At 38.6% G+C, this 144,179-nt stretch overlaps 1 protein-coding gene across 5 annotated transcripts; it reads right to left on the reverse strand.

Annotated features, from left to right (window-relative positions):
- Positions 1-21,195: 21,195 nt before the first annotated feature.
- On the reverse strand, positions 21,196-113,072 carry UBE2E3 (ubiquitin conjugating enzyme E2 E3). Of its 5 annotated transcripts, none has more exons than XM_043894119.1 (6): positions 112,983-113,072; positions 111,290-111,508; positions 109,483-109,533; positions 27,705-27,837; positions 23,440-23,587; positions 21,196-21,834 (listed from the first exon to the last, which is right to left on the reverse strand). In XM_043894119.1, exons 2-6 carry the CDS (start codon positions 111,481-111,483, stop codon positions 21,737-21,739), a joined length of 624 nt encoding a protein of 207 aa, XP_043750054.1. In that variant the 5' UTR covers positions 111,484-111,508; positions 112,983-113,072; the 3' UTR covers positions 21,196-21,736. The 5 variants fall into 5 exon arrangements, with proteins under 5 accessions (XP_043750054.1, XP_043750050.1, XP_043750052.1 ...); XM_043894115.1 differs by lacking the exon at positions 112,983-113,072 and adding an exon at positions 112,552-112,961; XM_043894117.1 differs by lacking the exon at positions 112,983-113,072 and adding an exon at positions 112,136-112,270.
- Between the last annotated feature and the right edge of the window lie 31,107 nt (positions 113,073-144,179).

Here is a 144,179-nt window from a genome sequence, read left to right on the forward strand (position 1 = left end):
GAGAAGACTCTTAAGAGTCCCTTGGACTGCAAAGAGCTCCAACCAGTCCATCCTAAAGGAGGTCAGTCCTGGGTGTTCATTGGAAGGACTGATGCTGAAGCTCTGATACTTTAGCCACCTGGTTGGTAGAGCTGACTCATTAGAAGATACCCTGATGCTGGGAGATATAGAATGCAGGAGGAGAAAGGGTCAACAGAGGAGAGATGGTTGGATATCATCACCGACTTAATGGACCTGAGTTTGAGTAAACTGCGAGAAATAGTGAAGGATGGAGGCGTGGCATGTTGCAGCTCTTGTGGTCCCAAAGAGCTGGTGAGGGCTTAGCTACTCAACAACAAGAACAAATGAACACAAGAACAAGTGAAGTTAGCATTCTTCATTCCAGAGAAGACCACCTGAGGTCAGATTAAAAAAACTAGAGAAACTCATCAAGAGATTACCGGAGACTAGATTAAAGGAGTGCAGGCCCTACACAGACCTTCTAATCTTCCCATTAACTCTGCCCTTCAACCACTGCTATAAAACTCCTCATCAAAGTCTCCCAGGTTGGGATACACAGTTTGAGAGCAGGCGCTCGCTGTGTCCCTTTTTGCCTGGCAAAGTAATAAAGCTATTCTGTCCAGCTTAACCCAAAACTGTCTCCAAGATTCAATTCAGCACTGGTACACAGAGGCTGAGTTTTCAGCATCTCGGACAACCTGTACCTCATTACAGCAACCTTAAAAAATACGTATTACTGTAATGTATACCTTATAGATGAAAATTTTAAGCCAGGGAAGTTAAGTAATTTACTCAAGATAAACAGCCCATGTAATTAACTGCCACACTACATGACTGTCTTACTGGGTGATATTGATAAACTTAACTAATCAAATTTTGTCTGCTCCCCATAAACTAGTAAAACAAAACCTTGTTAAAAGCTTTAGAGTAACAATCAAATCATAATTCTCTACTGAGCATAAAACTGTAACCAAGTAGGACCCTATGGAGCCTCCCAGGGACAGACCTCTACCCCATATCCTCTGCTGTAGCTCCGTGCAGTGTCTATATAAGAGCATCTGATACCCATTCCCTGAGTTGTTTTACAGATGCTGAAACCCCCACCATGTAGCCCCACCTGCCCCCCCCCCCCAGCCTACTGAAGATTAGGGATTGCTGATGTTAACCCCTGTGACGCACTGCCCTGTTACCTCACTATCAATCAGAGAATTGCCTATGAGCTGATCACATACCCTGGGATGCCCCTCCCTCACCTTGCCTTTAAAAATGTTTTGCTGGGACTTTCCTGGCAGTGCAGTGGTTAAGAATCCACCTTCCAATGCAGGGGACATGAGTTTGACCTTTGGACTGGGAAGATCCCACATGCTAAAACATGTGCTAAAGCCCACGTGCCCCAGAGCCGATACTCCGCAATGAGAAGCCGCTGCAATGAGTAGCCCCACTCACCGCATCTTGATGAAAATTGGGGTGGGGAGAAGCCAAGCATGCTCTTAAGGTCTAAAACAAAGTTTTCCTATTAAAGACAGAAAGAAATGGAAATGGTACAGACAGCCCAAGGATTTTTATTTCAAGTTCAGAAAACTCATGAAACATTTTATATCTACAACCCCCTCCCCCAAATAGCAATAAGGTTAAATGTAGAAACAAATTTAATGCAAAACATTTATTTCCTTCATGTTGCATTTTAAGGAATGCACATTTCTCTAGTCAAAAAGCCGCTTGCCCTCTCACAGAAAATAATGCCCAGAAGTGGGAGACATGTGGGTGGCCAGGCCACATAGCGAGGACACAGCCTAGCTGATGACCACACATCTCCCTGCAAGAGCTAGGAGAGAACGCTCAGGTTGGCTTGCATTGAGAATGCTGAGAGATAACTCATAAAACAATTTCAGAAGCCTGGCTAGCAAGCTCCTTTGATGATGGGATTCAGCAGAGGGGTGGGGAGGAGGTTCAACTTTACCAGGAGGAGCAAAATGGAAGCTTCAAGTCCCTAGGACAGAAGTAGAAAATAACCTCTCCAATATGCTTTGTTCAGAAGATATACTAAGGGCACAAATGTGTCCATCATTGTTAGATTCTGATTGCAGAAGGACGACTGTGTTTCCAAGGAGCCTACTCATAGTCTAGGATGAGGCAAACAAGATTTCCAATAGTCTCCAGCTACAGAGAGCTGCCAAGCTCATCAGCAATGGAAGCAGAAAAGTATGGTTTCGTGATATGGAGGAGCTGTTGCTTCTCAAGACTTAATAGCTTCCATCATGGAAGATGCAGGCTTTGTGTGAAGTGATGGATCCAAGCACAAGGGTTGGGGGCTGTGGGCAGAGGCAGCAGCAGCCACAGCCCATGGGTTGCCAGGCTTATCGTAGGAATTCAGAGAGAGAAAGGCAAAGCAGCCACATTTTAACAGAAGGCAGATGGCAGCTAGAAGACTTCCAAGCAATCACCTTTCCTTTACTTGAACTAGAGACATTTGAGGGACCAAAGGACAAAATTAACCATTAACATACATTCTGAATGGCCCCTGAGACTGACGACCTGGAGAAATAGTATCTGCTACCTGTGAGTTTAGAAAACTCGTTCATAGTAAATTACAACTAATAAAAAGCAGTTCTTGAGCTGCGAGTAAGGCATGCTCCTTGTGCACATGTGTTCAGAAGCACATGTGAGGACGATGTATAGCCAAACAGACACACAAATAATACCCTAGTTACGGACTATAGTGATTTCTGCTAATAAAAAAGCCTGCTTATGGACAACATATAACAAAGGAAATTGGACTGTGTTGTTGGGTAAAGTCATCCCATTTGAAAATCTTATAGAGAAAGAACAGTAGTTAACGTAACTGAATTATTAAAACTGAACATTACCTAAGAAATCCATCCACTACAGTAAATGTCCTAGAGGTTTCTATAAATATGGAAGGAAAAGAAATGTGCTCTCAATAGATTTATTGAGATTAGCAGTGCTAAGCAGACCAGACTCTAACAAGCAACATTTGACAAATCTTATTACCGTCATTTCATATAATACGTGTTGTTTTGTAACCAAAGTTTCTTAGCTATTTCCAATTGTAATACTCAGCTGTGGCACGGGATACTTTATTATTTATCAGTTCTCACAAATCTCCAATGAGCTAATAAGCTAATGCTCTTAAATGCATGCCCGCTGAGAAAAACTTTACAAGTCACAGCACACGATGACTCAAAGAGGATAGCTACATATTAATAAAAGTAAAATTGATTTAAAGGTGAAAAAACCTCTATATTTAACATGCTTTAAAAATATTTTTAATATTTAGTATAGTTAATTTTTGAGACAAATTTTGATAATCCTTAAATTGAAGTAATTATTATTAAATACTGCTATATGAAGGTTGAAGAACTGTAACCATATTTTCTCATAAGGATAATGACACAAAGATACTGGAGAAAAAAGAACTGATGAAAATGGAAAGGGAGCTGCTGGTTGCAAGCAATAATCTAAGTTTTGTATTTTAAGCTGTTTCAATAATAAAGACTGAAATCTCTTTCAAGTTAAAATATTTTATACATGTTGTTTAGTCACGTCTCACTCTTTTGCGAACCTGTGAACTATAGCCCACCAGGCTCCTCTGTCCATGGGATTCTTCAGGCAAGAATACAGGGGTGGGTTGCTATTCTCTTCTCCAGGGGATCCTCCTGATTCACAGATCAAACCCGCATCTCTTGCTTGGCAAGCAGATTCTTTACTACTGACCCACCTGGGAAGCTATTTTATAATTAGCCTCATCTTTATCCTTTAGCTTAGCCATAATATAATAAGCATTGTTCTAAGGAGACAAGAAATTTAAGAAGTTTTTTCCAGTAGTCTATGAATGCTTTTTCAATGTATTTTCAGTGTTTAATTCTTAAATTTCAGAAACAAAAAAACAAATAAAAAAAACTCCTAAGAATTTCCAAGTTCTTAAAATATCTCTATAAAAGTTCTTAAGAGATTTTGCCAAGAAAAGCCTGCTACATTTAAAACAGTATCATTCCTAACTCCTGCTGAGCATCTGTCATTAGGTTGTGGATTTCAACCAATTCAACCTACCATGGCCAGGAAACTGACAAAAATGATTTTGAGGTTCTATGCCTACTGAATTTCTGTTCTTTATCCTCCTGATACCTTGGCACACAAGCCATCAATAAAAAATTTCGATCTTCCTGTGTGTCTAAGCTTAAGAAGACAAGAAGGACACCACCACGAGAGACTGAACAGCAGAGATTCCTCGATGATACGCTTTGGAAACCAGAGTTGGGCTCATCTTTGCAGCATGTCAGAAAACGCCCACATCTTAGAACTTCAGCTTATGCTGGGATATCATATTGGCTGCTTTGCCAGGGTTGCAGACGCTGCCTGGAGATATGTTGTGTAAAGCTCACCACTCAAAGTCAGTACCAGGCAGCCCGCAGTTGGAAAGGCAAATTCGTGGCCTTCCACCAATCAGAAGCTCTGACATAGGGCCCAGGAATTTGCTTCAAGGAGCTCTCCAGGTGATCCCCATACTCACCGAAGAGCAACAACGACTTCTGGACCCGTGCACTGGATGTGGAACTTTAGCTAGAGACCAGAGGAGAAAAATGAAGTCCCTCCACAGCAGCAGCAGGGGCCCCACCTTGGGAGCTTGCGAGGAAGACGCCCCTGCCCAGCCCTCCAATGACTCAGCATTTTAGTTAATAGATCTCCTCTGTTCTCAAAAGGGCACTGCCTTGGGCCATCAGCCCCCGCCCCCTCCTCCCTGCCCACCCTCTCAAATAGTAGTTAGAATGTTCTGGGCTTTTTTTGATCTTTCTCTTCTCCAAATCCTCATTTACCCAACAACTTGCTTCAGCCAGGTGTCAGGGGTGAGTGAAAATCACTATTTTCCTGAGCTAAGAAGCTATAGAGTTCCTGATAAAAATTCAAAACAAAATGAAACAAAACTGATAAAACTACATGTGTTATTAATTCCTGTACTATCAGTAACGAAAAGGAAAGATTTCTGAAGATACCTGTATTTTAAGTCCAAGAAAGAATCTTATAGCAGGATTCCAGGCACAGGGGGAAACTGGTAGAGAGGATATAGGTTTTCTGGGACGCTCCTGAGAAATCTGTATGCAGGTCAAGAACCAACAGTTAGAACCAGACACAGAACAATGGACTGGTTTCAAATTGGGAAAGGAGTACGTCAAGACTATATTGTCACCCTGCTTCTTTAACTTATATGCAGAGTACATCATGAGAAACGCTGGGCTGGATGAAGCACAAGCTGGAATCAAGATTGCTGGGTGAGATATCAATAACCTCAGACATGCAGATGACACCACCCTTATGGTAGAAAGCGAAGAACTAAAGAGTTTCTTGATGAAAGTGAAAGAGGAGAGTAGAAAAGTTGACTTAAAACTCAACATTCAAAAAACGAAAATCATCGCATCTGGTCCCATCGCTTCATGGCAAATAGATGGGGAAACAATGGAAACAGTGGCTGACTTTATTTTTGGGGGCTCCAAAATCACTGCAGATGGTGACTGCAGCCATGAAATTAAAAGATGCTTACTCCTTGGCAGGAAAATTATGATCAGCCTAGATAGCATATTAAAAAGCAGCAACATTACTTTGTCAACAAAGGTCCATCTAGTCAAGGCTATGGTTTTTCCAGTGGTCATGTATGGATGTGAGAGTTGGACCATAAAGAAAGCTGAGCGTTGAACTGATGCTTTTGAACTGTGGTGTTGGAGAAGACTCTTGAAAGTCCCTTGGACTGCAAGAAGATGCAACCAGTATATCCTAAAGGATATCAGTCCTGAATATTCTTTGGAAGGACTGATGCTGAAGCTGAAACTCCAATACTTTGGCCACCTGATTAGAAGAGCTGACTAATCTGAAAAGACCCTGATGCTGGGAAAGATTGAAGTGGGGAGAAGAAGGGGACGACAGAGATGAGATGGTTGGATAGCATCACCGACTCAATGGTCATGTTTGGGTAAACTCCAGGAGTTGGTGATGGACAGGGAGGCCTGGCGTGCTGTAGTCCATGGGGTTACAGAGTCAGGACATGACTGAGCAACTGAACTGAACTGAACTGAGACAGCATATTAAAAAGCAGAGACATTACTTTGCTGACAAAGGTCCATATAGTCAAAAGTATGGCCTTTCCAGTAGTCATGTATGGATGTGAGAGTTGAACGACAAAGAAAGCTGAGCACTGAAGAATTAATGCTTTTGGAAAAGACTCTTGAGAGAGTCCCTTGGACTGCAAGATCAAACCAGTCAATCCTAAAGGAAATCAGTCCTGAAGATGCACTGGAAGGACTGACGCTGAAGCTGAAGCTCCAATACTTTGGCCACCTGATGCAAAGATCTGATTCCTTGGAAAAGGCCCTGATGCTGGGAAAGATGCTGGCAGGAGAAGGGGACAACAGAGGATGAGATGGTTGGATGGCATCACCGACTCAATGGACATGAGTTTGAGCAAGCTTTGGGAGTTGGTGTTGGACAGGGAAGCCTGGCGTGCTGCAGTCCATGGGGTCACCAAGAAGTGGACATGACTGAGCAACTGAACTGAACTGAACAGAACAGGTATGAGGGAGGCCGAGCTGGTCAGGTCTCCCTGCTGGATTCCTTACCTTTCTATTTAACAAGAATTGATTGAACAGAGTTCACCTCCAAATGGCAGTCTAATCATCTCCATTCACCTAGGTTTGTTACAACTATTTAATAACTGTAGCCAACCATGAGTCAAGTATTCAAGGTGTTTTAGGCTACATTTTGGCAGCTCCAGGAGTCCAAAGAATTAACTCAAACAGAGGGCATACCTGGGTTGGGAGTGACTTTGAGGGCCTTACAGGCACTAGTACTTTGCAGCACCCTGAAAAGTCCTGGTATTGCGCACGCTTGCCTCCTCTACCCACTCATCCCACCACCAAATCTGGAAATCTGTGACTACAGGATGGGGGTGGTAGCTGGGAAATGCGATTTTTACAAAGTTTTCTAGGCAGTTCTAATACACATGCCTGACTTTGCCAATGGATAATCAGAGATCAGTTGTGTACGTTTTATTATTGCACGTTAAGTTTTTATACCTAATTCAATGGTGGCTACGCTGTGATTACTGAAATGAGCCATGATAAAAGTACATGTTTTCTTTCACATACGCAAAGTGTCATGTAATACTCCAATCTGATCTATGCATGGTTTGATAAATACAGGTTCTCAACCAAAACATAGGTCTAAGCATGCAAAATTAATAGCTACTATAATTTTTAATTTTGAGAAATCTCTTGAACTTTACTGGCAACTCTTTTAACCTTGCACCATTCAAATAAAGACACAAATTGAAGAGAGCTACATTTATTAAACATTTTTCATCAGTATGAATACTGACAATGCGCTGAACACTGCAGCAAACAGCTTGCTGGGATGGGGCAAGCATTTATTTTCACCTGAAGTACACAGTCAAGTTTGAAAATATGTACTTCTGCCAGTTCAACCTTGGTTTCTCTGATTAAAACATTTGAAGTGAATAAATCAACTATACCTTTTGAATTTCAGCTGTATACAATATACCTCCACTGATAGGAATAAGCCTTTCTAAAGTGGAGACTGTGGTGAATTTTTACAATAAAAACCATTTTCCCTTTTTATTTATTGTAGAAATAATATTACCCCATAAAGAAAAAATTGAATTTGCCCATAATCACACCACCCTAACTTGCCATTTTATGTGTTTTTAATCTTTATCCACAAACATAACCTTTACAGCTTTAACTTGTGTCTTTATACAATTTTGAGAAAATCACTTAAGTCTTAATATACAGGAGTTTGTGTTTATTCCTCTTAAAGAAAATTATACAGTGAAAAACCTACAATATGCAGTTATGTCCATGAATCCCATCATACCCAAGAGCTGCAACCTTCCAGACCAAATCATAGCCGCTTTTCCTCCCACACTTGAGCACAGCGGCTGAGACAAGGCTCACAGTGGCCCGAGCTCACCGTCTGTAAAACAGCACAGGTAAAACACTGCTGTGAATTCTCAAAGTTTTCATCTAGGTTGTTCAGCATATTCTTTGCGCAGTCTTTATGAAACCTTAAAATTACACATGAAACATCCCCATACTAATCGTATCAATAATCTTTCATCATCCTTAACTATTCTTCCATTTTTCTTGAGCTTGTTTTTAAGGCAAAGCAGTTAAATATAAATGATAAAGGGCATCTGTATCTAAGTACACATGTAGAGTAGATTCTGTGATGGCAGAAATACCAGCCTGGGTTTATTCAGATATCGTCTATGTGATCTTGAGCCAATCATTTTGTCCTCTTGCTTTACTTTACTGTAAAATGTAAAGTGAATATTTGCATTCTATCTCTTTGGGGCTCTTATGGCAAAAAACCCAAATATAAGCAAAACATTTTGAAATCCTCAGATGAAAGGTACTAAATTTTTTGAAGATTTCATTTTTATTACTATCCATTGACAAATATAACTTATTAACCTGTATACTAAAACTTGTCTGTACCATTCTGGTTAACAAGCTGTTTCAGGAACAGATCAGGAGAGCATGCTGGTTCCGTTTGGTGACACAGTGACATCTAGTGGAGATTTATGGTGTGCTATGGAGTATCACCCCCTCCACAGTAACCGCAGTTCTAGTGAGGGCAGAGGGAAGCAAAACTACCTTTGGGTCTTTATGCAATGCATCAAGAAAATACACAAACAAATTAAATAACTGGCACACTTCCTGTGCATTTTTCACTTGATCAGTTAAAAATGTTGGCGGATTCTCAAGACATGTAATCAGAAGTAGTGGGAGGATGCAGACGGGGGTGGCAAAAAGTTGTCTGTTCAGCACTGCAGTTGAGGGAGGTCTTGCAGGAAGGATCTCCCACTAATCCAGAATTTAAGGCGACGACCTAATTATGTGGTCACCTGCTCTTTTTTTTTTTTCCTCCTGCAATGAAGGCAAGCAAGACTGGAGGGTGGGATGGAGAAGAGGAGGAAAGGGACAGGAGGGGAGGGGAGGGAAGGAAAACACGCGGGAAGTGAGTTTTCTAGGTTTTTTTCATTACGTCTATGAATTACATTTTGTACCTCTGTGTACCAGAATTTTATTAAATCCAGAGGGAAAATGTCTTTAAGCAATGTATCTGTAAGATTTCTGGCTTATCCCTGAGCATTTATCTAAATATAATGTAATACACTGCATTTACTTTGGAATAAAAATATACAATGTTTCTACTATTACACCTAGCTTTCGTAAACATCTAGCACCATCATTAAAGCATGGCTGTTGCCTTGCCATCCCTTCCAAAGACTACAAAGAAGTGTACGTAGAGTGGCCTTGAGAGGAAGTAAATTTGACCCTCACATTTTTAACAGGTGACTAAATTAAGATAAACAAATACTGATTGGAAGACTGTCACAATCACATCACATCAGCTTCAGTACAAATGTAAATTTTGTCTCCTCACCCCCCACCCTTCTTAGTGAAAGTGCAAAGATCTGAGTCAAGTTGTTCCTACTGGATCTAAACCAGCCTGCTTCCTTGTTTTCTACTGAGCTTCAGCCAGTGGATGACAGTTCTTGACACCACTGCGTAACAGCTTTAGTCCAATGAACAGGGAAGGCCGAAGAGGATGCATTCTGGAAGCTGGAATAAAGAGTTTGTTTTACCCTGCTGTGTGCTTAGCCTCTGGTTCTGGCAGACCCTTCCACCACACCTCTTCTGGAAAAAAAAAAAAAAGTAAAAACATCTTACTGTTGGTCTGGAGGAAAAATAGAATTAAAAGAAACCTCAAGGATGAGGACATGTGTGATTTTTCTCTAGAAAAGAATGTGCATGAGTTTGTTCCCACCACACCCAGAATGATTCTAAATTCTTTTAACTCCTCTCTTTCATTTGTGTCTGAGACTCAGAAGAATCACCTGGAAATGATTAGACCAGACCACCTCTCAAGTGTAAAATCTAGAAGAATATTATGGCAGCTACATTACTTAAATTATAATCGAATACTCATATAAATAGGTATCATCAGTCTGCTAAATTAATAAAAAAAGAAATATACTCACTTATGTCCTTCTTGGCAATTAATAGCAAACTTCAATCTTCAGAGCCCAGAGACAAAAACAAACAAAAAACAACAAAAAAAGATGCGACACAACCTATTAGCACAAGCAAAAACAGTGTTCTAACAGTGAAGCTTCATGCTGTACTCAAACATGTAATTATCCATACAATTTGCAACTGTATTGTTTTACTGCTTAAAAAGTCTTTCCAGATACTTTACACTGCCCAGTGTTTTGCTACTAAACACATTTTCCCCATCACTATGTTTCTGCAGTGTTGTTCACTGCTTTTTCTTTTATTATATAATTGAGAAAATTCAGACCCAGCGACGTAAAAAAAAAAAATAATAATTCTACTTCTAGGATAAGAGAGTACACAGAAAATGAGAGCTTAGTTACTCCATCACAGGCTGGTAGTTATTTGGCCTCAGAGTTCAGAAACTGAAGATCCAGGAGAACTGAAGTTATTACTATTGGAATGTTTTACTCACAAAGAAACGATCGTAATACATCAATGACCTTTAATTACTCTAAATGATAATACAATGAAAATTTAAAAGTTGTGATCTATTAATTTCTTTCAAAACAAAGTGTCAAAATGTGTCAGGTGGCAACTCTTGGTAATTAGCTTATATTTTATTCAATGATAAAGTGTTTTATTCGATGACATTTCATTAGAAATGATGATTTTAAAGATTCCTAGTCTAGAGAGGACCTGACCTCAGAGCTGAGGTTACTGTCCCTGTGTTAAGTAAGCAGACGGCAGTGATTCTGAGAGATGCAACGCGTCACTTGGGTGTGCACATGTCCTCCTGAGGCACTCTTCCAGTTCCGCTGTCCCATGTATGCCCCTACACAGGAGACGGAACTAAGTCTTCCAGGTGTGTTCAGGTTGTAGATGCTAAAGAAGTGACTCTTAAAAGAGATCAGTCCGTGGATGTGTTATATGAAATCAATCTAGAAAAGTGGTCAGAGTACCCTTCACAATACATTTATTGTCGGAAAAGAATTTACATTATAGAATCAGTAAAAATACAGAATGCCCTTTATTTGTGATCTTGGCTTCCCTAGAAATGTAGAAAAAATAGAGACAAGTCTGACTTACAGGATCCAAGGAAAGTTTTTATTGATCTCTCTATCTTTTCAGCATGAAGAGAGCAGGCAAAACAGTATTTTTAACTCCAGCTCAGAGTAAACCTTTTCCCAAAGCTTAAATGAGGTGGATATTTTCTCTACATCATAGCACCCTCTGCTAAATTAACCATCAACATCCTCCAGCCATCAAAACCCCAAACCCAGAGCCGACTGCGGGATGACGGCGCTGATGCTGTAGCTCTGGAGACGTCCTGGGTTGTTCCTGCACTGTGGGCTATTGGCTTCCCAACACCCAGTCGTCCCCTAATGACCACAGAATTACGTAAGTCTTACTTTGCCAATACATGGAGAAAAGACATTCCGAGCTAATTACTAAGAAAGCTCTAACAAGCTGCAAATCAAAAAGAATACAAAATGATTTCTAATTTAAGTAACAAAATACAGGGCTTTAAAGATGCTGTTCTTTGCAATCCTCTAGCCAGGCCTTAAATAAGGAAACGCTGTCCTAGCAAGGTACCCGAGGAGAGGTGTTACCAGGGGAATCATGTGAAACTGGAGAGACATGACCGACATGAGACCTAGAAACCTCTGTTTCTTCCGACTCACTTCAGTCATCCAAAAATCCTCCCCTTGGATGCTAACTACTGTGAGCCTAACGAACAGTTAACTTTAAACCTGGAAACTTTTGTGCCCATGTTTAAATGTGGCTGAATACTTGTTAATCTTACTAGTAACATCCCTATAATGAAAATACAAACAAGTGGCACCATATGCCAAACTTAGTGCTTATCCACTGATTATGTACTTGCCTATGCTTGGAATGTCATTTTATGAAGGCGCTTACATATAGTTAATATGTAAGCTAAAACACTTCCAAATATTCAAACCCAGCAAAAAAAAAAAAAAAAAAAGTACAAAGTTGCCCACTCATCACTGAATTATTCTGGATTGAACAGAAGGCTCAATTTCAGTACTGCCAAATGCTCTTAGCCTCACAAGCAATGAACCATCTGTCTTGAAGCACCAAGTATATCAATTTGGATTTAAAATACTGGTGTGCCTAGCAAAGTATCTTAAGCTATCCATTTTCTGATGCTTGAGACTTACCACAGCCAGCAACAAGGTTATATGCATCAATACTTTGAACTGCTTGTAGTAAAAGAAATTATAAAAATGTCAGAGCATCATAAAGTTATAGCCCCATGAGCAGAAAGTCTTGAAGAAGAGTCAGAAGATTAAGGAAGTTTTCTCAGTGAGTCACTATTGCTATTTCTCTGACAAAATATTTTTAAGTTATAGAACGGCTGCCATTGGCAAGAATGATTCTGGTATTTCACTAAAAACAAGTGCATCTGAACCTACTACTGAAATAGATGCTGCTTCATCATGGGAGCATACTGATGTCATGAGAGAAAGCTGGGCTTCAAAGGAGTTTGGACTTGATTCTGAAAAACAATGGGCAACCACTGAAGTCTAAGAGCAAGGAATGTGCTTACTCTAGAAAATTAATGTCACAGCAGCATGAAGAATGACTAGGAGTCCGGTGGATGGCTGAGAGGATAACTTAAAAGGCTTCTGAAAATAAGGGCCCAAATTAGACCTGGGACTGGAAAGGAGAAAACTGAACCAAAACATGACATCTGTCAGAAATAAGGAAAAAAGGCAGCAAAGATCCACCTGTAAAAGTGTAAGATATTCTAAAGATTATTATGATGATTAATTTAGGTTAAAAAGAGTCACACCCTACTTCAGCTCAGGTAATCAGTGGAGTTGGATTTAAAGGTGCAATCATCACACAGCAAAAGTACTGTTCAGCAAGACTCAATACGGAGAAAAGTTGACAAAGTATCTCTTACTTCCTCTCTAGGCAAAATTGCGTGGTGAGCCAATTAGGTCTGTCACTGACTAGGTTTTCAGAGAAAATAAGCTAAGATATGCTCCACTTCTTATGTATGAGGAAGTCAGGACAGGAGCAGGAAAGGGGAAACGAGAGGGCATGAGCCCTGGTCCATAGCTCACTGCCCCATGGGCTCTCCGGAAATGAAATTTGCCCTTCAAATGCCCTGCTACCAAGAGTAAGGTAGAGAGACAGAAGGCCTTTCCATGGAACCAGGGCGAGAAGTGAGAGGGTGGGAGCTGGCCTCTCTCTGTCCTCCTCTCACCACCATGTCTACGAAGTAGACTTGCTCCATTTCCTAGAATCACCTGAATGGGCAAGAAAGGATTTTTGACAAGCCATCTTCCTGAAAGCTCTCCCTGCTTACCCAGGACATCTCTTTTCCTGACTAGGTTTTGATGAGCTCTTTAGGAAATGTACTTCCTTCCACTTCCAGCAGCATTAGTTATAAACATTTAAATCTGTTGACCTGAATTTTTAAATGTAGTTAAATTTGGTGTCAAGGTAAGATTCTTCAATGACGAGGAAAATCACCTGAAGGAAAGAAAATATTAAGGTGCTTAAGATTCAACTCAGCTATCAGTTGCTAGCCATACTTAAGGAAAAAGAAGGGCCATTCCACACACTAAGGAAATTTTGAGTACTTGTTCACTATATTACTTATTCACTATTACCATGTAACTATAAAATCAAAGGCTCATCTAGACAGACAACTCACTTAACCATTCGTTTATTCTCTCAAAAATAAATGACCATTCTCCCGGGCATGGAGGACTCACACAGACACATGAGCTTTGGTCACCCCATCCTCCCTTTCAGCCAACAACCACTTCCTACTTAATAGAGGAGTGTAAGTCACAGGGAGCTTCCCACTATCACATCTACCTCCAGCCTGGACCCATCCCCTTGCCATCTGCTTGTTCTCCTACTAACTATGGGTGGTATGAGATGTTACGTTCCCAGCAAAGAACAGCCACTTCACTTCTATGCTAGATTCCATCTCCTTCTGCCTATGTAGGAGAGCTCAAGTTTGGTGAAGGCCAATACTGCTTTAAAGGGGATACCCCACTCAAGAGCTCCTCGTCTTATCAGGAACAAAGGTCGATCCAAGGGGAGTGTAGAGCTTTGGAAACACCCCGAGTAAACAGTGCAGACAATCTTCTCTAGGACACTGCTTCTCTGCCCTGCTCACCCATTTATCCATTTATCTTTCTCATCAACATACAGTATAACTCTCCCCATCTTAAAAAAAGAAAACTACCCTCCATTTCTCTATTGCAAAACTGTCAGAAGTCTACAGTTTGTTACCTTCGGCACCTACTCCAACAGAGCTTTTGATCTTGCCACTTTTTAGTCACTGATGACCACTGCTCATCAGGTGAGCAATAAAATGGCCACATCTGCGTCTTAGTTGGATCCTCAGTCCCATCTGAAGCTGCAGATCATTCCCATCTCCAGGAAACCCTTCACTTTCTTTTTGGGTCCCCATGCTCTCCTGGGGGTTTCCTTCTACTTCCTGGGTTCTTCTGCTGAGTCCGTGTGTCCTTGGCTTCTGAAATTGGAGTGCCCAGACTTCTTTCTTCTTTAGCAGCACTCATTTCCTTGATGATCTTATCCAGTCCCACGGCTGTAAACATCACCTATCCACTCGTGAATCCCAAATGTATGTGAACGACCCAGAACTAACTCCCGAATCCCAGATCTGGATATCTGCTGCTCTGATATCTCCCTGTGATGTTTCATAGGCACGTCACACTTAACCTGTTAACATGAAGCTCTTCATCTTTCTCCATTCCTGCTCCACCTCCAGACTCCTCTTAATTAACTACAATTCCAGCCTTCTGGTTTTCTCAGGTGCCAAACTTTGACTTTTCACACCACACAGTTAAGTCTGTCGGCAAAACTTAGTAGCTACCTTCAACCAGAATCTGATCATTTCTTACTAGCTACACTAATGCTACCCAGGTTGATGTCATCAGCATCTCTAAGCCAGCTCTAACCCACCAAGTCTTTTCCCTGACAGTAATCAGAAATTCTACAACATGTCATAATCCCATCACTGTTTGACTACAACACTCCAGTGGCCTCCACCTTATTTAGGTCACCCAAACTCCGTACAAGGCACTATTAACACACTAAACGGCCCCATGTGACTGCCAGCGGTCAGTCTTGACTTTGCCTCTTACTCTTCCAGTTGCTCACTCTACCCCAGCTTCTCCGGGGTCTTGCTGTTTTCTGCAAGCGTTGAGCATGCTCCTGGCTCCTGGGTCTTTTCACTTGCTATTTCTTTTGCCTGGAATTTCCACACTCCTCCTCCCCCCTCATCCTTTACCATCTTCAGCTCTTGGCTGATATTTTTGGTTAAGCTTCTCTGATAACCCTTTTACAACTGGACTACACCCTCCCCTCTCTCCCTCATATTCCCTACTTTAGTTTTTGACATAGCACTTATCATCATATATATATTTTATAATACAAGGGCTTCGCAGGTGGCACTAGTGGTAAAGAACCTGCTTGCTAATGCAGGAGACATGAGAGATGTGGATTCGATCCTTGGGTTGGGAAGATCCCCTGGAGAAGGAAATGGCAACCCACTACAGTATTCTTGCTTAGGGAATCCCATAGATAATCCCTGTCAGGTTGCAGTCCACAGGGCCACTAAGAGTTGGACACGACTGAAGTGACTTAGCACATATTATATACATACAACTCTCCCCCACAAAAAAACCTGTCCGTCACCTTGAACTGGAAAGTAAACGACCTATGATAGGGATTTTCATGTGCCTTGTTCAATGCTAATCCTAAGCACTTAAACCAATGTTGGCCAGAATACACAACTACTAATTTACTGAGTGAAATGAATTTGATCCCTGATTTTTAGGGGCTCATGATCAAGTAAAACGTAACATACAAATAGAATGTGTGTCATTAAAATTACAAAAGAAAAGAGCTGTCCCACATGACTCAAAATGACCTTTACCATTTGGGGGTTGTGTAGCCAGGGAAAGAGTTTAGCAGTGGGCTAACGTGCTCCTAAAAAATAATGTAAGAATCAAGCAAGGGTGCCACTAATACCCCCGCAACCCCTTGCATCCCTCATAATCACTCTTCTTCATCACTACACAGGATGAAATGCTCGTACACCGACTTGGTAGAAGCATGCCTGTCTCAGTCTTAGAGAATCTCTAACATTCCTCACACACTTGCCCCTTGAGTATCAGGACTTCCCTTGGTGATCAACAGTGCTCAGTAACCTGTTTCTTCCTGGGTTCACTCTCCACTCTTGGTGTGAGATGGTCCTGGAGCAGTAAGCAGACAATATACCTGAATTTGCTCAGCCGACTTACGAAATACTCACATGTTACAACGAGAAACTGGAATTACACTTCTGGAATTAAGGGACCTTTTACCCAATCCACACATAGGGCAATAAAGAAAAAAATAGAGCAATAAAGAAAAAAAAATGACTCATTTGATTCTTTATCCTATTCTATTCGTCTTTTCTCACAGAAGATAGAAATGGGAAAGAAAAACAAAATTAAAAGATTTGGATAATATTTCAATGACTAACTTTCAACACTCTAGGACTGCCCCTCTCCATAATACTATATGGGTATACTTGTTCCTTTTCCCTAAATTATTTCTCTTAAAAGAAATTTTTTCAAAAGTTACCACTTTTCATTTTTCTTACTAGATTTCCATAACAGAATACTGCAAGCAGATACATATATACTGTGTCCTTTTCCTTATCAGTAAAAAGGAGCAGGTGAAATATACCAAATAAAATAGTAATGATAATGGGAAATGATGAACATTTTGTAGGGCAGAGAGCATTTTGGCATAATTAAGGACTTTTAAAATTATAAGATTAATTCATTCTCCATTTTAAACAAGTAGATACTAAGTAAGTTATGAAAATAACCCATTGTTACTTCTCACACTTCACGTTAACAGGACTATCCAGTACCTACCAAGTATAAAGCACTGAATCAGCATGACAGGGAATTAAAGACAGGACTGACATGCTTCACATGGTCCCTGAACAACCTTACAGAGATTACACCCATGATATAATATGCATTCACTCAGTAAACATCTATCATGGTACAACAGATACTGGGCTGAGATAGAGAGACAAGGACTACAGATACTATCCTCCAAAAGCTCACTATCCAGAAATACACAAGGTGTTAAACTGAATATAATACCAAAATGCATGCTAGAGCTACTAGGTATTCAGGGTAGTTTGAAAGACAGACAGTGATTATTTTCAAAGCATCAAATAGTATTAGGAATGTTTAATATCATATAGATGAGATAAAACTTCCCAAATTATTATACTAATATTTTCATAGCTAAATCAGCCAAGACATCTGTTTTAATTTCTTGTTCAGCAGAAAATGAATACACGTTAACAAAGATATGTTCTCCTCTGCTAAGAAGAGGGAAAAAATCTATCTGGACAGAAAAAGGATAAACTATTTAAGGATGTATTCATCTCTGCATGTATTACAGTGCCTGAAAGGACCTTCAATAAGCAAATTTAATTTGTAGAATAAACTCGCAGTGGAGGTCAGTTGAGGTGGTATACAGCATAACCCTCAACCCCACCCACCCACCCCATCCAAAGGAAAAGAAAGAAAATGAGAAACAGGCTGACAGACTAAAGTTACACAATAGTAAAACGGAAAGGTTTCATCAAAAGAGCTGAACCTGAGAAAAACTTTAGGGAACTAGATTTGGGGAAAATTTGCTATTAATGTTCTGTGTTAAAAAGACCTGAATAATTAACTGGCTTTAGCCTCATTGGACTTCAGCAAGATAACCTATAGATGTAAACTGAATTTATATTTCTCTAAATGTACTCATCGGTAATATCTAGGTTCATCCTGTCTGACGAGGTTTTAACACCACTTAATCACTGTTGGCAACACAGTTTATAAACCAGTCCCCCAAATTCATTTCATAACCACTTTGAAAGGACTATCATTCCACTGTGTAGAAATATCCCATTACACACTGAAGCAGTACATTTAAATCACAGAATAACTTTACCCCCCAAAAGTTAACAAACTAGTTACCAAAAACTGATGTTTCAAATAACACCTGCCTATTAAAATTATGAATTATTTTCTATTATTTGGGCATTAATTGAAAAACTTGGTAATTTAGACAGGAGGCAATGGGTTTATTCATATATTCTATTTATCTAAAGAAATACTGAAACACAAGAGGATAATTATTGTAGAATCATTATCTCAGCCTCTTCAAATAACTTGCAATAGTTTTATGAAAATAGTGCTTCAAATCACACCATAATTCTATCCAAAGACCATACCATAAATGTCAACTGAAAATGTGTATGGCATTACCTTGACTACAGTGCCGGTGAATAGGTGAAGCTACACACAGGACTGAAACTGGCTTGAATTTTACTACATAATCATCCTTGTATTGTTACAAAAATACACTTGGGCAAGTAGTAGACTGACTCCAAGTACACAACACCTCATGGTTCTTGTTAGAAAGAGTAATGTATACACAGGCCAAGTCAAACCTCTATATTTTATCCCCATGATACCTGAGAATATCCTGATGAAATTTTTTTTAAAAAAAGACAATGTCTAGATAACTAATACATCTTATTATAAATGATAAATTTATCAATACAAATTTTTTCATGTGGCTATGTGATGGAATAGTTAAATAAATTTAAAATATCACCACTTATCTCATTTTTCAAATTAAATAACAGAAACCAGCAATATTAAAAGTATTCTTATGACAAATATCTAAGAAGATAAATAAACGTACCTCATATTCACTGGAATCAATTAATAAAGTGCTACTTTGTAAGGTTCCATTTGAGACTAAAATAGAAGATTAAAATAAGGATTGACCAAAATGCAAAACAGTACTAATAGATTACCTTTCAGAAATTTTCAATTAATCTATGTATACCTGCTTTTACATATAAACATATATATTCAATATTAACTGTAATGCTATGAACAAACACACTTAAGCCTACTGGTGAAGCACAGGGATTGTACTTCCACTCACATCATGCTGGCTGTTTAATCTGCGGCAAGTATTTAACCTGTTCGTCTATCAGTTTTATTCTGCCAACTGAGATCATCAAAGCACCTCTCTCTTATTAAGGCTTTTTGGGGTGATACTGAACGATATAAGGCACCTCAGTAACTAAACGGAGCCTGGTGTGTACTGCATACGGAGGCCCTCTGAGGGCACACAGTGAAGATTAGAACACTCCAGGTCAACAGGGTATATGGTACCATCGCTATTCTTGAATACTACTACATTTGGGCCTGTAACTTGTAAAACTTGCTCTTAATGAGAAAAAAACCTAGGTTTTAAAATATCACATTCACCTCAAGAGCAAAGTTTCACGAGGAAAAAAAAAAATCCCCTATTTGCAGTAAACATGGATGGATATCTATGTAACTGGGAAGTGGATCAGAAATAGAAAAGATTTTTACAAATTCAGAATTTTAAGGAACCCAAGTAATGACTTATTTTTCAGTCCATTTGAAACTGTGGCCTGTTCCCTGCAAAAGAAAGCAGAACATGCGTAACAAAATTTTATAAGATTAGACTGACTGAGTTTGAAGACTAAGAGAGAACAGGGAAATAATCAAATTAACTTGCATTTTACAAAAGAGTTGAAAGTGTCTTAGTTAAGGCCACAATAGTAGTTTGTGGAAGAGCCACAAACATGTTTATGTCACCAATTCTCTCCACTCTGCCCCAGGTGAGTATTTGACAAAGCCTGCAAGTAAGCAGGTTGATGGTAAATAGGCTCATAGCAAATGAAAGAAGTACAAGAACTGCATCCCCCAAATATCCTGATATTCAGTATGATGAACACTTTTCTAGCATCAAGAGAGTTTATTAATCTAGGGTGCAGGGCGTACAATGGTGGAAGTGGGTAAAAACTACTTTGTACCCTCACCTACATAGAAATCCTCAGAGTTTACATAAAGATCCCCATTTTCAACACACTGACATGACTCAGGTTCATTATTAGTTACTGCTTTTAATATTCAAGGCTCAGAGATTTTCACAGGCCTAAGCCTGTTTGGTGTACTTTTGTAACAAGGAGAGATTTGGAGAGTAGGGGTGTTAGGTGAAAGTCATAAAAGTGTGATTTTATTTTACCCTGGATTAAGACTTCTACTGACAAGTATTCTAACAGGAGTCCATCATTCTTTGTGAGGGTATGTACAACTCGAAATGCTTTGCTTTATTATCTTGGAGCAATGTACTTCTATGCTAAGAGTTTCACTCTACACATTTTAAGATGGTACTCTATTTCCAACTTTTGGACTAGACAAGACATATCCCCATATTCTACAAACCTGCAGCATGACCAGGGAATTATCTTAATAACTATCCCAGCCAGAGGAAAACATTTATACTCTGCTGACCAATCTAAATATTGAAAAGTAAATTAACTCCTGTAAGAAGTGTAGTATTTAATAATTATAACTAGAAAGAAGAAATCCACATCATCTGTAAACCCTTAAAATTCTCTATTTTTTCAACTGAGAATTAATGCTATATCTGCACACTAATCTGGAGTTCTATTCTACCTTCAGGATAGACAAAAGTTTGCGTTCAACCAGCTATCTATCTCTGCTGGAAAAGTGCCATAATAAGTATGATAATACACACCAAAAAACACCATGAAAACTCAGGAACAGGATAAGAAGTTAAAAAAAAAAAATGCATGAAAGACACAGAGGAATACCAGATTAAAGTTATTTGACAATACTGCCCAATGGTGGACAGAAGTCACCATTTTGGATATAAAATCTTGTAAGCCAGGACTTTGTTATTTTGATGTCACATCATCAAAGTAGAGTTTTATGTGTTTTTGAGACCAATGGTTAAAAATGCAGTTCTGTATATTTAAGTTCATGTATTCTCTCATTAGGACTTAGAGGAAAAAAACTCTACACATTTATAAGATTTCAAATGTTTTCCATTTAATAAATGATTTATTTGTACTAGTCCTTTGTTGTCAATCTTCATATTCACATTTTTATTTCAACAACAATCATCTCAGACACACCTTCTAACAAAACTGACTTAAAATATTACGACAGGAAACTATGCCTTCAGGAGCATGTTTATTGTGTTTGAGATGATACATCAGGTGCTCTCTGAGCTACAAAGGGTAAAAGGAAATCCTCTCGTTACAAACTGACAAAGGTAAAAGGTAAAACATTTTTCACAACAGCATGAACCACATACTCAGAAATAGATCTGGGTTTAATACAAATGACATAATTCCTAATCATCTACGGCTACTTTTATAACTTCATACAGATAATGAATTAGGCTAAAATGCACTATAATATTTGGTAGACTTCAGGACCAGTATCCTTAGTACATCACAAAATACATTTTGATATCCCAAAGAAGCAAGACTTGCAAGTAGGCGTTTTAAACAGAACTAATCTACAGCTACAAAGTTCTACTCTTGATAGCATTTACCTTTTTGGGGAGTCTCCCAGTCTCCAAAGGATAAAAGCAGAGAGTAGAATCAGTATAACATATACACAGAAGTCCGTATTGTAAAGGCTATAAAGATTTGCAGCACAGTGGGAAGATGCCTTCTGCTCCTTCACACTGCATACAAATTATGTGAATTATGTTGCGTATCGCTTGGTCCACTGTCTGGCTATCCTGTCATGTTCTGCTCTGTTGGTCAAATACTGAGTGGCTATGCTTCCAACCAGAGGATCCGCTGGAAAAGTGGAAAGAACATTAGAAGATATTATACAGTGTCTTAACTGTTCAGTTCTAGCAGTCTGGAACTGAAATGTTGATTTTTCAGCAGCATCTTGATACATAATGGCTAATTTCTCAAAAAGAAAAATGCTTAAAGTAACATAATCATCTTTATATTTTAATATTCAAATTAGAAAAGCCTCTTTAAAAAGAAATAATAAAGCTTTTAAAATGTGTGATTTTTTAAGATGTGTATATCTTTAATATATAAAAACTATTTTTCACCCTTAGCATTTTACTGAAAAGTGTGCCAGTATTTGTCTTACTTCAAAATTAATTTTTCCAAATGCAGATCCTATGATGCAAGGCTTTTCAGAATGAAATATTTCTTTTATTCTGTACAATAATATGATTTAAATCATCATCCTTACCTCCATTTGAAAACTTACTTGCCACTTTGTTTTAAATAATATTCTGAGCGGGAAACTGAATCTGAGATGTAAATTTTATTTTGAGCTTCTTTTTCAAGAAGGTCCACTATGTACATGTGGTACAAAATTTGAAGCACATCAAACAGCCAGTAAAGTGTAAAAAAGCTCTCTTCCTTTCTGCCTCCAATTATTCAGAAGTTTCTCTTCCTGGCAAACGATTTATATCGTTTATAGCATCTCTACCCAGAGACATTATATATATTTATAAGAATTTAGAATATTATTTTTTTGCCTATTTTTCAGTGCCGTGCTTTTTTAGCTTAATGTATCTTCGAGAGTTTTCGCCATTAATTCACACAGAGCCATCCCTTTAAGCTACATCCTCTATTAATGGACATGTGGGTTTTTTACAATCTTTTGCTTTAATAAATAACGCCACAATGAATATCCTTCTACACATCCCTATACTATCTATCTATGGTACATGTACAACTGCTGGGTCTAAGATAACAGTAATAGCCTTTGGTGGTTGATTAAATATTTAGGAAAAAATAAGTCAATTTCTTTACAAAATGACTACTTAGTAAGATATCACATGCGAAATTCCACCCCTAAACATTACTTTTTCAAGTCAGATACCCACATGAAAGATTGTATGTGGCAGTTAACCATTTCTTAAAAGTTACACACTAATGACTTTATCCCCGAGTTTTAATAATCCTAATCTAACTCTCTCATCAGTTATCATTTTAATATCTACTATGACCACGTCTAATCAAACTAACCATAATCCAAACAGAAGGGAGAACAAGAAGCCCTTCCCTGCGGAGCGGCTGGCGGCACTCAGGCACATGACAGCACAGAGGCGCAGAGGCGGCGGCGCGCTGTCAGAAACATTACTCTCTTCAGGAGGGTCCGGACAACTCCGCGATTCAGAGGACAGGGGTCACCAACGACCAGGAGAAAATGATCACAGGGCAGCATGCCATTAACAAACCAGAGGAAGTTACTGTGAGATTTCTGGTCTATTCTAACCAAAATGGCATTGATAAGCTTCTCAAAAACTGTTTCTTGCTGATCTTTCTACCAATAGCATTTACTTCTCAAATTCACCTTAAGCCTTAAGCTAACTGAGAAAAATGCACCAATTTTCGGAGCCTCACTGAATGTGTTAATAAAAATCTACTTACCAGGGTTGCAGTCTGTCAAAAGAGAACAGATTGACAGCAAAACCTTTGAAATAGTCAAAGCAGGACTCCAGTTGTCTTTAAGGATGTCCAGGCAGATGACTCCCTGACTATTGATGTTGCAGTGATAGATTCTGGTGCGGAAAGTAACCTAAGGGCAGCGATTAAAAACAGATAAGCTTTATTACCAACCGAAACTCTCACTAGCAAAAATGAAGTGGAACATATTACAGATCATAGCAAACAGCATATAACTAAGAGCTAATCAAACACTAGTTTTAGTAACAGCAAAATTAAATAATTTTATTTAATTCAGTTGCAGGAAATTTTGTTTTTATCCAGTACAGCAGGAACTACATTGCTTTTAAAACAAAGTGAGGTGCAGAATTGTTTAAATAAATGATACAGGAATTCAATATATGTATGTGTGGGCATGTACACATATACCCCTGCTTAAAAATAGGAAATGAGGGAGAATAGAAACGTTTTGGTGCCAAAGATGAGAGAAAGTAGTGAAGAATTTTTTAAACATGAAACTAAAGTTACATTAGTTAGTAAACAAAGGCCATCAACTCAACATGTGTCAAAAAATACTGCAGAAAGTTGGTGAAATCACCAGTGTTTCTATTTCTCAGACTTTAATTACCCCCAAATGGCTCACTGTCTTGTTAGAATAAGACAGTCAAACAAAACAAGTAAGGTCATAAACTACTAAATAAAGGAAACCATTATATCCTTGAAATATGTGGGAAAAAAGAATAAATCATAGAAACAAGTACTGGCAAATTTCAAAACACTCACATACACAAATTCAGTGGTTAATTTTTAATTTGGAACTGCAAAATAGAAAAGATAGTTCCCAAACCCTTGGAACTGGTAAGGTTCTGTGATCTCCGAAGTGGAGTCTGGGAAGAAAATGGTTAACGCCCTCAAATGTGTACTTCTGATGAGGATGCATAGTTAAAAACAAGAAAGCAACCACTGGTGTAGTGGGGAAAGAGGAGGAAGAGACTACAGTAGTACCCATTTTACCCACACTTTTACCCTCCACGGTTCCAGTTTTAGACCCCTCAGGTCAACTGGGATCCAAAGATGCAAAAGTTCAGAAACAAACAATTTGTAAGTTTTAAACCGCACTGTTCTGAGTAGCATGATGAAATCTTGTCCGGTCCCGCCCTGCCTGGGTGTCCAGGGTAACCCTGCCCGGTCACAGGCTACTAAGTGGCATCCCGGTTGTTAGCTCAGCTGCTGCAGTACTGCAGGGCTTGCGTTCCAGTCCCCCTCACTTTATTTCACAACTGCCCCAGAGCCCAAGAGCAGTGGTGCTGGCGATTCAGATCTGGAAAGGGAAGCCATCAAGTTCTTGTGTTGAGTGACAAGATGAAAGTTTTCAATGTAATAAGGGCAGGAAAACAAATTCTACTCTGAGGTTGCTAAGATCTATGCTAAGAATGATACTTCTATCCATGAAGTTGCAAAAAAAAAAAAAAAAAAAGGAGGGGAGGCGCAGGGGGAACTTGTGCTAGTTTTGCTGTGGTAGCTCAAGTCGCAAAAGCTACAGCCACAAGTGCTTAGTTACAATGGAAAAGGCATTCAATCTGTACCAGATATTCTGAGAGGGACCACAATCTTGTAACATTTATTATAGTATATTGCTATAATTTTATTATTAGTTATTGTTAATTTCTTACTGTGCCTAATTTATAAATTAAATTTTATCATAGGTATTTATGCATAGGAAAAAACAGCATTATATAGAGTCTGGTATTATCTGGGATTTCAGGCACACACTGAGGGCTTTGGAATTCTGCTTCTGAGGATAAGAAGAAACTACTTATATAATTCTAGAACTGTTCTAACACAGTACATGCTAGTTACACAGAACTCCTAAAATGTGGCTGGTAAGAAATAAGATGGGCTAAAAGTATAAAATACACACTAGATTTCAAAGGGAGAAGGCAATGGCAACCCACTCCAGTACACTTTGCCTGGAAAATCCCATGGACGGAGGAGCCTGGTGGGTTGCAGTCCATGGGGTCACTAAGAGTCAGACACGACTGAGCGACTTCCCTTTCACTTTTCACCTTCATGCACTGGAGGACACGGCAACCCACTCCAGTGTTCTCGCTTGGAGAATCCCAGGAACAGGGGAGCCTGGTGGGCTGCCGTCTACGGGGTCGTGCAGAGTCAGACTCGACTGAAGCAACTTAGCAGCAGCAGCAGATCTCAAAGACTCAATACCAAACAAAGAATGTAATATAGGGCATTCATGATAATTCTACTGATTTCATATTGAAATGACAGTATTTTTGGACATGCTGGATTAAGTAAAAATATTATTAAAATTATTTCACTGTTTCTACCAAATATTACAGGTGTAGCTTGCATTATATTTCTATTGGCTCTGCTCTAGAATATGGGAATAATGTATGTTCGTATCACTGATAGCTGACTACTCAAGAGAGAGCTTATAAAACATGATTAATATTTTGAATACTTTCAGCTTTTAAACCAATGAACAGAAAAGAATTAAATTTCTATTATTCTTCCAGAAGTTCAACACCTTATCTGAACTTCAAAAATAAGCAGAACTGTAGAGAAGCAATTACACCTAAACCAAGCCAACAGCAGAAGTTTTATTCTTTTTCTCCTGTCCGACTATAGATCTGAAGAACGCTTCAAAACACTATACAAGACATCTTAGGGAAGAGGAAGGAATCAACGTTAAAGGGTTAGAAAATAAAAATATTGAGACTTTAGCAAAAAAATTAACATGCTAAGTTAATAAACACTGTATTAACCAAAACAATGATGACAAATCATATATACGTAACTCTGATAGTGAATTTCTAATTTCATTAAAAGATGCTAAGAAAAATGTGTTTTCCTTTAACAAATTTTCCCTCATGTATAAAAACAATCTCATAAAAACTAAATCTTTTTCTGCTAATTTTTCTACCATGTTAAAACCAATTTCCAATATGAAAAATGAGGCAAGTAGAAATAAGCATTACTACAGATACAGTCATGAGCTATTTTGCTAAGGTTTTGCTTTCCTGTATCATACGGGAAACTTAAGAACTTAAGGCAAACTAAATAGTTAATGATATGCTGGAATTTAACGTGTCATTCTGAGTATGAAAACAATCTTCAGTTTTATTAACATGAGGGTTTTGTCCTTTCTTTGACTGATCTAGCAAGAGATACTCGACATACTGGAGAACGTTAAATAAAACAATCAGTTAAAAATCTTAGATGTTGATGGGACCACTTAGTAAAGCACTCAGAAAGTGAGAGCTATAGTTGTGAGCAAATACCTGTAGGTGATAAGGAACCCTGGTATCTGCAATGTGAGGTAAATACCACTAGGTGGAACTGTTGTTACCTTATTCAATGAGGGAATTTAAAAAAAAATTATTTCTACACACACACATAACACGCAGGCATGTGAACATAGGCTCTAAATCGCTATACATATTTTAAATAATGGAGGGAATGAACGTAAGGAACTACACTGAAAAGAAAAACATTTCATGAAAGCTGGCTTAACATTTCTCTACAACATCCTGTAAGTCTAACTAGAGCATAATCAGACTCAATATTGATGGTAAAAACTGCTGGCTTGACCATCTTTATAGGGAGAAGTCAGAGGAAGAAGCCAGTCAAGTAACTGCTGTGTTTAAGACTTTAAAAAATAACTCAGTCATTACAAGACACAACTCAACCCTTTTCGCCATTACCCAGAGAATTCATGCTTAGCCTCTCATTCTCTCATAATTCTCACTCGGCCTCCCTCTTTCTCATTAACGCATCATACTTACAGTGGGCACAGAATAAATATATTAAATAGTATTAGTTCCCTCTTCTTTGCTATAGGTTTCTAGTTTTTGCTCATCTATGAAGGTAGGGTATTCAGTAAAAAGTTCAAGATACCTAACTCTTATTTCTGGAAGCTGTCAAATTTACCTTTTATCCCAATAGATTTCTTAAGTAAGGTTCATATGATATTTTCTCTCATACCATAATTTATTTGCTTATTGATATGCAAAGTGGCATACCTTTATTTACATTTAACACACTCTCCACTGATTGTATACAAAGTTATTTGTAAAACACAGAAGTCTATTACTACCACATTTTAAAAATCATTGGTTACAAGAGTTTCCACATAATCCATGAAAAACAGTAACTGCATCCACACATTAACTCTTATGATAACTGATTCTGGAAAAGAATAAGTATTAAAGAACGCAATTCTAGGTTCTTACCTTTGGTGGCTTAAATGGATAATCGGATGAAAATGTGATATCCAGAAAAAACACACCACCTTCATATACAGAACCTGGTGGACCAAGTATAGTCGATCTCCATTCATAAATGTTATCTCCTTTAGGCCCAGCACTATTTAAAAAAAATTAAAAATCAATGTGTATATCTGTGATCTATGAATGTCAGCATCTTAAAGCAATTAAGTATCAAAGGTAAATTAGCAACCTAGAACAGTAGGAGATAAATAGAAATAAGCCTCAACCAACTTGTGCAGGGAGGTGTGAATAAAATATTTGGAAATAGTTCTAACATACAGAAAAATCACAATAATGGAGAAACATTATCCAGAATCCCATTTTGCTCATTTGCTTTAGTCAACTCCTTTTCTCTTTCTCCATCTCCCCCTTCTAAAATACACACACACACACAGTGCTTTTTTTCTAAGCCATTTGCGAGAAGTTGAATGTATCATAGTCCTTTCTCATAAATATTTCAATATCATTTCCTAAAACAACCTAATTCAACTGCAATATAGCTACAACTTCAATAAAAGTAAAATCTGTACAATACCTACAATCTGCAAAATAATGTCAACTGACCCAATTATGCCTCTAAAAAACCTCAATTTTCCCCCAGACACAGGATCCCAGTCATGAGATCGGCCATCTGTGCCCAGCATCTTTAGTCTCCTTTAACATAGGGCCTTGCAGCCTTCCTTTGCCTACTACAACACTTAGCATTTTTGAAGAATATAGTTCTTGTTTTAAAAGAATGCTCATCACCTTGAACTTGTCTGGTGTTTCCTTAGGATTATATGCAGGTAGTACCTTCCTGGCTAGAAGAGAACACAAGTGATGCTGTGTTCTTCTCAGGGCGTCATATCCGGAGGCACACTGGGGATGTTAGTTTTCATTATCCGGATCAAGTACTGTGCGACTGTAACCAAGCAGCCGTCTTTGCAAACTCAGTGTGTGTGCTGAGTTGCTTCAGGCATGTCCGACTCTTTGTGACCCCGCGGACCATAGGCTGCAAGGCTCCTCTGTTCATGGGAGTTTTTCCAGCAAGGATACTGGAATGGATTGCCATGCTCTCCTCTAGGCAATCTTTCTGACCCAGGGATCGAACTCGTGTCTCCTGCATTGCAGGCGGATTTTTTACTGCTTGAACCAACAGGAGGGAACCCTAACACCGTGCAAATACCCAACTCTTTATCAGCACTTCTATCCTAGATTTAACATCGACTTGTGATTCCTGACTAAAGTGAACTTTACTATGATAGTGATAAAATCATAATTTTCCAGTGTCAGCATTTCCTTTGCATTTACCAGTTGGTGCTTGAACCCTCTCTTCTCCTATCTGTATGAACATGTGTATTACTGGTGAGGTCTCAAGGATTCCTATCTTTTTTCCTAATGATTTAGAATTCTTACTGCATTTAATTATTTTGATGCTCAAATCATCCCAGATTTGGCCAATGAGAACATCTTCAAAATGACCCCTGTATCCTGTAGCCACCATCATTTTGGGGGAAGCATATTCTTACTTTTTTAGCATTACAGTATGTTCCAGGCTCCCATCCTTGGAATCTGCTACTTCTTCAAGGAGCCCTGATTCCTTTAATGCAAATGTATCTCAAGGTCTGAGTGCTAGGTGGTACTAAATCCCAAGTACATTACATTGCGTTCAACACCATCATTTCATTTATAAACTATAATGACAGATAATTCAAATAAAATCTAAACTCACAGTACTTTTCAAATTTACCTTACAGACTTCTATTTTTCCTCTAACCTTATAGACTAACTTAACTTTCTGCACTAAAGTATATATAATGCTTTCTTCTTTTAGCGACCGTCAGTTTAGAAATAATCTGCATGTTTGATTTAAAATAAGTGCAAACCAACATTGATAAAGCAATGACATTAGGACATTCAAACATACATTAAAAGATCTGACCAAATCTTAATTCTGTAAAACATACACTGTAGACTGTAAACATTAAGTAAGCAATGCTATCAATAATCACTCTGAAAACAGTTCATACAGAAAGGGTGTAGAAAACTTGATGGTACAATCAAAATGTTTATAGTATGTTTCAAAAACCTATTTTAAAGGTAGATATACATGAGCTATAAAACCTTACTATTATGGCTTATTTACAGAAAATATATTTTTGAAAAACATTATTTTCTAAGTTTGAAGTATACACAACAACTGAAACTAATTACAGTAATGGCTCATTGTTGAGTAATCATTTGAGAATCAGGTACACCCCCCAAGGGAATTTTCACTTTAACTAAAAAGATACAAAATGAAGTACCATTTTGTTTATAAAAAGAAGACAGTTTAACCTGATTCAATGACATTTCCTTTTCTAAGTTAATTTTTCCCTTGATGACTCAAAGTAATCATTATAAAACCATAGTGTGAGACTTACAGGATAGCTGCTTTACTAAGCTGCTTCTAAACCACACAAGTTCTCCACACACTGACGACAATAATGACAATGATAAAAGCAGCAGCTAAGGTTTCCTTCATAAGAAGCCAAGCATGTTTCAAAGCACCACAGTACACATCTCACTGAATTCTCCTTACAAATCTATAAAACATCTTATTATTATATCAGTATTTTTTAGATGAGGAAACTGAAGTTCAGAGAGTTAAATAACTTTCCATATATCCCACAGCTACAAAATATTCTAATAGAATTTGGACGAAATCTGAATAAATCTCTATTGACTTCAATGGTTTTGCTATATGTATATTTCTTCTTATAATTTCTGTGCAACTATGTGTAATTTAATCTTCAGTCAAATTTCACAAATATTTGGGGAGCAATGTAAAGAGAGCTATTCTCCAAAGAAACTGAATATCCTCAGTGATACTCTTTGGTTTTTGGCAGAATTATGTTATGCTTGAGATGGCTGGGGATTACTATACTTTAGTGATTCACAGAATTTCAGTATGAAAAGGATCTGGGTGACACTCAACCCCTCCTTTTACACTTGAAGAAACTGATTCACAGAAAGTAAGTCATCCATCTCAAATCCTCTCTTCCAGGAGGTACAAGAGCTGGGACTCCCACAGCAAATTCTTGGTTCTTAAGTTTGCTTCTTCTCAGTTATGCTATTTCTGCTATAAGACACTAAGGACCTGGTTATGATAGCAGGATATGAAATGTGGTTTTCCCCACTGTCTTGGTGGAGAAGGAAATGGCAACCCACTCCAGTGTTCTTGCCTGGAGAATCCCAGGGACAGAGGAGCCTGGTGGGTTGCCGTCCACAGGGTCGCACAGAGTCGGACATGACCAAAGCAACTTAGCATTCATGCATTGGACAAGGGAATGGCAACCCACTCCAGTGTTCTCGCCTGGAGAATCCCAGGGACGGAGGGGCCTGGTTGGCTGCCATCTATGGGGTCGCACAGAGTCGGACACAACTGAAGCGACTTAGCAGCAGCAGCCACTGTCTTGGAGTAGACCTAGTAGGCTGTAGCTCATGGTTGTGTTCTAAGAACACCTAGCCTGAGGTGCAGGACTTAAAAGAGATGTGGGTTCGATCCCTGGGTTGGGAAGATACCCTGGAGAAGGAAATGGCAACCTACTCCAGGAATGCCCTGAGAACCCCATGGACAAAGGGGCCTGCTGGGCTATGGTCCCTGAGGGCACAAAGGGTCGGATACGAGTGAGGCGACTTAGCACAGCATGAGGTGAGTCAGGCTGAGATACAGCCCGTGCTGGCTGCCCTATCTGGGATAAGGGCCTCCTCTCCCTCCTCCTTTCCCACAGAGGTGCCCCCTGCTAACCAAGGTGTGGGCTAGCGGGGAGGCAGATGGGGGTGGGGGGAAGGTGGCGGGGGTGTGCTGATGTACGACTGACTTCAGTCTAATTCAACCACAACACTTTACAGGCTAGTAGTTGACCTGCCACCGAGGGTCGTAACGAGTAGAAAGGGGTGCTAAATGCTGGTAATCTCAAGGCAGGTCCTAACGACACCTTTCTACTAGTTCTTAGTCTCTCTTTTACAAAAGAACAACATTCCAATAATTCTATACTCCATCCCGGATCATCAGTTTTTCCCTCTCTGGTGAATCACGCCCACAGGAATACTAAGATTCCTCTTAGTATTTCCTAAGTGCCATTTCCTCAGTCTTTAAAAGCTAACCTTGATTCCTCTACCGCTTCCAGCCCTCTTTTCAATTACAGGCTCTTATCCCACCACCACCCCACTGAAACACTCTCATCCCAGGTCACCAATGACCTCATCGCTAGATCTAACGCTCATTTCTCAATCTTCATCTTATTTGACAGAGTCAGTCACGTTTTCCTCCTTGGTATTCTTTCTCTGCTTCACTGTACTTACTGGTTTTCCTCCTAACTTTCTTGGCCCCTCCTTCTCAATCACTAAATGCCATTATCACTATGGCAATCACTATTGCTATTCCTTATCTCCCTAACTTCTAAATATTATTGCCAGTCCCTCAGAGCTCAGTCCTTAAACTTCTCCTTTCTACCTACATATACTCTTTTGTTGATCTCCTGCTATTTTATGGCTTCTAAGAGCAACAGTAACCTCTGAACCCACCATTTTGTATCCCCAGCCTACATTTCTATACTGATTTTCAGGGCTATAAATCTAAACACCTACTAAACAGTCTTTACTTTGATATCTAATATTTTGAATCCAATAATTTTGAAAAGTTTAACATGCCCCAAATTGAATCCCTGATCCTGACTCCTCTCACAAGTTTCCGTACTTTGGTCGAAGCTCAGGGCAAACGCCTAGACCTCACCCTTGACAGCACTCATCTCTGTCCCACATCTGTAAATTCCATTGGTTTTATCTTCAAAACATACCTTAAATTCTACTCCTTCTCCCTATCGCCTAACCTTGCCTGAAAACAGCAGCCTCCTCGGGCAGGTTAACTCCAGTAGGCTCCTTGTTTCCCTCTGGGACCCTAACCCCCACCACGGCAGTCCAGACAGGGACAGTAAGTCAGATCACATAACTGCGGTCAAAACCCTCCATGATAATAAGGCGGCTCACCTTCTTATTCTGTGTTAAAGTTCTACGACCTAAAGGCACTGTATCACTTGCTGCTCTCCTCTTTATCTGCTCCTCTTCTCCTCGTTCAGCTGGCTATACAACTGTCTCTTCAACATACAATGTACATATCCCCCTGGGGGCCTCTCCACCAGTGTCTCTCTGCCTGGAACACTCTTCCTCAAATACGCACATGGTTTGCTCTGCCACCTTCTTAAGGTCTTTGCTGACTCAAAAACCACCTTCTCAGTGAGGCTTTTCTTGGCCACTCTCATCTAAAAGGTCACACACAGTCTCCACACATTTCATCCTTCTATTTTTCTCCACAGCATCAATCAGTCTCTAACATGTATTTTATCTATTCCTCTCACTTACTATTTATTGGTCTGTCTCCCACTAGAATATAAGCTCCATGAGGCTGCAAGATGTGAACCAGGCTCTTTAACTTACAGTGGGCTGGGCTTTTTATGCCCTGAAAAGCAGATGTATTATAATCATTCAAAGTGACTAGAGTGTTATGAGATCTTCCCAAGGGGAGATGAAAGGGAGATCTTAGAGCATGTTTAATGGCAGGGGAAAGGCAAAGAAAAAAGGAAAGGAGAAAGTGAAAAAGGAACTTTTTCTTTATACAGGTATCCCCTACTTTTACAAAATTCACTTTATGCCATTCTTATGCCACTTTATGCCTGCTCTTACGAAAGACTTGCCTGTTTTCATCAACCAAAAGAGACCTGAAGAGGATCTTTGCTTTTACAAAAAAAGGTGAGAGGTGAAAACAGCGACCAGTCTTCACTTGCATTTAACATGGAGGCGGCGCATCCTGAGCAGTGAGGGCAGCACCAACAGCCTCCTTCCCCGGGACTACACTCTGCATCTCAGCATCAAGCCTCCTGCATCTCAGCATCAAGCCTCCATGGCTCTGATCTGTTTCTCTGTGTGTATCTGTGCTTTATTCTGATTTATTTTGTGCATTGTGAGCAAGACATGTCCTAAGGTAACTGCTTCTTCACTTGACGTCATTTAGGCTTACCAAAGGTTTCCTAGGAGCACTCTACTTTCAGATAGTGGGGTAAACCTGAATTAGCTTCAGAAGAAAAGGTTCATTTACTTAGTAATTTGCTGATACAGCAAAAGTAAAATTCATTTCAGTTCTGAGTCAAATTATGCAAAAGCAGAGACAGAATTAACAGGAACTTTGTTTACTGAAATCTCACTATTTGCTAACACCAAAAAGAAAGATGAATTGCTAAATTCCATAACTAAGGACTTAAATTTGTTTAAATACTATTAAGAAAATGAGAAGTACTTTTATTTTACTGTTTTTCCCCTTTCCTCCCTTTAAATACCATGTTTCCTATAAGTTATGACATCTTCTACATAAAACAAACAAAAGTAAAAAGCAGGTAGAAAGTTAAGAGAGAGTGACAAACCTGCGCCTGGGAATTTCCTGTCACCAGCTGTTCTTATTGTTAACGACTGACTTTATTTCAAACATTAGCAGCAGGAAGACTGATCTTAGCAAAATCCATTTTCTCATCGCTTGAGTATTAATTCAGCAATTACTGTTACTACAAGGGTCATAAACACTAGCCTTTCACAGAACTGGAGTGCCGCATAAGAAGTTTCAAATGCTTAATAGATTCAATTTTATACATATCCTTGTTTTAAAAACACAATTCTTTTATCCACACAGCTTTTTAATTCCATACTAAGCCAAATGCAAAGATCTGCACTAAAATCTATATGGTTTCTATCCCTATGGCAATCTTAAAATAAGCTGAATTACATTCAAGGAGATAAGAATATCAACAATGACATAAGACGGACATACCTATGAAAACTAGTATAATGGTGAGCGTTCCATTCTAAACTATTAAATTGCTAAAATAAATATATCTGCATGTAGTACACATTTAAAATTTAAAAATTACTAATACATAGTTCTTACTTAAGCATGGGTTTAATTTTATGTCTACAAGAATGAAAGAGCTTGAACTAAGATAAAGTGAAAGTGAAGTCGCTCACTCGTGTCCGACTCTTTGTGACCCCAGGGACTGTAGCCTACCAGGCTCCTCCGTCCATGGGATTTTCCAGGCAAGAGTACTGGAGTGGGGTGCCATTTCCTTCTCCAGGGGATTTTCCAATCCAGGGATTGAACCCAGGTCTCCCGCACTGCAGGCAGCCGCTTTACCATCTGAGCCACCATGGAAGAGTGAACTAAGATAACATGTTCATACAACCTGAATAGACCTATTTGAATAGACCTTATCCCCCATGACTAAATTTTAAAACACTACATTAATACAGTATCTATTACAAATAAAACCAAAGAAGAACTAAATAAATGGAGAATACTCTATGTTCATGGGTAAGAAAGTTCAATACTGTCAAGATGTCAGTTCTTTCCATTTACAGATTCAATGCAAATCATCAAAATCCCAGCACATTACTTTGTAGATATCAACAAGCTGATCATAAAGTTTACATGAGAGACAAAGACCCAGGAAAGCCAACACAGTATCAAAGCATGAATATGAATGAGAATGAGAATGAATGAATGAGAATGAAGTCAGAGGACTGACACTATCCAACTTCAAGACTTCTAGACAGCAACAGTAATCCAGACACTGGGGGACTGGCGAAAGAACAGACAAAGGGATCAACTGGACAAAAACAAAAGCCAGAAACAGACCCACATAAAGTCCAGTGACCTCTGACAAAGGAATGAAGGTAATACAATGCAGCAGAGAGAGTTTTTTCAAAAAAATGGTGCTACCAACAACTGGACATCCATATGTTAAAAAAAAAAAAAATTTGGACACAAACCTTACACCCTTCACAAACATAAACTCAAAATGGATCACAGATCTAATATAAAATGTAAAGACATCACTAGGGAATTTTAAATTAAAACAAGATACCACTACACACCTATGTGAGGGGCCAAAATCCCAAACACTGACAACAACAAATACTGGTGAAGATGTGGCACAACGGGAACTCCTATTAACTGCTGGTGGGGGTGCAAAATGGTACAGCTCCTTCAGAAGGCAGTCGGACCAGTATCTTACAAAACTAAGCATATACCCTTACCACACAACCCAGCAACTGTGCACCTCGGTATGTAATGAGCTGAAAACTTATGTCTGTGCAAAAACCTGCACACGGATGTTTAGAGCAGCTTTATCTATAATGGCCAAAATTTTGAAGCAACCAAGATCGCCTTTAGTCAGTGAATGGATAAATAAATTGGGATTAATACATTCAGATGGTAGAACATTATTCAGTGTTCAAGAGAAGTAAGCTATGAAGCCATGAAAAGACATAGAGGAAACTTAAATGCATATTCTCAGTGGAAGAAGCCAATCTGACTCATACATGTTGTATGATTCCAAATATACGACATTCTGGAAAAGTCAAAACTGTGGATTTTGTAACAAGATCAGTGGTGGATAGGGTTTAATGGGAAGGATGGGATGAACAGGCAGAACACAGAGGACCTTTAAGACAGTGTAACTATTCTGTACTGACTGGGTGTGTGCTCAGTCATGTCCGACTCTTTGTGACCCCATGGACCCCAAGGACCCCCGCCAGGCTTCTCTGTCCATGGAATTTCCCAGGCAAGAACACTGGAGCAGCCTGTAGTGATCTTCCCAACCCAGGAATCGGACCCGAGTCTCTTGTATTTCCTGCATGGGCAGGTGGGTGCTATAAAACTAGTGCCTCCAATACATGGTGAACACATGTCATTATACACTCATCCAAACCCACAGTGAACCCAAGAGTGAACCCTAATGTAAACTAGAGATCCTGAGTGATGACAAGGTGTCAAATGTCATCATTAACAAATGAACCAGTGTGTTACGAGACAGCAGTGAGGAAGCTGTGTATGTGGGGACAGCAGGTATTGTGGGAACTCTCTGTACTTTCTACTCAATTTTGCTGTGAACCTAAAACTGCTCTAAAAATCAAGTTTATCGATTAAAAAAATACAAATAAAGTTAATAACAAGTAAATGTTTCCATATTAAAGCAAGTTAGTAGCCATTTCTTTAACTGTTGGTTTATGAAAACTTAAGGGATGCATACCCTCCAAATTTGTTTTAAAATCAGTTAATTTGGAACTTGGATCACATTTTAACCATATTACTACAACAGATAGTTTCAATGCTGGCTCATAAGTCAGTTTAAACAACTTCCCCATAACTTTAAATGAAATACTACATATGTGAAGATCCCAGACTTTTACTAATGAAGACACCAAGAATATCTATTATCCCCTCCAAGTTGTTAAGGCGAACACTCACGACCCTTTCTCCTCCTAGTCCCTTCCACTCCGTTGGCTGAAGACTGTAGAGCTCTACCTTCCCTGGGACACTGGAAAGTAGAGTGTGGGGGAGAAGGTAATCTCAGGGATCAATGAGTAACTCACTTTAACAAGGTTATCTATGGCGGTCAGGGCTTTGGGATATTCCCGGCATGTAGAAAAAATTTAATTACACTAAGTACATCAAATGCTAAATAGATACGTATGAAGTAGACCAAGCAACCTCTGCACTGGGGAAAAATGTCCCCAAAGGAAGGGCTGCTGCGGCAACAACAGTAACCGCGCGCACCGACTGAGCATTTGGATGTCGCCGATATAGCCGAGGGTCACTACACTAAACGCTGTGTATCTCATTTAAGCCTCACAACAATCCTGTGAGGTCAGATCCCAGCTCTCCGAATGAGAAAACCAAGGCTCACAGCAGCTAATAGCGCTGCCCAAATTCTCCATGGCTAGTGTGGAGGCAGACACAATGAGTCTATCTAGAGAGAACACAATCTTAACCATACTTTTATATTTCTTTTCAAACTTCAAACGTTTGTTTTATAAGTGAACAGGTGCTACTCCTGACTGCTCTGGAAAAAGTCACATTTCTCTCGATGGAAAGTAAGTACGAGTTTACTATTAGGGACTATTACATTGTCCCAAGTAAGACAATGGGAGAGGGGAAATGGCTTAGAAAACTAAAATATAGACCTAGCAGTCTGTCAGCAGTTCACAACTATCTTCCCATTCCCCATCCCCAGAAAGTTTGCCTCTTTCTGGTAAATTTAAAGCCTTGGGAAGTCTGCAGCATTGCTTATTAAGCCATACTGTGTCTTGCTGAGTATATGAATTCACTCTGAACCTGAAATATGTGCTTGAGCTTTTGCAAAAGTTTGCACACTTCACCACAGTTGACTCAATGGAGAAAATGGAAACAAAGTCATTCATTTATTCATTAAAGATTTGAGGGTCTTCTATTCTATGCTGAGCACTTATACAGAAAACTAAAGATATAAAGGCTACTGCCTTCAGGGAAATTACTGCCTATCTGGGAATATAGTGAGTAACCAAACACACACACACAAACACACACACACACACACAGGAGCAGAGAATGTGTGACAAAGGACAAGTGTATTTGTTGAGTGACAGAAGGATGTGACCCAGTTAGGAAGCACAGGGAAGATTCACAGCGTAACCAATGTTTGAGATGATGTTTGGAACACTCAGCGGGGGTTAACTAGGAAAAGGTTAAAGGAAAGAGCTGGGGAACACTGAACAGTATATGTAAGTGCCCAGAGGTGTAAGGAGCACGGTGACCGGCAGGGCCTGGAAACAAGTCTAGTGTGAGGGATGCAGAGAGAACAGGGGAGAGCGCAGTGAGAGGTGAACTGAAGCGGGAGCAGGACCCTGCTGAGCTGTATTATATATAGATCCTGACATCAAATTATTGTAAGCAGGGGCAGGGGTGTCATACTACTGTTTACATTTTGAAAACATTCCTCATACTGCTGTATGGAAAATGGTCTAGAAGAGAACCAGAAAGGCTATGTCAGTGGACTACTGTGATAATTCAGGTGAAGATGAAGGCAGACTGGACTAAGGTGGTATCAGAGATAAAGAGAAGACAATGGATTTGAGAGAGATTTAGGAAGTAAAAATCAACCAAACGTGTTTTTTGGAATATAGGAGGTAAGGGAGAACGAGATATCATGAACAGTTTAGTTTTCTGGATGTACAACGGAGATGCATACGGATACTAGGATAGAGGCAATGGAGAAGAAGATGGCTTTGGACATGCTAGGATTAAGATGCCTTTGAGATACACAAGAAATACACAAGAGATAGATGTATCACAATGTCAAAGCTTTGTCTGTGTTAAACATCTACAACTCAGAGTAGATACAAATTTCTGAGACCTGAGTACACAGGTGGTAACTAAAGTCCTGCAGATGAGAGGATAAACCAGATTGTGGAAAAATACAGGGATGAGGAGATGACATTTAAAATGACAAAACCACATATAAATCACATATTGCAGACCATGACAGGTATGCAATAAAGTGACACAAAAAGTAAATGGGAGCAAAGCAAAAGAGATTAATTACATGAAGAGCTATGGGGGGAAATGTGGCTTTGAAAAGGATGTTAGACTAGGGAAGACTTCATATGGTACAGTCATAGAGCAGTAAGTCACAGAATGACTTATTCTTTCTTAAGTAGCATCCTTGCCCCATTCCTTGCACATTATGAAGTTTGGAGCACAGCAAGAGACAGAGCAATGTCCAAGATTAATTTACATTAATTTTTCCCAAAGTTTAAGCTTTGCCAATATACTGTAAATCTGTATCATATGTCAATCATATTTAACAGGATCATCTCATTTTAATTTACCATCCTCTACTATGACTGGGTAAAATACAACTAACAAGTTGATAAATGTGCCAAGCTCTAATCTAGTTTATCATGAAGGTTAAATTAAGCATAGATCTGTCTTTTAGTTTTTCTGTATGTTTTTTTTTTATTTTTTTTTTATTTTTTTTTTTTATTAGTTGGAGGCTAATTACTTCACAACATTTCAGTGGGTTTTGTCATACATTGATATGAATCAGCCATAGATTTACACGTATTCCCCATCCCGATCCCCCCTCCCACCTCCCTCTCCACCCGATTCCTCTGGGTCTTCCCAGTGCACCAGGCCGGAGCATTTCTCATGCATCCCACCTGGGCTGGTGATCTGTTTCACCATAGATAGTATACATGCTGTTCTTTTGAAATATCCCACCCTCACATTCTCCCACAGAGTTCAAAAGTCTGTTCTGTATTTCTGTGTCTCTTTTTCTGTTTTGCATATAGGGTTATCGTTACCATCTTTCTAGATTCCATATATATGTGTTAGTATGCTGTAATGTTCTTTATCTTTCTGGCTTACTTCACTCTGTATAAGGGGCTCCAGTTTCATCCATCCCATTAGGACTGGTTCAAATGAATTCTTTTGTTTTAAAGTTTGAGGGCCAAGTATGAACTGTTTGTGCTGTACGCTCCATTTTCATTCAAAACTTTATGAAGCCCACACTGAATCCCTGACCTGCAAAAATCTTTCAAAATTAAATAAATCTATTTCCTGCTTATGTTCTGTTTCATGAAAGATCTTTTTCCTTAGTGGATAACTAATTATAAAGCTTTGTAACATAGGTAGTACATATAGATATAAAACAGTAAGCAAGGTACTTTCAAAATTCAGTGCTAGTGGCCCCTTCTTGTAACATTTACTGAGCAGCCACTATATGCTGGGCACTGTTAGGTACCGAAAACAGAGTGATGAACAGAAAAGACATGGTCTTTGCCCTCACAGAGGCTGTACAAATACTGCACAAATATCACAAAATTATGAATATGAACAAAAAGTGAAAGTGAAGTCGCTCAGTCGTGTCCAACTCTTTGCGACCCCATGGACTGTCACCTACCAGGCTCCTCCGTCCATGGGATTTTCTAGGCAAGAGTACTGGAGTGGGTTGCCATTTCCTTCTCCAGGATATCTTCCCGACCCAGGGACTGAACCCAGGTCTCCGGCATCGTAGCCACATGCTTTACCATCTGAGCTACTGGGGAAGTCTTGAAATATGAAACATGAAATAATGCTGGTTAAATGCAAAGTCACTTACATAAGCAGGATTTCTCCCAAAAAGAGTACTTAACGGACTAATCCTTTGTTTTATGTTTTGTTTCATCCTAACACATCTAGAGAATGGACTATATTCCTTTCAGTTAACACTGGTTGACTCAAGTAATAAAGGGAGAGGGAGGGGAGGAACATTGTGGACTAAATCTCCCAGGTGATTTTAATAAGCAACATTTTTTTCTTCCATTTATTTTTATTAGTTGGAGGCTAATTACTTTACAATATTGTAGTGGTTTTTGCCATACACTGACATGAATCAGCCCATGGATTTACATGTGTTCCCCATCCTGACCCCCCCCCCCCACCCTCTCCATCCCATCCCTCTGGGTCTTCCCAGTGCACCAGGGCCGAGCACTTGTCTCATGCATCCAACCTGGGCTGGTGATCTGTTTCACCCTTGATAGTATACTTGTTTCAATGCTGTTCTCTCAGAACATCCCACCCTCGCCTTCTCCCACAGAGTCCCAAAGTCTGTTCTGTACATCTGTGTCTTTTTTTTCTGTTTTGCATACAGGGTTATCGTTACCATCTTTCTAAATTCCACATATATGCGTTAGTATACTGTATTGGTCTTTATCTTTCTGGCTTACTTCACTCTGTATAAGGGGCTCCAGTTTCATCCATCTCATTAGAACTGATTCAAATGAATTCTTTTAATGGGTGAGTAATATTCCATGGTGTATATGTACCACAGCTTTCTTATCCATTCGTCTGCTGATGGGCATCTAGGTTGCTTCCATGTCCTGTCTATTATAAACAGTGCTGCGATGAACATTGGGGTGCACATGTCTCTTTCAATTCTGGTTTCCTCGGTGTGTATGCCCAGGAGTGGTATTGCTGGGTCATATGGCAGTTCTAGTCCCAGTTTTTTAAGAAATCTCCACACTGTTTTTTTTTCCATAGGGGCTGTACTAGTTTGCATTCCCACCAACAGTGTAAGAGGGTTCCCTTTTCTCCACACCCTCTCCAGCATTTATTGCTTGTAGACTTTTGGATAGCGGCCATCCTGACTGGTGTGTAATGGTACCTCATTGTGGTTTTGATTTTCATTTCTCTGATAATGAGTGATGTTGAGCATCTTTTCATGTGTTTGTTAGCCATCTGTCTGTCTTCTTTGGAGAAATGTCTGTTTAGTTCTTTGGCCCATTTTTCGATTGGGTCATTTATTTTTCCGGAATTGAGCTGCAGGAGCTGGTTGTATATTTTTGAGATTAATCCTTTGTTGCTTCTTTTGCTATTATTTTCTCCCATTCTGAGGGCTGTCTTTTCACCTTGCTTATAGTTTCCTTTGTTGTGGAAGAGCTTTTAAGTTTCACTAGGTCCCATTTGTTTATTTTTGCTTTTATTTCCAATATTCTGGGAGGTGGGTCATAGAGGATCCTGCTGTGATTCATGTCGGAGAGTGTTTTGCCTATGTTCTCCTCTAGGAGTTTTATAGTTTCTGGTCTTACTTTTAGATCTTTAATCCATTTTGAGTTTATTTTTGTGTATGCTGTTAGAAAATATTCTGGTTTCATTCTTTTACAAGTGGTTGACCAGCACCACTTGTTAAAGAGGTTGTCCTTTTTCCATTGTATATCCTTGCCTCCTTTGTCGAAGATAAGGCGTCCATAGGTACGTGGATTTATCTCTGGGTTTTCTATTCTGTTCCATTGATCTATATTTCTGTCTTTGTGTCAGTACCATACTGTCTTGATGACTGTGGCTTAAGCAACACTCTTAAGAACTACTGAACTCACCGATGGTGTTACTATATCTGAACCCATGGGCTGCAACCTTGGCTGCCAAGTTGAATCAACCGTGGAGCTTTAAAAATTACTGATCCCTAGGCTGTAGCCCCGAGAGACTTTGACTTATCAGTGTGAAGTGTGAGGTGTGGCCTGAGCTTAAGAGAGATGTAAAAGGTCATCAGGTGATATAAAGTGTAGCCAAAAACATTCAAAAGGACTTGGGGGAGGGGGGAGCGCTGATATGCAGGAAGAATGGGGAAATACTCAGCTATGACATAATTACCTAGGCTCTGTACGCCTACAGTGCAGACAGATGTTAATAGGCTACAGTATCTTCTTGCCAAAACTCATTATCATCTTGGATTATAGTGAATTTATGAAGGTGATGCTGCTCTGTTGGGCTCAGTCAGGGGCATGATAGCCTCCCTGGACAACTCCTCCATCACCATCTCCAAAAGCTACAATGACAACCAGCAAAATGTGTGCTAGTATAGCTCAGTCGTGTCCAACTCTGCAACCCCATGGACTGTAGCCCACCAGGTTCCTCTGTCCATGGGATTTTCCAGGCAAGCAATGTTAGTCGCTCAGTCGTGTCTGAACTGCAGCCTGCCAGACTCCTCTTTCCATGGAATTCTCCAGGCAAGAATACTGGAGTGGGTTGCCATTCCCTTCTCCAGGGGCTCTTCCCAACCCAGGGATCAAATCTAGGTCTCCTGCATTCCTGGAAGAATTCTTTACCATCTGATTTACCAGGGAAGCCCAACCAGCAGAATACAACAATTTTTAAAAGTGTGGTCAAATGAGAAACTGTCTCAAAAACATTTTTGCTCATACAATGCACAAGTAATTTTGCCCATACATTTGTCTCTAAAAAGTAAAATGTTTTATGATAGTTTAAGATCCCTCCTCTTCCTGTTCTCTGCTTTCTTACCATTCCCTTCTCCTTGTCTGATTACAAAGCAGAGGTAGATTTATAAGCATCAGGTAGAGCAATCATAGATGGTAAAATAGTATTCTAAATTCTATCTATATTTAGTAATTTCAGTTTACCTTGTAACATCTAAAAAATTCCACATAATTTGGGAAAACACATTATTAATTATAATGATTATTAAATCTAGAACATTAACCAGTAACATCACTAGATATTATTAGGACCATCAAGCTACAAAACACTTTTAAAACAGACCTAAATAGTTTAACACCTGTGACTATCATTCAGGGACTTTAGTAATATCATCTAAAAGAATATAAAACAGTAAAAGATTCACTAAAAAAAAAAAAAAAAAAAAGAAGATTCACTAAAACAACCAAGAATACATTAATCTATGTGACACAGAACAGTTCTCCTGGCACAACACTGCATACTGAAGCCAGGTTAGAAATGTGAATTACAAAAGCAGTTGCTGCCCAGTCAGCTAACATCAAACACTCCTCAGGATAAGACCTTATAGAAACCACGACCTCCTACTGATGGACGCCTGCATTCTGTCACCTTGAAAGATCCTTTTTTCCCCAACTTCCATCTCTTATTATCTGGATTTACCCTAAAGTCCAGTCTTACATACCCTGCTTTTTGATATATATAAATATATATATACACACATATACACACACACACACACACATCACAGGTATCATTACACATACACACTCTCTCTCTATATATATATACACATATATATAGCTTTGAGATAACATTTCACAGAAACTACAAATAGATTGTTTCTAAATCTAGAACTGTAGCACTGTATATTTTGCATTTACTAAACATCATAATTATCTGTCCAACTGTCACCTCAAACTCAACAAGGTCAAAATAATCTTCAAAACAAAACCCGGCCCTTCTAAAGACCAAAAATTATAGTACTTGATAGCAAGTGTGGGAGGAACAGTCATGCTCACACATTACTGACAGCGGAGAGAGGAGTGGACTTTTTAAAAGTTCTTTAGCCACAAGTGTCAAGAGCCATTTGGTCAAGTAATCCCACTTCTAAGAAGCTGTCCTAAGAGAATAAACAGAGATATGGACAAAGATTTTTGTATAAGGAGGCTCAAAGCAAATTAACAATGAAACTCAAATGTCCAACATAATGGTAACAGTTAAATGATGAGGTTTTCAACTAACTATAAAATAGTCACTAAAAATCATGATTCTGATGATTATTTACTGACATGGAGAAATGCTCTTAACAGATTAATGTGGAGAAGTATCACAAAACTGTATGAGCGGTAATCAAAATGTATAAAAAGTTAAGTGCATATATCATATTTTAAATAAGTTAGATGAAAACATTACAAGTCTACAGTGGAATCATAGTTGATTTTTATTACGTGTATTTTTGCTTCTGTGTCTTATCAAATATTCTGTAATAATTATACTTTGATAATCAGAAAATAATGTTATTTTAAGACACAGAACTTTCACTTATCGTTTCAGTTACACAGACTTGAGTTTTAAGCTTCCTTCTTCTCCAGGCCACGTATCCAATCATTCAACAAACCCTTTTAAGCAATCGTTCTGATAACACAAGAATGGAAGTAGCAAACTAATTGTACTGGGAAGGTTCAGAAATCCTCTGGAATCCTTGAAAAAATTCCTAACGACTTTGATCATGCCATTTCTCCTACCTCCAGGATCATCCCTGCCTCTTTCAATATACTTTATTAGAACTAATTAATAGAAAGGCCTCCCTAATGTTACACTGACTTCTCCCTGTTGAAGTTATCGAATACTCACTGATGCTTGGTTTTTTGGTTAGGTTACACAGATGGGGGACTGGCTGGAGGAAGAGCAGAGAAGCTTGAAGTCAAGGCAGATAAAAACATTAAACAACTCCTGAAGGCACCAAATGGTAACATGTTACACAATAACAGCCTTGGGTTGATAAGACTGAGTGATGTTCAGTACATATTCTCTGCTTCCTACAACAGGCGAATGAACATTAATTTTCAAACATCTGAAAAAACTATTCTTGAAAACTGGTATGTTAGAACAAAGTCATATGACAACTAAATGCACTGTGGTATCCTGGAATGGATCCTGGCATCAAAAAAAAAGTATTATTGGAAAAAATATTTGAATAAAACCTACAGTTCAGTTATTACTAATCTTTTTAGCTTTGATAGATATTATAGAAGCCTTCACAAATATCTTCTCATTTCCGATTGCTTTTTCTTGCCTAAGGGACAGGCACCTAATATCAACAGTACTAAGTCAACAACTATGGTCTGTCCAGATGAGACGAGGTCCTCTGCCTCACATTCCAATGCTCACCTAAACTACACTGCCTCATGTTCAAGTCTTGGTTGTCATTCCATCGACTGAGTGAAAGCACCAGCCATGGAAAGAATATATAATAAATCTATTACACAGACAGACAAAACCCTACCACAATCTGCACTGTTAATAATCTTTGTGTTTCACGGCACTCACAGAAAACCCTACATCTATTTTAACAACTAGTATTGAGCTATACCAATCACTGATATAAAAGATATTTCATACTAAGCTTCCATTACTGTTCAGAGCCCCTATGAGGAGAGGTAAAGACCTTTGTCTCAAGTGCTATTAAGCACTCTAAATCTACTTTAAAAAGGAAAAAAAAAATGCCAGTGAATCTTTGAAGCATTACTTTTCACTGTACTTCTTTATAAAGAAAAGGAGACATGCTGAAGCATCAGAAGGAATCTCTAAGAGTCTACTTATGAAAATCCAAGTCTCTGTGTTCTTCCAAGGTAAAGACTATTTCATTGACTGCACAGTCTAACTCTGTTGATCAATCTAACAATGTGATAGCAAGGAGAATAGTTTTATAAAAATCTCAGAACTGTTTTGTTAAACATTTAATCTATGATTACTCTGAATATTACAGCTGCTGAACAGTGATTTCCTGTATCATCAAACTACATATTTTTCCAGTATTTTAACCTATGAACTCAGCAACTGAGCACACATACACACAGGAAGGCACCGGTGACCACCCACCCTCACCCTTATTACCACACTTGACACTAAATAGAGGCTGCAATTTCTTCGAACCATAAAAGTTTAGATGTTACAGCATTTTTATACGTCCCAAAGCAGCTAGTACAATGCTTTCCACGTAACACTTAATAAATGCTTGTTGAGTAAATGTCAAGCATGATAAAAGACATCATGGCACAAGACTGATTCTTTACAAAAATATTTTTGTTCTATCCACCAATATTTTATTTTATGAACATCAAAAAGTCAGGCACTGTAGACCGTGGTAGAGACAAAAATAAAGAGAGAAATAAAATACCATACATCTAGATTTACAGAATGGTTATATGCCAAACAGCATAATGTGCAAAACTACATCCCATGGAAGGTTCAATGTCCCATGGAAGGATGAAGGAGGATGTATCAACTCTGCTTAACTATGTAGAACAGAAGGCCCTATGCATGCCTGAATATAAGGCAGTCCACCATTTTCCTGGTACAAAGAAATAAAAAGGTTTTTTGCTTCCAATCTAAACACATCAATTTTTAGGAAAGTCAAGGAAACTGTTAAATGATCATTTAAAATAATTACTAGCTCACAGATATTTAAATCACCCAATAGGAAATTAATCTGCAAATAATGCTTTTCTTCACTCTCACATTTAGTTAAAATTTCTTTCAATTCCTTGACGTCAAGGTCTTCATCATCACCAGAAGCCTTCTCTAGCACATGAACTCACTTTTAAGTTATTGAGATACAGCTCTTCTTGATTGTAAAATTGACACTGCTATCAGAAATTTTATGCTGCCCAAAAGTACCATCTGTATGATCTTAAATGTTTTTCTCATTCAACCTAAAAAAGCATATTCACTATATACTCAATGGAACCATTTATTATATTCCTTCTTAGATGTATTAATCAGTTTTCCTGTGTTGCTAAGTCATGTCCCACTCTTTGAGACCTCATGAACTGCAGCACGCCAGGCTTCCCTGTCTTTCACTATCTCCCGGAGTTTGCACAAACTCATATCCATTGAGTCAGTGATGCCATCCAACCATCTCGTCCTCTGTCACCCCCTTCTCCTCTTGCCCTCAATCTTTCCCAGCATCAGGGTCTTTTCCAGTGAGTTGGCTCGTCACATCAGGTGGCCAAAGTATTGGAACTTCAGCTTCAGCACTAGACCTTCCAATGAATATTCAGGGTTGATTTCCTTCAGGATTGGCTGGTTTGACCTTCTTGCTGTCTGTTGAGTTATAATTTATAACACAATTTAGCATTTTGAAGTGGACAACTGGTTAGGTTGCAACATATATATATATATGTCCTTGTAATATCACCACAATCACCACAGGGAACATTTCCACCACCCCGAAAAAGTTTCCCCATACTCCTTGCCGTTAATCTCTCCTCAGCCCTATCCCCTAAAAACAAGTGTTTTGCTTTCTGTTGTCAGTTTTTCCTTTTCTAGAATGTTGTATCAGTAGAATAAAGAGTACACAGAGCTTTGTGACTGGGTTCATACATTCAGCACAATCTCTTCAGACTCATTCATGTTTTGGTGTGAATCAATAGTTCATTCTATTATACAGATATATCACAATTTTTATTCACTCACCCAGTTTGTAGACAATGGGTTGTTTTCAGCTTTTGGCTGTTAGGACTAAAACCACTATAAATATTCAAAGTACATCTCTGTAAAACCGTTTTTATTTTCCTTAGGTAAATGCCAGTAAGTGATACCGGTGGGTGTACTCATTTCCTAGAATTGCCGTAACAAAGTATCACAAACCGAGTAGCTTAAAACAACTGGAATTTCTTCTCTTCCAGCTCCGGAGGCTGGAGTGTAAAACCAAGGTGTCTGTCAGGCCATGCCCTCTTGCAGCTGCTAGGGAAGAACCTGCCCCCTGTTTCTCACTGAGCTGATGTGTCTGTAATCATCAGCAGCACCCCCTCTTCCCTCTGCACGCTCCCTGTCTCTGTCCTCTTCTTGGGAGAACTGCTGGATTCACACTGGATTAAGTCATATTGGATTAAGAACTCCCTACTCAAGTAATGTTCAAAATTCTCCAAGCCAGGCTTCAACAGTACGTGGGCTATGAACTTCCAGATGTTCAAGCTGGATTTAGAAAAGGCAGAGGAACCAGAGATCAAATTGCCAACATCTGCTGGATCATCGAAGAGCAAGAGAGTTCCAGAAAAACATCTACTTCTGCTTTATTGACTATGCCAAAGCTTTTGTGTGGATCACAACAAACTGTGGAAAATTCTTCAAGAGATGGGAATACCACACTACCTTACCTGCCTCCTGAGAAATCTGTGTGCAGGGCAAGAAGCAACAGTTAGAACTGGACATGGAACAACAAACTGGTTCCAATAGGGAAAGGAGTATGTCAAGGCTGTATGTTTGCTTATTTAACTTCTATGCAGAGTACATCATGAGAAATCCTGGGCTGGATGAAGCACAAGCTGGAATCAAGATTGCCGGGAGAAATATCAATAACCTCAAATATGCAGATGACATCACCATAGGGCAGAAAGTGAAGAACTAAAGAGCCTCTTGATGGAAATGAAAGAGGAGAGTGAAAAAGTTGCCTTAAAACTCAGCATTCAGAAACTAAGATCATGGCATCTGGTCCCATCACTTCATGGCAAATAGATGGGGAAACAGTGGAAACAGTGACAGACTTTATTTTGGGGGGCTCCAAAATCACCGTAGATGGTGACTGCAGCCATGAAATTAAAAGACGCTTACTTCTTGGAAGGAAAGTTATAACCAACCTAGACAGCATCTTAAAAAACAGAGACATTACTTTGCCAACAAAGGTCCATCTGGTCAAGGCTATGGTTTTTCCAGTGGTCATGTATGGATGTGAGTATTGGACTGAGAAGAAAGCTGAGTGCCAAAAAATTGATGCTTTTGAACTGTGGTAATGGAGAAGACTCTTGGGAGTCCCTTGGACTGCAAGGAGATCCAACCAGTCCATCCTAAAGGAAATCAGTCCTGGGTGTTCATTGGAAGGACTGATGCTGAAGCTGAAACTCCAATACTTTGGCCACCTGATGTGAAGAGTTGACTCATTGGAAAAGACCCTGATGCTGGGAGGGACTGGAGGCAGGAGGAGAAGGGGACGACAGAGGATGAGATGGCTGGATGGCATCACCGACTCGACGGACATGAGTTTGAGCAAACTCTGGGAGTTGGTGATGGACAGGGAGGCCTGGCATGCTGCAGTCCACAGGGTCGAAAAGAGTCGGGCACGACTGAGCAACTGAACTGAACTGAACTGACTCAAGTGACGCCTTGTATTAGGCTGCAATGACTATTTCTAAATAAGGTCACATTCTGAGGTACTAAGACTGAGCCATCTGAAGTGATTTTGGAGCCCAAAAAGATAAAGTCAGCCACTGTTTCCACTGTTTCCCTATCTATTTGCCATGAAGTGATGGGATCAGATGCCATGATCTTAGTTTTCTGAATGTTGAGCTTTAAGCCAACTTTTTCACTCTCCTCTTTCACTTTCATCAAGAGGCTCTTTAATTCTTCTTCACTTTCTGCCATAAGGGTGGTGTCATCTGCATATTTGAGGTTATTGATATTTCTCCTGGCAATCTTGATTCCAGCTTGTGCTTCCCCCAGCCCAGCATCTCTCATGATGTACTCTGCATATAAGTTAAATAATCAGGGTGACAATACACAGCCTTGACATACTCCTTTTCCTATGTGGATCCAGTCTGTTGTTCCAAGTCCAGTTCTAACTGTTGCTTCCTGACCTGCATACAGGTTTAGGTGTATGTTTATAACAACCAATTGCCAAACTATTACTCAAGTGGATACACGAATCTGCCTTTCAAACAGCAATGTGTGACAGCTCCCATGACTCCACATCCTCCCTGATACTTGGTATACACACTTTTAAATTTTAACCATTCCAGTCTGTGTGCAGCTGGACCTCACTGTGATGTTTAAAACACATCTCCTTCATGATTAATAATGTAAAGCATCACTGGAATTTATACAGCTTTATAAGTGATATGTCCATTCAATCTTTTGCCCATTTTGCACTGGTTTCTTTTTTTATATAATTAAGAGTCTTTACAGGTTCTGGACACAAATCTTTTATCAGACATAGGTTTAACAAATATTTTCTCCCTATTTGTGGCTTGACTTTTCATTTTCTCAGTTGTTTTATTTTGATGAAGTCCAATTTACCCATTTTTGTTCTTTTACCTCATGCTTTTTTGCAGCCTAAGAAATCTCTGCTTAACCTAAGGTCATAAAAACTATTTCTTATGTTTTGTTCTTGAAATTTTGTTACATTAGCCTTTACATTCAGACATGACCCACTTTGAGTTAATTTTTATATATGATGTGAGGCAGAGGTCAAGGCTCATTATTTTGCACATGGACATGCAATTATTCTAGCACCATCTGTTGAAATCCTTCCCATACTGAACTGACTTCGCACATTTGTCAAAAATCAATTGACTGTTTTTGTGCTGATCGCTTCTGGGGCTCTCTATTCTGTCCCACTGATACATATGTCTGTCCTTCCGCCAACCCTACACTGTCTTGATCACTATCGCTTTCTACAGTGCCTTAGAATTAGGGAGTGGGAGGCCTCAAACTTCATTCTTTATTTGCGAAAATTAAAATGTCTAAAATGGTACCAGTCATATCCAATACTTCCATCCTGTCCATGTTAATTAAAAATTTGGTACTTCAAAGATACTACTCAAGAAAACGAAGAGTATGTCTCTGCAGTTTAAGGAATGTATTGTATTGATATTAACTATTACACTGGAGACTTACACATGTAGACAGCTATAAATACATACTTAAAAGAGTGTATGCTGCTGCTAAGTCGCTTCAGTCGTGTCCAACTCTGTGCGACCCCATAGACGGCAGCCCACCAGGCTCCCCCGTCCCCGGAATTCTCCAGGCATGAGTACTGGAGTGGGGTGCCATTGCCTTCTCCAAAAAGAGTATATATCTGTACTTAAGTGTAAATAAGTACATATACTTACTTTAATATATACCTACACAGCTCAACATCACATTAAATAAATCCTGAATCTAAAGACTACTGAAGGATTAAAAAAAACTCATTATAAACATATATTTCCCATTATGTGTCCCTTGACCCACACTGTCACTGCAAGAATCCTAGGAACATATGAAAGTAAAACTTCCATTAACAATAATAACTATTTTTAAATGAACTCATACTCTTTAGAAACATATTTAAAATATCAATAGGATGATGACAATTCTTGCATATAAAAAAGAAAAATGAGTTGTTCTAAGAACTATTGCAACAGCAAAAATAATACCCCAGGAAAAGGAATATTTTATGAGACAGTGTGTGTATAACAGATACACAAAAACACATTTTTATAAGGATATATTTGTAAGGTTATTTTATATACATCATTATATATATATATACACACACACACACACGCATATATCTCCTTATGTGACCTAAATCAAATCCCTTACAATTACACAGTGGAAGTGACAAATGGATTCAAGAGATGAGATCTGATAGACTAGTGCCTGAAGAAATATGGACAGAGGTTCCTAAAGTTGTAAAGAAATGCAAGACGGCAAAATGGTTGTCTGAGCAGGCCTTACAAATAGCTGAGAAAAGAAGAGAAGCAAAAGGCAAAGGAGAAAAGGAAAGATATACCCATCTGAATGCAGAGTTTCAAAGAATAGCAAGAAGAGGTAAGAAAGCCTTTCTCAGTGATAAATGCAAAGAAATACAGGAAAACAACAGAATGGGAAAGACTAGAGATCGCTTTAAGAAAATTAAGAGATATCAAGATTTCATGCAAAAAGGGGCACAATAAAGGACAGAAATACTATGGACCTAAAAGCAGAAGATATTAAGAAAAGGTGGCAAGAATACATATAAGAACTATACAAAAAGAAGACATAATGACTTAGAGTTAAGGACTCAGATAAACATGATGGTGTGATCACTCACCTAGAGCCAGACATCTTGGAATGTGAAGTCAAGTGGGCCTTAGGAAGCATCACTACGAATAAAGCTAAAGGTAGAAGAGGTGATGGAATTCTAGCTGAGCTATTTCAAATAGAAAAGATGATGCTGTTAAAGTGCTGCACTCAATATGCCAGCAAATTTGGAAAACTCAGAAGTGGCCACAGGACTGGAAATGGTCAGTTTTCATCCCAATGACAAAAATGCTCAAACTACTGCACAATTGTACTCATTTCACATGGAACAAAGTAATGCTCAAAATTCTCCAAGCTAGGCTTCAACAACAGTACGTGAACTGAGAACTTTCAGATGTTCAAGCTGGATTTGGAAAAGGCAGAGGAACCAGAGATCAAATTGTGAACATCAAATTGATCATATAAAAAGCAAGATAATTCTAGAATAACATCTGCTTTTGCTTCATTGGCTACGCTAAAGCCTTTGACTGTGTGGATCACAACAAACTGTGGAAAAATTCTTCAAGAGATAGGAATACCAGACCACCTGATCTGCCTCCTGTGAAACCTGCGTCAAGAAGCAACAGTTAGAACCGGACATGGAACAACAGACTGGTTCCAAAAAGGAAAAGGAGTACATCAAGGCTGTATATTGTCACCCTGCTTATTTAACTTCTGTGAAGAGCACATCATGCAAAATACTGTGCTGGATGAACCACAAGCTGGAATCAAGACTGTCGGGAGAAATATCAATAACCTCAGATATACAGATGACACCACCCTTATGGCAGAAAGTGAAGAAAAACTGTAAGAGCTTGTTGATGAAGATGCATGAGGAGAGTTTCACTCTGGCTTAAAACTCAACATTCAAAAAACTAATAAGACCATGGCATCTGGTCCCATCACTTCATGGCAAATAGATGGGGAAACAACGGAAACAGTGACAGATTTTATTTTTTTGGACTCCAAAATCTCTGCAGATGGTGACTGCAGCCATGAAATTAAAAGACGCTTCTCCTTGGAAGAAAAGCAATGACAAACCTAGACAGCGTATTAAAAAGCAGAGACATTACTTTGCCAACAAAGGTTCTCCTAGTCAAAGCTATGGTTTTTCCAGTAGTCATGTATTTATGTGAGAGTTGGACCAATAGGAAAGCTGAGCACCTAATAATTTATGCTTTTCAATGGTGCAGACTAAACCGGTCAATCCTAAAGGAAATCAATCCTGAATATTCACTGAAAGGACTGATGATGAAGCTGAAGTTTCAGTATTCTGGCCACCTGATGTGAAGAACCAACCCATTAGAAAAGACCCTGATGCTGGGAAAGACTGAAGGCAGGAGGAGAAGGGGACGACAGAGGATGAAACAGTTGGATGGCACCACTGACTCAATGGACATGAATTTGAGCAACCTCTAGAGATGGTGAAGAACAAGGAAGTTTGGCTTGCTGCAAACCATATGGTCAGAGAGAGTTGTACATGACTGAGAGACTGAACAACAATCTATGTCTATCTCCATATATATATATATCTCCTTACATCATACAAATCACAGAATAGCAGGTATCTTAGAAATTTTTCACTTGCCAGCTTCACTTTTCACTCCTGAAAACAGTTTTGTCCCTGAAATAATATACACACAAATACTGAAATGAAATAGCTCTTTTGCTCTAATAAACACAAATTAAAAGTTCGGAATACTAAGTCACGATTTTGTCATTTATCTAAATAGAATTTATTTATACTAGTGTCTTCCTTCCGACCCCTTTCTCTACCTTTCATAAATGACAAATCTCAAACCAGGTATTACTATACATCCTTTAAGTTTAGTAAAATTTCCATGACAATGATAAAGTTGTGTTTCTATTACTAAAATCATTTCACCAGTTAAAAGCCACATTTTGTCCCTCTCACTATCTGCTTTGAAACTTCAACATGAATAAAAATGAAATACAGTTCTAATACATACTAAAATTTGAGAAGGGCATAAAATAAATAAAATAAAAAAAGGGCATAAAATAAAAAAAATAAAATTTGAGACATGCTACCTCCAAGAGATTTCCGGTAGTGTTAGATAATCCTAAAATTACGTGAAACATTTGCCTATAAATTATAGTGTTTCTGAATCATAGTTGAGAATAAGTTCAGTTCAGTTCAGTTCAGTAGCTCAGTCATGTCCGACTCTTTGCGACCCCATGAATTGCAGCACGCCAGGCCTCCCTGTCCATCACCAGCTCCTGGGGACTACCCAAAGCCATGTCCATCGAGTCAGTGATGCCATCCAGCCATCTCATCCTCTGTCATCCCCTTCTCCTCCTGCCAGCATCAGGGTCTTTTCCAATGAGTCAACTCTTCGCATCAGGTGGTCAAAGTATTGGAGTTTCAGCTTCAACATCAGTCCTTCCAATGAACACCCAGGACTGATCTCCTTTAGGATGGACTGGTTGGATCTCCCTGCAGTCCAAGGGACTCTCAAGAGTCTTCTCCAGCACCACAGTTCAAAAGCATCAACTCTTTGGCCCTCAGCTTTCTTCACAGTCCAACTCTCACATCCATGTGACCACTGGAAAAACCATAGCCTTGACTAGACGGATCTTTGTTGGCAAAGTAATGTCTCTGCTTTTTAATATGCTGTCTAGGTTGGTCATAACTTTCCTTCCAAGGAGTAAGCGTCTTTTAATTTCATGGCTGCAGTCACCATCTGCAGTGATTCTGGAGCCCAAAAAAATAAAGTCTGACACTATTTCCATTGTTTCTCCATCTATTTCCCTTGAATATAAGGAAGCAGACTTAAAAATTATATGGTTTCAATCTCGTTTCCTTTGCATGTTCAGATTATGGTGATACACTTGAAATTTTTTCTTTCACATTTTCAGAGACTGAAAAAGAAACACCAGGTAAAGAAGATTGACAGTGTTAATAAAGAAATGCACAGAAATGAGAAAATTCTCAGATGCAGAGAACATATTCAAAAACAGAAAATGATTCCCCCTCCAATATTTTTTGGAATGTCATTATCCTATTTATATTATCTATGTTACAGTGATTTCCTTTGTTAGGGGTCATTTGAATAAGTTAGTTAAATGGTTTTTTCTGTAGTCTCTAGATATGAAAGAATAATATAATCTTTATCAGATAGCAGAAGCTGACTCTGCAGAGAAATAAATGTCACCAATTAAAAATTCATGTTTAATATGTTATTTCATACAATTGCTACTAGATGAATAAGTAGGGTCATGTTCTATTTTTCTTTTCCTTTGAAATGAGGTTTGCTTTAGCTTTTGTAAGATATACTTCAATAGGAGAGTTCATTTTGTCAGAGATGTCTCCCAAGGAAAACTGGACAAGGTATACGCTCGAAGCGGCACTGGAAGCTTCTGCTTCTTCAGAGAAGAAAAGCCTCAGGAGGCTGATCATCAGCAACTTTGGGTTTCCAGATTTTGCTGATGGACTCCCTTCCCTGGAGCAGGTTTCCCACTGCAGAAAGTAACTCTTGGATGACAAGCACAGGTGACAGGGCATTTGCTAAGTGGCATTTGTGAGCCTGGCAAATGAGTTAGAAACAATGGAGTTTTAAAAATCTATAAGTCTGGAACCATTTCAAATCTGAAAAGGAGCTGATAGGGGTTAAAATGTTCCACAATCCTTGTACTATATGAGAAGGGGTCTACTTTTTTAAGTATACATGATAAAGTTTCAAGGGAACCATAAGAAAATAATGTGTGTGTCTTCCAAAAACAGATAAAGAGGAAAAATATGAGGAAAACCGACACACTGGAAAAGACCCTGATGCTGGGAAAGATTGAAGGCTCCCTGAGGGGGAGCTGCAGTCCATGGGGTTGCAGAGTAGGACACGACTGAGCAACTGAACTGAACTGATGAAGAAAAAGAGAAACTAATAAGCCTGTAAAAAAAAAACCTTCAATAAATTTAAAAAGGGAGAAAGAAGTACAAGAGGTAATACTGAGACAGGGACAGAAAAGGATAGAAAAACGGGAAGTCCTAAGTAAACGGTAGAAACAAACCCCAATTCAATCAGTATAAATGAATTACTTTTCAGAGATCGTCAAACTGAATTTTCTCTCTCTCACACACACACAGAAAAATAAGGTATTTTTAAAAGACAAAACCCAAAAGCTATAAGGATAATTGCTTCAGGGAATTCCCTGGCTTGCCACCACTAACACCTGATGCAGACAATAAACAAATAATTTGGGAAAAATAAAAAGTTTTGGATAAGACTAGCAAAATATAAACACCTCTGACGAGACTGAAAAAAGGGCACAAACAATAAACATGAAAAAAAAAAAAACTTAAAGACAAATGGTCTTGCTCCTAGAAAAACAGAACTTATCAAAAAAAGCAGACTATGAGAATACAGGAAGTGAACTGGTAGCTAATCTCCACCTTTCTGTTATGCCAAGCCACTCCAAATATAAAACTACAAGGTCCAAATATTGCTTTACAGAAGAGTTTATTCAATTATGAGTAGAGTATCACTCCAACTTTAAAACTTTTTAAAGAACCAAAAATTTTCTTCTGAGGCCAATATAAACCTGATATTAAAAAATAGGCTAATAAAGCAGAATTAAAAAAAAAAAGTTAAAAGGTAATCTCATCAATGAACATAGATGCAAAACTCCTAATAACAAACAATCTCCAAAAGTTTATATCATGACCAAGTTGGGAATGCAAAGCTAGTGTGACATTAGAAAATTATACAAATGCAATTTCTCATATTAACAGATTAGAGAAAAAACACAACTTCTTTTGAAGCATAAAGCAGATAAACATTTGATGGAAATTTTAATACCAAATGAGTTTACATAAGAACACCACAAACAACAAAAATATCATCTTAGAAAATTAGAAAACAGGATTTCATTAACTGATATGATCAACAGCAATCTTTCAAACCTACACATCAAACATCATTTTTTAATTTTTTAATTGGAGGAAAACTGCCACACAGTGTTGTGTTGGTATTGTGATACAATGTGAATCAGTCATAATTACATATTTATACATACAGCTCAATGCCATTTTTAAAGAGGAAAATGTGCAACACCTCAAAGTCTCGATAAAGACAGGAAACCCACATATGACCTAGTGGATATTACAGTGAGATAAAGAACTAAAAGGAAAGGGAATTTTTTTAAAAAAGAAAGAAAATCATCCTTTAGAGATAATAAAAATGAATTCATACAAAGCTTAAAAAATATAGAAGCAAATTATTAGATTTGATAAAAAGAGTTTAGGTAAGGTTACTAAATACAAGAACAGAAAAAAAATCAACTTAATTTCTAAATTGAAGAACGAGAACAAATTGAAATGTTTAGATGATATAATTTATAATATTAAAAATACTAAACACTTAGAAATAAAGCTACCAAAAGATGTACAATACTTACATGGACCAAATTCTGAAACATAACAGAAATCAAATAAGTTCTAAATTAATGGAGCAGTGTATATATTAATGGACAAAGAGAGTCAACATTTTAAGAATTCACTTCTAATTTGACAGATTCAACAAAATTCCAATCAAGACCACAAAGAGAATTTTTCAAGAATTTGATAAGCAGATTCTCAAATTACATGGATCAGTCAACAGCTCCTGATGAAGAAGGTATAGATTCTTGCCACACCAGATAGATTCATTAGAATTTTAGTAGTTAAAACCGTGGGGCTTCCCAGGTAACACTACTGGTAAAGAACCCGCCTGCCCATGCAGGAGACACAGGAGATGTGGCTGGAACCCTGGGTCGGGAAGATCCCCGGGGGGAGGGCACGGCAACCCACTCCAGCACTCTTGCCTGGCAGGCTGCAGTCCACGGGTTTGCCAAGAGTCAGAGAGGACTGAAGTGACTTAGCACCGCGCAGTTCAAACAGCACCATGCAGTATCTGCGCAGAGACGGAAAACCTCAGCGTGGAACCACGCAGAGAGTCGTGAAACGACAGGCGGCACTCCAATCCATGGAGAGGTTATTCAATAAATGGAACGAGAACAGTCACCCACATGGGGGGAAATGCAACGGGACTAAGGACTTACACTATACAAAAAACCAACTCCAAACAGATTTAAAATAAATACCAAAGATAAGCCTTTAAAAATAAAATACTGATAGTATATTTACGATATTATACGAGGCAGACAGTTCCTAACCATGATATAAAAAGTTCTAATGATACAAGAGAATGATACAAATGAACTAGGAAAAAAAAATCAAAAACTCTGCAAAGTGTCAGTACTGATAAGCATACACAGCAAACAGAATTACAGCACTGCGCTGATGGAACCAGTATATAATGGTGCATGACCAATTTAGCATTATCTTGCTACAGACGAACACACACATACACTGTCATCCTAATTCCACTCCTATACACATACATAAAGAATTTACTCACACATACCAGAACACAAGTTAAATAATCACCGAATTAAAAGTGTTCATGACAAAACAAACACTGAACACCCAACGCTCCCTATTACTAGCAGAATATCAAGGTGCATGTGTGCGTCCTAGGGTGCTTCAGTAGTGTCTGACTCTTTGAGACCCTATAGACTGCAGCCCGCCAGGCTTCTCCAGGCAAGAATACTGGAGTGGGGTCACCATGCTCTCCTCTGGGGATCTTCCCACCCAGGGATCAAATCAACGTCTCTTGTGTCTCCTGAACTGGCAGGCAGGTTCTTAACCATTAGCACCACCTGGGAAGCCCATGAAGGTATTTTCACATAATGAAATAGTATGTAAGACTGACATTTAATGAACTATAACTACATGCCACGACTCAAATAAATCTTGACATGTGATTTAAGAGAAAAACGAGTTTCACTCTCAGATGGTAACATTTAAGGCCTGTACCTAAGAGACAGGTGTACCTAGGTGCTGATTCAACCTGCTTATTTAACTTATATGCGGAGCACATTATGAGAAATGCCAGGCTGGATAAAGCACAAGCTGGAATCAAGATTGCCGGGAGAAATATCAATAACCTCAGCTATGCAGATGACATCACCCTATGGCAGAAAGAGAAGAGGAACTAAAGAGCCTCTTGAAGGTAAAAGAGGACAGTGAAAACTCTGGCTTAAAACTCAACACTCAAAAAACTAAGATCATGGCATCCAGTCCCATCACTTCATGGCAAACAGATGGGGAAACAATGGAAGTAGTGAGAGGCTGTTTTCCGGGGCTCCAAAATCTCTGCAGATGGTGACTGCAGCCATGAAATTAGAAGACACTTGCTCCTTGGAAGAAAAGCTATGCCAACCTAGACAGCATATTAAAAAGCAGAGACATTACTTTGCCAACAAAAGTTCATTTAGTCAAAGCTATGGTTCTTCCAGTAGTCATGTATGAATGTGAGAGTTGGACTATATAAAGAAAGCTGAGTGCCGAAAAACTGACGTCCTTGAACTGTGGTGTTGGAGAAGACTCTTGAGAGACCCTTGGACTGCAAGGAGATCAAACCAGTCAATCCTAACGGAAATCAGTCCTGAATATTCACTTGAAGGACTGATGCTGAAGCTGAAACTCCAATACTTGGGCCACCTGATGCGAAGAACTGACTCACTGGAAAAGACCCTGAGGCTGGGCAAGATTGAAGGCAGGGGAAGGTGATGACAGAGGATGAGATGGTTGGATGGCATCACTGACTCGATGGACATGAGTCTGAGCGAGCTCTGGGAGTTGGGGATGGACAGGGAAGCCTGATGTGCTGCAGTCCATGGGGTCACAAAGAGTCAGACACGACTGAGCAACTGAACTGACTGAGGTGCTGATTAAGAGCCTTCCTTTTGAGACACTGACATACCCTGAATTACTTGGAGCAACTAAGAACAAAGGAGGCTGGCCAGTACTGTCTCAAGGCTTAAAAGACAACTAAGAGGTATGGGAGAGTTTAACAATAAACAATAAAGTTTATCTACTACACTAGGTCACTGCTCCTTTAACAGATGGCTGAATAATCTAAAGCATAGAAAACCAACACAAAGTCAAGGAAAATGAAGAAACAAAGGAATATATTCCAAACAGAAAAATAAGATAAAATGTCAGAAAAAGACCTTAATGAAACAGAGGTAACTGATTTACCTGATAAAGAGTTCAAAATAGCTCACATAAAGATGCTCATGGAGGTCAGAACAATTTATAAACAAAGTAGGAATTTCAACAGAGATAGAAAATATAAGAAAATACCATGCAGAAATCAATTTGCAGTTCAGCCACTCAGCTGTATCTGACTCTGTGACTCTATCGACTGTAGCACACCAGGCTTCCCTGTCTATCACCAGCTCCCGGAGCTTGCTCAAACTCCTGTCCATCGAGTCAGTGATGCCATCCAATCATCTCATCATCTGTCACCCCATTCTCCTCCTGCCCTCAATCTTTTCTAGCATCAGGGTCTCTTCCAATGAGTCAGCTCTTCCAAGCACGTGGCCAAAGTACTGAAGCTTCAGCTTCAGTTTCAGTACTTCCAATGAATATTCAGAGTAGAGTTCCTTTAGGACTGACTGGTTTGATTTCCTTGATCTCCTTGCTGGACAGGGACTCTCACGCGTCTTCTCCAGCACCACAGTTCGAAGGTATCAATTCTTCGGTATTCAGCCTTTTTTACGGTTCAACTCTCACATCCATACAGAACTACTGGAAAAGCCATAGTTTTGACTATACGAACCTGTGTAGGCAAAGTAATATTTCTGCTTTTTAATACACCAAGTTTGTCATAGTTTTCCTTCCAAGGAGTAAGCGTCTTTTAATTTCATGGCTGCAGTCACTACCTGCAGTGATTTTGGAGTCCAAGAAAATAAAGTCTGTCACTGTTTCCATTGTTCCCCCATCTATTGCCATGAAGTGATGGGACCAGATGCCATGATCTTCGTTGTTGGAATGCTGAATTTCAAGCCAGCTTTTTCATTCTCCTCTTTCACCTTCATCAAGAGGCTCTTCAGTTCCTCTTCTTTTTCTGCCATCTGCATATCTGAGGTTATTGATATTTTTCCTGGCAATCTTGATTCCAGCTTGTGCTTCAACCAGCCTGCCATTTTGCATGTGCTCTGCATATAAGTTAAATAAGCAGGGTGACAATATACAGCCCTGACATGCTCCTTTTCCAATGTGAAATCAGTCTGTTGTTCCATGTTCAGTTCTAACTGTTGCTTCTTGCCCTGCACACAGGTTTCACAGGAGGCAGATCAGGTGGTCTGGTATTCCCATCTCTTTAAGAATTTTCCACAGTTCAATGTGATCCACACAGTAAAAGGCTTTAGTGTAGTCAATGAAGCAGAAGCAGATGTTTTTATGGAATTCTCTTGCTTTTTCAATGATCCAACAGATGTTCACAATTTGACCTCTGGTTCCTCTGCCTTTTCTAAATCCAGTCTGTACATCTGAAAGTTCTTGGTTCATGTACTGTTGAAGCCTGGCTTGGAAGATTCTGAGGTTTGTGACCAGAAATCACAGAGCTGAAGAATACAACTGAACTGAAAAATACAATAGATGGGTTTCAACAACAGAGTAAATGAAGGAGGAGGATGAGTAACCTCAAAAGGAAGCAGTGAAACCCATCCAATCAGAGCAGCAGAAAGAAAAAAAAAAAGAATATAAAAGAGTGAGAGTAGCTTATGGGACTTACAGGAGATAATCAAAGATAATCAAGAGGAGATATAAATATCACAGGGGTCCAGAAGGGAGAGAGAGACAAAGGGACAGAAAACTTTTTTGAAGAAATAATGGCTAATAGAAAAGTTTCATTTCTATATATTATCAGGAAAAGGACATTTTTAAAAATTCAATTTAAAATTGCACCAAAAAGCATAAAATACCTAACAACTATCTAAGGAGGTGAAGACTTGTACAATGAAATCTATAACACTAATGAAGTCAATTGAAGAAATAAACAGAAAGGTATTCTGTGCTCACAGATGGAAAATTAATAGTTTAAAAGCACATATAGTCCAAAGCAATGTAAAGATTCCACACAATTCCTTCCAAAATTCCAGTGACATTTTTCACAGAAACAGAACAATCCTAAGATTTGTTATGTAACCACAAAAGACCCTGAATAGCCAAAACACTCTTGAGAAAGAAAAAGAAAGCTGGAGTCATCACACTTCCTGATTTCAAACTTTATTACTAAACTACAGTAGTTAAACCAGGATGGCAATGTCATAAAAACACAGACACATAAAATAAATGGATCAGAACAGGGAGCCAGAAATAAGCCCATATGTATATGGTCATTTAACATGCAACACAGGAGTCATGGGGAAAGGACAGTCTGTTCAAAATGGTGATGGGAAACTGGACAGTTCCATGCGAAAGAATGCAACTGGACCACTATCTTACACTAAATACAAAAATCAACTCAAAATGGATTAAAGACTTAACAGAAGACCTTGAACCATAAAAAGCCCAGAAGAAAATATAGGCAAGAAGCTTCCTTGACGTGGATCACCAAAGGCAAAAACAAACAAGTGGATTTACATCAAAAGCAAAAGGAAACAAGTAGGACTACATCAAACCGACAGGGAGTTCTGCACAAAGAACCATCAGCAAAACAAAAAGGCAACCTACAGAATGGGATAAATATTCTCCAATCACATATCTGACAAAGGTTCCTATCCAAAATATATTTTAGAACACATATGATTCAATAGCCAAAATAAACATGATTTAAATATGGGCAAAGCATCTAAGTAAACATTTTCCCAAAGAAGTCATATACGTGGCAAACAGATACATGAAAAAGTGCACACCAATCATCAGAGAAACGCAATTCAAAACCACAATAAGCTATCACCACACACCTGTCAGAACGTCTACCGTCAATAAGACAAGGGGTAACAATTGTTGGCATGGACATAAAGAAAGAGGAAGACTTAGGCACCACTGAAGGCAAAGCAAATTGGGGCAGCAACTACAGAAACCAGTATGGCAGTCCCTCAAAAATTTAAAAATAGAACTACCATGTGATCCAGCATTTCCACTCCCGGATATTTATATGAAGGAAGTGAAAATACTAACTCAGCAAGATATATGCACCACCATGTACACTGCAGCATTATTTACAGTAACCAAGATATGGAAGCACCCTAAATGTCCACTGATGGGTAAGCAGACAAAGAAACATGGCATATAAATATAATGGACTACTACTCAGCCATAGACAAGAATGCAATTTTGCAATGGAGGGAACTTGAAGGTGGCAAGCGAAGTAAGTCAGACACAGAACGACAAACACTGAATGATCTCACAGGTAAAATTTGAAAAAAAAAAAAGATACAGAGAACAGATTGGTTGTTGCTGGAGGCAGAAGGGATGGAGACTGGGCTAAATGGTTGAAAGTAGTCAATAAATTCAAACTTTCAGTTATATTTAATGCATAGCATGTTGACTATAGTCATACTGTATTTTATATTTAAAAGTTGCTGAGACAGTGAATCTTAAGAGTTATCATCAGGAGAAAAAAAATTTTAAGTATGTGTAGTTACAGATGTTAACTAGACTTATTGTAGTGATCATTTCATAATATATATATAAAAATATAAATCAAATCACTGTTATACACCCAAAACTAGTATGCTAACCTTCAATTATATCACAGTAAAATTTTTTTTCAAAATATCAACAAAACAAAAACAGAACATTGTAGAAGTCTAATCGGACTTAAATTGAAGAAAGCAGGGAAAACCACTAGACCATTCAGGTATGACCTAAATCAAATCCCTTAGGATATAAAGTGGAAGTGAGAAATAGATTTAAGGGACTAGATCTGATAGACAGAGTGCCTGATGAACTATGGACAGAGGTTCATGACATTGTACAGGAGACAGGAATCAAGACCATCCCCAAGAAAAAGAAATGTAAAAAAGCAAAATGGCTGTCTGAGGAGGCCTTACAAATAGCCATAAAAAGAAGAGAAGCGAAAAGCAAAGCAGAAAAGAAAAGATATTCCCATTAGAATGGAGAGTTCCAAAGAATAGCAGGGAGAGTTAAGAAAGCCTTCCTTAGTACACAGTGTTCAGTGCAAAGAAATAGAGGAAAACAATAGAATGGGAAAGACTAGAGATCTCTTCAAGAAAATCAGAGACCAAGGGAACATTTCATGCAAAGATGGGCTCAATATAGGACAGAAATGGTATGGACCTAACAGAAACAGAAGATGTTAAGAAGAGGTGGCAAGAATACACAGAGAACTGTACAAAAAGATTTTCACGACCCAGGATAATCATGATGGTGTGATCACTCACCTAGAGCCAGACATCCTGGAATGTGAACTCAAGTGGGCCTTAGGAAGCATCACCGTGAAAAAAGCTAGTGGAGGTAATGGAATTTCAGTTGAGCTATTTCAAATCCTAAAAGATGACGCTGTGAAAGTGCTGCACTCAATATGCCAGCAAATTTGGAAAACTCAGCAGTGGCCACAGGACTGGAAAAGGTCAGTTTTCATTCCAATCCCAAAGAAAGGCAATGCCAAAGAATGCTCAAACTACCACACAATTGCACTCATCTCACACGCTAGTAAAGTAATGTTCAAAATTCTCCAAGCCAGGATTCAACAATACGTGAACCATGAACTACCAGATATTCAAGTTGGTTTTAGAAAAGGCAGAGGAACCAGAGATAAATTTCTAACATCCATTGGATCATTGAAAAAGAAAGAGAGTTCCAGAAAAACATCTATTTCTGCTTTATTGACTATGCCAAAGCCTTTGACTGTGTGGATCACAAGAAACTGAAAAATTCTTGAAGAGATGGGAATACCAGACCACCTGACCTGCCTCATGATCAGGCAGCAACAGTTAGAACTGGACATGGAACAACAGGTTCCAAATAGGAAAAGGAGTACGTCAAGGCTGCATATTGTCACCCTGCTTATTTAACTCATATGCAGAGTACATCACAAGAAATGCTGGGCTGGAAGAAGCACAAAGCTGGAATCAAGATTGCTGGGAGAAATATCAATTACCTCACATATGCAGATGACACCACCTTTATGGCAGAAAGTGAAGAAGAACTAAAGAGCCTCTTGACGAAAGTGAAAGAGGAGAGTGAAAAAGTTGGCTTAAAGCTCAACATTCAGAAAACTAAGATCATGGCATCCAGTCCCATCACTTGATGGCAAATAGATGGGGAAACAGTGGAAACAGTGGCTGACTTTATTTTTTGGGCTCCAAAATCACTGCAGATTGTGACTGCAGCCATGAAATTAAAACACATTTACTGCTTGGAAGGAACGTTATGACCAACCTAGACAGCATATTAAAAAGCAGAGACATTACTTTGCCAACAAAGGTCCATCTAGTCAAGGCTATTGTTTTTGCAATAGTCATGTATGGATGTGAGAGTTGGGACTATAAGGAAAGCTGAGCACCGAAGAATTGATGCTTTTGAACTGTGGTGATGGAGAAGACTCTTGAGTGTCCCTTGGACTGTAAGGAGATCCAACCAGTCCATCCTTAAAGAGATCAGTCCTGAGTGTTTATTGGAAGGACTAATGTTGAAGCTGAAACTCCAATACTTTGGCCACCTGATGCAAAGAGCTGACTTGTTTGAAAAGACTCTGATGCTGGGAAAGATAGAAGGTGGGAGGAGAAGGGGACGACAGAGGATGAGATGGGTGGATGGCATCACCAACTCGATGGACATGAGTTTGAGTAAACTCCGGGAGTTGGTGACGGACAGGGAGGCCTAGCGTGCTGCAGTCCATGGGGTCGCAAAGAGTCGGAACAACCGAGCGACTGAACTGAACTGAATCACATTGTGGCACCAAGTACATAACCAAAATGAGGCAACAGAGGTTCAGATGGTTGGATCTCCTCACGGACTCAATGGATGTGAATGTGAGCAAACTCTGGGAGACAGTGAAGGACAAGGAAGCTTGGTGTGCTGCAATCCATGGGTCACAAAGGGTTAGATACGACTTAAGTGGCTGAACAGGAAGAAAATATAATGCTCAAAAATAAGCAAAAGATATGGCTCAGCGGTAGAGAATCTGCCTGTAATGCAGGAGACCTGCGTTTGATCCCTGGATGGGGAAGACTCCCTGGAGAAGGGAATGGCTGTATTCTTGCCTGGAGAATCCCACAGACAGAGGAGCCTGACAGGCTACAGTGGACAGGGTTGCAAAGAGCCGGACATGACTGAAGCGACTGAGCACTCATACTGTTTTTAGGAATATACAGAGAACCTGTATTTTTAAGGCAGTAAGGGAGTAATTTTTTAAAATCTCAGAGTAAGGGGAAACTTTTTCCCATGTATTATGTGTATGAATACTCAATTACAGCATCCTTAAACAAGCAAAATAGAAGAGTACACTTTTTCTGCAGAAACAGATGACCAGGAAAGCAGAGCTACAGCAATGTTAGAGAAGGAAACTGCAACCAAAACCTAGCTGAAGTACATTCAGCTGCAATAATTTATTTAAAAAGGGATACTAGGAGAGAATTGGGGCTTTTAAGTCACTCTGAAAGCCTTTAAAACATACAATATGCTAAAACTTGCCTTTCATCTCATAATTATATAACACTTCCCCCTCCCATACCTTAAAAAAAAGTGTGCCCTACATAATGTTTCAATGACAAAACTTTTTAAGTCTACCCATAAAAGTCAAATCTCAGAATTAAATGGTTTTACATCTAGGAATTCCTGGTAAGATCTTTTCATTTAATGGGTCGAATAGTTCTATTTTCAAATTTATTTGGTATTTTAAATCATGGTTAACCATGACTATCATTTCAAATAAGAGGTTTGGCTAGCCATGAAGCATATACTAACATCTTAACCAGAGAAGCAAAAAGCAAGATACTGTTACTATAAAACTTGCCTACACTTTTTGTTGCAGTCCATCTTACATACTAAGATTTAATTTGTATATGCATGCACATATGTAAATATACACACGTGTATATTTGCTATAAATTTGAAATTAATATGACATAAAAATATATGATCTTTAATTTCAAAGTTTGCAGTTAACATTTAAAGGAGTACAGATTACCTAAGAAATTCTGAATAAAGTTTTAATAAAAACAATGAAAGATTTCATCAACGACAGATTTCTGACTGGTTGTGTGCATGTGTGCTAAGTTGCTCCAGTCGTATCTGACTCTTTGTGACTCTATGGACTCTAGTCCACTAGGCTCCTCTGCCCATGGGCTTGTCTGAGCAAGAATACTGAAGTAGGTTGCCAAGCCCTCTTCCAGGGGATCTTACCAGCCCAGGGATGGAATCTGAGACTCCTGTGTCTCCTGTGTCTCCTGCATTGGCAGGCAGGTTCTTTACCACTAGTTCCACCTGGGAAGTCCCTCTGACTGGTTAGTAAAACCCAAATGAAAACATTTAAAACACAATTTCCTAGGTAACTAGTTATCAAGTTTATGTTTATAATAACCACAGAAATTATACAAAATGTTACATGGTCAACAGACTCAAGTTGGACATTAATTTCAATCAATATCAAACACAAGTTCAGTGACAGTTTATTGATAGATACAACAGGTCCAATCCTAGTACTGCCAAAGATTTAATTAAACATAACCAGACTGATCAACACAAAAGAAGATATAGGCAGTCCAGTCAAGGTAATGTTATTTACCTGAAGTGATGATGAAACAAATTTCATACACAAACATTTACATTAATGGCTTACTAAACACAAATCTATCCCACTTTACCCCTTTGATATGCAGCTTTACCCCCATTTCTTTCTCTTTTCTCAACTTTTGGAGGGCATTTCCCCAGGATTATCAAACAACGGTTGAAAGATCCAATATCCACCTCACAGAAAATACCACATAGTGCCTCTTTCTTATCTTCAGACAAACAAGACAGAGAAAGTACCAGAAACAAAAATTCCCGATGAGAGCCCACAGGTGTCTTTTCACAGAACTTAACTGAAGAAGTTACTTTGGTTTATTCTATGTAGTCTTAAATAAAATCAGTTTATAAGAGATTGCCAAAACAATCTATAGAGTACACTATCTACATTTGCTATCCTTAAAAACTTGTCTTTCTGCTTCTATGAAAACGTCTAAAGTATTAGCCTCAAATTATTACTCACAATTTTTGACTAAATCTCACAAAGAATTTGAGTTTGCTATTTCAGTTTTTCTGCCGTTTTAATTAAAACTATTCATTATACCAACACACTTGATCCTATGGCAAAAGTCTCTTGCGGTTCTATAATTTTATTAACTACTCGGTTGATCCTCTACATAAAATAAAATGACTTCCTGGCATTATTTAAATTTTAACAGTTTTGAATATTAAAAATAATTTTTATACACTTTACAAAAAATTTGATTACAAGTTAATTACAACGTTCGTTAATCCATTTCCCGCTCTACTGAAAATATCTTAGAGTTTTAAAAATAAAGAAGAGCTGTACACTGACTTTAGAGTTATTTACAGAAGACAAATTGTAAACTTGATATTTCTTTTTTTTCTCTTTATTATTAAGAGAAAATCTAACAGATTGCCACTAAAGTAATCGTTTACTGATAACTTAGTAGGTGTGACTCTGTATGTAGATGTGACTCTGGAAGATTATAACAGACAATAATACGATTCAAATTCAGAATTAATTTAATATAATGACCCTATATTTCTATCATTTCTGAGACAAGTTCAGTAACATAGCATGTCAGTCACTTAAAACCAGAAAAAAGTGATTAGTGGCATTTAACAACTACGATTAATGGTACCTCTTAGATAACTTTAATAATCTTTAAATGTATACATTCCAGGCAATTATATCTGTTTTCACAATAAATACTGAAGGAATCTATTGAAGTTATCTTGCCCAACAAGGCTGAACACAATTTAACATCAACTATCAGGGGTAAAAATTGGGAACATCCTTGGTAACGCAGATCAACACAATGATACCGTACAAATTGTAGTTATTTATAAATAAAATACTAACAAAAATGAAAATATTTTCAAAAAGTAAACTTAACGACACTATTTTATATACTATTAAGAGTAAGGTTTCTGGTCTACTTAGGAGTTGCTATGTAGTCACTCAACCACATTCGACTCTTTGAGACCCCATGGACTGCAGCACGCCAGGCCTTCCTGTCCTTCACCATCTCCCACAGCTTGCTCAAACTCATGTCCATTGAGTCAGTGATGCCATCCAACCATCTCATCCTTTGTCATCTCTTTCTGCCTTCAGTCTTTCCTAGCATCAGGGTCTTTTCCAATGAGTCAGCTCTTTGCATTAGGTAGCCAAAGTACTGGAGCTTCAGCTTCATCATCAGTGCTTCCAATGAATATTCAGGACTGACCTCCTTCAGGATGGACTGGTTGGATCTCCTTGCAGTCCACGGGACTCTCAACAGTCTTCTCCAACACCACAGTTCAAAAGCATCAGTCGCTGGGTCTCAGCCTTCTTGATGGTCTAACTCTCATATTTACTTCGGGGAGTGTTTAGCATGTTGAGCAAAGTGGTCTGATCGCTATAGACTAATGCCTAGATCCACCCTAAAAGCCAAAACTGCACCTCAAAATACTGTTGATTCTAAAAATTACTTGATGTTTTTAACTCTCTGAATACTTCCAACTTTGGTCCCAGAACCCATCCACGTGTGACTAAAGCCACAAAAAATGATTATGCTGGACTCTAATAAAAATTTTTATTAGCAATTTTTAAAAATTGGCTATGCTGTGAATGGAATCGCGAGAATTATTTTGCTATTTTTCTGCTTTTTCTAGTGGAGCTGATATAAAATAATATGATAACACATCAGAAAGACCTACTTTTGAAATTACTCCATCTGACTTGGTACAATTTAAGCAAATTACCCTAAGTAAAAATAAATAGACAACTTTAGGTGGTGTGCATATAAGAAGTTACTACAGAACTTTTAGCTTTGCTGTACATTTAAACATTTTCATAACAAAATGCTGAGAAAAACTGGACATAACACTGACTCACATCTCCACAGTAGCATATCACAATTACAACTTTATAGTATTTTATACACAATAATATTGTGTGTGTATACATGATGTGAAGCCTGAAAATAAACTGAGGGAAAAAAATCAAAGTATAATTTATAGTTTTATAATTCTATTTTATTGGAGCTTTACCTAATTTCATTATTCCCTGTTCATTTCATGACTGAAACTCAAGTTTTTAAAATACTTCATTAAATGTTCCTTCCTTATTGAAAACTTCTCTGCATTATTTTTCATACAAGCTGAATGACTGCAGGATGGGAGGATAGAAGGATGCAGTCCCTCACTCCTCCCTGATCAACTCTTAACATCAGCCACTATTTATTCACTTTAAGAGTCAATCTTTTATACACTGTCAACCATTTTCTAAGAACAAGTCAGTCAAAAGACCTTGGGAGAAGAAAGATGAACACATTAATAAATATATATATTTAAAATAATCCTTTGGTGACTCATTGCTAAAGTCCCCACATCAACTTCTGGCTCATAATGGAGGACTGAACATACATCTCTCTCTCTTCCCCTTCTGAACCTCCTACAACAAGAGGGTAGAAGGGGAGGGAGTGACTGATCAGATGGATGATAAACAGGAGTGCTGGAGAGGTTACAAGTGTGACAAATTATCTAGAAGGGACAGGATGTTCAATTGCTCTGTATCACTCACGACAGTGAGGGGCAGCAAGGGATGAAGAGGGCGTCCTTAAATTAAGGATGATAATAGTCGTCATAATGTGATGACGGTGAACATTACTGAGCAGTAACTTAGGTGATGGGCACTGTCTTTAAGTATGTTCTATGCGTTAGTTCGGGGCTTCCCTGGTGGCAGTAAAGAATCCGCCTGCCAGTGCAGGAGATGCAGGTTTGATCCCTGGGTCAGAAAGATCCCCTGGAGAGGCAAATGGCAAGCCACCCCACTATTCTTGCCTGGGAAATCCCATGGACGAAGGAGCCTGGAGGGCTACAGTCCATGGGGTCGCAGAAGGGTTGAACACAACGTAGAGACTAAACAACAACAATATGTACTGGTTTAATTCTCACACCTAAATCATGATTGTATTATTATTTTCAGTTTAAAAAAGAAACTGAGACACAAAAACTTAACTAAAGTCACACATCTAGTAACTGGTCTTACCACGAGAGAGTCCATGCTCTTAATCCCTTTGCTACAATGGATGTCTCTGATTTCTAGGCCCACAATTACCCAGAGGTTGTCGGAGTGGAGTTGGTTTAGCTATTGCTGAGTCGAGTAGTGTAAGGGATGCCCACACTAGTCACCGGGCCAAAGTCCTCTGTCATCTTTCTGATGCCACACAGCATCGTGTGACTCCCTGAGTAGCAGATTTAGCAACAGATTAAAAGGCAAAACATTGTATTATTTGTTATGAATACCATTGGTAATGGATATTCTGTGGCTATATTGTTTGAGAAATCAGGAGACAAAGATAGAGGATGTAGTATTTATCACAAACAAATTTTAGAAATTAAGACAAATGATCTTAATTTCTTAATTTTAGCAATTAAGACAGATGATTCTCATTTATTCATGGATTCTATATTTGAATTCACCTACTTCCCAAAACCAATACTAGCTGTGCTTCTGCAATCAAGGCATGTGCAGTATCAAAAAAATTGTTTCATCTAAGACAAAACAAGACAACACCCTGCCTTCCTGTCTCAGCTCTCACACTGTAAACAAGTGCTCTTTTCATGGTCTATTTAGCACCTATTTTTCCCATTTTTTTTGCGCTTTTCCCGGGGTCACTTGCTGTTTGAAATGGCCCCCAAACACAGTACCAAAGTCTGTCTAGTGTCTATCCCTAAATACAAGTAGGCTCTGAAATGACCTAAGAAAATATATGTGTTACACACGCTCGCTTCAGGCATGAGTTGCAGGACTACTGGCCACGGGTTCAAACCTAATGAATTAACACTACAAATAAGGTGATCTTTAAATAAAAATACAAAGTCATGCATTCATCTGTTGATGAAAATGTAACCAGAGGTTCACAGGAACCTAACATTGCATTTCCTTTAGGAACCGTGGTTCACTATTCACTAATTCAGTGTTTGTGGCAATGCTAAAGAATAGAACCACTGCAGATGCTGGAAACGGACTGAATTCCTTTTTCAAACCATCTGATAAATCTTCCTGAAATGGATGGAACTAGTAAACGTACGTCTTATTTTAAAGACAGTCTTAATGAAAAGGTTAAAATTTCACAACCATAATGCAACTATTAAATATTCATTTTTTTAAAAAGCAGTCCGTAATTCCTAGATTTACAGTATATTTACACCACAACAAACGTTAACCACAGGACACCACACAGGATATTCTCACTTAAGTTCTAATATCATTAACAACATCTTACTGTGCTATACAATTTCCAAAATGATACACACATTATTATTTTATTTTTTACAAAAGTGGTGAGTGAGACAGGGCAGCTTTTACTCTTAACAAAAGAACTGATCAAAAGAGAAAAACTAGTGATTTCACGCATAAGTAAGACCAAGGTCATAGATTCTCAGGACTGTAACTCTGAACCTGCAGATATACTTAAAAATCATTTAGGTTAAAAAGACAAAATCCAAAAACATTTCCCAACCTACATATGAACCTTGAAAAAATTAAATTATAAACTAATAGAAGCAGATAATTAGTCTACAAGAAGAAACCCATAGCCTCAAACACTACTAAATTTAAAACAAACCATTACTGAATCACTTTATTTGGTTCCATGACCATAGATACAGTAGAAACAGTACATCTTAAAAAAAAAAGGTGTAACTAGGGGGTGATTGGGGTTTGCAATTATGTGAATAATTAACCATAAGGACAGAAAAATGTACTTTAAATGAATAAATAATTTCAAGAGGGAGAACAACACTCCACTGGGATTAATATCCTATTTGCCAGTAAACACCACAATCTTAACTAATCTCATGTTTTTTAATTCTGACTATGTTATTATATGTCTAAGTACACAGAGTGATATACTGCTGTAGCAATTATCTACTCCATACTGTTGTACCCATTAAGCCACCTTTCCTGAAATAATTACTGCTTTTTATGCACAGAAGTCTATAAAGTTATCAGAGTATACAATAACCCTTTCATTAGTTTCAAATGCTTATACATTAAAATACTGAAACATTCCCAAATAAAATATTATGAAACAAGAAGGATAAAATTCCCTTTTTCTTTTCCACATTTTATCATTCTCTGACTCTAAAATTTTAATTAGGATTGTAATCTACCCTGTCAGCTACAACCTTATCACTAGATTTTATACTCACATCAAAGGATTCCTGATATGTTAAGGATACCTGGATATGTTAAGATGAACATGTTAAGATCTCCAGGATATGTTAAGATGAATTTAAAGCTTTCCACTTCCTCTGACTACCTAATATTGCTTTCTTGTGCATTATTTACTTCCAACTATTCACCTTCTGTTAACTTTATATGAAAACTAGTTTTAGCATTTCTCTGAATCTACAGTTAAGCCATTTATTTGTTCTTAGATACCAGAACCAAACGGAATTCAGTAACATTTGCTCAGCAGATGGAAAAGTGGTAGTGGCAATGTTGAAAGATTTATGAAATATGGAGCAAGACAACAATAATCTGGTTTTACTACATTAGTACTTACAATCATAATCTTATCAACTATTATGGGTTGAACTGTGCCCCCATCCCCTGTGTGCTGAAGTCCTAACCTACAGTACCACAGAATGTGACCATAACTAGAAACAGACAGCCCTCAGAGTGGGAGAAAATAACAGCAAATGAAACAACCGACAAAGGATTAATCTCCAAAATGTACACGCAGCTCATATAATGGAATACCAGAGAAACAAACAATCCAAAGAGTGGGGAAAAGATCTAAACGGACATTTCTCCAAAGAAAACATACAAGTGATAAGATGTGCAATATCGCTCGTTATTAGAGAAAAGGAAATCAAAACTACAGTAAGATATCACCTCACACCAGTCAGAACGGGCATCATCAAAAAGTCTACAAACAATAAATGCTGGAGAGGGTGTGGAGAAAAGGGAATGCTCTTGCACTGTTGGTGGGAATGTAAATTGATACAGCCACGAATGTAAATTGATACAGTCACTATGGAAGATGGTATGGAGATTTTTTAAATAAAACCACCATATGCCCAGGAATCCCACTCCTAGGCATACAACCTGAGGAAACCAAATCTGAAAAAGACTCATATATCCCATTGTTCACCGCAGTGCTATTTACAATAGCTAGAACATTGAAGCAACCTAGATGTCCATCGACAGATGAATGGACAGGGACGTTCTGGTACGTATACAAAATGGAATATTACTCGGCCATAAAAAGGAACACTTCGAGTCAGTTCTAATGAGGTGGATGAATGTAGAATCTATTATGCAGAGCGAAGTCAGAAAGAGAAAGATAAATATCATATTCTAATGCATATACATGGAATCTAGAAAAATGGTACTAAAAAAAAAGAAATAGTCACTGCAGAAGTAATTAGTTAAGACAAAGTCATAGTGGAGAATAATGGACCCTTAACTCCATATGGCTTCTAGTGTTTTGAGAAGAGAAGAGATACAGAGACACTCAAAGCTGTGATAATGGAGGCAGAAATTGAAACGATGCATCCACAAAAACAAGGAGGACAAGGAATGCCAAGGATTGCCTGCAGACAGCAGAGACTAGGCTAGGCAAGGAAAGAAGCTCTCCTACAGGTTTCAGAGGGAGCATGGTCTTGCCTACATCTTGTTCTCAAGAACTTCTAGTCTCTATTGTCTCCGTTAGACAATAAATCTGTGTGTAAAGTCACCCAGTTTGCGATATTTTTGTTACAGCAGCCCAAAGAAACTAATATATCAATCTTCAAATAAAAAACACCAACAGTAAATAGACTTAAAAAAAAAAAACTGGTACACTGCACCCTCAGATGAAAATAAAATATGATATAATTGTAAATGAAGCTCACTACTCCTAGAAGTTCTGTAATTACTATGATTCCTTCAAAATGCAAAATGAAAATAAAACCCATGCTGTGCTTCCTAAAGCAACAACTTGAAACAAGAAGTTAAAAAGGCCACTGCATAATGCATTTTCAAAGTTTGAAAGTATATACTGTAGACAGGAAAAAGAGATTAATGAAAAGTTAATATGTTTCTGAGTGACATTTATGGGGAGTAAATTTTGAGCAACAGCTGAACATGTTCCAATGATTTAATGTCTGTCAACTAAGAATTTCACACAAACCCATATACTCATACATTTCAGAGCTACAAAGAAACTTCAGTTTTAATATTTCCAACCTCCTCATTTTACAACGAAAAAATCTGAGACCAGAGAACCCAGATATCTCCTGCTCCTAGCCCAGATAATCGTCTATCTGGAAAATGATTCTCCCCTATACAAGAGGCATGAGCTTTTCTAGATCCTCCAGATACTGGGGGGGGGGAAATTATATATGCTGCATTACTACACTATGTCCATTAATTGATTACCATTGTATCAAAATCAAAGATGAAGAATCCTAACAAAATCCTAACAAATCCTAACAAAAAGGGAATATCGGAATGAAAAAGCCTTAACTCCTGCACATAAAATGACTTCCTTCAAGCTGTTCAGAACCTTATTATTAAAAGGTCTAATAAAAGAACAAACATAAAGTGAAACAAAACACAGCTGTCAGCATGTAAGACAGGCACACAGTTTTAACTATCTACACTCCCCTGGGCCCTTCAGCACAAAAGTTAATAATGAATGGATCATCCACACTGAAATATGTGCATGTGTATATAGGTATACACACATACCCCAAAAGATACATAGTATAAACACTATGTATAAACTATACTATATACCATATACATATAGTATACTATATACTATATACATAGTGTAAACACTATGTCTTCCTATAGGTCAAATATATATAAGTGTGTAAGTGAAAATATTAACCACATGTGTAAACATGGGTGCTTATGTGTGTGTTTATATATGCATGTACATCACATGTACATGTACATCATGTATGTACATCATAGTCCTTTGAGGGACAGAATCTTTAAAAACAAACAGTGTTCTTTAGATTTTACTGACATAAAGTACTAGTGTAATATAACCTTTTTTGTTAGTTATTTCAGAATCATTTTAGAGGAGATAACCAACCAGTACCAAGAGCAAAGCAAATGAGAGTCCAACAGGCACGAGTGAAACCAAAGCAAATCTACTGTGGCAGCCTCATTATGAACAAGACAATCAACCGGGGTATCCTCTAGGTACAAAGAGAAACCAGAAAGCACAGGTACTGTTGAAAGGAAATGGAGAAAAAAGCAAACCGAGCCTGCAAGCTGGAAGACGACAGTTGTCAACATGAAAGATGGGATTCCTATAACCCAGAAAATCAGCAGTCAGGCAGCAGTCAGGAGGACTCAGTCCGACGGGTCAACTGCTCTTTAGCAAGGCAGCCCAGGTCCCCAGTCCTCTAGCTATCAAAGCCCCATTTCTAGCTGGGAGCTGAAAGATGGGGCAGGCCAAAGGAGTATCCTGGATGTAAGTATTATTTAAACAAGATTTTTTAAAAAAACCTTTTTTTATTTACCACTTTTTAAGTAAATAACATATGAAACAAAAGAACAAGCACTTCTACACAAAACAGACCCAGGAGGAGCCCAGAGCTGAAAGACAGATGCCTCAAATCTAGAGCCGTCACCGTCACCAAAAGGGCAGTGTATATACTACTACATATACAAGTGATAAATCTGGACAGTTTACATGCTGAAGAATTGATACTTTTGAACTGTCGTGTGAGAGAAGACTCTTGAGTCCCTTGGACAACAAGGAGATCAAACCAATCAACCTCAAAGGAAATCAACACTGGATAGTCACTGGAAGGACTGACGCTGAAGCTTAAGCTCCAATACTCTGACCATCTGAGCTGACTCTGGAGTCTGGAGAAGACTCTGATGCTGGGTAAGACTGAAGGCAGGAGGAGAAAGGGGAGACAGAGGAGAGGATGTTTGGATGGCAACACCAACTCAATGGGCATGAGTCAGAGCAAACTCTGGGAGATAGTGAAGAACAGGGAAGCCTAGCGCGCTGCAGTCCATAGGGTCTTAAAGAGTCAGACATGACTTAGCAACTGAACAACAACATGCCAACTATCTCCCCTTGGAAAAAAGTGCCCAAACTGCAGAATCCATGGTCCAGTCCTAGTGGAAAAACTGCCGGCCTCATACAGGAGAGACTCATACTTGGTCCCCTATCCTAAGCTCTGACATGTCCCAACCTGAGATGTACCCACCTCTAAACTCTCACGTCTGAGCTCCCCTCACTGGTCCTACCCTTCCTCATCCCATGGGTCCCCGCTGGGCCTCAGACTTCACCTGAACACTTCCTCCATCTCCTGAGAGTCCTGGCCACTGCCCTGCTCTAGTCTGAGCTCCCAGTGCTACGCTTCTTCCAGACTTCCCCCTCCCTCTGGCCCTCCTTTAGGCTCTATGCGCTTCTTCCCCGTCCCAGGGGGTGTACCACCTGCAGTTCCAGGCCTTCCTGTTCTCAGGGTCCCAGCCCTGGTTTAATTTGGCCTTCCATCCTAAGCTCTCTCTTAAATCAGACCCTGGTGTTCCTCACTCTCTCCCTCATCTTCTTGTTTATGATCAAGTCCTAAGATGGGATCCAAGTTGCTAGTCCCAAACCCACCTCTTCTCCAAACTGTCCTGGTATTTTTAGGCTCAGGCCTCTAACACAAAGAGATTTCTTCCTCTCTGTGCCCTTGGTTCATTCTACTTTTATACATCTCTTTAGATTACTAAATAAACATTTAAAGTGTCAAGCCCTTTCCATTTAAAATGGAAAATTTTTAATTAAAAAAAAAAAAAAAACACAAAAACTCTTTCCTTCATTTTCCTCTACAGCTACTGGCCTCAGTCCCTCTCCTCTCTTCCTTAACCATACTTCTTAAAAGAGCTGCCTCATCAGACATCTCCATTCTGCCCTTCCCATTCACTTCTTACACCACTTAAAATGTGTCTTCACTTCCACTCCTCTCCAAAAGCAATTTTGCTAATGTCACCTCCGAGAGGCCAAATCCACAAAACATTAAACCTTCAAGTTACTTGACCTTTATGCATTTTTGAAATACTATCTTCCTTAGACTTCCTTAACATACTCATATGTTTCTTGTTTTCTTCCTATCTCTCAGGCAAGTCCTTCTCTTATTTGCTGATGCGGTCTTTAATCAGTCATTTAAAGATGACATTCCTTAAAACCTTTCCCCCGCCTTTTTATCTTCTCGTTTACGTTTACCCAAGTGAACTTACCCATACCTTTTGCAATCTATATACCTAAAATTCTCAAATATTTATTTCCAGTCCAGACTGCTTCTCTGAGCTAGACAAGCAGCATTCCACTCGTGATGAATGTCCCTCATCTTATCACTCAAACTCAGAATGTTCAGAAATGAACTTAGAATCTTCCCAACTCAGTCCGTCACAACCACAACCACTGAAAACAAAACTTCAAAACCCCAACTCTGGTCTTCATACAAGATTTCCCACCCCAGAATACAGCACCACATCCACGTGACTGTTTACGTATGAACACAGGAGTCTCTTTAAAATCCCATCTTTACCATCCATATCTTTTCAATCACTAGGTTCTGCCCATCCTTCCTGCATACCTCTTACGTGTATTCACTTCTTCCCGCCCACACTGCCACTACTATGATCTCCCTCCTGGAAGTGACATGACATGTCACTGATCTCTCAGGGTTCTCTTCTCCTCTCCCTTCTGCAGCAGACTGTGTTTTTCAAAAATGACCCCATCAGTGCTGTGGTCCAAATACGTTTTCCAGAACCCTCCCATTCCCCATTAAGAGGTATGGTCTGTTTCTCTCTTCTCAAATTTGGGTAGGATTTTGAAACTACCTTGATGAGCAGAATGCAGCAGAAATAACGCTGTATGACTTCCAAGACTAGGTCAGAAAAGGCAACGTAGCTTCCATCGAGAGTTCTCTCTCTCTGCCTCTCTCTCAGAATGCCTGCTCTTGAAACTCAGCCGCTATGCTTTAAGGAAACCCAGGCCACATGGAGAAGTCACACTCCAACGCCCTCCCCCCATCGCTTGTCCTTCAGGCAGTGAGCTGCTGCGTTATAAGGAATTTAAGCAGCCTATAGAGAGGCCTATGTGGTGAAGAACTAAGGCCTCCTGCCAACAGCTATATGAGTGAGCCATCTCGAAAATGGATCCTCCAATCTAATCAAGCCTGTAAATAACTACAGCCTGCTGATACTGCAACTTCATGGAAGATTTTTAACCAGGCAGAATCACTCAGCTAATCCTCTCCAAATTCTTGACTACAAAGTATGAGATAATCATGTTTGCTATTTTAACCACTGAGTTGTGGGGTGGGATTTATTAAGCAGCAATACATAGCTAACAAAACGCCTATGGCATCTATCATATTTTTCCTTTATTGCGCTTGATACATTTGCAGTGAAAAATTAATATATATGTCTTCCTGACTAAACAGGAAGAAGCATATGGACAAAGCCTGACTTGTTCACTACTATATTCTCAACACCGAGTGATGTCTAATACCATAGTAGGGACTCCAGAAATATTCAATATGAGAAATGTCAATGTTAATCAGTATCTCTAAATTCATGACTACAAATTTGTTATTAGATAATAATAAAACTTTATTCTAAAGTGTGACATCATCAAATGGCTTAAGATCTTATTCAAAATGGACATCTTAATTACATACATATGTATATAAAACATACACACCGATATGGGGTATGTATGTGTAGCAAACTATTAGTATACATAGAATATACTCCATTTTTTTAAAACTGGTCAAATCTTCCAAACTGTCTTCAGGCATAACAAAGAGATACTTTTGTGCTGTTAAACGTTAAAACCTCTGTGCATTATCTGACAATGCGTAGTTGTAAGACAAATGACTTACAACCAATTATACACACATAAACATGAATCCATGAGAGTGCACACACATGGATGTTTGTGTATACAAACACACACACCCCTCCCCCCACCCTAACCATGATTGTTTGTTTAAAGGCTAGTGAAGTACCTAAATATACAGAAAACTACTTAGGAAATAATGTTAATCAGCAGACAATACTGATTCAAATGACAACTCTAAGGGACAGACATCTTGGCTCTCTATCTACTCAATAAGACAAAATATGTGCCAGATTTGTGTCTGAAAATTCCCAGCATACACTATTATATGCAACATATATGTTAAAAACCCAATCTAATTGATGTTGTTAATCTAATCAGGATTGCCTCACAAAAAAGGAATACATATACTATTAAAAACTGTCACTCTTGGCAAAGGACAAAACAAATCTGTAGCTGGTAATCACACTGCTTTCTCTCAAAAGAAGACAACAATTAATTTTTCCCCTCCAACCTATTAACTGAGTCCTTTACCTCACAGTGGAACAAAATAGAGCTGCCCTTACACATAAAATCAAAGTTTAATTCTGAAAATACTAAAGGGACAGGAAAACATGATGTATTCTATGGAGTCCCCTTTTCCTAATAAGACTCTCAGGGAATTTAAGAACAAATAAATAGAAACCACTGTCCATATTATGAAATTAAATAGTTGGAAAAAATGTTATAGCCAATCTTTATTACCTGTTCTTTCTAAAAGCAGTTAAAAGTAAGATACATGGCTCATTCACTTCAAACAAATAAAACAATAAATAATGGTTTGATCCAATTTTTATAACACTACTTGCCAGAGGATCTCAGCGATTAAACTGTTATAGCTCATACAAAGCTGGCATTAAGATGAAAGCTAAAGAATGGAAGAACATTACCTGGCAACTAATCCAGGGAGAAATGATGTTTCTGTATCATGCTTCCTTTGCAGCTACTGGGTTATCTTTCTAAAAGAAAATTTTGCTTGAGGAGCACTAGAAAGAACACTGGTCTGGAGCTTTTGTTCTGGCTCTGATCAAGAAATGAGACTTCATGCCAAGTTAACTACATCACTCCTTGATTTTACTTACTAACAATGTTGGGGCTAATAGTAGGTAAGTCTACCAAGGCCCTGTCTGTTTTATGATGTACAGTTGAAGTAGTAAGTCTTCAGTATCAAGTCCTAACTCAGGGCACTCAGTAATAAAGAAATCAGGAGGCTCACTTCTGCAGAGGCACCCAAGACACACAGGAGTCTGAGACAGATACGAATATTGCCAATAAGTGCATCCATGTAAAATGCAAAAAGAAGAGAATACAACAAAAACTACAAACAGGAGGTACATATATTCAATCCTCTGTAACATCACACTTTTTATCAGAAAGGGTCGTTTTCCCTTTAGAAAAGGGAAATTCCCTTTTCTTAATTCCTTTTTCTTAATTCCCACTAGAAAATACTATTTATCCAAACAGAGAAAAAGGAAAAATATAACATGATATTGAGAAAAATTCTACTAGCTACTGTTTTTCTTTTATGTCTAACTGTGAAAATCAAGTTCACATGTAACTTCTGAAACCATTGTTGGGAGCCACAAAACAACGATCAAAATCTAACTAAAACAATGCCAATCCTAATAGAATTTTTACACCATAGTGAGGAAGATTTTCAATCTGATAAAAATATTAAAAACCTGCACAGCTCCTGCAGAGGACCCCGTTTCAGCAGTACCAGCAGTGCTATTACTAAGGAGCACACGGAAAGACTCAGAGCAGGCGGGCGGGCACACCTGGAAATACGTGCACATCCCTCTGACTTCTTCGACAGCCAAGAATATCAACCACTACTCTCATCTATTTTAAAAAGAAAGCATCTAAAAGCAATCGCCTCAAAAAATAGTGCTTCAATGTTACAAAGGATAGGACAAACAAAAAACAGTATTATAATAATATGTTAGCAAACAGCTCTAGAGGCTTCCCTGGCGACTCGGTGGTGAAGACTCCACCTGTGATGCAGGAGACGCGGGTTTGACCCCCGGGTCATGAAGATCCCCTGAAGAAGGACATGGCAACCCACTCCAGCATTCTTGCCTGGGAAATCTCATGGACAGAGGAGCCTGGTGGGCTACAATCCATGGTGTCGGAAGAGTTGCACATAACTTAGCAACTAAGCCATAAACAGCTCTAGGGCACTGACCCATCTACCGATCTCTCTGAATGAAAATATTTTCATAGGAAGATTGTAGATAATATATATCTCCTAAATTGTTACCTTCTAAAAAACACTTATTTACTTATAATTTTTAAAAAATCTTTTGGCTGTGCCTCACAGCACCCAGGATCTTAGTTCCCCCAACCAGGATCGAACCCATGCCCCCTGCAGTGGAAGTGTAGAGTCTTAACCACTAAACTGCCAGGGAAGTCTTGACCTTTATTTTTCATCAAACGTCTGATGACAAACATGAACTATATATACAACTAGAGAACAGTATCAAAATTGTATTTTCAGGGACTTCCGTGGTGGTCCAGTGGCTAAGGCTCCATGCTGCCAATGCAGAGGGCCCAGGTTCGTTCCCTGGTCAGGGAACTAGATCCCACATGCCACAAAAAAAAAAAGAAAAGAAGAACTATATAGAGAAACATAACTAATAATACACAAGAATACTGTCTACCACAATTACATATCCTCTAATTATTGTACCAGCACTATGCCACAATTAATACTTCAGTAGACTTTCACCTTACTGTTCCTAGTTGGTGAAATATTATCAAGATTCAAAAAGCATAAAACTAAAAAAAAAATCAATGTGACTGGAACCCCATTACAACCAGGTATCTGTCTAGAAGAGAACAAAAATAGTATTTATGACATGAAAATGCAAATACGTTGAGAGGTCAACTGATGAACAAAAATACATTACAGAAACTGGAAAGTTTTTTATTAAAAAAATCACAAATTGTACTTTCATGATAAAAAAGCATTTATAAAATAGCTAAGTGTCAATTTCCTTTATTAATACCACCTTGCAAATTCTTAAAATGGTGTTTCTTACATTTCCTAAATAAATGAGTATTAGCACATACTTTACAGTACCGGAGTCAGAAGAAATGTTCACAATCAACACTTAAGTAGAAGAGAAACACTGAAAGGAAGTAATTTATATTTGTTCATGAATTCAGGCAGGTATATACTACAACAGACTAAGGCAATATGATAGTAATTTAGAGTGGCTTTGAAGATAAATGGAGGAAAAGATAATTCATTTCTCATTCATTTATTTTATAATGTGCTCAATCACTCAACATTAAAAATATTACATGCCTAGGAAAAATATAACATTAGTATTAATTACTGAGGAACAGTAGGAATTAGATAAAGCATTCTTTCAAAAGGAGCAGACAGGTGACAAAGTCAAGAGTTGGCTAAAAAAGGGAATTCCCTGGTGGTCCAAAGATTAGGACTCTGCATTTTCACTGCTGAGGGTGTGATTTTCATCCCTGCTAGAAGAACTAAGATCTCACAAGCTATGCAGAACCCACGAGGTATGGCCAAAAAAAAAAAAAAAAAAAAAGTTAGCTAAAAGAAATAACTTCTTCCTTCATTTTATACAAATAGTATAAAATATACTATTCTAGAACAACCACCTTTAACACTGCAATGGTATTTTTTTGCATTGCCATAGTATTTAATGCATTGAGATCCAATGTTGTTCTATTCAACTAATTTTACATTTCCAATGGAAAATAAATCAAATTATAGCCTAGTCTGAGGAGGAACAAGTAACGTAAGACTGAATGACTTGTCAAAGATTTATGGTCATAATCCATCAAATTGTTATTTCAAATTTAGCTTTCAAGAGATTAAACTGTCACTTCTCAGTAACTATTTAATGTTTCCTTGTAAGAAGCTGACTTGCCTTAAAAATGCTCAGTGCTCTTTGACCCACTTTAAGCACACTTTTCCCAACTTAAAGCCACTGAGGAATTCCCTTCCCACTACACTGCCCTCCTCACCACACGAGCCAGGCCCAAGCTACCACCTGGTCAGACCCAGAGGGGCCCTAGCAGGCATTCCCCTCAGTGGCTGAGCGCTGGGATGCCTCTCCGTACACAATCAGCTTTGCAGCACACACACCTGAACCTCAGCTGGGACTGAGAACACGTTTTTCAACAGCACTCAGTTTCCATGCACACAAACAAAACGACTACAGCCACTTTAACAAACAAGACCAGTGCCGCGCAGCAGTTAAAGAGCATGAACTCTGGAGCGAGCATGCCTGAGTTCAAATCTTGGTTCCACCTTTTATCAACTGTGTGATCCTAGGCAATTATTTTCTCTCTGTGCCTCAGTTTTCTGAAAGTGATAATAATATCCATAAGACTTCTGTGAGACTTGGAATAATGCATAGCAATAGGAATTGTTCAAGAAATATCAGAATTATTTATCTGCAAAGCATCCAGCCAAATCTCACGTTGAAAAACAAAACCGTCCTACAAAATAACTGCTTGACTGGTACCACAATCCTATCTACCTATACTGTAGAAATCCATGATGTCACAACTGGTGATTTTATCACTAAGGCCAAAGTTCAAATTGATTATATCTTGACCTGTCTACCCCTACTTTAAAAAGCCAGACTAGAGACTAAACAAACACTGTATTTTAGTTTCAGGATATGCTTGGGGAACAAACACAAAACTGACATGTCTATTCCTGAAGAAACTTAAAGATTTAAAACTCCATTCACTATGGTAGCCACTAGCTACATGTGGTTACTAAAATTAAAAGTAAGAAAAACTAAGGAGGGATAAATTAAGAATTCGGGTCTAACAGATACACATTACTTTATATAAGGAAGATAAACAAGGTTGTATTATATAGCACAGGGAACTATATTTAATATCTTTTGGTAATCTATAAAGGAAAAGAATCTGAAGAAGAAAGTGTGTGTGTGTAAATATAAAGAATCACTTTGCTGTAGACCGGAAACACTGTAAATCAACGACACTTCACTTAAATAGAGTAAAATTAAATTACAAATTCAGTTTCTCTCTCTCAGAAGTCACCTCTGAAACACAGTTTCCATATGTGGCAGATGAAGGACTCCTCCCACTGCTGGAAGTTCTGGACAAGGCTGGTCAGCTGGGGCCCAGCAGCGGCAGCCTTCAGTAGCAGGGCACAAGCATCTAACCCAGCACACCTCCAGGGGAGGTAGAGCCGGAGACCAGAGCTGACCCAGGGGAAGGTCCAGGGAACTAACTAATTCCAGTTCCAATCTCCACCTCCTCATTAGAGAATAATGCTCTACAGCTATTAGCCCAAGTAGTTTCAAGCATAAGGCAAAGGGGAGATGATCAATTTTTACTAAGTCAACAGCTTTACTTAGTACAGTTCTACTTCACATTCCACTTCCTCTCCTTTCCCTCAGTTCAGTGAATGCTAAAATAAAGGTACTAGGAAGTTTGTTTACCAATGGCGAGTAGCAGCTGGGATTTACCAAGTAGCTATGTGGCAAACAAGCTGGCCGTGGTTCTCCCCAGGCTACTGTCAAGACGAGGAAAAAGGACAAGGAATCTAGCTGCTCCAATCTGACCCAAGAACTCTGAAATTCGCAAGGGTCCCTTCTTTTCTGTTTCTCATTTTATTCAAAGGTGTGGCAGGCAAATTATAATTCCACAGTTATGAAATCACCATAAACTACTAGAAAAGATAGAACTATAAACTCTTTTGCCAAATCTGGGTCAAGGGAGTCATAACAACTTTAAAGGACTGAGCTATGAAAGAGACCTGAGAATACCTGGCTCAAAATATTACCTGTTCAGAGATGCCACAAGCTAAATTAGTTTCACTGTTTCCTAACATTTCCAAAGCAGTATCCTGTATAACTTTTAAAGTAATTTTATTCAGCAGTTTTGAAAATGTTTAAGTACTTTTAGTAGTATCATACATCAAACACTATTCCTTCAAAAATCAATCTTCTCTGAAGTACTAGAGGGCCCCCAAAAGGTTTCTAACTAGTATTTATTATTAGAAAAACACAACTATTTTGAGGTCAGGTTGCTTTATGATGAAAAGAGACCCAGAGAGAGCTGTCAGATTTAGCAAATAAAAATGCAGAATAGTCTCTCAGAATTATTTTTCACAACTGCAAATGAATCTACAATTATCTCAAAATAAAAAGCTTATCTGAAGAAAAACCCAGGATACCCAGTTAAAATTGAATTTCACATAAACAAGAAATATTTAGTATAGCCCATGTATATGTGGGACATATTTACACTATCAAGTTATTTCTTGTTTATCTTAAATTCAGATTTAATTAGGTGCCCTGCATTTTATCTGGTCACCCTAGACACCAAAGGATTAGCCTTAATGACATCTGGAAAGGCAAAGAGTGGAAGTCCTCAAAATCTGAAACCACAATCAATATGGAGAGAGTAAACATAGACAATGGGTGGAGAGGTGTGCCTATAAAACATGTAAAGGCATGCCTGAGAGCAAACCTTAAGGCTCTGAGAGTGCAAGAGAATCCTGTCAGAGGAATTTTCTTCTACATTAATTGTACTCAATTCTAGATCCCAACCTGTTAATTTTAACCTGTTGACACAAATCCCAAACAGTGCCACAGACGAGCCTCTCCACCCTGCTGGGTTCTGGCCTGCTCTGAGTGAGGGACTCTAGAAATGCCTCTGATTCTGTTCCTACAGAAGGACTAAACTTTGAACCTCTTCCTTCCAACTGCGGCAGCCTATCCACTGTTTAGATGAGTAGTGCCTGGTTTAGTTCTAACTATTACATAAGCCAAGACCTTGGCTATACGGTCTTCTAAAGCGACTGCTATTAGCAGTCCAAGATTATCCAGTTGAGGTTTAAAAACTGGTTCTGGTAAAGTCATTTTAAAAATTTAACCCAATCCTTTGTAAACATCTTTACTATTCCATAACTCAAACTCAAATGTAATTTCCTATTCAGTTTTAGTCACAGATATCTCAAAGATTAAAACTATAAAAATAGACCTGTTAAACTGAATTTCAGTTAAAACTGGATTTTAAGGAATAGGGAAAAATACACATTTACATAAATATAACATATTCTTCAATAATTTCTGATAATGGGAAGCTATAAACCAGAGGAATTAAAACCAAATACTCTCAAGTACCAAGTAGGTAATGTAAATTACTTAATGAGCCAGCAAAGTTGGAAACAGTGTTATGGTGAAATAAATATCTACCACCCCAAAACTGATACACACTGGTTTTGCAACTCAACCCCTCGCACCTGACTTGTGGTAAGCCGCTTCACATTTGCAACTTTTCTCATAACCTATATACCAACCCCGATATATCAGGGATAGGCATGAACCGTAAGTGCATAACATTTCACACTTACTCCACTCACTCCACTGTGATTGATTCAATGATGATTTCAACTGATTAAGGAGATGCAGCTTGGACCTCTGACAGAACTACTGAAGCCAGGAATCTCACTCTACTTCCTACTGTATCTGAACCTAAAGGACGCAACAGGAAGTTACTAGCAGTTATCCTATAACCACAAGGAGAAAGTGCGTCCAATACCGGAGTTGACTAACAGGAAGCAGAGCTGGCAGGTGGAGAGGTAAGTCAGACGCTGAGGTCCTGCCAAGGCCGACTGTACCCGGAACTTTCCAGTTTTGTGAGACAACTTATTTAGTTGTGCCATTATTCAGTTAATGCCAACAAATTAATGCTTTTCTCAAGCATTAATTTTTTAAATTTTCTACCAAATTTAAATTGCAACCAAGTGAGTCCTAGTACAGGCATTCGAAGTCAGTTTTCTAAAACAGTTCACACAAACACACAGTGATAAGTTTGGCTTACAGGCTGCCAGGGTACAAGCATACGCAAATGCCAACCCTTTGGTTTTATTTATATTCTTTACAAAATATTTTCATTATAAGATACAGTATATATCTTAACATTTAGTATACCAGTATTAGCCTTCAAAACTACATTTAGCAAAAGGCCAAGAAGCAACAGTAGCCTTGGTTGTCACTGTATAAGATACATAGATAAGGAAAAATGGAACAAACTTTTTGTCCAACCCAATACATACACTCACCCTTGCTTTAAAGGTGTTAATGTAAAAAATTAAACTCATAACAAATGACATTTCAGCTTAGAAGACCAATAAAAATACATTTTAGGTCCCGTGTAACCTCCTTACTAAATAAACTCCTCCACCTAGGAATCCTAATTAAACCAAATGTACTTCCTGTTACAAAACTGATATTCAAGATAAACTCCCCATTCTCAAAGAGATCCCTTCTCAAGCAAAAAGCATGCATATACTACCATAAGACAGCAATAGTGAAGAATCACGGGCAGAGAGAGATATTTCAAGACAGAATTCCTTGGAAAACAGCCTGCATTTCTACACTGGGTGCTGAGCTTTCTTTAGGATCTTTCACACCTAATTACCTCCAGCCAAGAAGGGTTTTTAATCTTCCTTTTACGAAGTGGGGTGTGCCCCAGTTCTTGAAATCTATGCACAATAAAAAGTGGTGAGAGGGAGTAAAAGACAAGTTAACCCATGACAGATAGAAAGACATGGCAAACATTCTAAATCCATGCTGCCCAATACAGAGTTATCTGTGGCTATTAAGTAGTGACAGAGTGGCTAGTCTGAACTATGCTGGAAGTGTAAAATACAGACCAAATTTCAAAGATACAGTATATATTGTTTACATGTTGAAATAATAATTTTATACATCTGCATTAATATAAACTTTAAAATTAATTTCACATTGTTTTTTTTCACATTGCTTTTTAATTATTAGTATTGCTACTAGAAAACTGAAAATTACATTTGTAGCCTGCATTACATTTTTATTGGACAGCATTGTTCTAAGAGATAAATACCTGCCAATTTACATAACCTACATTTCCTGTCACACCTCCATACTTCTCATACAATCTCTTAGGATGTTTTAATACCAGCAAACAATACAAATCAGAATAAACATATTAATATATAATATAGATTATGCTTGAACATTATGCTGTTACTAATCATCAGTGCTTTGTAATGCACATCATTAAAACAGAAATCCATTAATACAAACTCATTTCAAGAAGTGGTTAATAAGCCAATCATAAAGTCAACCTAATTCCTAGAATTTTATTCGCCAGCTAGGTGTGGAAGGCCACCTGTGGTTCCAGCTAATGACAACTGGGCTTCTATGATACTGTAATTAATGCCTGTTGCTTGTGATATTCAAGCCTTTGAATCCCCAAAGTGCAACAGCCAGAAAATTACAGCTTCCTTGTAAACTTCCATTATTAAAACACAAAGACATAGACAAACATCACTTTTTCTACTCACTGAATATACAAAAGTGAGACGGGCACTGTCCTACAAGAAGGTTAAAAAGGTAAAATTATAAAATCTCCTCATTCATATTTGAAAGTAATATATTAATAGATTTGAAGGATGAACTGCATCCAGATCATTTCCCCCTAGAACTATCCATTTGTCGATTAGTTCTAAGTCTCTTTAACCACTACAATTCACATTACAGGCTCATCTGCTACACCTCTAAACACCAACCCCTCCTTTCAACAATCTGCAGAGATTTCCTACTGCCATCGCAGGTCAGGATCCTTACCTTCAATTTTGAGTCTCATCAGGCTAATCTCTATTTTCTTCTCTACTTTTCTGCCTACTTTGTTCCGTTGTACTTGAACAAATCTACTTTTATCTGGTGCTCCATTAACCCATCCCTTCTCCAAATCTTCTCTTTAATTGTATTTCTACTTCCTGTCCCCCCACACATTCATAATAGGGAAAGAGATTTACATGACTCAAGACAAAACATAATTTTATTTTTCTTTTCCCCAGCTATTTAAGAAGCTCTTTAAATTCAACTTTCAACATGCAAGCTCTCAACTTTCAAAAGGGTATAAAGTTATTTCTCTTCCAACTATCTTTCCTGAATAAGTAACATATGTTTCTTCATACTAATTTACATTAAATGTAATAATTCATTTCTAAAACTCTAAAGTTTGGAAAGAACTTTGTGGTCCCCAAACTTCCTGAAATGTTCCTCCTGAAATGTCGCATTAAGTACTTTTCTGCAGGCTTTCAGCATGTCTTTGAAGCAGCCCAAAAGGGCTTCCCAGGTGACTCAGTGGTAAAGAATCTGCCTACCAACACGCGAGACACAGGAGACATGGGTTTGATCCCTGGGTCAGGAAGATCCCCTGGAGGAGTAAATGGCAACCCACTCCAGTATTCTTGCTTGGGAAACCCCAAGGACAGAGGGGAGCCTGGAAGCCAGTCCATGGGCTCATGAAGAGCTGGACACGACTGACGACTGAGCATTCATGCATGCACAAGGAGTGCAAGCCCCCAACAATGCTTCTAGTTTTTGCTTCTTAAAGAGCTTAAGTTCCCATCTTTCACCTACCCATTATAAACCTGGATTTATATCAGTATGATTTTTATTTTTGATATTTTTATTACTGATATGACCTCACTATGAATAAATACATAGCCTGTAATGCTGAGGTAAACATTTTCCCTGTGTGTTTAAAGTTTCATTCCTTTTCATAGCACAAGAGTTTTTACTTAGCATACTGTAACTTCAATCATCTCCTTTACGCTTTTGCTAATGGATTCAGAGTTAATCCTTATAAATCAACTATGCTTCAATAAATTAAAAAAAAAAAAAAGGAAGCTAATGTTCAGGTCTAATCACAGCCACTGCACTATACAACCCCAGGGCTCTCCACTTATCCCGAATACAGAGTAGTACAGTGTGAACGGTACCCCTGGAGTTGTACAATGTGGATGCTCTGGTTCAACCAACAATACAGGTGCCCATTTTCCAAAGTAAAAACAGTTTGACTTTTCATGATATATTTAAGATTTTCACCCATCTGGAGCTTATAAAGTTGTGATTGACAATTTCAAAAATCACTATTCATTTATCCAAACTTCACCTAGTAAGTTATCTTAATTCCATGTTTTGGAAAGTTTAACAGATTTTTTTAAGGTATCTGTTAAATAAACTCACTGTCAATCTGAGCTTCTATTCAACAAAACTTTAAAAAATACATATATATCTTCCGTGTGCTAGAAACTGGGCTAAATGCTGATAATGCAGATTCCAAAAGATGATTGCGGAACACAAAAATCTTAGTCTTACCAGAGAAATAAATCAATTACCATGCTGTATATTTTCTTATTCTGTCCCACTCATCACTGCTGTTTGTGGACTAGCACTACTTTTTTGTACACTAATTGGTTCTAATACTTCATTTTATCAGAATGTCCTTCCGTAAACATACCTGTTTATTTTTCCATGTAACTACTACTTACTTACATGTAACATATACAAGTTATATAATATCTAGCTCACTAAAAAAACAAAAAAAAGATGAAATTGCATTATTATGCACATTCCAAGAGAGGAGTTAAAATAACTTGCTCAAAACCTCACAGTTAATTTGTGGAGCTGGGACTTGAACGCGTATTTGTCTAACTGCAAAGTCCTTTATCTGGGTCAGCTGGACTTCCTGGCTATACACGGTCAGTTTGAGCTTGCCTCCTCTGTGTTGGGGGCAAGGGGTTGGGGCGGTGGTGATCCAGCTCGGCTTTTCCAGTATTAACTTTGTATTAGTCACAGTTAGTACTTAATTATACAATGCAGGTACCTTGGTTCCCACTACCCCTAAACTTAACTGTTCACAAGTATTTTCAACAAATAGAATATTGTCTTTTTGTTAATGGGGAGTATATTTTATTTTTTTAAGGAAGAACGCTCTTCTACCTCACTGTTTGAGAATCAGTTGAAATACACCAGATGGTGCGCAACATCACAAATGAAGGCAAATCCAAACTACCATGAGATGCCACTTCACACCCACTGGAATGGCTATCATAAACAAACAAACAGAAAATACGCATGGCAATGATGTGGAGAAATTTGAGCCCTCACACATTACTGGTAAGACAGTAAAGTGGCAACGACTCTGTGAAAGCAGTTTGGCAAGTGTAAGACAACACAGTTTCACCCCTAGGAATACCCTAAAGAACTCAAAACAGATACTGAAACAAATGCCTGGACACACAGGTCAGCAACACTCCTCACAACAGGCGAAATGTTCAAACAATCAAAATGTCCATAACTGATGAGTGGGGAAAATGCACAAATGCTTTTATTTCATATTGTGTTTCTTTTTCAAAAAACTGAAGTACAGTTGATATACAATATTGTATAAATTAAAGGTGTATGATACAGTAACTGACAGTTCTTAAAGGTTATATACTACATGTACAGTTTTAAAATGCTGGCTATATTCCCTGTATGGACAATATATCCTTACAGCTCAGTTTACACCTAACAGCCCGCACCTCTTCATCCCCTGCCCTTGCTGCCCCGCTCCCTAACCACTGGTTTGCTCTCTATGACCAGTCAGTCTGTTTCTTCTCCTTGTTTTGGTTATATCATACTATGCATTACTTGAAATGCTCAATAACTTTCTTCTTTAGCCTACTGTTGTGATGTCAGAGGGCTGGGAACATTCTTCACAGTCTTGCAACAAACTTCCTCTGTTTGAAGGGTACTGAAAGTGAAAGTGAAAGTCGCTCAGCCGTGTCTGACTCTTTGCGACCCCATGGACTGCACATCATGGCATTCTCCAGGGCAGAATACTGGAGTGGGTAGCCTTTTCCTTCTCCAGGGTATTCTTTTCTAATAAGTGAATTCTACTTGTTTTTATAATTTTAATACTCTGTTCATCAAAGAAATTAGAGAACTGTCATTTTGGCGGCAGTGGTATCATTTAGATCATATTTGCCTCCAAACATGTTTAAGATAGTTCATCATCTTTTCCTATGCTCTAACCATGGGAAACAGCTACCATCTCCAAGTTTAAAACATCTTACCTATAAACCTACAGAGAAATTTATTAAAAGTATAAAGTATTTTTTAATTTTAAATTTTAAGTTTTTTTTAAAAACAAATAATCTAATCCATGTTTTCAAATGAATCATCCTCTGTCAATTAGTTTAAGAGGTTGCTGTTGAAGTCTTTTCCTTTCTTAAAATAAAAACACTTAGTAAGATTTAGGGATGTCTCCTCTGAGCCACCAGGGAAGCCCCTGGTACTTTTAGCTCATGCCATCTTCCTCTGAAGTTGCCACTTACTAAATTCTGATTTACTTCTATTTTCAGCTGTTTGCATTAAAATGTCATGCCCTCATTAAGTCACTAGTTACACACACACACATATGACCCTAATTTTGCACACGCCTCCCACAAGCTTTACTAATCTTTTGCATTATGACACAGCAATCAAAAAGTATAAAGGGTGCTTACATTAAGAAATAGCCAGTCACTAAAAATCAAGTTAAGAACACGATCTTAACTGTTCTTCTCTAGCCTCATAGAGATTAAATGGCATTTCACTATCTCCTCTGCCTCTTCCCAATTCTCCTCATTCCAACAATGACCCTAAGCCTCAGAGCACCACTTCTCAAAAAAACTGATTATAGAGTGCAGCTAGTACCTAATCCTAAGACATGTTCTCAAAATGCACATTGTCAGAACACCCTTGGACCAAGAAATTAGAATCTCTGCTTTGAATAATGGCTGATTACAAAGAATCTCCTGATTCACCAAGCCTAACCAGAACACTACCCACATATATACTATCAGGGTTAAGGTAACCCTACAATTTATCTTACTAACTAGGGTATTTCTGAAAGTGAAAGGAAATGCCATTAACAGTGACACTAAGACAAAAGATAAAAACCAGGATGTATGGTCAAAAGAGGTTCCTGTGTTATGCCGCACCTTTGAAAACTTGGCTAGTTTCAGTACTGCTTTCAACTTAGGAGTTCACTAACAGTATCCTAAAATGTAGTATAAGAGTATTACACTAAGAGTTGAAAATATAAAGAAACATAAGATCCACACCCAGTCCTGGTGCCCGGCTCACCTGGGAAGAAAGGGGACGTGACAAGAGGAGCGAAGTACCAGAGAATAAATACAAGTCTCTCAAAAGACAGATTGTGCACCAAAAGCTTTACAAGATGTAGGATTTAAAACTGGTCTTAAATGAGCACTATTGATTGGTGGATGAAAATCATTCGAGACCTTGAGAGAAGGTAAACAAAGATGCAGAGCCTAGATGCCCATGTTATGGCCAGGGGATGGGAAGCAGACCACTTCTGCTAGACACAGCTTTTATACATAACAGAAGATAAAAATAAGTTAGGAACCAAATGAAGAACATTTTGATGGACAACCACTAAAATTCCTGAGGGAGTTCCTTGATCAAAAAGCAGCTGTGAGACTTCCCTGATGGTCCAGTGGTTAAAAGCCTGCCTGCCAATGCAGGGGACAGGGGTTTGATCCCTGGTCTGGGAAGATTTCACATGCAGCAGGGCAACTAAGTCTGTGGGCTGCAAGTACTGAGCTGGAGCTCTAGAGCCAGCCAGTTGCAACTACTGAGGCATGCATGCCCTGGAGCCCTGCACTGCAGAGAAGTCACCACGGTGAGAAGCCTGCACACCGCCACTAGAGAGTAGCCCCCCTCCACCGCAACTACAGAAAGCAAAGAGTGCCCAGGGGGAGATGAGAAGGGAAAAAACGATACAAGGGTGAAAAAAGGATACACACTACACCAACACATTCACACCATGCATTTCTAAAGGAAATACTAAATAGGAAAGAAGAGTAATTAGGAGAAAGAAGAAACAGCTCAGGAATGTCAATAAAAAGTTGAAAGTAAAGAAATGTTGACTTTGCATTCTGTCAGAATACTTGTGTTCAATAAAAATTGAAAGAAAAAAAAAAAGTCACATAAAGAAAACATTGGCAGCTAGATTATCAAATAGCTTTAGAAAATAAAATAGAAGAGGAAAAGACAGATTACAAGAAGATGAAAGAAATACAAGACAGAAAAGTGGGAGATGTGGCTTAGTAAACTAAATATAAATGGGCAGAAAGATAGTGGATAAGAGATGACAGAATTAAATGGGCTTTAAAAAAAAAAAAAAAACACCTCTCAGAAACAGCATGAGGTTAATAATTAGAGACACGAGATAAATGAAAAGGCCCAGTTTGAGGCAATGGGCTAGCAGAAAAATCCCACCTTTATTTTCAGATTTTCCTGTAAATAAAACTAAACTCACTAATAATAAAAAGATCCAGAGAATATGTTAAGAAACGTTATTTGCCAGAGAGTGTGTACATGTACATGTTAAGATCATACAAAAAGTTTAAATTTAGTTTAAGACTTCAGAGTTTGGGGGAAGTATAAAAAAGTAAAATGTTACAGGAAGAAAATAATTTCTGCATAAAAGACAATTTCATATGTAGTAAAATCATACATATTTGGTCATGATAGATTTTACCTAAGAAGTCTATTAGAAATTACACATTACTTGAAGCAATGCTACATAAAAATGTTTTTATTAAAATACTATGATTTGATATCACTACAATGTGGAATCACACTGTAATTTGCAACTGGAAGTGTTAATCCTTTCCCGCTGCTGTTGTTCAGTCTCTAAGTTGTCTCTGACTTTTTGCGACCCCATGGACTGCTGCATGACAGGCTTCTCTGTCCTTCACTATCCCCCAGAGTTTGCTCACTCATGTCTGTTGAGTTGGTGATGCCAACCAACCATCTCATCCTCTGTTGCCCCCTTCTCCTCCTGCCCTCAATCCTTCCCAGCATCAAGGTCTTTTCCAATGCACTGACTTCTTCTCATCAGGTGGCCAAAGTATGGGAGCCTCAGCATCAGTCCTTCCAATGAATATTCAGGGGTGATTTCATTTGGGATTAACTGGTTTGACCTCTTTGCAGTCCAAGGGACTTTCAAGAGTCTTCTCCAGCAACACAGTCCAAAAGCATGAATTATTTGGCGCTCAGCCTCCTTTATGGTCCAACTCCCTCACACCTTTACACAACTACTGGAAAAACCATAGCTTTGACTACACAGACCTTTGTGAGCAAAGTGAAGTCTCTGCTTTTTAATATGCTGCCTAGGTATGTCATAGCTTTCCTTCCAAAGAGCAAACATCTGTTAACTTCATGGCTGCAGCCATCCACTGGACATTTGGACAAGGGAGCAGGAGCTGCTTTCTGGTGGCCACGTTAACTGGGAGAGGCCCTACTAACATTAAGTCCAAAGATGCTCAGGGTCTTCTACAGCAAAGCACATGCTGCTGAGTACCAGGTCATTTCAGTCGTGTCTAACTCTCTACAACCCACGGACTGCAGCCCACCAAGATCCTGTCTACAGGATTTTCCAGGCAAGAATACTGGAGTGGGGTGCCATTTCCTTCTCCAGGGGATCTTCTCAACCCAGGGATCAAACCCGCATCTCTTACATCTCCTGCATTAGCAGGCATATTCTTTACCACTTGTGCCACCTGGGAAGTCCAAGGAAAAGCACAATGCAGTCCAAAATGCCAAAGGGGACACTGATAAGAAAAACTGCAAATGGACAAAGAACATTGCTTTCCTTGTATGTTTAGACAAAGTTCATTTTTAAATTTAATTCTTGTGACTGATTCTGATAAAGGTCTTTGCAGTCCACTTAATCTGCTTTAATTGAGAACTTAAAAAGAGACATATAGTTCTAATATAGGAACTTTAGTTACTAAGACATTGATTATTCCTTCACAAATTAAGATATGGCCAGGAGAATATCTTATGTTTAAAGCAACAGCTTCAAGAAGTATTCAGTTTTCAAAATAATACCTAGGGCAATGGTTGAGTTGAATAACATGCATTTGCATTATGTTACTACCAAATATGTCCATGCAACTTTTATGCATGCAAAGTTTCCTAACAGTGGCCATATACTGAAGGACTGCAACGGAATGAAAGAAAACAAATATAAGTTCATGAATCAAAAAAGGATAAGTAATCAACTCACAATTTTGAAAAGGAGGAAAAAAAATAAATTTGATAAACAAGAGGAAGAATTAAACACTTATTCTGCCTTCACTATGGAACTTACCAGACTGGTAACGAAATACAAAATGTGGGCAAGTTTCTGTTTAGACAAGTATTTCAGCGGCTAACAGCATCACAAAAAGACAACCAGATTTTCAGGTGTTTCCTGATGAAATAGCTCACTACCATCCATGAAGCAGTTTTGTCAAAAGAAAAAAAGGGGGGAGGGATGGTGATCAATCTTGAATATTAACAAGCCTTCTGACCTAACTCCCAAATTTACAGGAAACACTGAACAAAAAGATACTAAACTATGCCGTCAGAGTGCAACAAGCAAAATCCAGACATAAAAACTCAGCCCTAAAAAAAAAAACTCAGCCCTGTTTCATTTAAATAATCTGCAAAAATGAAAAAGGGAAAAACAAAAACAGAAAGAAATTACAGACTGGATGATACATAAAACACTCAACCAATTAGTGTGTCTATTCGGATACTGACTCAAATTACCTTTGAAGAAGAAAGGTAGACAATCCTTAAGACATTTGTAAATTTGAACATGACTGATTTAAGAATTTTGATGGTATTTTTAGATGTGTTAGTGATACTGGGTTAAGTTAAAAATCTTTACCTTTTGGAAATGCACCTGAAATATCTGTTCTTTAAAAATACAGATTAAATGATGTCTGAGATTTTCTTCAACATGATATAGGAGGGTGAAATGATTGGGGTTATGGATGACATAAGACTGGCCAAGATTTGTTAACAGCTGAAACTAGGTGAAGACTACATGGCTATTTATCACACTAGCCTGTTTACTTCTGTACATGTTCCAAGTTCTCCATAATAAAAGTTAATTTAAAAAAAATTAAGAAACCTCAGCAGGAGGGAAAAGTGATCATTTGCAACATGTTTATTTAGGGCTTATAAAAGAAAATGAATACTTAGCATAGTCCTCTAATGGATATGGGGATATAAAGCATCTGGGAGGATATAACAGAAATGTCTTTAAAAATTTTAAACAGACACTGGTGTAAATAAAATAAAGAGAATCTAAAGGTGCACTAGTTAAAACTGTCATTGAATTCCACGTGGTCACATACATCTACGGTTGTGTTCAAACCATTCAAATGCCGCATTTTTCCCTCTTTGTAATCGAAGGTAAATTCACGACAAGTATATATATAACAAATCCAACAAATATCACCAATCTCCTTAGAAACAAGTGTGAAACAAAAAGAAAACCGTAAAGCCACGGCCTTAAGATGCCCTCTAAATTTTGTTGTTACTACTGTTTAAATTGGGAAGACCACAGAAAGCAGCAGGAAGCCATAAAAAACATGTAGCCACAATCTTCTGAGATGGATTCTCTTGGGGACCCTAAATAAATGGATTCTTGACCTACTAAAATTTAATGTAAAAAAATGATCCATTTGTAAAGGACCCATAAGATTGTAAATGGCAAACAAACTACAAATAACCACCCTTAGAAAGGGAATGAATGGTGTTTATAAAAAGCAAGTCCCATGGATGTAAAGGGAGAATCATCATGATGATTTATAAGTAAAGGAAAATAAAATAAAAAGGTAACAAAATTCATGTTTCCCTAGGCCCTTCACTCAGACCAAAACATGTGGAGCTATACTCCCAAAAGCAATTTCAGACTAGAGATGTCTTTATTTTTCCCCAGACAAGCTAGAAGTTAAACAGAATGACAAAGTATATTTACTCTGGGACAGTGAAGCAGGAAAGACACTTCAGACTGGCAGAACTGGTCCAAATCCCTCCAAAATAGGCAAACTAAACCTTGGACAATGAACGAACATAGCAATATTGCAACTCATTCCAAAGCTTTATCTGTTGCAAATAACCATAAGATTAAAAAATTATTATATACACCAAGGACCAGAGGAGGCTGAGATTTATAAAATTTAATAACTCTAGAGATTTGACCTTCTTGCTATTACTTAAGGTTCACGTCTTACTGACCATCACATCCAAAATAGGTGCTAAAAAACAAGCTTAGGCTGTTTCCCTTTATATCCTTATAAAACTGATGACATGTCAACTGAAAGAAAAATTTGAAAGCTTTAGAATTCAATTTTAATACAGTATTTAGACAAGATGCAAGACACAGATCTGATACATAAAACTTGTTAGTTTCATCAATCTAAAATGAACTACATAAACTCAGCAGGTCACACTGAAAACATGACGTCTACTTTGCTAGGGGGCTTCCCTGATAGCTCAGTTGGTAGAGAATCTGCCTGCAATGCAAGAGACCCCAGTTCGATTCCTGGGTTGGGAAGATTCACTGAAGAAGCAATAGGCTACCCACTCCAATATTCTTGGGCCTCCCTTGTGGCTCAGCTGATAAAGAATCTGCCTGCATTTGATCCCTGGGTTGGCAAGATCCCCTGGAGAAAGGAAAGGCTACCCTCTCCAGTATTCTGGCCTGGAGAATTATTCCATGGACTGTATAGTCCACGGGTCACAAAGAGTCGGGCATGACTGAGGGACTTTCACTTTCATTTTGCTAGGTGGACCAGCTCCTCATCTAAAGAGACTCTTAGGAATAAAGCAAATCCCCATACTATTATCTAGAAATATTTTTGTTACAAATTCACAAGTTTATAGGAAAAAATGTTATTGTTCAGTCACTAAGTCATCTCCAACTCTCTGTGACCCCACAGACCGCTGCTCCTCTTTTCCTCTACTATCTTCCAGAGTCTGCTCAAATTCATGTCCATTGAGTCCATGATGCTAACCATCTCATCCTCTGCTGCTTCCTTCTCCTTGTGCCTTCAAACTGTCCCAGCATAAAGGTCTTTTCCAAAGAGTATGCTCTTCGTGTCAGGCAGCCAAAGTATTGGAGCTTCAGCTTCACCATCAGTCCTTCCAATGAATATTCAGGGTTGATATCCTTTAGGATTGATTGGTTTGATCTTCTTGCTGTCCAAGAGACTCATAAAGGTCTTCTTCAGCACCACAGTTTGAAAGCATCAAGTCTTCGGCACTTAGCTTTCTTTATGGTCTCTCACATCTGTACATGACTACTGGGAAAACCATAGCTTTGACTATATGTGCCTTTGTCGAACCAAGTGATATGTCTGCTTTTTAATACACTGCTTAGGTTTGTCATAGTTTTCCTTCCAAGGAGCAAACGTCTTTTAATTTCATAGCTGCAATCACTGTCCACAGTGGTTTTATAACCTAAAGAAAATAAAATCTGTCATTGCTTCTACTTTTTTCCCTTCCAAGTGCCATGAAGTATTAGGAAAAATAGTGCTTAAATAAATTATAAAACTTATGCTTCATAAACATATAGTTATAAACAAGACAAAATTAACAGGGATCTAACATAAAGCCAACTTCTAAAACAAGTTGTATCTAGTACCAGTATTAAAAAATAACAAGTACACATGATGCTGAGAAGTCAGCATTAAAATATTCCTAAAATCCCATATGGTTGGGACTTTTCTCCATAAAATTCTTTTCTGTAGAGATTTTTTCCCCCAGTTTCAAAGCAATTCATAAACACAGACTGCTTCATCATACCCCAGAGAAAAAAGGAGAGGTAGATTTAGTCATTCCTTTGCGCAAAGAAAAGCCTTACACAAGGATCTACAAGTCAGAGAACAAAGATTTGCCTTCTCTGTTATGATCAGATTCGTTCCCTGACCTTCTTCCTTACAAGGAAAGAGAACAGAGAAGAGAGTTGGCAACTTGGGGAATGCTCCCTAAAAAAGAAAATGATTCTGTCTGAATGATTAAAAAAAAAAAAATCACTAATGCAAGCCTTTGCCCCCAAGGCAAAGAAGAAAACTCTCCAATTCACCAACTGCACCTCACTCGCCAGGTTCTAAAACCATAGAGTATGCTGGATCTTTCAGGAGACTCGAAGCAAACAAATGGGACACACTCACACTAAGAATGCGCCTACAGACCATTAAACAACTCTGAATGCTTTTACCAGATTTCTCAAGCAGCAGTGTACAGAAGCAAGAAGTGCTTACATTTACGTCAAAACTAAGCCTAGATGTTTGCCTTGAAGCTGTTATGTATATAAATGCACTACATGTGTGACAATTCTCAGATTACCTTTTGAAACCTGAACAAGAATGATACTTCATAGGATTGTTTTGGGAATTAAATAAAATAGCATATTAATAGGCACTATAGTATGGAAATCCAGTAGAGTGTCAGACTGGGTGTTCAATTATTTCCTCTTTCCTTTTCTGAAGTGAGAATGAAAGCTGCCTATTCATGAAGTACATAGACTTTGTACAATATATAGGCAGAGAAGTTTCCCTCTAAATACCCAGACGCTCCCCAACATTTTCCAACCACCTTGCAGCTAGTTGAGGTCATGTGATTAAATCCCTACCTTACTTTCAGACCAAAGCACTTACAGCCAGCACATGACCCTCTAGTTATCCTGCCTGGACATGTTCAAAATGGCAGAGCTACAAGCTGTAAGCTGCAGATCCCAGCCAACATATGGAAGAGCCACTCAGGAGCGTCCCTGGACCTACAGAGGACTTCTTACAAGTGAAAGAAATAAATATTTATATGTTGAAGTTAATGCAGCACAAAACAGCTTAGCAAAATTTAATGTCTCCTTTCATAGCCTAACTGCACTCAAATGCCTACATAACGATGGCAAGTCCGATGCTTAAGTATCATGGGCCTCCCCAGTGGTTCGTGGTAAAGAATCTGCCTGCAATGTAGGAGGCACAGGTTTGATCCCTGGGTGGGGAAAACCCCCTGGAGAAGGAAATGGTAGCCCACTCCAGTATTCCTGCCTGGGAAATCTTATGGACAGAGGAGCCTGGCAGGCTATAGTCCATGAAGTCTCAAAAGAGTCGGACACGACTAAAGCAACTTAGCATGCGTGCATGCTTAGGTATTAAAGGATATCCTCCTTTCTGTGCAATTCTGTATGTCCAGAATGAACAGAATAATTAAGAGAGAATACTGATAGCAAAGTAGAAAAGTAATCCAACATACACAGAATAACTTAGAAACGGATACTTATAGTTTCACCTCAAAAGAAAAGGAGAAAAAAAACTCTAAAATCAAGAATCTAAACTCTTTTCTAGTTGATCATACAGGTTGGACAATTAAATAAAAAAAAAAAGCAACGATCCAAAAATAAAAGCTGAGAAACTAAAAACAGCTACGAGGAAACAGGTAAAAGAAAGAAAAGCACAACGAGACTTCACACACCGCGCACCACGCAGTAAACAGCTGGTGTCCCTCGTCACTGTCACAGTGGGAGGATGGGGCCACAGCTGCTCACCCAAATTCTGGAGTATCCCAGAAGCTCTAAAAATCAAAGACTGAGATATAATCTGGCAGCAACACCAAACATGAACTAACCTGAAACTATCTGTAGTGCCGATTTACCCCCCTTAGTGAGAACATTTGTACAGTTTGGGTGTAGAAATATGAATGTGTTTGGTTATGGAGTGCTGCCCCAGGTCCCACCGACAGTGTTACATAAACTACATCACATTCCCTTTCTAAAATCCGAAAACTTCCACATTCTGAAACATTACTGGCTCCAAAGGTTAGAAATAAAGGACTGTGGACTTGTAACAATAAGAAGATAATCTCTGTATTGTCTTAATGATAAAAATCAAAATCAGATGAAGAGCATGACTTTCTAAACTGTTTGCAGTTCAATGTACTGAATCAAACTGAATTTTGATGATTTCCCAATGGTTATTTACACTCGATGATACTTCAGTATTTCTAGCAGCACACAGATATAACCAGCCTAAAGCTAAGTCATGAAGAGGGTATAATGAACTAATAGTAAACTAGCTAATTAATTATAAATATTGCTATAAGAATTTCTGGCCTCAATAGACCATAATTTAAAAGGTACTCAACACAGCCATTCCTAAAGGGTCACATAAAAAAAATAAAAAAAAAAAAGACATGTATCAGATAATATAAGATAAACTACAGCACAAGAGTAGTGGGAGATGGGGATACCAGCTCTGAGGAAAGTATAGGAGAATGTATATTCACTAGGCATCACTACTAAGATAGGAAAATAATAATAAATGAACTATGTAAAAATTAAAGAGGCAAGGTATTGTAATTAACATCTATAGCAGGATTTCTCAACCTCAAAGTAAAATGACTGACATTTTAGGCCAGATAAAATCTTTGTTGGAGGGGGGCGACCTAGGCATTACAGGGCATTTAAGAGCATCCCTGACCTCTATTCACTAAATTATTAATAGCAGCTCCTCTTCCCCCAGTTGTGAAAAGTCTCTAGGCATTGCCAATTGTTCCATAGGACCACTGGTGTGGGGTGTGCGAATAAGAAGGCAAAAACTGCCCCCAAGTTGAGAACTGGGGAAAGAGAAATAGTAAAGGTTTAAAGATGCTTCTTCTTCTAGATCTAAAATGCCAAATAAGCTACCCTGTTAAAGCAGTACAGAAAGGGGGGGAAAAATCTTTCTAGTTCTCTAGATCTACACGTGGTTTTATCCTATTTTTAATCTTAATTTTGTAGGAAAGACGAGAATGGCAGATCAAGATCCACTGGAGCACCCTTGTACTCTAAGGAACAATGACTTGTTGATTTTCTTATAACTAAACATATCCATCTGTTGTTACAGCTACTCATTCAAGAAAAGAATAAGGTACCAGCTGGTTACCTATAGAAAGGAACAAATTGAGTCTTGCATGTAGCTGCAAAGTAACCATGTAACTTTTTAAATGCACAGTTTTCACCCACTTTCTGATTTCATTATCTGCACTGAACTTAACAGCTCCCTAATAAAAATGTGACCTGTTGAGAGGGAAGAATATTATTTTCAATTATACCAGTCTTCTGGAAAAAACGTTCAGTTACAAAGTACTGAATCCTTCTGCTACACCAGCATGTATGAGGGAAATAACTAGCTTTATTGCAAACCAATCTCTTTTTATAATACAAATGGTAGCCAAATACCTCTGAACAATCATATTAAAAATGACAATCATGGGTACTTCCCCTGTGGTCCCAGGGTTAAGACTCTGCCTTCCAATGCAGAGTGTGCAAGTTCAATCTTTGGTTGAGAAACTAAGATCTCCCATGCTTCAGTGTGAAGCCAAAAATTAAAACACACACAATTATGAAAAAGTAAAGAATATACGGGATATTTCATAGATCTCCAATCCAAAGTCATTATTTTGCCTAGAATTTCTATTCCTGTCAATTTGACAGACCAGCTGGAAAACACCTTCAGTCAGAGTAGTTCTGTACTTATCTGTTTTACAAACTGAGCATCCAACTAAGATTTAATTTTTATAAAAAGGCCATTACAGGATTTTTTTCAAGAGTTGGAAACAAAAGGGCTAGATAATTAATGAAACAATCTTGTTTTACGAAATAGCGTACCTTCACACAGCACATTTTGGCTAACATAAACAGTAACAATCAAATGTATACATAAAAAAGAAAAAGCAATCTAAACATATGTGTGGGAGGATTTAAAACCAAGTATTATATAAGCAACCAACAAAGCTATGTAGATTCACATGTCACTTTCGTCATGACCTGCCTTCCTGTGTCAACTAGAGAAAGCTTTCAAAATCTCTCCTTAGATCACAGAGAAGGAAAGAATGCTATGTCCAGGTAACTAGCAAATTATATTAATTCAGAATCTAAATTTTACAAAATTATTGATATAATCTCATTCTCAGTAAAACTATGAACTCCTATAATGGCATACTTAAAAGGGAAAACATATCACCACTATCTAAAAGTAGTTTATTATAATCCACTGGACAGACCATTCTCTACTGAATTAGGTTTCATTAACCATTAGCATATTTCTTTAAAGAGGATATACTATTTGTTCAACCTTGCCCAGTGTTCTTAGGTTTATTTTCTTTTTTACTCCAGTTCCAAGGAACTGCTTTTAACTAAGCTGCCTGACATTCCCAATAGGTGCAGAGCTGATTAAGGTAAAATTATTCCGATAGCTGGATGCTGATGCACTGGAGAAAATGCCAGCAAAGGTGAAGACATACTGCTAAGCCAGCTCTTTAACCACGCCTCGGCCACTTTACTGACCCGAAAATTCACATTAAGGAATTTCTAAACATACAAATTCATCTGATCTTCCCAACAAATTTATAAAGGGAGTATAATTTTAATCTCTTATTATACAGATAAGAAGCAGAAAGACAGAAATATTCCATAACTTATCTAAGCTAACACAGCTATTAAGTGCCAGAGCAGAGACTTGTACTCAGTCCAGCTCAAGTACCACTGTTTTGCAAACCTTAAAATACATGCAATCCATCTGGAAATCTAGTTGAAATTCAGATCCTGATTCAGTACTTCTGCAGGCGGGGGTAGGCAAGAGTCTACATTTCTAAAAGATTCTACAGTTCTAAAATCTCACCTGTGATGCAGATGATGCAACTGGTCTGAAGACCACCCCGGAGCAGCAAAGTTCTATCTTCCCTAGAAATGGCGCAAGGCAATGGTAATCCGCAAAAGGAGGCAGAGCTCATCCACAGACAGTTGGCTTATGAGTAAATCAGGGCTTCCCAACTACTGGTTTAGAACTTAATTGCTTTTGTTCATTTTTTAGAAAGACGGAAATGAGCAAAATTTGCAAGCATCATAGCACCCACTTTCAGGTTTTGCATGTTAATACAGTAACTTGATACTGTAACGCCTCCCTCTCAGTAAGGCCTTTCTGACATCCAAAAACTATTACAAATGTCTCTGAATGTCTACTCTAACATAGGTTCAATCTGAACATATCAAAGGATATTTTTAGAGCATATTTTTGTACTGTCTCAGATATGAAAAGAATTAAAGAGACTGAGTTAAAAATCCAGCACCTTTCTAAACTTCCACCACCTGTCAAGTCCTGAGAGGACACCCTCTGGGGAACAGATGGAACATAAAAGTCTTGTAGCACATCACTCAATTCTACTTAATAACCTTCTCTAAAAACAGATAAGGAAATGCACATAATACAATCTCTCTTCATTCTCACCGGTGCATCAACTCTTCACACTCTAATCTAGAATAAAGAATATAAATTGAAGCCACTGAGTGTTATATCTGTAAATGCTTTGGCCTAAAGCATTCCAATACCTAAAAACTGAAATGCCATCAAATCACTGGAAATAACATTTTATCACACGTTTATACTATCAGGAAAAGAAATATTAATACTATCCAAATATATTCAGACATGTTTAAAGCCACACACTTAACTCAATAATTAAGTCTATCCTATGATCACCCCGGGTGTATACATATTTGACACAGCTATATAAATAACTAAAAAATATTTTATTAATTAAACATAGGAAAAGATTTAAGAAAGTATCTGAAGTCTGAGTAATTTTGATTTTGTTGAGTTTTCTTGTATTTCATTCAAGTTCTTTTCTCAATGTACACAGACATACTTTACATTCTTCTCTGAAAAATTAAATGTATCACATACTTTGACAATTATATGCAATATGCTTATATGCTTATATGCTTGTAAAAATCATATTCAAAACCATAATGGAATTCTGATTAATTAACTACACGTGAAAGTCAAAATAATTAGGTTTCATAGATTTCAGACAATAGGAATTCACATATTTTCTAGAATTTATTAATAGAGTCCCACTATTAATTATAACAAATTAAAAAATTTAAACTGTACAATCACCAAAAAGCTAAAATTCTCACCTGTGAATTACAAGAACACCACAAAAATATATTTGACACAAAGGTAAAAATACAAATTTTAAATTAGCTGTCAAAAATCCTAAAAATGTCTCCACTAAACCTGACTATTCCAAACTCCTGCTCAAGAACAAGACCTAGAAGTTCTTGCACCCAAAAGAATCTGAAGACTTAACAGAAAAACACATAAAAATATGCGAATACTTCACTTGTCCAGCATATGAAAGAAGACTGTCCCCAAACTAATAAAAACAAAAACAACTTCTACGGTCTCCTACTAAGACTGATATCTTCTCGAGTTTCTTCCTCCTCTATTAATCACTCACACAGTCACAAAAGAACTCGCACATTAAAAGCAGCAGAGAACTGAAAGGTGCCGTTTGCAGCAGTTGACAGCGATCACAAGCTGTGAGGAGGGAAAGCACAGATGATGCATGTGGGCCAAGTTACTGCTCACAAGTAAGCCCAGAGCTCACCATTTCACTAGTCTGGTCACTAAATGTGAAGAATTATTTCATGGACGGAAAGGAAATCTGGTATATAAAGAGAAAAATAAAAGCAAACTGAACTAAATTTTCCATCTCTAAGACAGACTATACTTCCTCTACAATAATCGTCAGTGACCTTGTGGAAACATTCCTGGGTTAAACAGGCAGAGCACATTTCTTCAGCAACTGCAACACTACTGCTCTCAGGGCATCCGGCACGTGTCTATTGGGCTTACTAGATTCACAGACAAACGCTATTTAACAGTTTGTGCCATTTGTACAAAATCAACAAAAACCTTTAAAAAAATGTTTGCCCTTATATACAATTTTAAAACAATGAAGACTTTTGAACTGATAGATCTTTACATCTTCTATAATGAGAAATACCAGAATACACTCTCCACGTTAAGTAATTCTTCCAGAGAGCAAATTTAACCTGACCTCCCTAAATGGCTACAGATTTGACACACCATTTAGAAGCCTGAAAGGAAATACTGACTTATTTATTCTCTAAAGCAGTGCTGTTCAACAGAAATACAACATGAGCCACATATGTAATTTTAAATTGTCTAATAACCATATTAAAACAGGAAAAAGAAATTAATTTTAAAACATTTTACATACCAAAATAACCAAAACCCAACATATCAAAATATTAGTATTTCAACATGCAATAAATATTTTTTGAAAATCAGTAAAATATTTTGCAATCTTTTCTTCATATTGCTTTCAAAATCTGATGTGTATTTTACACTTACAGAACATCTCATTTTGGACTACAACCAAAGTGGTCAATAGCCACAAGTGGTTAGTGGCTACATTACTAGCTCCTAAGCACTACTTTGATATCTGACATACTACTATCTGTTTAAAATTAGCTTACATTTATGTTTCCATTTTGAATTGAAATGTCTGATTACAAATATTAAAAAAAGCAAATAAACATCAGATCACCTTATCAGAGGACCCAGTTAACATACACAATAAGAAGCGGTTGGATTATATCCCATCTCAAGTAGATTTCAGAAATAGGTCTGATCACCACTAGTGAATACAACTTGTAGAAAAATATAGGTAAGACAAGAAACACTCTCACATCAAACCATAACACTGCCTTATTGCTAGTAGCCTCTCTGGTATCTGAGTACATATCTCCATACAAATTATCTACATGACAGTTTTTCTAAATTTGATGAATTTTGAAGTCATACAGTCACAGATGAAAAACTGAGCGCTAAGAGGAATTTAAATAATTGAAATACTAACTACAAACCAGTTACTTTTATCACACCTTATACCAACCAACAATCTTAAATCATCCTACATGAAGTTTCACTGAAATGACTTCTTCCCACAAATTCCAACTCATTCACTGTCTTTTATACACATTATTTCTAGTACCAAAAATACTAAAAATTTTCCCAAGTAATTAAACCATTTGATTAAAATGTAAATAATTCCAACAATGCCTTCTCTAGAAAACAACAGCTAAAACCATTAGCTTAGCACATAAACTCTGTCCTAAAGGCAAGTTACTGAATAAATCAAACAGAAACAACTATACTCCTGTTTACTGCATTTACATTTTTGTAACACCACATTCAGCAATTTCTAAATTTGGAAGGTCAGTTCAGATTGCACACAAGTAGTAACTTTAAAGCTGAGCAAAATCTTAGAAGTTTCTGCAATATACTTCTGAATAAACACACTACAGAACTATTACAACAGTGTAAAAATCAGCACCATTCATACTAATCCCAGCAAGAAGCAAAAATCAATATAGTCATAAGTTCAAAATGTATGATACATTCTAAAAAGGTTTTTTCCTTCCAATTTAATTAATTCACCCAAGACAATTTTTGTTCAATCCACTTGCAAAGCTGAAAAGAAGCAAATGTAGCCTCTTCTGCAGCACAAACATCCAACAACGATACATGAATCTCTGGATATTTTTCCACAATTTGAAATTAAAACAACAAAATTTGTTTCTTACCTGCAGTTAGGAGGAGGATCAAGGGTTATTTCAGCTAGCTCCTTCTGAATTCTGTTAGTGAAATGAGAACAGACAAAAAGGATTTGAGAGTCTACAGAATAACCGGGGAATTACACTGCCCTCTACCACCATGCAGTTAAATGCAAGGCTGGCTTCGCCTTCAGTAATGCTAACATGGCTGCTTCCTCTTTGTTCTCAGAGGCATAACCCAAATCCCTTAACAGAAACTTTGCAGCTTTTTTTCTCACTTGCTACTGTAAATCAGTAAGACATTCACACCTGATTTGAGAACTAGCCCTCCACTTGTACTCAGAAAAGGATGTAAAATATATTTTAAAGCACTTTTTACCAAAGAAATTCTCTTTTCAAGCTTATATGCAAATGAGACAAGAAGGGAGGAGGGAAAGCACTAGAATATTTGACAATGACTCCAAGACACTTTACCAAGGTAAAAATTAACAAGCTACTGCAAGTGCACATTAATAATTTTGACAATATTTTATGTCAGAAAAAAGTTTAAAATTTACAAATATTTTTACCAGTGAAAAACTTTCAAAGAATTCTGGCATTCTTATTTAAGTAAATCTGTTTTCCCTGACCTTACGTACAGCACTTAAATTTAATAAATTTGGGAGAAATAGACAGCCTTGAGGTAAGAGGAAAAAGGGCAGTTCTTATTCAAATTTACAATGCTTTCAAAACTTAAGATATGTTTAATATGTTCATCAACAAGATTGTAAGAAACTGAGAAGGATTTTAAATTATCTCATGGACTGCTGTTATTTCATAAAATACTCTAGTTATTAACACTTGATTATTGATACAATAGAGGTGAAAATCCACAGACTATCACTACAGAACGCCAACATTTGATCAGCTTTTATATTGTTTCTTTTGGTTGAGATCAACAAAAATCAATAAAACGTTGATATTGGCTAATGCTATAGGAACACTTGATGTGTAATTACTAAAATTCACAGGTATGCCACTTACTACCACCATTGATTGGAGTCCCACTGACAGCATTATTTTCACTATCACAGAAATATAAATCAACAGAAAACAAATGATCTTTCACTTATATCCAACAAAATAGGCTTCTCCTGCTGTTGAGTATTAACATGTCAAGCATATCCACAAATTTTAGAGTGAAGAGGCATAATGGCAAACTTCTCAATCACCAAGTGCCACCTCACATGTAAACGGCTACTTTTCAGTTTTACCTACTCTCACAAAGACACGGAGGTATGACCATAGCTTAATTAGAAAAAGTAAAACCTGAGATGAATGACTTAAAGTCATGCTTTTAAAAACTGAAAACAGACTTGAAGTACAATTTGAAAATCTGCCTTCCAATACAGCCAAGGCCCTGAGTTTACAAATTTTTTAGCAAACATGACCATTTCTGATCATTAAGTTTCATGAAGAGGGACACTGATCTCTAGAAGTGTCACCTTCAATGACGATGAATATAACTCACAAAAAGACAACATCCTCAAATCTACCAGCTCATCTGGGATCACCAAATTTTCCTTGCCAACTCCTTAATCTGTCAGATGTTACTCCAATCTCTACTCAAGGACACTCTCTCTGAAGTTACCAATGCCCAGAACAAGTTTGCTTAAAAGTCTAATTCTAGGGAGGTGGCTTCTATACCACCTAAAAAGAATGACAACTCATTCAAGTCCAAACAAAACTGATAGCAAAGGAAATATTTTTGAACTATGGCTACTGATGTTAAATCAACAGAAGCGTCCATTTGGAAAGACAACCTGACAACGTGCTTAATCCTTTTTTTACACATTACCTTTTAGCACTAGTGGATAATTTAGCAGTGGTTTTGCTAGAGAGTTTGGTGTTCTTCTTCTGCTGGGTGGCAGAAGGTTTTCTTTCTTCTTGTTCTTCAGGCTCTGGAGCGGCTGGGTCTCGCTGGTCTGCATCTGAACTACCACTGCTGGTGCTGGGGCTCTCATCATCGGACCTCTGCCGATCACTGGACATCTTGGTGAAGTTATTTCTTGCAAAACTTTTAAAAGAAAAAAACGGGGAAAGAAAGGAAATGTAAGTCTAAGAAATAAACCAATAGCATTTTCTTCTCTCCATCGTCACCTAAAATCGTGTTTTACTGAAAACGCTTCAGAAGTGTTCACACTTATCTCATGGTACAGCAAGGTTAGAGGGGAGGTGATGTGTCTCACAACGGCAGCGTTCAGGGATTTACCGAACTCAAGTTAGAAAACCCACTCACATTTTTTTCCATCCCTTGGACAATCTATCAATTGTCTACTTTCTCAGAAGGCATTAAACAGATTTGCCAGGGAACTTAGGGAACGAGCATTAGTAACATATGACACGCTGTAAATAACAGATCTCGCAGAAAAATGTTAAAAAGTCACTAATAACGTCTAAATATTTACACACTGACATTGGTCAAAGCTACCAAATTCCTTTTCCGAGAGGAAAACATACCCTGCTAATCGCCCATATGCTTATTTAAGGTGGTGATTCCTCCTCTGTGCACGTAAGCCTTTAAATACAACACTTAGGAATTTAAAAAATCAACTAACAAGCTGTTCTGGCCACGGCCAGCAGCGAAGATTCATCCGGCCAAGACCAAGCTGCCACCCTGGGAAAAGCAGAATTCAAACTGCACCTTCTGCAAAGCTCCCCATGCCATCAAGGTTCCTCGCTCAATTTTTACATCACGGACCGACATTTTGTCCAAAATAACAAAAAAAAAAAAAAAAAATTTTTTTTTCCCCCGGAGGAAAAACAAACAAACAAAGCCTCAAGAAGTGCAACAAATTTCCGCGCCCGCCGAGGCGAGCCGCGGCCGGCGGCGGCCACGCAGCTCGGCGGCCCTTTGTGGGGAGGGCCGCGCGGGGGCCGCGGGTAGCGCTCGCCGCGCCGGGCGCCAAGTGATGCGAGCAGCCCGGCCGGCCCCGCGGCGGCTCGCGGACACCGGCGGCGCGGGCGCCCGGCGCGAACAAAGCTGCCCGCCCCCGCCCCCTCCCCCACCGCCGCCGCCCCGGCCGCCCCCCACGCGGCCCCCCGGCCCCGCCGCCTTACCTCGGCCGCCCGCCCGGCCCGCTCGCGCGCCGCTACGGTGTGGGGGAGGGAGAGAGAAAAAAACCCTTCCTTAAGGAAATGGAGGCAGCTGGGGGGGGGGAAAGGGGGGGGAGGGAAAAAAAGAAGCCGAGGAGGCTCTGGCCGGGGAGTGTGGAACATTGAAAGTCGGAGGGGGTTGTGCAGTGCCGGGCTCCGGCCGGAGGGTGGCGCCGCCCAGCGCCTTCGGAAAAAAGCGGGGGGTGGGAGCCCGGCTGGGCGAGGGCGCGAGCTCCCGGCGAGGCTGAGGGGACGCGGGAGACCCCCGCGCGCTGTGGCCTCCCGCCGCCGCCGCCCGGCTCGGCTCCTCCCGGCCGCGCAGTCAGCAAGTTCCGAGGCGAGCGCGGGGGGAGGGGCGGGCGCGGCGACGGCGCGCGCTCTCGCTCGCTGCTTGCCTGGCGGAGGGGCGCGCGCCGCCGGCGGCCGGCGGGCGCGAGCTCTTCCCGCGCGCTCCCGCGCGGTCTCTCCGCGCCTCCCTTCACCCGGGGGGCGCACGCGTCCGCCCGCGCGCGGCCCGGACAAAGAGCGCGGCGGGGACCCGGCGGACTGGCCCCTGCCGCCCTTGGCCGCGGAGCCCTTGCCGGAGAAGGCGGGGGCGCGGGCGCCGTCTCGCGGGGCCGCTGTGCCGCGGGGTGGCTTCCGGCCTGAGCCCGCCTCCGGAGCGAGGCTGCCCGTTGGACTACCCGCCCCACAGGCCGGAGCTGGGGTCATGCCCGGGTTGGCCCACTCCCCTCTGCCAACGCACGGGCCAGCGTGGTCCACGGGGTCCCCATGCCTGGGCAAGGGCCTGGGTCGCGTGGCCGGTAGTCCCCCACTGCCCTGGAAGACTGGAGACTAATGGGTGTCGTTGACGAGACCAGGTACGGAGGCAGAGGATAGCTGCCACCTGCCCCTCCTGAGAGCTCGCGGGGCAAGATGAGGTCTTGGACAAGGAGGGAAGAAAAAAGGATTTCGAGACCAGGTGGCCAGCCTCTGTTTCTCTTTGGCCCTCGGCCTTCCAAAGAGAGGTCCTATGATGCTTTCAAAACTTAAAAATTCAAAACGATTACAGTGAAGAGGGACGTAAGAGAGGTTCATACTTGACGCTTTGCTGGATGCTCTTCTGATGTGCATACTAGATGGCAGTTCTGGAGAGCGATATCCCTAAGTGGTACTGGGTCAGAATGTCCACACAGAAAAGCTGCAGATGGGGATAGCGAAGGTTAGTTTTGTTCTGTTATTCTCAGTCTCCAGGTGGACTCCAGTTTTTGCCCCAGGGAGCAAAGTGGCCAGAAGTCCAGAAACTTCCTGTTTGCAGCCCAGACCTTCTCCTGCTCCTGAGAACTTGCTCCAGTGATGGAGCCCCAAAGGAATTTGTGGATTCCTCTCCCACAAGTGTCAGGGGCAGGGGTGCTGGGAGAATGTGGAGTTCACAGAGAATGGCAGAGTCATAACAGATGAAATAGAATTAAAGGAAAAAAAGAAAAAAAGGCTGAGTGAGCCAATATACTTATTTGTCCTCCAAATAGAAAAGTTTTGGTAAAGGATTGCTTACAATTCTGATGAGTAAGTTACATTTCTGTGATTTTTCCTAAGACACAATCATTCAGTGAACATTTTGGAGGTCTGTGCCCCAGGTGCTGGATGCAAAATTCACTCCTTCAACTACCTCGTGACTAAAGCCACATCTCTCTGCTTTGTGTTAGAAGACACCGATCCAGAAGGGGAACAGGTATTAAAGTGCACCAGGTTGGTTAGAAGGAAGGACACCAGTCAGAACGAATATGAAGTCTCAAATGTTGAAGACAGAGCATAGTGTGTGTGTTGACAAGCAGTTTGATTGGGTTGGATCAAAGTGTACTTGTGGAAAGAGCTTGTTAGTGAAAATACCGGCAGAAGGTTCTCCCAACTTTTACACTCTGCTAGCAAAAGCCAACCAATTTGGAGTTTGGGTTTTTCTGTTAGGAATGTGAAGTTGTGAAAGGAAAGCTATATATTTTTTTAAAAAGACTGATTGTTTTAGGAAATCTAATATCACAGAAGTAGACTGAAGGCCCAAAGGCCATGGACTGATGAGGTTTGGGTGGAGCTGGGAGATTGGGAGATAAAGATATTTAGTGCTGTTTTGGTAGCATTTTCCATGATAGAAGAAACAATAATGAACTGAAAAGGAAGGCAACTAGATTCTAATTGAATTTTACCAGATTCATGTGACCTCAGGCAAGTTACACTTTCCAGTTTAATCTTTCTCCCATGTAGAAGTGTAAATCCTCTCTTGGCTCAAAAATCTCATGATTCTTCAATGTGTTTGAAGTCATGGAGTTCCACGCGATATTCACACAACAGAATACTTAGGAACTACCGAATACTAAGAAATTCGAATGAAATACAGGTGCAGCCCTTACTGAGCTCAATGTATAGTGGGACAGCCAGAGATGTAGACTACAGAATGAGAAGTGCTGCATTAAAGGAGTGAACAGAATGAGTGATGTATTAATAATTATCAATTAAAAATTAGTCATGGAATAAATTATTACTTAAACTTGAGGATATGTATGTGTCAAAAAAAGTAACAATGAACTGGGCCTGAAAGGATCATTAAGTAATAATATAACCAGTGCTCTGGGAAAATTATCTAGGACATAATAAGTGTTCAATAAATAGTACTCAGGAAATGGCAACCCACTCCAGTATTCTTGCTTGGAGAATCCCATGGACAGAGGAGCCTGGCGGGCTACAGTCCATGGGGTCGCAAAAAGTCAGGCAGCAACTGAGCATATGAAGCAACTGAGCATGCATGCATGCACAAAATTGTTGAAGTCACTAGAAAGAAAATGAATGGTTCTGTTGAGGTTAGGGACATTAGGGGCATGCCCCCACAATAGTAGGTAACCAGCTGCTTTTACCCTTGAAAATAGGAACCATGTCTTATATGCATTCGTGTTGGCATACAGAGTTTGCCTAATGCAAATTATTCTGTGAAGTATGCAATAAAAATTTTCCCGTATGACCCCTCAAAATAGTACGACAGAGTAGACTTCAGCTACTGCAAGAAGATCATTCCCTTTTGGTTTCCTCTTTTTCTCTTCTTGGTATGAGGTCCTGCCAGCTTCTAGCTCACAGCTCTGAGAAAGTCAGAAGTAAGAGGAAAGATACAAAATTCAGTATTGCCATGGAGACCTCTTCTTCTCTTCCTCTCACAAATGCCATGACCTAAAGTAACTGGTCATTACAAGGAGAGACAAGGCAGGTTCCAGAATCCTTTAGACTTCCCTGATTTGGGAATTGCTTTTTCCCATGCTTTTCAATAGGTCTCAGTGTTATACGTGTACATAAGTGTGCGTACAACCAAGAATTCTATAGGAATACACATTTGATTTGCTTAAGTTTCTGAAGTGAGTAATTATATAAACTATAGAGGAGCCACAGATCTTTTTAAGTCACCCACCACGGCCAACAACATACCTTATACACAATGGATGTAGAATCCTTGTTACTTTGCTTTGTTGCTTTCATTTCTTTCCTTCCACACAACAACCTTTCTCAACATCCATTCCTTTTACCCTTCCTTTTTTTAGGCTATTTCAGATGTTATCCAGTTATGTGCATCCATTTGTCCTCTGGCTATAAAATTATCTTTCTCTATCCATTGAAACAAAAACAGATTTTGGTTTATTAGGAAGTCATTTGTTGGCCCAGGCTTAGTTTAAGAAGCCAAGATTGCCATTGTTTTCTCAGTGTCTCTGGACCTCCAGGGTCCAGTGCCCCGGCTGACGTCTAGTGTGCCTCCATTGTGTCGTGTGTACAAAACCTGCCACATGCCACGCCCTGGGCTGGAACTGGAAATGGGAAGATGGCTTAAACCTCTATTTGACTTCAGGGCACAAAGCTCAGTGATCACTTTCTGCTTTTCTCCTTTGACATAAGTCTGAGGGAGAGTATATACCAAAAAGGGCTATGTCTTTATTCCATAAAGAGCTTGTACACATGAAATGAAAGCATAAGCACCTTAACAAGACAAAAGGCATGAACAGATAATTTCTTCTTTCTCCTTTAGCCACACCAATGGGGCTTGTGGGATTCTAGTTTCCAGACCAGCGATCAAACATGGTTCCCCTGCAATGGAAGTACAGAGGCCTGACCACTGGACCACTAGGGAATTTCCTGAACAGATAAATTTTAAAAAGAAATACATTTATTTAACCTTATTTAGCACACACACACACACACACAGAGACCACCACAACATTGTAAAGTAATTGTCCTCCAATAAAACACATATATACAACTCAATCTTGCTCAGTTCAGTTCAGTTCAGTTGCTCAGTCATGTCCGACTCTGCGATTCCATGGACTCAACCTTGCTAGGCAGCAGAAAAAGGGAAAATTAAAATGAAGTACCTACCAAAATAACAAAAACAATTTTCAGTGATTACAATCATTGCTGGCAAATTCAGAAAAAAAAAAAATTTCCCTTTGTCCATTTTCAGTGGCATGAGAGTTGGTACTAGCTGTTTGAAAAGCAACTTCAAAGTTTGCGTCGAGTCTTAAATATGTCCATGTCCTTTAACCAAATTACTCCATTTCAGGAAATGTATCTTAAAAGGTACTCTAACTACAGAAAAAATAACATTGAAAAATTGGGAGTAACCTGGTGATTCAGTTTGTAAAGAATCTGCCTGCAGTGCAGGAGACCTGGGTTCAATTCCTGGATCAGGAAGATCCCCTGGAGAAGGGAATGCAACGCACTCCAGTATTCTTACCTGGAGAATTCCATGGACAGAGAAGTCTGGCAGGTTACAGTCCATGGGATTGCAAAGAGTCGGACACAACTGAGCAACTAACACACAAGTATAGGAAAATGACTATAGAAACTGATTCACCCAATGAAATTTGCAGTTATTAAAGTAATACATATGAAGATTATGCAAAACTACAAAAACAGATTATGATAACATCATGTATTATTATGATAATAAGTGAAGGCAGGATTTGTTTATTTTGTGAAACCAGAGCTTGACTCAATGCCTAGGAAGAAAACTGGCAAAATATCTGTGCAAAATATGGCACAAAAATGAATTTGTACCATATCTTTACAACTAGCAAGACCAAAATATCTGAAAGGAATATACTCTAAAAGGTTAACTAGGCTTATATTTTAGAGCAACTATGAAAAAATCTTTTTAATTCTTTTTTTATTCAGTAATTTTCTTCTTTTAAACAAGCAGGTACTACTTTTAAGAGCAACCTGTATGCAGGTCAGGAAGCAACAGTTAGAACTGGACATGGAACAACAGACTGGTTCCAAATAGGAAAAGGAGTATGTCAAGGCTGTATATTGTCACCCTGCTTATTTGACTTATGTGCAGACTACATCATGAGAAACGCTGGGCTGGATGAAGCACAAGCTGGAATCAAGATTCCCGGGAGAAATACCAGTAACCTCAGATATGCAGATGACATCACCCTTATGGCAGAAAACAAAGAAGAACTAAAGAGCCTTTTGATGAAAGTGAAAGAGGAGAGTGAAAAAGTTGGCTTAAAGCTCAACATTCAGAAAATGAAGATCATGGCATCTGGTCCCATCACTTCATGGCAAATAGATGGGTAAACAGTGAAAACAGTGGCTGACTTTATTTTTCTGGGATCCAAAATCACTGCAGATGGTGATTGCAGCCATGAAATTAAAAGACGCTTACTCCTTGGAAGGAAGTTTAGTTCAATTCAATTCAGTCACTCAGTCGTGTCCGACTCTTGCAACCCCATGAATCGCAGCACGCCAGGCCTCCCTGTCCATTACCAACTCCCGGAGTTTACCCAAACTCATGCCCATCAGGTCGGTGATGCCATCCAGCCATCTTATCCTCTGTTGCCCCCTTCTCCTCCTGCTCCCAGTCCCTCCCAGCATCAGGGTCTTTTCCAATGAGTCAGCTCTTCGCATGAGGTGGACAAAGTATTGGAGTTTCAGCTTCAGCATCAGTCCTTCCAATGAACAACACCCAGGACTGATCTCCTTTAGGATGGACTGGTTGGATCTCCTTGCAGTCCAAGAGACTCTCAGGAGTCTTCTCCAACACCACAGTTCAAAAGCATCAATTCTTCGGCACTCAGCTTTCTTTATAGTACAACTTTGAGGACTGATGTTGAAGCTGAAACTCCAATATTTTGGCCACCTGATGCAAAGAGCTGATTCATTAGAAAAGACCCTGATGCTGGGAAAGATTGAGGGCAGGAGGAGAAGGGGACCACAGAGGATGAGATGACTGGATGGCATCACCGACTCAATGGACATGGGTTTGGGTAGGCTCTGGGAGTTGGTGACGGACATGGAGGCCTGGTGTGCCGTGGTTCATGGGGTTGCAAAGAGTCGGACATGACTGAGTGACTGAATTGAACTGAACTGAACTGAACTTTTATAATGAGAAAAAATGATGGGAATAAATACAGAGGGGAACATTCGGTGAAAATTGATACTGTTTTAATGGTTTTCTAATTTATTTTTATAAACTAAAAAAATGAAAATTCAAGTGGACTTTCAGATTGTCAAAAGTTTTAAGGTTGATAGAAAAAATAGGAAAGACCATTTTTAAAACCGTTAAAAGGCTGTGAGAAGGGTTATTGTTCAATCACTAAGTTGCGTCAGCTCTTTGCAAATAACCTGGACTGAAGCCCACCAGGCTCCTCTGCCCTCGACTATTTCCATTATTAGCTGAAATTCATGTTCATTGAGTTGGTGATACTATCTTACCATCCTATCCTCTGCCACCCCCTTTTCCTTTTGCCATCAAACTTTCCCAGCATCAAGGTCTTCTCCAGTGAGTCAACTCTTTGCATCAGGTGGCCAAAGTATTGGAGCTTTGGCTTCAGCAACAGTCCTTCTAATGAATATTCAGGGTAGATTTCCTTGATTGACTGGTTTGATTTCCTTGCAGTCCAAGGGACTCTCAAGAATCTTCTCCAGCACCACAATTTGAAAGCAGCAATTCTTTGGCACTCAGCCTTCTTTATGGTCAAATTCTCATATCCTTACATGACTACTGAAACCATAGCTTTGACTAGACAGACCTTTGTTGGTAAAGCAATGTCTCTGCTTTTTAATATGCTGTCTCGGTTTGTCATAGCTTTCTGTCCAAAGAACAAGTGTCTTTTAATATCATGGCTGCAGTCACCATCTGCAGTGATTTTGGAGCCCCCAAAATAGTCTCTCACTGTTTCATTGTTTCCCCATCTATTTGACATGAAGTGATGGGACCGGATGCCATGATCTTAGTTTTTTGAATATTGAGTTTTAAGCTAGCTTTTTCACTCTCCTCTTTCATTTTCATCACGAGGCTCTTTAGTTCCCCTTAAATTTCTGCCATTAGAGTAGTAGCCTCTGCATATCTGAGGTTGTGATATTTCTTCTGACAATCTTGATTCCAGCTTATAATTCATCCGGCCTGGCATTTTGCATGATGTATTCTGCATATAAGTTAAATAAGCAGAGTGACAATATACAGACTTGATGTACTTCTTTCCCAATTTTGAACCAGTCAGTTGTTCCATGTCTAGTTCTAACTGTTGCTTCTTGACCACATACAGGTTTCTCAGGAGACAGGTAAGGTGGTCTGATATTGCCATCTCTTTAAGAATTTTCTACAGTTTGTTGTGATTCACACAGTCAGAGGCTTTTAGCATAGTCAATGAAGCAGAAGTAGATGCTTTTCTGGAAGCCCCCTGCTTTCCCCATGATCCAGCAAATGTTGGCAATTTGATCTCTAGTTCCTCTGCCTCTTGAAAACCAAGCTTGTACATCTGGAAATTCTTGGTTCACATACTGCTTGAAGACTAGCTTGAAGGATTTTGAGCATAACCTTACTAGCATGTGAAATAGGCACCAAGAGAACATTGGTTGGCATTCCCTTTCTTTGGAACTGGAATGAAAACTGAACTTCTCCAGTCCTATGGCCACTGCTGAGTTTTCCAAATTTGCTGATATATTGAGTGCAGCACTTAACAGCATCATCTTTTAGGGTTTTAAATAGTTCAGCTGGAATTCCATCACCTCCACTAGCTTTGTTCATAGCAATGCTTCTTAAAGCCCACTTGACTTTACATTCCAGGGTGTCCAGCCCTAGGTGAGTGACCACACCATTGTGGTTATCCAGGTCATTGAGACATATCTTGTATAGATCTTCTGTGCATTCTTGCCACCTCTTCTTAATCTCTTCTGCTTCTGTTAGGTCCTAACATTTTAGGTCCTTGCCATTTCTGTCCTTTATCATGACCATCTTTGCATGAAATATTCCCTTGGCATTTCCAATTTTCTTGAATAGATCTCTAGTGTTTCCTGTTCTATTTTTTTCTTCTATTTCTTTGCATTGTTCACTTAAGAGGGCCTTATCTCATGCTATTCTTTGGAACTCTGCATTCAATTGGGTATATCTTTCCCTTTCTCTCTTGCCTTTCAGTTTTCTTCTTTCCTCAGCTATTATAAAGCCTCCTCAGACAACCGCTTTGCTGTCTTGCATTTCTTTTTCTTTGGGATGGTTTTGGTCACTGCCTCCTGTACAATGTTATCAACTTCTGTCCATAGTTCTTCAGGCACTCTGTCTACCAGATCTTATCCCTTGAATCTATTTGTCACTTCCACTATATAATCATAAGGGATTTGATTTAGGTCATACATGAATGGCCTGGTGGCTTTCCCTACATTCTTCAATTTCAGTCTGAATTTTTAAATAAGGAGCTCATGATCTGAACCACAGTCAGCCCCAAGTCTGATTTTGCTGACTGTATAGAACTTTTCCATCATTGGCTGCAAAAACATAATCAATCTGATTTCAGTATTGACCATCTAGTGGTGTTCATGTGTAGAATCATCCGTTGGGGTGTTGGAAAAGGGTGTTTCCTATGACCAGTTTGTTCTCTTGACAGAACCCTATTATAATCTTTGCCCTGCCTCATTTTGTACTCTTAAATCCAAACTTGCCTGTTACTCCAGGTATCTCTTGACTTCCTACTTTTGCATTCCAATCCCATATGATGAAAAAGACATCTCTCTCTCTCTCTCTTTTTTTTTTTTTTTTGGTATTAGTTCTAGAAGGTGTTGTAAGTCTTCATAGAGCTGGTCAACTTCAGTTTCTTTGGCATTAGTGGTTGGTGCATAGACTTGGATTACTTGTGATGTTGAATGGTTTGCTTTGGAAACAAACCTAAATCATTCTGTTGTTTTTGAGGTTGCACCCAATTACTGCATTTCAGTAGCTTCCCTGTTGGTTCAGATGGTAAAGAATCTGCCTGCAACATGGGAGACCCAAGTTTGATCCCAGGGTCAAGAAGATCCCCTGGAGAAGGAAGTGGCAACCCACTCCAGTATTCTTCCCTGGAGAATTCCATGGATACAGGAACCTGGAGGGCTAGAGTCCAACGGGTCGCAAAGAGTCGGACATGACTAAGCAACTAACGTACACACGCACACTGCATTTTGGACTCACTTATAGACTATGAGGACTACTCCATTTCTTCTAAGTTATTCTTGCCCACACTAGTAGATATAATGGTTATCTGAGTTAAATTTGCCCGTTCTCATCCATTTTAGTCCACTGTATCATAAGGTGTCAGCGGTCCATCTTGCCATCTCCTGCTTGTCAACATCCAATTTACATCGATTGATGGACCTAACATTCCAGGTTCCTATGCAATACTCTTCTTACAGCTTTGGACTTTACTTGCACCACCAGACACATCCACAACTGAACGTTGTTTCTGCTTTGACCCATCCACTTCTTTCTTTCTTGAGCTATTAATATGTCTTCTGCAATTCCCAAGTGGTGTATTGGACACCTTCCAACCTGTGGGGCTCATTTTCCAGTGTTGTATCTTTTTGCCTTTTCAAACTCTCCATGGGGCTCTCCAGACAAGAATACCAGAGTGGGTTGCTGTTTCCTCCTTCAGTGGACCATGTTTTGTTAGAACCCTTCTCTTTGACCCATCTGTCTTGGATGGGTCCTGCATGGCATGGCTCATAGTTTCATTGGGTTAAGCAAACCCCTTTGCCACAAGACTGATCCATTAAGGAGTGTGTGAAGGGGCTCTTCATAAATAAAACAATAAACCCTTGCTCAAGGACAGATAGATCACTAAAACAGAAATAACTAAGAATTAGGTGATTTAATATATAATAAATGAGACTCCATCAAAAACATAGGAAAATGAAGGATTATTTAATTAATAATACTTAGTTAATGATATTGAGGTAACTAGTTCCCAATATGGAAAAGGCCACTTAGAATCATACCCTATATTTCAACATAAATTACAGATAAACTCAAGAGTTAAGTTTTATAAAGTCACTCCTTAGAAAAATTAGAATAATTTGATTACTTAATATAGATAGAGATGAGTTATGATACACTATGCTAAAATCTAACAGAAAAAAAATCACAGAAGAAAAAATATATTTAACCAGGTACAAAAATTGAATACTCAATATGCTTACCAACACACATATGCAGGCAATCACCAGGCTGAAACAGGAAAATAGACAAAGCAGTTTGTACTATGAAAACAGATTAATATACATCAAATATAATTTTATATAGTTTTATAAAATATCAAATTATCATAGACAGTTAAAGGACATGTTAAAAAATGGAGATTATTAAACTATATGTTGCTCTAAGAAATATCTATATATGCGTGTGTATCAGTTCAGTTCAGTTGCTCAGTCGTGTCCAACTCTTATATATATATACACACACACATACAATGCAAAGAAATAGAGGAAAACAATAGAATGGGAAAGACTAGAGATCTCTTCAAGAAAATTAGAGATACCAAGGGAACATTTCATGCAGAGTTGGGCACAAGAAACAATAGAAATGGTATGGACCTAACAGAAGCAGTAGATATTAAGAAGAGGTGGCAAGAAAACACAGAAGACCTATACAAAAAAAATCTTCATGATCCAGATAACCATGATGGTGTGATCACTCACCTAGAGCCAGACATCCTGGAATACGAAGTCAAGTGGGCCTTAGGAAGCATCACTACGAACAAAGCTAGCGGAGGTGATGGAATTCCAGTTCAGTTCAGTACAGTTCAGTCGCTCAGTCGTGTCTGACTCTTTGCAACACCATGAATCACAGCACGCCAAGCCTCCCTGTCCATCACCAACTTCTGGAGTTTACTCAAACTCATGTCCACCGAGTCAGTGTTGCCATCCAGCCATCTCATCCTCTGTCATCCCCTTCTCCTCCTGCCCCCGATCCCTTCCAGCATCATGGTCTTTTCCAATGAGTCAGCTCTTCGCATGAGGTGGACAAAGTATTGGAGTTTCAGCTTCAGCAGCAGTCCTTCCAATGAACACCCAGGACTGATCACTTTTAGGATGGACTGGTTCTATCTCCTTGCAGTCCAAGGGACTCTCAAGAGTCTTCTCCAACACCACAATTCAAAAGCATCAATTCTTTGGTGCTCAGCTTTCTTCACAGTCCAACTCTCACATCCATACATGACCACTGGAAAAACCATAGCCTTGACTAGACAGACCTTTGTTGGCAAAGTAATGTCTCTGCTTTTTAATATGCTGTCTAGGTTGGTCTTAACTTTCCTTCCAAGGAGGAAGTGTCTTTTAATTTCATGGCTGCAATCACCATCTGCAGTGATTTTGGAGCCCAGAAAAATAAAGTCAGCCACTGTTTCCCCATCTATTTCCCATGAAGTGATGGGACCATATGCCATGACCTTAGTGTTCTGAATGTTGAGCTTTAAGCCAACTTTTTCACTCTCCTCTTTCACTTTCATCAAGAGGCTCTTTAGTTCTTCTTTGTTTTCTGCCATAAGGGTGATGTCATCTGCATATCTGAGGTTACTGGTATTTCTCCCGGCAATCTTGATTCCAGCTTGTGCTTCTTCCAGCCCAGCGTTTCTCATGATGAACTCTGCACATAAGTTAAATAATCAGGGTGACAATATACAGCCTTGACATACTCCTTTTCCTATTTGGAACCAGTCTGTTGGTCCATGTCCAGTTCTAACTGTTGCTTCCTGATCTGCATATAAGTTTTTCAAGAGGCAGGTCAGGTGGTCTGGTATTCCCATCTCTTTCAGAATTTTCCACAGTTTATTGTGATATACACAGTCAAAGGCTTTGGCATAGTCAATAAAGCAGAAATAGATGTTTTTCTGGAACTCTCTTGCTCTTTGATGATCCAGCGGATGTTCGCAATTTGACCTCTGGTTCCTCTGCCTTTTCTAAAACCAGCTTGAACATCTGGAAGTTCAGCTAATTCAAATCCTAAAAGATGATGCTATTAAACTGATGTACTCAATATGTCAGCAAATTTGGAAAACTGAGCAGCGGCCACAAGGCTGGAAAATGTCTGTTTTTCATTCCAATCCCAAATAAAGGCAATACCAAAGAATGCTCAAACTACTGCACAATTGCACTCATCTCACACATTAGCAAAGTAATGCTCAAAATTCTCCAAGCCAGGCTTCATCAATACGTGAACCGTGAACTTCCACATGTTCAAGCTGGATTTAGAAAAGGCAGAGAAACCAGAGATCAAATTGCCAACATCTGTTGGATCATAGAAAAAGCAAAAGAGCTCCAGAAAAATGCTTTATCGACTATGTCAAAGCCTATGACTGTGTGGATCACAACAAACTGTGGATAATTCTTCAAGAGATGGGAATACCACACCACCTGACCTGCCTCCTAAGATATCTGTATCCAGATCAGGAAGCAACCGTTAGAACTGGACATGGAACAACAGACTGGTTCCAGATAGGAAAAGGAGTATGTCAAGGCTGTATATTGTCACCCTGATTATTTAACTTATATGCAGAGTACATCATGCGAAATGCCGGGCTGGATGAAACACAAGTTGGAATCAAGATTGCTGGGAGAAATATCAATAACCTCAGATATGCAGAAGGCATCACCCTATGGCAGAAAACAAAGAAGAACTAAAGAGCCTCTAGATGAAAATGAAAGAGGAGAATGAAAAAGTTGGCTTAAAACTTAACATTCAGAAAACGAAGATCATGGCATCCAGTCCCATCACTGCATGGCAAATAGATGGGGAAACAATGGAAACAATGAGAGACTTTATATTGCGGGGCTCTAAAGTCACTACAGATGGTGACTGCAGCCATGAAATTAAAAGACGCTTGTTCCTTGGAAGGAAAGTTATGACCAACCTGGACATCATATTAAAAAGCAGTGACATTACTTTGCAAACAAAGGTCCGTCTAGTCAAGGCTATGTTTTTTCCAGTAGTCATGTATGGTTGTGAGAGTTGGACTATAAAGAAAGCTAGTATTGAAGAATTGATGCTTTTGAACTGTGGTGTTAGAGAAGACTCTTGAGAGTCCCTTGGACTGCAAGGAGATCCAACCAGTCCATCCCAAAGGAAATCAGTCTTGAATATTCATTGGAAGGACTGATGCTAAAGCTGAAACTCCAATACTTTGGCCACCTGATGCAAAGAACTGACTCATTTGAAAAGACTCTGATCTGGGAAAGATTGAAGGTGGTAGGAGAAGGGGATGACAGAGGATGAGATGGTTAGATGTCATCACGAACTCAATGGACATGAGTTTGAGTCAGCTCTGAGAGTTGGTGATGGACAAAGAATCCTGCTGTGCTGCAGTCCATGGGGTCACAAAGAGTTGGACTCGACTGAGCAACTGAACTGATACACACACAGGGATATATATATACACACACACATATACAAGGTTATATATGTATATAGGCTCATATATAGTATATATACACATAAATACAGAGCTGTATGTACATACACACACATACATACAGGGGTTCATGTATATATGGGTTTATGTGTATAGTATATATACACATATATACAAGATTATGTATATATATATACACACACACACATATGATATGTACACATATATACATACACATATATGGCTTCCCTGGTGGCTCAGATGGTAAAAAAAAATCTGCCTGCAATGCAGGAGACCTGAGTTCAATCCCTGGGTCAGGAATATTCCCTGGAGAAGAATATGCACTCCGATAGAAGAAAATACACTTTAGTATTCTTGCCTGGAGAATCCCATGGACATGCCACAGGGTCACAAAGAGTCAGTCATGACTGAACATCCAAGCACGGACATGTATGTGTGTGTGTATATATATATTCCACAAAATTTTCAATCTAAAAGCTGTATGATGCCAAATGCTTATGGGAATATTATGAGAAGGGCACTTTCCTGTATTGCTGGTGGCATTGTAAATTGATATAACCTTTTTTTGGAAAGCAATTTGGCAATGTGTTTCAAGAATCATAAAAATGTTCATACCCTTTAGCCTAGTAATTCTACTTCTGGGAATCTATCCTAAGGAAATAATCCAAAATATTAAAAAACACCATATGCTTGACAATGTTTATCCCAATGTAATTTATACTATATAAAAATGGAAACCACTCAAACTGTCCCACATAAAGGCTATGCTTTAGTAAATTACACTCCATTCACTCAATGGAATGTACATGAATATAAAATAGTGAGTATTATAACTATCATTTTCACTATCAATTCTTTGTCATGGTAAATCCCTTTCTATGAGATCAGCTCATGTCCTTCTTAGTTAATAAAACTAACAAAGATGTCATGCATCATCTTTTTAACTGTTGTTTTCACTTAACATTATGTCACTTAAATTTTCTAAGATGTTTTACAGTATGTCATGTGTAAAATCAGGTTAAGTGCATACTTTATGCTTCACAAAACAAACTTGTATGCACAATATGATTGCCTGGAAAGTGTATACAAGAGACTTGGAAGACATATGCCAACAATCATTTTGGGTTAAGGGCCAGTTTACTTGTGATTCTGGCCATCTTTTCCATATGCACAAATGGTTATCTAATTGGAAGAGATTCAATAAGAAACAACATGCTTTAATTTAGGACTGCAAAGAAAGTAGCTTAAAAATGATAAACAAGCTTACATTTTACTTAAATGTCTTTATACCAAAGAATCAAAATAATATTTTAAAATGGGGTATCAATTAAATATGTTGAGTTATACTTCAGTTTTTTTCAGGTTCAAATTCTAGAGGTTTGTCATCATTTATAAAACATCTCAAAGGTGTGCCTAATAAAATGTCAGAATGCATTTGATTTTAACTTCTCTGGATTATAATGTCCCAAAATAGCTCAGATAAACTAAACATCACAGAGTGATGTGAGTGGGTTAAAAAAAATGTGATAAATACTCCTCAGTAAGACTATGTACTCAATGTATGGTGGCGGGTAAGGAGAAACTTGGACTCATACTAAGGAATGACTGCTTATTACCAATACTTAAATTCCAAGAAAAGGATATTGAAGTAGTGACTTTTAATCAAGGAAACTGAGTGTCAGAGACACTTAAATTACTTTCCTAAAGTCTGCATTCTGCCCCCATTTCACTATACTGTTATATATACCAGAGCATATAGCCCATATTTCTAAATCACTAGCTCCTGCTGTAATGTCAGAAAGACATCATCAAAAAATTCTTATAAGTTTGAAAGTCTTTTCTCACCCTTATTCATAAGCATGAGAAAAACATCTGACATGCTGTTATAAATTTTGTAATCCTGTAATAATCACTCATAATACACTATATGTATTATATAATACTTATACTGTTTGTAAGCAAATATTTATTTGTAAGCTTATTTCTTTAATACATTTATCTCCCTAAAAGAATAAGGGCAGTGACCATATTGGCATTTTATGCCTAACAAAGTGTCTGGTAAGTAATATTTGGTAAATAATTTCAGAATGAATGAGTGGATACCCAAATAACATCACACTCAAAGTCAACAGAAGAAACTGTTATAGAATAACAGGAAGAAACAACCTTTCTCTACTGTCTGATATATTTATGGACCTAAGAGGAGAGTGAAAAAGTTGGCTTAAAACTCAACCTTTAGAAAACGAAGATCATGGCATCCAGTCCCATTGCTTCATGGCAAATAGATGGGGAAACAATGAAACGGTGAGAGACTTTATTTTGGGGGGCTCCAAAATCACTGCAGATGGTAACTGCAGCTATGAAATTAAAAGATGCTTGCTCCTTGGAAGAAAAGTTATGAACAACCTGGACAGCATATTAAAAAAATCAGAGACATTACTTTGCCAACAAAAGTCCTTCTAGTTAAAGCTGTGGTTTTTCCAGTAGTCATGTATGGATGTGAGAGTTTGGCTATAAAGAAAGCTGAGCACCAAAGAACTGATTCTTTTGAACTGTGGTGTTGGAGAAGACTCTTGAGAGTCCCTTGGACTGCAAGGAGATCCAACCAGTCCATCCTAAAGGAGATCAGTCCTGCATATTCTTTGGAAGGACTGATGCTGAAGCTGAAACTCCAATACTTTGGCCACCTGATGCAAAGAACTGACTCATTTGAAGAGACCCTGATGCTGGGAAAGGTTGAAGGTGGGAGGAGAAGGGGATGACAGAGGATGAGATGGTTGGATGGCATCATGGACTCAATGGACATGAGTTTGAGTAAACTCCGGGAGTTGGTGATGGACAGGGAGGCCTGGTGTGCTGCAGTCCATGGGGTCACAAAGAGCTGGACACAACCGAGTGACTGAACTGAACTGAACTGAACTGAATTTTCATGAAAAGTAGCAAAGGCCAAACATATAGATGTCTAAAATTTTTTAGAGAAATTAAAGGACAATAGGTTCATACATTCAAAAATAAATTAAAGGTGTTTGATATGTGACCCTAATCTATGAAATACACGTCAGGAGAACAATGACCACATTTTCTTACTAAACTTCTTATAGAATTATGCTCCAAAAATGAATATTGGCTTATGTTCTATTCTAAAAATACAGCAGGACAGCAAAACTTTTTCTAATCTGCTTTATACAATTTCTATGTAGAAGAGATAAAGTTGTGTTCTGTAAAGCTAAATGCTAGCAACTAAGATTAAAATCAATCAACTTCAATCAATCTCAGCCTCATTGGCAGGGTATTTAAAAGGATGACTGGAAAAATAAAACTGTGATATATTTGGTACACCTTTCTTTAGCTCTTAATCAAAAGCATTGTAGTCAATGACCCCGAAACATGGCATCTTGGGTTCTGGTTCCTGTTTCATTGTGTCAACCTTCTAGATGCCAGTTTCTTCATCAGCAAAGTGAGTCTGAAGGTTCTTTCCAATTCTGGAATCTATGATTTATGCTAGTGTATAAGGAAGTGCTGTTGAACATACTAAATTAACTAGTATAGCTGGTAGAGATTTTTTTCAACTCTAGCATTGCTTAATGGCAAGATTATGCCAGCAATGATTTAAGGCCATATATAACCATACAAGTTGATTAACCATTAAAATTCAATTTGGCTTTAGAAAATGCAGATGTCCTTCTTACACAAAGGCTATCATAATCAGCTAGCCCACTTCATCCCCAACCCACCTCTACCCCAGTTATTTTGGATGTATGAATCTACGTGCATCCAAATCAGCTATCAAATTAAATGGAAAAAATATATATATATACCAGTAGTTCTTGTTTGAAGTTTTATGAAGAAAATAGTGTAATTTCTATTAATAATAAGGTTGTTTACATCAGGTGAAATTTCCTCTTCTTGGTCAGATTAATTCTATTTCTTTTAATTTAAGGTTTGACTGTCAAATCATGTTTTTTAAATGGTTCTATCAGTATCTTTATTTTATTTGTTGTTTTCGACTGCATTCTGCCCCATGTGGGGTCTTAGTTTCTTGACCAGAGATTGAACCTGCGCCCCCTGCAGTGGAAGCATTAGAAGTGCAGAATCTTAATCACTTGACTGTCTGGGACCTTCCCTGATTAATTCTAGACTTAATTTATTTTTTCTTGTCCAGGGAAAAATTTCTTTAAAAAAAGTCCATAACTTACCTATGACCATTTTTGCCATCCACACAAAACACCACATGAACTTAGGGAATATAACTATTTGCACATCTAAGCCTTTATTTACTCATTTAACAAACATAGCAAATGCCTTTTTCAAGGACAAAGCTCAGTCCTGGAAGATGTGAGTCAAACAGGTGGTAATACCATTTCTGCTCTGAAAGGTTGATAATCTAGCAGGATGGTTTAAGAGCGAGGACTTCAAGGTCCAAGAACAGGAGTTTCCTGTCTAAAAGGCAACAGCAGGATTTCATTCAGCTCCTCTTCTTGTAATAAGCACGCGTGCATGCTCAGTCACATCTAACTCTTTGCAACCCTATGAACTGTAGCCCACCAGGCTCCTCTGTCCATGGGATTATACCAGCAAGGATACTGCAGTGGGTTGCCATTTCCTTCTCCAAGGGGTCTTCCTGACTCAGGGATTGAACCCTTGGCTCCTGCATTAACAGGCAGATTCTTTACCACTGAGCCTTCTGGGAAGCCCTTGTAATAAGCAGAATTAAGCAAAAGTGCCTTAGAATTGCACTTTTACAACCTTCAAATACATTCGAGGAGAAACCAGAGGGTGTAAAAGAGGGATTTATATTCTTATTCAACTAACATTGAGTACCCACTGAACAACTGAGAAAACTATTTTTGAAGACAGATGGCATGTTTTCCAAGCTCATGCACACCAGAGCAGGCTCTGAAGAAGTAGGCACTAGGAGGGTAGATGGAAAACAAATTCTATCTTTGGATAATTATATGATTAAAAAAGCAGCAGTTGAATTATTTTTTGCATTATAACAAGTTTTTTTTTTTTTTTTTTTAAGGAAAACAGAGTTCAGAGTTTAACCCTCCAGCTAGGATATTTCAGATACTGGGCTCTTTTCCTGCCATCACAACTGTATCCCATCCATGCCTAGCATATTATTGGAGCTCAAGAAATATTTGTTGAGTAAGAGCAAACAATTCTATAACACTTACTGTTTTTTATGCTATATTTTATATATAATGACTCATTTAATTCTCTCAATAGCTCCCACGAGGCAAGTACTGTTATTGTACATTAATGTCACAGATACGGAAACTGAGGCACAGAAAGATAAAGCCCAAGGTTACATGACAAATAAATGGTGGTCTCTGGCAGAGAAGCCTATGCTTTTGACTGCTATGCTATGCCATTTCCAAATATTAATAAATAGGGACATTTAGAGTGAGGGGATGGAAGGGAGGAGAAGGAAACAGCATCATTGACCCCATAGTCAGTTGGGAAAGAATTGGGTTCTTTGGGACAGGATGGCGAAGAATAGGCAAGTTTTAGATATCCCAAAAAGGTTGCTTTTGGACAGTCTTTGGATACTGGGGTTGACAGAAACTGTCCAATGAGAAAGACATTTGCAAGAAAGCTCTTATAAAAACCAGAATGATTTGTGATATGTCTGGGAAATTTTTCTTCTGCTATTCTCTCTCTAGTTCATTCTTTTTGAATTTTTTCAAAATAAGTTGGATCTAGTTCATTCTTTTTTGTGCCATTCTCTTTCTTTGTCCCTTTACTGTTCCTTTTAGCCTGTTGTAATATTGACCTAAATTTTAAATTATTGTATTTAATAAATCATATATATATATATATGTCATTCCACTGCTGCTGCTGCTAAGTCGCTTCAGTCGTGTCTGACTCTGTGCGACCCCATAGACGGCAGCCCACCAGGCTCCCCTGTCCCTGGGATTCTCCAGGCAAGAACACTGGAGTGGGTTGCCATTTCCTTCTCCAGTGCATAAAAGTGAAAAGTGAAAGTGAGGTCGCTCAGTTGTGTCTGACTCTTAGCGAGACTGCAGCCTACCAGGCTCCTCCGTCCATGGGATTTTCCAGGCAAGAGTACTGGAGTGGGGTGCCATTACCTTCTCCATATCATTCCACTAGTCAGTCACTCCTAAAGGATATCAATCCTGAATATTCATTGGAAGAACTGATGCTGAAGTTCTAATACTTTGGCCACCGAATGCGAAGAGCTGACTCATTGAAAAAGACACTGATACTGGAAAAGATGGAAGGCGAAAGAAGTGGACAGCAGAGGACAAGATGGTTAGATAGCATCACTGACTCAAAGGACATGAATTTGAGCAAACTCTGGGAGATGGTGAAGGACAGGGAAGCATGGTGTACTTAAGTCCATGGGGTCACAAAGAGTCAGACTAGCAACTGAACAATAACAATACATCATCCCACTTTCATCTGCACTTCTATTAAAAAACAACTAAAGTTACTTCAAAAGTATTCCTTATTAGTGTTGTACATGCAGGTCAGTGATTCTTAATAGAAAAAAAAAGTCTTCCAAGTGGACTAATTGTTAAACGGTGAGAGATTATGAAAATATACCTTGGTAATCCATCACTTATTAGAAGAGAGGGCTACTCTTAAATACAAAGCACTTCATACTGAAATTTAACATTTTCTTTCAAATTTTAAAAGTATCTCCAAGTTTAGATTAAAGAACATTTTAACATTGATTAGACTCTTCCCTTTATGATAGGATCAAGAGTTCATTCGTATCTAATGTCAGCTAAGGGATAGTTTATAGAATGCTGAAATTTCTGGGTTTCTGGAAAGAACACTAAAGACTAAAATTGTATTTGTTCATTTAGTTATATAAATGAATATATAAAAATAATAGTGAATCATTTACAAGAGTTGTCTAGAGAAAACTTTCAGCATAAGTAGAAAACACTTTCAACCGTTTGTGCTGAGCCTGGTACAATATATGGATTAGTGACTTAATCTGAGTAAATATAGTCTAATTAGTACAAGAGTGCAAATATGTGTACATATATGAGTCTATGTGTGCGTGTGTCTGCACAGACAATTTGCTACAAGAACAAGCGCTTGTTTAAGACTAAAAATAAGAATCAACATTGCAGCAGCATTCACAACCATATAACTGGATAAACCACATGATTCAGGCACTGCAAATAGGGAATAAGTAAAACTAGTGTCAGAGGCTGGCATCAGGAGCACAGACATAGGCTCTACATTGCCTAAGCAAAGTGGCTACAGCGTGGTTGCGTGTGGGATGTGGAATGTGAAATTCTAACAAAACATTTTAAAGAGATTGATTTGGGGTGAGCAAAGGTGATATGGTATTCATTTCTGTATAGCTTCTTAAACCTGATTTACTGCAGTAGCTTGTAGAAGTAACAGATGTTTATTCGAATGCATATTCATTCACTGACGTGAAGTCCCAGTAGATGACACTTTCCTCTTGAGAGGTCATAGTTTTTTCTTACTGGATGTTTGCTACTGCGGTTGCCAATTGTCTGTTAAGAAGACATAACACTAAGGAGCTACATAACGTGACGTATTGAAGTATAATGATGTAGAGTCTGAACCAGAGGTAAATATGCTAATTAGAAAAAGCAATAATGCTTGTCTAGACATCATAGTGACTTACCTTATCCTTCTTGACAGCATCATGATAACTTCTCATCAACCAGTCATGAATTTTCTTTTAAATTACCTTATTAGTACACTGCTTGAGCTGTAAAAATATTTGTTTAAGAAAGAACATTACCAAGAAGTGAGGTGACTTTAAATTGTCATAGAAATCAAATAAAGAACTTCATTGTGAAGAAGCTAAAAAAATTATAAAATTCAACATAAATAGAAATTATTATTATTTTGGGCCTGGCTGCATCTCTACCACTTGCTATATAAAATCTTGCTTTATTCTATGTGTATTTTTATAGAAAACAGCAACATCAGAAGTACAGATAACTTGTTATTTGTTTTATTTCGTAAATTCATGCATTGGGGTCAGTTTATCTTACCTAAAGGTACTTTGGCTCCGCAAAAGGTTATTTTGGCAGAAGTTTTATTAGTGTGTCAAATTGTCTTTTAAGAAACTTGGCCAGGATTACTACCCAAGATGGTAAGTTATAAATTTTAAACCTTATTGCTAAACACTCCCACTTCCCTCCCCCAAGACAGTAGTACTACTGAGTTTTCTGGTACTGTGATCCAAACACAAATTTGTTACAGAATTCCAGAATCAAAGAAGAATTTTAGGAGCAGTGTTAACAAATGAGATAATGATCTGGTTATATTTCTTGGTCCATGAAATGCCTAGAGTATTTAGCAGCACAACTAAGTCTGCATTTTCTGTGGTGTTAGGAACAGATATGTACATGGAAATCTGTAGCTAATTCAAAAGTATCACTGTTAAGCCATTAGAATCAGCTTTTTTTCTCAAACTCACAGATGTGTTTTCTATTACCTAACCCTTTGTATTCATGGTTTTCAACTTGGGCTTCGTGTTAGAATCATCTGGTAATGATTGGGGAGCTGTTAAAATTCCTGATACACAGGCCATACTCCAAACTAATTAAATCATAAGCTCTGGGAGTGAGATCCAGACATTAGTATCAATACTTTTTTAACCCCTCCCCCCCTACCAGGTGAGGCCAATGGATGGTCAAGGTGGAAAACTACTTAGTGGTAGAGATGCTGAGAATCAGTGAGATGGAGAAACAGCAAGAAAAGAACTTCTATATACTAAATTAAAAAGTGACTGTCAGGGATTGTTCACATTGCTGTAGACTGATGACAATGTAGAAAGATTATTAGGCTATCTTTTTTCTGCTTTCTTTGAAAATTATAACTTTAGATCCATCTGTTATATGAGAGGGTAAATTTCCAGATTATACAAATAATTATACCTATTTATTAAGATTGAAACACACCAGTGATATAGGTTGCCCCTTATTTCAATATATAATAATTTTTAATTTGTGGAGTTCTTTTTCAAAGAAGTATCTTTGAATATTTAGCAAAAATATATTAATAAAAAACTAGGCAGAGTAAATACTTTTCAAATAGTATTTGGAGGTGGCAAAGATGTCCTTGGGAGTGAAGTAGATTTTAGCTGTTCTCAGTTGAGGGAGGAAATGACAAATATATATTTTGTGCTGTTACCCCTTGAAATTTATTCATTTTCATAAAGTATGCTTTCCTGAGGTATCTTATTAGCATTATCCAGATGCTAAGAAAGAAAGATGTAAGAAAGATGAATTACAGTAGAGGCAGAAAAATTCCCCCTAACTTTAATGTAATTTCAGTAACATTGAAAGCAGTGATTTACTTGCTTAGATATAATTAATATAGAAAGTATTTACAGTGATTAGACTCAAACAAGCCAGGGTTCAAAACCTAGCTCTGCCCCTCCCAGCCACGTTTCCTGGAATATATCATTTATCTAGACCAGGACTCACTTTTTTTCATCTACAAAAGGGGCATATTTACGTCTTCTATACAAGGTTGTTAATTGTGGGAGATTAAGAAATGTTGACATAGCCCTCAATATAGTGACTGACACATAATAAACTCTAAATACATGGTAGTTCTTTAGTTCTTTTTTAAATTGTTCAAGCACATATTTAAAAAATCTTTTTCCCCCTAGGTAATATGTGCTGTTTTTTTTAATACTGCCTACCACAGACTCGGCATTCGTGAGAGTTACAGAAATTTTTATGTAGTCTTAAATTTAGGCATAGAATTGCAAGGCGAGTGTAAGTTGCTGCATAGGTGCATTCAAGGCCACGTGAGTCAAGTGCATAGACCCGCACACTCATTCGCAAGTGAGGTGCCCTGTTCTGTGACCCGATGGGAAACAAGCATTATGTGTCTCAGCAAAGTTGAAATCACCTCCCATCAGGGATCATCCTAGGTACTAGTGAAGAGTGGGAATCAAGAATGTTAAATCATCATATTCTGGGAGTCACTATATATTACATTTCATTGATTCTAACGTGCACATTTTAACATCTCTGAAATCAAAATGTACCATCCAATCGATGAGGTCTTAAATCAGTCTCAGCCAGGCAGCACTTCTGATGTAGCTGCACTGCCTGTGACTGCATGAACTTGGCCATAGCTCTTCATGTTGTTGTGATGCGTGGTAAAAACCCAAGGCCAAGTAAGTTTAAGAAAATTCTTTATAGAACTATAAAATAAGAAGTCTAAGTGATAAAAATAGTATCGTAGTTTAATTTGCAGTCATTTTTCTTCCCTAATGGCACATGAAATGATAATACATCTTAGAATCTAATCTTTATTTTAATGTAATAGTTTGTGTAATAGTTTGCCATGGTTTTTGTAAAGCAATTTGACAGTATATTTTAAAAAACCTTTACAGTGTGCATATATCCACTGATTATAAGGCTCATAACTCATCCTAAGGAAATAACCAAAATTAAACCACATTAATGCCTCTATTGGGGGCTTCCCTGATGGCTCAGAGGTTAAAGTGTCTGCCTGCAATGCAGGAGATCTGGGTTTGATCCCTGGCTCGGGAAGATCCCCTGGAGAAGAAAATGGCAACCCACTCCAGTATTCTTGCCTGGAGAATCCCATGGATGGAGGAGCCTGGTGGGCTACAGTCCACGGGGTTGCAAAGAGTCGGACAGGACTGAGTGACTTACCTAACTAACTAACTAACTAATGCCTCTACGTCAGTTGCTGTTTGGGCTAAGTTTGTTGATGTAGTAGGCAGAATAATCTTCCCGCCCACCCGCCAAAAAAAAAAAAAAGATATATGCCTCTCTTTGTCCCTGGAACCTGTGGGTATGTAAGGTTACAGGGCAAAGGGAAATTAAGGTTGCAGGTAAATTAAGGTAGCTAATGAACTGATCTTAAAATAGGGATACCAGCCTGGATTATCCAGGTGGGCCCAGTGTAATGACAAGGATCATTGAAAGTGAAAGACTGAGGCAAGAGAAAGAGATGCAATAAGGCAGGAGGTTGGACTAATAAGCAGTGTGAAATGGAGTTATTCTTCTGTTGGTGACTTTGAAGATGGAGGAAAGAGCTATAAGCCAAGGCATGCTGGAGGCCTCTAGGAGCAAAGCAAAAAAGAAGGCAAAGAGATACTTTCTTTCCTAGAGCCTCTGGGGAAGAATGTAGACCTCCTGATGCCTTGACCCAGGTCCAATTTCTAACCTAAAGCACAGCAATGTAATAAATTTTTGTTGCTGTAAGATACTGTTTACAGTAATTTGTTACATCAGGAATAAGTAATCCAGAGCAAGCAGAAAAAAATGTTTATGATTGATTGCTTGCATTAAATGGTGAATATATAGTGAATAATTACTAGTCTGGTGAATTTAATAGCCACTTAAATAGTTAGTGCCAAAAAATGTTTGGGCCAACTGACAGATTTTAATTTTGCTACCTTATTCTAAACTTTTTAAAATTATAACACCAGCATATTATAACATAGTTTTACAAAGGAATAATATTAATATAACATATAAGAGTAAATATTTAAATTTAATTGGGGGAAAAACTTCTTACATGGTCTTTATATTCCTCACTTCATCCAAAGACCAATAAAAATATCCCATTCCAGTGCTATTCTATAATCCATCATTTGGGAACCTCTATGATCTGCTCTTTTGTTGATTTTAGTGTACAGATTTTAAAGCCCCTTAAAAAAAAAAGACTGGCATAACAACAAAAATCCTTCGATTACAAATTCTTAGTTCAGAATTCTCAGAGTTTTGGAGTCAGGACATCTTGATTACTTTTTGCTGTGATTCCCACCGGCCCCTGCTCTCCCCATCTTTTCTTGTCATATGTCAGAATATGTTATGTTACTCTCCTATGGCTGCAATGGACAGTTACCACAAACTTGGTGTCTTAAAACAACAAATGTTTATTCTGTTATGGTTCTGGAGGTCAGAAGTCTGAGTGAAGTCAGTTTCACTGAGCTGAACTTAAGGTGTTGGTAGGGCTCTGCTTCCTCCAGAGGCTCCAGGCCAGGCAGGAACCTGTTTCCTCTCCTTACAGTTTCTAGAGCTGGACTCCTCATTGCATAGATCTTACTATCTTGTTCAGAGCCAGCACTGTTGCATTTCCAAATCTTCCTCTCTGCTGAGGTCACATGGATTTCTCCTTCTGTCTCAGGTCTCCCTCTGGCTCCCTCTTACAAGGACATGTGTGATCACATTTAGATCCACCCAGATGCGCAGGATAACCCTCCATTCTCAAGATCCTTAATCACATCTTCAAATTCTCCTAAGTAACATTCACAGATCCAGGGATTAGAACTTGGATATATTTAGGGGCTATCATTCAGCCTACCATGTATGCTTAGCTTATTTACATATGGCGTAGCTGTTATGGCTTATTTTCATTTAATAGGAAAATTGTATTTGTAAGAATTTATTAAGTTACCCATTGAAGTTGTGACATATTATAAGATGTCTAGGTCCTAGAAAGCCATTCCTATATGATTGCCAAAGAAAAGCTGGTCATAACACAATTAAACAGTTTTGATGAATATAACCTATTTCTACAGAAAGCCCTCTCCTTGGTAGAAAAGTATAAACTGAATACTCCACATTAATTTTGGAGCATTCTCTGAAACTCCTGGTGCACAAACAACATTCAGATTGCTGGTACAGATAGCTCACTGAGCACCTTTTAACAGAGGCTCAGCACCCAACCCTCACCTCCCGTCCCACCCTGACTTCTTAGCAGTGCATTCCTAAAATCAGCTGGTGCTAAGGCATATAAAAATGTAAATTGAAAGAGCTCTGATTGCCTCTTTCCCCCTTCTAGTGAATTGCTATTAGACAACCGGAGGATCAGTTGTACTGTCAAAAAAAATAACAAAGCAAGCTGGCAAACCGAAGCCTGGACATAACACCAGCTATCTTTTTCTGGGCCTTGCTGCTGAGGTTCAGTAAACAGTATCTGAGTGGCTCCCACCCTTCAACAGTCAACTAACCACCAAAGAACTTGGATATAGGGAGGATTTGTCTCTGCATCACTTGCTAATAAATAAAACAGGCATCTTCTTGTATGCCAGGAAAAGGAGAGACACTCTCAATCAATAGTTTCAGATTCAATTTTTGGTATTATAGGATTTCCCAGGAACCTCCAAGAGGACTGTCAGGGCACCCAGAGCAGACAGAACAGATTCATCTCCAGGTTATCCACTTTAGGCTTATCACTTTCCTCTGTTTAACTTGTTGGGATTTTGTGTAAGCTATTCTGTTTAAAACTAATTCAACTACTTTTTAAAAAGTAAAATATGATGCTAAAGAAACACTGTCTCAGTCTGCTCTGGCTGCTATAACAAAAATAATATAGACCCTGTGGCTTATAAACAACAGAAATCCATTTCTTACAGTTCTGGAGGCTGGGAAACCCAAGATCAAGGCGCCAGGAGGCTTGGTGTCTGGTGAGAGCCAGCATCCTGGTTCTTACATGGCTATCTTCTTGCTGTGCCCTCATATGGTGAAGAGCAAGGATGCTCTCTCGGAGTTGCTCATGGAAGGGCACTGATCCCACTCACAGGGGCTCTACCCTCATGACCTAATTACCTCCCAAAGAACCTACCTTCTAATACCATTACACTAGGGGTCAGGATTTCAATGTATCTATTATAAAATATATGTGAAAATAACAGGCAAGGATCTGAACAGATATGTCTTAAAAGAAGAAATAAAAATGACCAACAGGTACATGAAAAGGTGCTCAACATCATTAATCATCAGGGAAATGGAAATCAAAATCACAATGAGATATCACCTCACATCTGTTAGGATAACTATTATCAAAAAGATAAAAGTGTTGGTGAAATTGTGAACAAAAGGAAATTCTTGTACATTGCCTATAAGAATGTAAATTGGTACAGCCATTATGGAAAGTAATATGGAGATTACTAAAAAAAATTAAAAGTAAAATCACTATATGATCCGGCAATCCTACTTCTGGACATAGAGCCAAAGAAAACGAAACCTGGGTCTTGAAATCTATGCACATCTGTGTTAACTGCAGGATGTCCACTGATGGATGAATGAATAAAAAGAATGTGAAAAAAGTCAATCACATACAAACAAATAAACTGGAATATTCAGTTCAGTTCATTCGCTTAGTCGTGTCCAACTCTTTGCAACCCCATGGACTGCAGACACCAGGCCTCCCCATCCATCACCAACTCCCGGAGTTTACTCAAGCTCAAGTTCATTGAGTTGGTGGTACCATCCAACCATCTCATCCTCTGTCGTCCCCTTCTCCTGCCTTCAACCTTTCCCAGCATCAGGGTCTTTTCAAATGAGTCAGTTCTTTGCATCAGGTGGCTAAAGTATCAGAGTTTCAGCTTCAGCATCAGTCCTTCCAAAGAATATTCAGGACTGATTTCCCTTAGGATGGACTGGTTGGATCCCATTGCAGTCCAAGGGACACTCAAGAGTCGTCTCCAACACCACAGTTCAAAAGCATCAATTCTTCAGTACTCAGTTTTCTTTATAGTCCAACTCTCACATCCATACATGACTACTGGAAAAAAACCATAGCTTTGACTAGACAGACCTTTGTTGGCAAAGTAATATCTCTGCTTTTTAATATGCTGTCTAGGTTGGTCATAACTTTCCTTCCAAGGACTAAGCATCTTTTAATTTAATGGTTGCAATCACCATCTGCAGTGGTTTTGGAGCCCAGAAAAATAAAGTCAGCCACTGTTTCCACTGGTTCCCCATCTATTTGCCATGAAGTGATAGGACCAGATGCCATGATCTTTGTTTTCTGAATGTTAGGCTTTAAACCAACCTTTTCACTCTCCTCTTTCACTTTCATCAAGAGGCTCTTCACTTTGTGCCATAAAGGTGATGTTATCTGCATATCTGAGGTTATTGATATTTCTCCCAGCAGTCTTGATTCCAGCTTGTGCTTCCTACAGCCCAGCCTTTCTCATGATATACTCTGCATATAAGTTAAATTAGCAGGGTAACAATATACAGCCTTGATGTACTCCTTTCCTGATTTGGAACCAGTCTGTTGTTCCATGTCCAGTTCTAACTGTTGCTTTCTGACCTATATACAGATTTCTCAGGAATATTATCCAACCTTAAAAAGAAGAAAATCTTGCCATTTGTGACAACATGGATCAACTTGAGGGACATTGTGCTAAGTGAAATAAATCAGTCACAGAAAGACAAATATTGAATGCTGTCAGTTATATATGAAAGCCAAAATAGACTCATAGAAGGAGAGAATAGAATGGTGGTTATCATGGGCTGGGAGATGGGGGATATGGTGACATCTTGCTTAAAGTATACAAAGTATCAGTTATATAAGATGCATAAGTTCTGAAGATCTAATATACAGCAAGGTGACTATGTTAACATTATTGTATTGTATACTTGAAATCTGCTAGAAGGGTAGATCTTAAAGCATCCTCACGATGAAAGAATGAAAGAAGAAGGGAGGGAAGGTGGGAGGAAGAAAGAAAGAAGTAGTAAGTGTATGATATGATGAATATGTTAATTGAGGTTGATTGAGGTGATTATTTCATAATTTACTGGTATATAAAAATGTCAAGTTGTACACTTTAAATACATAGAATTTCAACTTGTCAATTATACCTTAATAAAACTGAAAAAAATGTATGAAACAGTAGAAGGCTGGAAGAAGCCAAGACAGTTTTGAAGCTGAACCTATTGAAAAGATGTGTTCTACCAAACAGAAAGATTTAAAGTTACAGTAGGGCAATGTGTCAGCAATGGGACAGACAGATAGGCCAAAGAACATAAACAGAGGAAAATGTAAGCAAGCCAATAGTTCACAGCAGTGGGAAGAAGACACACTTCAATAAACAGATCTGAATCTCACTTATGACATAGGTCTAGTCCTTAAGAAAAACAGCCAAACAGACTCTTGGATTGAATAGTTGTAGTTCCCAAGTTCAGTACTTCATATGAGAAAAACTGGATTCCCTCTCATTTTAAGCACAAAAGTAAGCTGGTAAAGGGATAGAATTAAAGACCTGATATGAAAAGCAAAACATTAAAATTTTTTGAAGAATATTTATAAACTCAGAGTTAAAATGAAAAACTTTTAAAATCAAGAGAGTATAAAAATTGAACAAATAACCCACCACCATTTAAAAGATGTTTGTAACACCATAATTAAAAAATGATTAACACCTATTCTCTCTAGAACTCACTACAATCAATTACAAAATGATTTCATAGGAAAAAAATGGGCAAAAGTTATGAGCAGGCAATTCAACAAAGGAGGAAACATAACTGCCTAATAAGTGAAACTTCTGCCATCTCTCTAATAATCATGCCCAATGTTATATAGCTGGAAAAATGGAACTGTGAACTCTGAAGCTTGTGTTGGTTTAAATAACAAAATATCTTGTTTAAAAAGACATTTAACACACTATTAGAAAGTGGTCTGATAGGTACAACCTTCCTATCTTACTGTTTCACAGGGTGATTCAGCAGAGAGAATGAGATAATAGATGTGAAAAACACTGCAGGGCCTTTAAGTGCTACACAAATCACTTACTACAATTCCCATCACAGCAGAAATGAAATTCCTGCTTGGCTGCAGTCTTAAAGGAGTATATCCAGCAGTAAATTCAGAAGTTCCTGAACTCATGGCTTGGAAGTTCCAGCGAAAGAGACTCTTAAAGGAAAACACTGAACGAATGTTCTGGTCAGCTCTCTCCCCTTGACTGCTGTTCCTGGGAATAATCTTGTTTTAAAACAAACTAGTTTACAAAAAGCTAGCTAAATCTGACCCCTGGAAATAATATTAGCAATGCGCGTGTACTGTCTCTTCAGTCCTTGGTGACCCCATGGACTGTATTCCGCCAGGCCCCTCTGTCCATGGAATTCCCCAGGTAAGAATACTGGGTGGGTTGCTGTGCCCTTCTCCAGGGGATCTTCCTGACCCAGGAACTGAGCCCATGCATCTCGTGTCTCCTGCACTGGCAGGCAGCTTCTTTACCACTAGCACCACCTGGGAAGCCCTAATACTAGCAATGTGTTGTGTGTTATTCGCTCAGTTGTGTCCAACTCTTTGCAGCCCCATGGATTGTAGCCCACCAGGCCCCTCTGTCCATGGAATTCTCCAGGCAAGAATACTGGAGTGGGTAGCTATTCCCTTCTCCAGGGGATCTTCCCGACCAAGGAATCGAACCTGGGTCTCCTGCATCACAGGCAGATTCTTTACTGACTGAGCCACCAGGGAAAATATTAGCAATAGACTAGACTTAAAGCACTTTACTCTGATCAGAAAAGTATGGGTTGGGGAGGATATTACCTATATTTTTTACCAGATTAAATTTCTAGAATTTTACAAGAATCATATGTTGTCATAGTATAACCTAAATTACTTTGTCTGTTTCATAGTTTTTTTTGTGTATCTTAAAATTTTTAAATAACTATATTTTAAATGATGAAAGTACTACATGTTCAGGGCAAAAATGTCTAAATAGTATAAAGGGGTAAAGGTAAACATAACGTTGTCTGCCACATCCTCAGCACTCTCACAATCAGTCCCAATAATTAAGAAAATTTAATAACATTTTTATATTTTAAAATAATGTAATAGTACAGTAAAGAAATAGTCTCCATATTTATTCAAAATGGGCAGTGATTACTTTTCTTAGCAACATTAAGTATCTGAGATCCCAGGAGCAAATGGAGATCTTGGAAAATCCTAAGATTCTGAGTTCCTGTGGCAGATGGCATGTCTTCAGTTGTCTGACCTTATTTCTTAGTGTTCCCATAAACCTCTTTCTTTTTCCTGTACTCCTTCTTCAAACAGAGAACAGAAGCACATCTCTCTTTTATGGTCATATAATGAGAAATTGCAACATTAACCAGAAAATATAAAAATACTGACAATTCTATAGCCCAATAT

This window comes from Cervus elaphus, chromosome 33 (assembly GCF_910594005.1).
Source record: "Cervus elaphus chromosome 33, mCerEla1.1, whole genome shotgun sequence".
NCBI lineage: Eukaryota > Metazoa > Chordata > Mammalia > Artiodactyla > Cervidae > Cervus > Cervus elaphus.

Bases quoted from the DNA above. Each gene is read 5' to 3' on its own strand.
- UBE2E3 (XM_043894119.1), bottom strand. From the start codon at position 111,483: ATGTCCAGTGATCGGCAGAGGTCCGATGATGAGAGCCCCAGCACCAGC. The intron at 109,534-111,289 runs GTAATGTGTAAA...TTTCACTAACAG, and splicing joins TTATCCACTAGTGCTAAAAG to AATTCAGAAGGAGCTAGCTG. The intron at 23,588-27,704 runs GTAAGAACCTAG...CGCTGCCCTTAG, and splicing joins ATCCATTTAAGCCACCAAAG to GTTACTTTCCGCACCAGAAT.